The 122,333-nt window shown below is 40.1% G+C and overlaps 2 protein-coding genes across 21 annotated transcripts in view; both read left to right on the forward strand.

Moving 5' to 3' along the window:
- Nucleotides 1–40,705, forward strand: part of LOC133465315 (transcription factor 4-like) — a 193,873-nt gene extending 153,168 nt beyond the window's left edge. For 3 of the 11 annotated variants that reach the window (XM_061748005.1, XM_061748010.1, XM_061748012.1), the window contains 12 exons: nucleotides 6,508–6,613; nucleotides 7,520–7,668; nucleotides 8,847–8,997; nucleotides 14,409–14,479; nucleotides 14,665–14,743; nucleotides 18,107–18,186; nucleotides 18,502–18,711; nucleotides 25,553–25,685; nucleotides 28,872–29,037; nucleotides 30,555–30,784; nucleotides 31,233–31,408; nucleotides 35,767–40,705. In XM_061748005.1, the coding sequence (XP_061603989.1) occupies nucleotides 6,508–6,613; nucleotides 7,520–7,668; nucleotides 8,847–8,997; nucleotides 14,409–14,479; nucleotides 14,665–14,743; nucleotides 18,107–18,186; nucleotides 18,502–18,711; nucleotides 25,553–25,685; nucleotides 28,872–29,037; nucleotides 30,555–30,784; nucleotides 31,233–31,378 (1,521 nt within the window). In that variant the 3' untranslated portion in view covers nucleotides 31,379–31,408; nucleotides 35,767–40,705. Of the gene's footprint in view, nucleotides 1–6,507; nucleotides 6,614–7,519; nucleotides 7,669–8,846; nucleotides 8,998–14,408; nucleotides 14,480–14,664; nucleotides 14,744–18,106; nucleotides 18,187–18,501; nucleotides 18,712–25,552; nucleotides 25,686–28,847; nucleotides 29,038–30,554; nucleotides 30,785–31,232; nucleotides 31,409–35,766 lie in introns of all 11 variants that reach the window. The other 8 variants (XM_061748007.1, XM_061748011.1, XM_061748013.1 and 5 more) reach the window with 4 other exon arrangements.
- Nucleotides 40,706–56,058: 15,353 nt separating this feature from the next.
- On the forward strand, nucleotides 56,059–119,666 carry LOC133465038 (cingulin-like protein 1). 10 transcript variants are annotated; one of them, XM_061747378.1, is made up of 24 exons: nucleotides 56,059–56,212; nucleotides 77,738–77,851; nucleotides 81,215–81,391; nucleotides 84,361–84,488; nucleotides 94,473–94,590; nucleotides 94,841–95,025; nucleotides 96,187–96,259; nucleotides 104,950–105,444; nucleotides 106,996–107,274; nucleotides 108,013–108,117; nucleotides 108,308–108,460; nucleotides 108,581–108,682; nucleotides 108,980–109,038; nucleotides 109,671–109,818; nucleotides 109,882–109,986; nucleotides 110,154–110,306; nucleotides 111,761–111,928; nucleotides 112,026–112,199; nucleotides 114,635–114,724; nucleotides 114,814–114,897; nucleotides 116,232–116,350; nucleotides 116,494–116,602; nucleotides 117,065–117,228; nucleotides 117,439–119,666. In XM_061747378.1, the coding sequence occupies exons 3-24, from the start codon at nucleotides 81,389–81,391 to the stop codon at nucleotides 117,575–117,577; spliced, it is 3,153 nt and encodes a 1,050-aa protein (XP_061603362.1). In that variant the 5' UTR covers nucleotides 56,059–56,212; nucleotides 77,738–77,851; nucleotides 81,215–81,388; the 3' UTR covers nucleotides 117,578–119,666. The 10 variants fall into 10 exon arrangements, with proteins under 10 accessions (XP_061603362.1, XP_061603365.1, XP_061603368.1 ...); XM_061747379.1 differs by lacking the exon at nucleotides 56,059–56,212 and adding an exon at nucleotides 58,446–58,571; XM_061747376.1 differs by lacking the exons at nucleotides 56,059–56,212; nucleotides 81,215–81,391 and adding an exon at nucleotides 59,767–59,790.
- Nucleotides 119,667–122,333: the final 2,667 nt, after the last annotated feature.

Below are 122,333 nucleotides of genomic sequence, written 5' to 3' on the forward strand. Positions count from 1 at the left end.
CAGAAAGAGAGTTTGTTTTAAGCACAAAAAGACAGATGAGAAGGTTTAAGACATTGCAAACACGCACTCCGTAACGTCTGTTTTCACAAGAATTTAGCAAGACTTTAAACAAAAAAATAATGCAGGGTTACCTCAAACCTTGGGAACAATGCTTGCTGCGTTCCAGAAAAATTGAAGAAATCTTTAATTCCAGACCTCCAACTCGATAAAGTGCATCGGAAGGCTGATCAAAGTTGTACTATCGTGTAAACCGATTTACACCGACGTCACCGAGATGAAGAACTGTGGCATTCTACAACTGCAACCTCCGTTGTGATTGTGAAACAGTCATTAAAAGATCGTATCAACTACTTTTATCTGTATTTATCTGAAGAGATAATGTGTATGGAAATTATTGTAAATAGACAGTATGTCGCTATATTAACTGCATGTACATTAAGCAATTAGGTAAAAAAAAAAAAAAAAAAGGGAGCAGGGACTGACGATAAAAGACAGTCAGCATATTCAGCATGATCTCAATATACAGTACCGCTAATGCTAAACAAATGCTTGTTGAGGTCATGAGCCATGTTTTGTCTTTACTTTCGACTGAAATGCCAACCTTGAGGAGTTCCAAGCAGTCTGGAATGCAGCAATAGTCCAGTTTGAAGGGAAAATGGTGAATACCCTTTTATTAGAACATTTTTGCTACTACCTTAGGAAAAGCCATATGTGCACCGATTACTTTGCGATCCACACAAAAAACGATGAAGGCTCTCATGTAGGAATCGGCTTCTTTTTTTGTTTTTTTTCAAAGTCTTGTTCTTTTATCAAAGTAGACGAGATGAAGACAGAGGTGGGTGAAGAGGCTGACGTGATCCTCCAAACATTTGGACACAATAAAAGAAATTCTAAAATAGTCCAACAAATTCTAGACCAGAATAATAATTTGTCAAGCGCCAACGTGACACTTACTGTCATGAAGAGTTAAAGTATCACTCAGAAAACTGTTTTGTTTTCACCTGTGGTTCAGATTAGTGAGCACACAGCTGGTTGCTGCTTGTGTGTGTGAGCCCCAGAAGGAATCAGTTTTCAGTGGAATGTGTCTTTATTTTCTCCCGCCGTTGCCGAGGGTGACGCTTTGATGCAATCTGTGATGTTCTGTGAACACAGGTTTTACCGGGTTTTATTAGGCTTTGTATCATTGGTCCGTCATGGGGTGCAACAGGTTGAGCTATCATGAGTCCATTCAGGGAATCGCTTGTCTTTTTGCCCTTTTTTATTTTTGTTATGGACAACAAAACAAGAATGGCAATCATACTGACAATCATAACTGCTTTGATGTACTTCAAAGGAGTAGTTTTCAGAGATCATCATTCTGAACATGTACATGACAACAACATTTTGGATTCTTTGAAAATGGATATAAAAGTTGTTTTGAAAGTGACACTTTCCATGTGCAGTAAATGCTGAAAACGGTAGTCCGTTGAAACGGAGGACGTGAGCGTGCATGTTCCATCTGGGCTTGTGATATCCCGGTCAAAACAGCGATTGTAGAACACAGTGTTATTGTAGTGTTTGTGCTCCTCGAGCAAAGTTTTCATGTACTTTACGACTATTTTGTCCAACGAAGACAGCCTTCATTTACATATCACATACAGGGTATGCAAAAGATTGTTCTGTGCAGGTGGATAAGCAGTTGGTTGTAGTGTTGCGCACCGTTTTCAGTCATTTTTGCAACGCCAACATTACATTATTCTTATTCTTTTACACTGCTTTTTGAAGCTGGTAATTTTTCACCCTTCCCCAGGTCGCTGTTCTGTATGAACAGCACCGACACGGAATGTTGTGCGAAGCAATTGTTAGTGTCTGAAAAGTACTGCATATCCATCCATCGATGCATCCATCCATCCATTTTCTTTACCGCTTCTCCTCACGAGGGCCGCGGGCGTGCTGGAGCCTATCCCAGCTATCTTCAGGCGAGAGGCGGGGTCCACCCTGAACTGGGTGCCAGCCAATCGCAGGACACACATAAACAAACAACCATCCGCACTCACAAAATTGATCGGTTTGTGACAATCATCACTTTTCATGTCAAACTTTTTTTTTTTTTAAATGTACACAATCGAGAACTATTTAAGTTTATCATTTTCTTTTTTTTTTTGGTCACATTTATAATGTTGCAATGTTCTGTTTGTCACCAATTTTCCTCAATAGAACTCAAGTGATTCTTGTGATTCTATAAGTCCATTTGGGGGTGACTTTGTTACCGGTGACTTGAGTTTTTCCATTGTGTTTCTGTAGCAGCACTCTGACTTTTCATAAAACGATTATTATCCAGCCCGGGAAATATTATGCAGTTAAAACAATTCCATTTTTGCAGTCTGAAGATGTTCAACAAAACACTAGTGTCTGTTTAATCTGAGGAATTATGTATATTTCACTTTGAAAAAAACAAAGTATCTAAATATACTCATCAAACTTGCATTTAAGAACCCAACATTTGCTGTCCTAAAATTTGACATTCTGAATTTGAAAGGAAAATTGTTTAAACAATGCCCGTTAACAATGGTGTGCCCCGTCTCCCGGTCCGCAAAAATAAAAAATACCTGCAGACGATCTACCGAGGCTACCTTCGATCGACCGGTCGATCGCGATCGACGCATTGGGAGCCCCTGTTGTAGTGTATGTCTGCATTTAAAGAGTACTGGTTAATGATAAATTTGTCTACATTTCTTTTATTATGTTTTTTTCCATTGTGGTCTTAAGTTTGCCAGTTATGAAAGAAGTGACAACACGATTAAGAGCTTTCTGACTGGTTTTGGATCCGCTTACTGTGGGAATACTGATACTGCTGCTTTTCTGTGTGTGTGTGTGTGTGTGTGTGTGTGTGTGCTGGAAAAGAGTCTGTTATTGGGTCTCTTTACATTCTTTATACTTGAACACACTCTGCACCTGTTTCTGTATGTCCCACTCACACACAAATCACATTCTTTCGTCACCAGTAGAAACAGCATATTCAAGGGGAAAATATGTCTCTGGGACATCAATTCAAATACTTTAAGCACAGGAAAAACATGTCCCTGTATGTGTGTTTTTTCCAATGGCGTTCTTGTCAATAAATGTGGTTTTATGATCAGAGACTTCAGTTCTCACCGGAGAAGAGAGGAAGGGGTTTGAGGGGATTCAAGTTCAGCTCTAATCTCAACTACAGACTGTGTGTGTGTGTGTGTGTGTGTGTGTGTGCGTGCACCGCGTGCATGCATGCACTGAGTGTGTGTGATTTTTGGAAGCAAAATAAAAATTCTGCAGAAGCTCTCACAGTCGTATTTATTCATCTTTTTTGGAGTTTTTTTTTCTTTGCTGCTTTGTGTGTATAAGGGTGCCTGCCTTACCACCTTTAGTTCGTTTTCTCAGGTCCAAATCAGTTCGAACAATGTACCTATCCCCCCCGGTTCGATGTGTGGTCACACGATAAAAATTTAAAGCATAACAAATTGCGTCACAACAACCCACGTGACATCAATCTCTTCTTTGAATGGTCACGGGAATGTAAAAAGGAAGGTTTGGTGTAGCGAATAAAGCAACACTGATCCACACAAAATATTATAATATATATATACAATATTGGAGTTTGCATGTTCTCCCCATGCCTGCGTGGTTTTTCTCCGGGCACTCCGGTTTCCTCCCACATCCCAAAAAACATGCGCGGTAGGTTGATTGAAGACTCTAAATTGCCCTTAGGTGTGAATGTTTGCACGAATGGTTGTTTGTTTATATGTGCACTGCGATTGGCTGGCGACCAGTTCAGGGTGTAGCCCAAAGATGGCTGGGATAGGCTCCGGCACGCCGCAACCCTTGTGAGGATAATGCAGTGTGGGAAAAGGATGGATATACAATATTGCTAACGTTGTTGTGCTACTGTGCACACAGTGTGTCCTAGAATACAAAACAAAGAGTCATGTCAAGCAGTGGTCCCCAACCTTTTTTCGGCCACAGTACATGCATGGTTGGGGGTGCTGACTGACTTTCTCGAATCGCACCAGTACTTATTTGCTGTGTTCACACAAGTCCAATTGGGGGATATGAGCTCGAGATTGATTCTCAAACATCACCATTCTTGGATGTTTTAGTTTATATAGAACCTGAGTGAGAAAGAAATAGTTGAGTTTTCTGTATGTATGAGAATGCTTTAGCTGCAAAATTGTTTTCACATTTGACCATAGCATAAGGCTGACAGAGGTTGAATAATTCATCTCATTGGTCTTAACGGGTCAAAACTCACCCGTGATGACTTAGTAAAAGTGACACCAAATCCACAACATCAGAAAAATGTTATAATTTATGTTATTATTTTCTAGCTGTTATGTAGGCTGTGGTCACAGTTCACTTTTCAAGTTTATTTGAATGCTGATTTTTGAAACACGATATGAAAACAATGTTTTGACGTTCCATTCCCTTGCATGCTGGCAATACCTTTATGTGTCAAGGCCATGTTTGACCCATGATTAAAGCTTGTTATATTGGGTGTCAGGGTCATACTAATCCTCGCTTTGTTCCTTTGCTACAATCAGAGGGGCTTATATGTTTCAAATTTCATCTCTAGAGGGTTCTGATGCAACGCCACGTAATGAAATCACATATTAATAACTCAATGGAGCCATTTGTTTCATCTACTTTTACACCTGTGCACGTCTGGCTGTAGCATAACTTTAATTGGATCATTTAACCTTTAGACATTGTGCACACCACTAATCAAAATAAAACGGGACCAGTTCTCCCTTGCAGCCATAAAAGCAAGTTTTTGCAGTACAAAAAAAAAAAGCTTTATTCTTAATGTGTAAAGATGTTGGCAGATTTTAGTTTTCAGCCATTTCTGTTTTTAACACAAAACAGATTTTTGTAGTACCCCCAAGTGTTTGTTTTATCTTTAGATCATCTCTCTGTGTTTCATTGTTGCATCTGTACCCCATTTTTTCTTGTATTCACATGCAACCTCAAAGGTTCAAAAAATAGAAAACATGTATTCCTTTTATAAGAAGCAATTGATCAGGGTTAGCTGGGGAGGGAGTTATTCACTGGGAGATGGAGTGGGGGGGGGGTCTTTGAGTGGAGAGCTTCTCACAGTTGTTCCAGAGCTTGCGTCATCCGGCACGAGCTGGTGTCATGGCTGAGTCTTTGCACGCTATATACACGCACGTACTTCCAAGCACGCACAAGCGGAGGAATGTAATAGGGAGCCCCCTTTGTCTTCTCATGTGGCCGCTGCGTTAGCAGGGAAGTACGTCACCTATTTTGAGTGATAACAGGCCTCTACTTCTCCGCGGAGTCTCACAATTGACAGTTTTGGTGTAAGACTGCCGTGCTGCTCTCCCCCCTCTGAGAGGAAAATCACTGCTTTGGTCCTCATTTGCACATCAAACCAGACCTGAGTAAGAGGAGGGCAGAAAACATGTTGTGACAGACGACAAACAAGACAAACACCGTGTTAGTCAGAAGGAAAGGGTAGGTCATATAGGTTAAGTGAATGGTTACAAGAATTGTGAAGGAAATTACAAGTTAAACAATGTATTATTTTTAAACTGTTCGCCGTGGGTGTGTTTAGTGCACAAACCCCTACTTTGAGACAATAATGTTCAGTCCAACAAACTCCACAAATATGAACATTGGTGCCACTTATCCACTTCAAAATGAATGTGGCATTCACCAATGTATGTTTTCTTAAGAGCATGCCACAGAATATTTACATAGTTATACTGCTATTTATATATTTGCATATTTAAATGTCTATTGAAGTCGATTGCATTTTTGTGATTCGACAGTTCTATAAGGTTTTAAATATCATGATATGTTCCACATAATATATATATTATATTTAAGTTGAAGAACTTTTTGTCAATACAACTTTCTTTTTGTCAATACAACTTTGTTTTTCTTAAGAAACAAGAACATATGGAACTGTGAACCAAGCCAAGAGATTGGGCTGCGGAAATATTGCATCTGTGCTGGTTGCGGTTTGCAACTTCCCTGGATGTATTTATGGATTCACCTAGTTACCAGATTTAAAGATATGAAGCAGTATTTTAATTGAGCATCCCTAATTTGAAAATGATCACATAATGCCAATAAAAAAAACAACCACTGAAAAAGGGCATTTTAGCATTATTTCTAGTCAGTGTATGAAATCCAGCCAGAAATAGAGAAATGATAGTTCTCGATCATTTACTGTGTGAACGGTTGTCTGTCTATGTGCGGCATGTGACTGACTAGAAGTCCAGTTGGTAATCCACCTTTCACCCGAAAGGCAATTCGCATTAGTCAGTGGTATAGCATATTGATGAATGTTGATGTGTGTTTTCAGTACAACAAGCACAGACCCCAGAAAAGTGTGTGCCATTAAGACCGCCTTTAGAAACGAGCGCATTTATGGATGTGTCAATCAAGTATGGATGTCTCAATCGAGTATCAATCATGTGTCAGCACACATACCGTACATGATTTCTGACACGACTGGGTATTGTTTTGCAGGTATACGCGCCATCTGCCAGTACAGCTGACTACAACAGGGATTCACCTGGCTATCCCAACTCCAAACCAACCAGTGCTGGCTTCCCAAGCTCATTCTTTATGCCAGGTACACTTATTGAAGAAAAAATGTAGGATCATATTCTGAAAAGAATATTGATCTGAATGTTCTAACTCCACAGCAATGGAAAATGTTCGCTGAAGTCAAATGTGTAAAACCTTTTTTCTTGAGGGGATTTGTCCTGCGCTAAACAAAACAGAATGTGTTTATTTGTACTTTGTTGATCAGAAATATGTGTTAATTAGGTTATTCTCAAACATAGTTGGAAACCTGGGGTTGACTTTACTGGAATGCTTTTTGAAATCGGACAATTACACGAAGTGGTTCGGATTACTGCATTGCATGAGGAGCAGATGTTCTAACATATTACAAGTTGTAGTATCCATTCCATTTTCTTTTGCTATATGTGGCCAAAATGTGTGTGGTGTTAATGAATAGACAACAAATGGCTAATACCATATTATGCCTGCTGCAGAAGCTTAGAATGTCAATCGTGTTGTTGCTGCTTACGCTTTCAGGGGCAGGAAAGGTGAGAATTTTGTGTCGAAACAAGGGAGGGGATTATTGCATGTAATCTGCTGGGACATTGGCCCTCATTCACAAACCATTCTTAAAAACAAATACAGAACACTCCAAAGAATACTTGATACATGATTGCGGAAAATAATTCTTTATTGTATTTTGACTGATTCGACAGCTATTTTAAATGAATATGCAGGATAGTTCTAATGATGTGTGTAGTATGACTACATTACAAATCTGTACTGTATGTATATTCATCATTATTTTTTACTGTATTTAATCCCAGTGGGTTTTTTTTAAATTTTATTTTCTTGCTTATTCTGCAGTATAGATGATTTTTAATGTGCCTTTAACTAACCAGATGCACCCCCCCCCAAAAAAAAGACCACGCTTATATATCAAATGAGCCATTTTATTGTCCTCTTTTTTTAGATGGTCACCACAGCGGTGACCACTGGAGCAGCAGTAGTAGCAATATAAGCCAACAGGGTTACCACAGCAGCATGTTGGGAGGGGGGAACTCTGCCCATGGCCCCTCCCAGAGCTCCTCCTATTGTGGGGTTCATCCTCACGACAGACTGGTGAGCCCAGATCTTATTGACTCGTTACAACCACCAAGGTCTCTGAAGTTTTCCAGACCCTAATTTAATCATCACCAATATTGTCATCATCATCATCATCATCATCATGTATAATACATTCTATTCTAGCCCAGTTTCCGACTATTACTAAACCGTAATTCACTCACTTCAATTATGGTTTAGTTCGCTTTGTAATTTTCCTGTCACACTTTTTTAGCACGCTTCTAATAGAGCAGTGTCTCCAACCTTCATTGAGCCAAGGCCTAATTTTACACTACAAAAATCTCATGGCACATTACCGAACAAAAATATGTCACAAATAGTGTTTACAGTACACTATATATATATATATATATATAATATATAATAATGATTTGCTCACAAATTGACTTAGTGTGAAATCTGGGCCTGTTTCGTTCCGAATGGCAACAGGTGGGTACACAGGTTAATTCTACACGCTGCCATCTAGTGGAAAAGTATTTCTTAGTTGTGCCGGTCGTTCTACATTGCTGGCATCGATAGATGAGCAAAGCGACATTGCTTGTAGTAAATACATCTAAATATTAAGACCAATTCATTGAAATGGAATTTCCCATGGCACACTTGATGATCTCTGTGCAGCAGCAGAGCGGTTGGGAATCATTGCATTATATTTAGTTACTTCACTGTTGCAGTGGAATGTCAGAGGGGTGTGGGAAAAACTGAACTGAACTGAACTGAACTGTTCTGCCTGGTTGAAATTGCGGCTCGACATCTAAAAAAGGAATCAAATTGAAAAAACAAAACCCTCCGCTCATTATTTCACATTGATGTGTTATGTATATTTAAAGTATGCTGTCATTTGGCTTTAAACTCAACAAATCAAAACAAGGGTAAAAAAAAATAACAAATCAAAAGGATGCGTTGTTAAATGTTATTTGTGGCCTCTTACTTCAAAACAGCAAAACAATTTTAAATGTCATTTATACTCATGGTCTTTCAAAGTAGACAATTTGAACAGTATTATTCTCTGATCGGGCAAGAAAACATTCATAACCTACATCTTTGGATTTACTACATACTTTAAATAGCTTCACTTTGTTCAGAAAAAATGACAAAATGATACTTGGTCCGTGCACTTATGTGAACACTTTATTATTCAAATGAGCTCCTGCCTTCTTTTGGACGTTTCTGTTCAGAGCTACCCAGCACATTCATCAGCAGACATCAACTCCAGCCTTCCCCCCATGTCCAGCTTCCACCGAGGAGCGGGCAGCGGGAGCGGGACCAATCACTACAGCACCGCCTCTTGCTCCACTGCTCCCACCAACGGCACAGACAGCATTATGGGTAAGACCCCTGATCATAACCTGACCCTGAACCAATGTTGCAGCTAACTGTCAAAGATAAAGCTTCAAAAAAATACATGGTATAGATCAGTCACGCACTGGACTCTTTGCACGTAATCTCTTACGCCGCCAAATTACGGTGTTTACAGAACTTGCCCAGACGTACATTGTCTTTGTAGTCCTCCTCCAAAGCACCCAGCCACAAATTAGCTTAAAGATGTACGCCTCTTCTTACATACACGGATAGGAACGATGAGTCCATATTCTTACAAACTTTGTGGGTACATTAGATTTAGGTGATCAATATGCTCATAAACAATCCAGGTTATTGATAAAATACTGCATTTGTGTGGTAATCTGTTATTATATTATGAACAGTTCCAGTTATTTAGGTAGATAATATCTAAGATTGTGTTCTATGTGTATATAAGTTTTTTTCTTGTTTTCTGTGTCATTAGTGTCAAATAAAGACAGACCGATAGACAGACAGACAGGGGAAGTGGCTTTCTGCTTCAGATCTATGAAGAAGTACGAAAAAGCTCACAGTGCAAATGTAGGGCTGCTTAACATTATGGGTAGCATTTTCCCATCTTACCGCGTATAGCAGGATCCGGCCAATCTTTGTAATCCAAATTGAGTGAGTTAATTTTTGTTTGAGAGCAATTTGGATGAGGATGTGCACATTGAAACACAACAATGTCCATAGTATTGTTTGTGTTATTTTTATAGAAAAAAAAATCTTTTTTTTTTAAGGCTCATACTGATTACGAATACAAGGCTGTCATAGACAGCCAAGCCGGAAAAGGGTAAACCATATGATCCGCAATGGATATGATATCACAGCGTTACGTGCAAAGAGCCCATTTTATGACCAATTGGAATGGCATATTTTGTGGCTGGTACTCCGAACATTGGGCAAACAGATTTGGAATGTATCGTGTAATCTTGTAGGCAACTAAAAAAGCCATTGAAAATAGTTATTTTGTGTTTTAACTTAATTTCCGACAACTTCCATTCACTTGGATTGTTTGTAATGACATGGACACAAATAAACAGATTGAAGCTCACTAGCACAGGAAATAGCAGGCCTTCCAAAACAGAATTCATTGCAATGAGAAAGCCACTTCATTTTGTCTCCACCTTGACATCTACACACATGCGCACACACTCACATGCACAACATGCCATATGGACCCATTGCTTTGAGTCCAATAGAACAAATAGGCAAGCAATAAGAAACACATTTAAAGTTTGTTTTCATGAAAGGACATCTGCAACATTCCAGAAAGTTATTGCGAGCGTGTGTGAGTGCACACGCACACACACACACACACACCCACACGCACATGCATAGCTCAATGTAAGTGATTGGGAAGGAAAGAAGTGGGCGAATTAAGAGAAGGGCAGAGAAATGACGCAAAGACCGAAGTGAAACTTAATGCTTGTCTAAGACCTTTCAAGATGGGTAAAAAGTCCAATAGTGTGTTTTTCCTTCCAACTCCACAGTGCAGCATGAATAAAAGCTAAAATCAACCACCGGCATGAATCCGGCGTGACAAGCAGCGTAAATCTGTGCGGAGGCAGGGTTAGACGCAGTTTGGTAATTTCTCAGTCGTATGAAAACCGGAATATTTAAAAGAGGGTGGTCTGTGCCAATGTGGACGTGAACACAGCCAAATTCATTCAACACCAATCAAAGCGGTTTTCCCTTTAAATGTGGCGCAGTGACAGTCTGGACAGAGACGTCTCTTTGCGGAAGAGGACGATGCGTAATCGCAGCAATTCATGCATGACTCGAGCATTGTCACTGCTCTTGCTTGGCCAGGGTGGCAACAGGTAATGTGAGCGGGTACCCTTATTAAACACATAGAATGAGCTGGTGATAACCGCTCACAACTTATATATGTCGGCAGACATCATGTATCAATCCCCACCTCTGATCATTCGTGTGTCCCCGCCATAGCTGAGCCAGCCACTGGGATGATTTAGGTGTCACCCACAATAGGAAAAAATTATGTGGGCAGGTGGGAGAATTTTTACCGCTGCTGTTTATTCTATCAATCAGAGAAAAGAGCAGTCACTGAAATAAAAATAAATGGTTTGACATCGTGTCACAGCCCACAGAGGGAGAATTAACGTCATTTCTCATGAATATTCCCCCCCCCCCCCCCCAAAATTTTTTTTTAAAAATTCAATAGTTTACCATATACATAGGTATAGGGGCAAAGGGAGTGGGGGGGATCACATTCTATAAATGTATGCTGCCATCTAGTGGTTATGAAAAAGCTGTACACTTCCATTCTAATATGCCACCGCCACCTAGTGGTTATAAAAAAGGTGTAGCCTCCACTTTCATTCCAATATGACAGGGGTACTACGCATGACTGCATATATGTACAGTTGTGCTTATAAGTTTACATACTCTGGCAGAATTTGTGAAATATTGTTTTGTTTTGTTTTTAAATATGACTGAACAACAACCATCATTATTGTTTTATGGTTATGTTTTGTTTAACGATCATGCTTTTCTGAAATGCTTGACGATTTAATTTTAATCTCATTAAAATCCATCCATTTTCTGAGCCGCTTCTCGTCACTAGAGTGCTCGGGCGTGCTGGAGCTTATCCCAGCTATCATCGGGATAGCCAATCGCTGTAATCTCATTAAAATAAAATTAAATGTGTTTCACCTGATTCTTCATTTTTTCTTTAAAGAATTGTACCCATCTTACAAATTCTGCCCCGGTAATCAAATACATGAGCGCAACTGTGTGTTTTCTAATTTACTAAATAAAAGTAGGGCTGTGAATTTCAAAATAAGAGCAAGTAAATAAAAAAAAAGTATTACGTGTTCAAATAAAGTGCTTAGCTTCAGAATAATTATTGGAAAAAAACTACCAAAATACAGATAGTACTTCATATTTTGATCATATGGGTCGAAGCAAAATCATGCATTGTAAAAATGCATTATACATATGTAAAAGGGTTTTCCAGAATTTTGAGGTAAACTTTGGGGGTGCGTATTATACATGGGTGCGCATTATACGCGAGAAATTAAGGTATCTTTAAGAGGAGGACAAGCAATTATGGATACCCCTATTGCAAGCATTATTGGGAGACGTCATTATACATGCAGCCAGCCATCTTCAACCACAGCTCCCGTAGAGGTGCACATGCTTCCATGGAATGAATGAATCGCGTGTTCCTCCAATCAATGCGGATCACAGATTATTCGCGCATCGATTGAATGAAATACTTTGCTGTTCATGTAGCTGAATTTGTTGTGCGGTGCTGCTTTTATTGAAATGTGGGTGAAATCTATGGCTTCAAAATGTTTGGGAGACCTTTCTTTAATTTCAGCTTGTTGACGAAGTCTGTATGGCAACTGGATGTAAATCACGGCCAGGGAAATAATTGCACATCGGCGCGATTCAGCTCATAGTGTTGGATGCAAAATGCCGCATACTATATGTCTACAATCTGTCGCTAAAATGTCCCGGTGGCCAAAAGTCCCAGTGACGACCAGCTTTGGTGACCCTCTCAGGGGATTCTATTTGTTAGGTGCATTGTTCTACCACAAGGTTTTGTGTGTAGGTATGGTCAGAGCTGTGTGTAAATGTATGTACATCCCCAGGCATAAGTCCAACTTGATAAATCCCGTACTTTGAGTGGAAATGTTCATACGCATGCTTTACGCACACTTTTGGGTGTACGCACACTCAGTAAATGAAAGCCCTGAATTGTCATTCAGCCGGGCACGTGTCAAAGGAGACACCCTGGTTGCGCCGAAACGCCCAGCTTGGCACAGACCGGTCTGCCACATTGCCATACACGAAAATCAGGATACGCCAGCATTTACGGCTCTGTCAAAGATGCACTGTCTACGAAAATAGAGCCCAGAGACTTAGGATACTTTCAATACTTAAAAAGCGTTCAATTATGTCATGTCAGTTGTGTTTCTTTTAGTTAGTTTTATATATATATATATAATAAAACATATAGGCAGGTAATGCAACAAGATTACTCCTTTGCCTTTGAAGAGATCAGGTAGGCAGACAGAAAAATGCCCTTTTCATCTCCTCCTTTGCGGCTATAATCTCTCATTGATGAAAAAAGATTTCCCCCCGCATATGTTCTACATTTTGCGTCAAGTCTAGATCGGAGTTCATGTGTGAGGTTTATGGTGGTAATCTCTTGGATGGTTTACTAGGCCAGTAGTGAGGCATGAGTAAGATCCCAAAACATATGCTGCTTCCTGACTCTCACTGTTCCTGTCTGACTCTCTTCTCTTCTCTTTGTCTGTAACTGCTGAAAGAAATCCAGTCCTGCCAATCGCTTTAATGCATTCATTTGCCAAGAAATATTATATTTTTCTTTACACACTGTATGTGTTTCTGTATGAGCCTATGTCTATCTTGTGTGTATGAGCGTAAACTTTCCATCTGCTATCTGCTATCAGGAGAGATGAGTTGTGAGCATGTCAGACTCTATCTGCCTGCCTGCCTGTGTGTGTGTGTGTGTGTGTGAGAGAGTGGAAGTTCATCTGGTACATTGAGGTCAGATCCTTCCTTTCTGGCATCAGCACACCGCAAGTGTGCGAAACAGATTTGGTTGTACAGTCAATCCTTGCTATTTGCGAGGGTTAGGGTCAAAGATCTTCCGCAAATGGCAAAAGTATGCGAATAGGAGACACCCCCATAGAATATTTTTTAATTCTCCTTATTAGCAGTTTAGACCCTAAATATACCCTAAGTTATTATCTCAAACTCTTTAATACAATTTTAAACTAATTTTAAAACATTACCCTTAAAGGGAAATGGCCTGTACACCCATAAATGTACAGTACCTATAGTGCAGGTATGGGGGTAATTTTATAAAACAGAAGCTTAAAATTACACACTACTGTCTTCCCTATTGCTGTTTCGTTCTTCTTTATGTACTGTACGCTCATTCATGCCATGATGGCAAGATACCGATGCCTCACTTTCTTTCCCTTTGAGCATATTTAGGGGTTTTGGGCAATATCTCAGGGCATTGCAGAAAAAGCACAAAAATATGTGGGTCGGTTTTTGGAGTTTTGCATGTTCTTCCCGTGTCCGTGTGGGGTTTCTCCGGGTACTCCGGTTTCCTCCCACATCCCAAAACCATGCGTGGTAGTTTAATTGAAAACTCGAAATTGCCCGTAGGTGCGAATGTGAGTGCGAATGGTTGTTTATTTGTATGTGCCCTGTGATTGGATGGTGACCAGTTCAGGGTGTACCCCGCCTCTCGCCCGAAGATAGCTGGGATAGGCTCCAGCACGCCCGCAACCTTAGTGAGGATAAGCGGTACAGAAAATGGATGGATGATTATCAATGCATATTTGTGTGTGTGTGTGTGCGTGCGTGCATGCTTGTGTTTGTATGTGTTACAGCTAACCGAACACAGAGTGGGACAGCCAGTACCTCTCAGACAGGAGACGCCTTAGGGAAAGCACTTGCATCGGTAAGTTCAGCACAAACACACACACATACCTATAACAGACATGTTTTGTCTCTCAATAATGTTATGTTATTATCCACTCCACTATTTTTTCCATAATTATGAAATGTGCCATACTTCAATTCCTCTTTACAGGTTTTGCAAGCCACTTAACTCCCCTTTCCTGTTTTTTGTTTGTGTTTCTTCAGATCTACTCCCCAGACCACACAAACAACAGCTACTCATCCAATCCCTCAACTCCAGTGGGCTCCCCGCCCACCCTCACAGGTAGAAACATGACGTCCGACATCCGGCAAATACACACCGACATCACAAAACAAACACCCAGAGAAAGGAGAAAGAACGTTTTCGTCTTTATTTCTTTTTTGATATTAACAACTGTGATTGACTTGAACTTGTTTCAAACCCCCAATCATGTGATATCAGCTCCAAACGAGATTGGCATCAAATAAAACTGTAACAATGCACTGAGCTCACCTGTTTGTGTCTTTTCTCTCCGTCTCTTCCTCCTGCTCCTTAAAGTGAAAAATGACTCCTAATAACAATTGTGTTGAATTTGGCTCTAATTGTCGCAGCAGCATACATCGTTTTATATTCCTCCTCCGAGCCTTGTGACAGATAGCTTTAATTACGAGCGCTACTTCGACAAATTGTTCCCAAACCTACAGGCTGTATGAGCACGAGCCTCAGCCTACCCCACAATCCCCTCTTACTCCCCTCTCTCCCCCTCTTCGTTATTATAGGTGGTTGGGCTCCTGCTTGCATAACCATAATTGGTGTTTATGATCGTGTCAAAGTCGCTTTACTTTTTACAAATTAGAATTGAAACCTATTAGTGCAAACTACATGCAAATTGATATCCAAGGCTAATAATGCTGCAAGGGTGTTTGACAGTGTTGGACTGAAAACAATTTACCCTGGCGTTTAATAGATATTTGTATTTGCACATGAATGTACCCAGGTGACTGTATATTAATTATCATGTGGAAATTAGCATGTCATCTGAATAAAGGCAAAGGGAGAACAAACAAGAAGGGATACATGGGCTAATGAGATGAATTCAGAGATATGAAGCCAAGACCAAGGCTAAGGACAGTGAGGAGTTACACTGTCGCTATAGGAGTGTAAGAAGACAAAGCAAAGGATGGGCAAACAAGAGGGAGCGATACAAGTGCTGTGCAAAAGAGGAGGAAAGAGAAGTGGAGGAGATTTAATGAGGCCGCAAATTAGACTCTAAGACAATAGGTGTGTTCCACTTAAGTCAACTTCAAATCCAAGTATTACTTCCACTGTAAATGATGGATGCACTTTTCGGTCACGCAGTGTTTGAATAGCAAACGTAACATATGACCTGGTGTTTGGATACCTCTTAGTGTCATGTCTACATCGCATCATTTTGTCCTAATTATTGACTCATTGTGTACCTGTGAGATGGCGACACAAAATTTAAGAGACATTTGCTGGGTTTTTTACCCCTTGTTGAATTACGATGAATTTGAAATAGCTTTTGTACTGCTGCAGTAAATATTTGGGGTACTGTACAACTATGTGATGCCCCTCCTACTAATGTTACAATGGAACTATAAACAAAACTTTATATTATGTTAATGAGACAACATTCTGGTTCTGGTAGTGCTTAATCTTCTTCTTGTTTGACGTCATAGCAGTGTGTTGCTGTTTTTTGACCGTGGTAAATTTGTTCAATAGCAGTTTCTGATTTTGGTTTTCCCAATAAAGACATTTGAACTATTTGTATTGTAGTTAGAAGAACAATAAACATGAAAAACACAGCTATTGATGGGTAAAAAGGAAACAATCAATGTGAAGCTGAGAGAAGATGGGACAGTCAGTCAGAGCCATTGCACAAAAGACAATGGGAAATCGTGATCACCTTCTACTGTTTGCCGAGACTTCATGAACAAAATTAGTGCAGAGGCTACACAAGAGGATGCAAACCTGGGTTCGAATGTGGTCTCCAGCCGTCCTGTGTGGTGTTTGCACGTTCTCCCCGCACTTATGTGGGTTTTCCTCCCACATTTCAAAGACATGCATGTTATGTTCATCGAAGACTCTAAATTGTCCTTATCAATTCAAAATTTGATTCCATCCATCCATTCATCCATTTTCCATACCGCTTCTCCTCACGGCCGTGCTGGAGCCCATCCTTTCTATCTTCGGGCAAGAGGCGGTGTACACCCTGAACTGTTCGCCAGCCAATCACAGGGCACATATAAACAAACAAACCATTCACACTCACATTCACACTTATGGACAATTTTGTCTTCAATTAACATAACATGCATGCTTTTGGGATATTGGAGGAAGCTGGAATATCCGGAGAAAAGCCACGCTGGCACAGGGAGAACATGCAAACTCCACACAGGCGGGGCCAGATTTGAACCCGGGTCCTAAGAACTTTGAGGCACTTTGTGCTAACCAGTCGGTCGCCGTGCCGCCTAATTTGATTCCCCTCTCCAAATTAATTTGCAAGCTACTTGAACCAAAGAATAATACTCTCAAAGCCTCATGTTAATGTAAATTCAACCAGTGTCTCTCATCTCACTCTACTAGTTAATGAGACCTGTCGATTTGGATAGAACCCTTTCAGAGTGAAAACGCAAAATAGAGCCACAAAGAATGTTTGTTTTGCGGAGAACACATGCTAATCACACACTTATCCTGATATTTTCATAACTGTTAGGAGTTATGATGAGTTTGTGTGTCTTTTATGTTCAAACATCACAAGGGGACGTGATGAGAGATCTCTTGCATGTAAAGTTTTGTCTGTTAACATCATCATCAATGATCTACACTAGAGATGGACAGATCTCTTGTCAATTATTATATTATACCATCTAGCTAAAATCAACACAACAACAAGTGTCCAATAATGAAAAAAAATCAAATAAAACACAGGTCTAAGAACATCGAGTTTGTTGATGAGAGGGAAATCTGATGGTTTCGATGGCAGAAAATACAAAAGATGTTCCAAATTGAAATCTTTATTCGAAGAACAAACTATACTTTTGCAATGCTGTCAACAATTGCAGTCAAAAATGAACTGCCTTGCGTACAGTAATGGAAGTAGCACTACTATGCCATCGGAGCCTGAGGTCGTGTGTCAACATCTTCATGTTCAAATGTACAGGGCAAATGAAGTAGCTGCCAATGACTGTCGTTGAGAAATATTAACATGACAACAGTCAGAGTCAGTTGGAAAACTGAAAAGACTAATTTCGAAGGTACTGATGACATGCTAACTTTTTTCGCTTGGGGAACTACACCTATATACTTTTTTTGTTCAGTTCGAAAGAGCCCTACACTGAATTGTTTCCTTTTTAATTTTACATTTATGCAGTAAAATAGGTGGGAACATTTTGATTTTAACCTCAGCTGATTACTGTCAAGTAGTGGAATCCATTGTGTCTGTAGCGTTTCTTTCCAAAACAAACACTTGAAATGTGTCGTGAACATTTTACAGACAACCACTAATGTGTCTACTGGCCTTTTCTTCGTATTTACTGCTGCTCCGTTTCATGTAGATAATTATATAGATATCTTTCCTGCATTATAAAACATTGTCCAATTATCTTCCTCATATTTCTTGACATTTTCTTTTTTCTCTCCCAGCCGCCAGTTCAGCTGTTTGGTCCAGGAACGACGGGCAGGGAGCATCGTCGCCAAACTATGAGGCTCCACTACATTCGCTGGTATGCACACCCACACCTCCACAGAGTGTCTAGAATATATATGAGGTGTTTCTTAAGAGTTTGACTTCACACTTAAGGGTATTTTCGCAGTTTTCCCTTCCAACAGTGAAACATTTTTCACCCGTCACAATTAATAGGAAAATGCTTCAAAAGCCAACAACAGCCTCTTTCAACTCGATTTGTTGAGAAAGTGTTACTCGGTAAACAGTATTCTGTCCTGAGCTATTTTCAGGAGTTTGTTCGGTACGCTTGGGAGGCAAGCATGATTAAGCTCTGCAGGGTTTTGCAACCCCTTTCTTTTTTTCCAACCTGCAGCAAAGTCGCATTGAGGATCGTTTGGAACGTTTGGACGATGCCATCCATGTACTGCGAAGCCATGCTGTAGGCCCATCAACAGCCATGACCAGCGGGCACAGTGACATGCACAGCCTTATTGGGGCTGCACACACGCACAACGGCGCTATGGGTTCTCTGGGAAGCGGCTACGGGACAGGACTGTTGTCAAGCAACAGACACTCACTCATGGTAGGACCTCAATGATGATGGTTTTGTATAAATGGATCATACATCGGTCATGTGCAAAGGTGGTGAGCCGTGCACTGATTGAATAGAAAACATGAAGGGACAAGTGAGTTTTGTCTTTTTATGTCCGCTTGAAACAGTAAACAGCTGTGTGACATAAGGAGATGTGAGAGGGTTTGTAGGAGAGGAACGTTCCGAAACGCATAAACACTTTCAGATGCCTGAGCATGTTCAGTCAGGCCGAGTTTGTTTATTTTTGTTTCTGCACATTCGCATGTGTAGACACACATATGTAGCGAGTATAGCATTACACCTTTTCACCTTAAAATGTCTGTTAACAGAATGGGACATTATCCTCCCCTGTTAGGCTGTTTTTGCAATTTTGTGGTGACTATCTGCAGTTTGGTTCTTTGTTGTGGTAATGATGCTCTTGCAGCCACAATTAAGTGGAAGTGTCTCAGCAGACAACATCTGTGATTAAATGAAAGGTCCAAGTTTCAAACACAAAACAAATTCTAAATATCACACTGCTCCTCCTAGTCTCCTTACTGTGGTTAAAAGTTAAAACTTTCTGTCCGTTTGAGTTGGGTTCAGCTCTCCATTGTTGACTTGACATCAGTACACGGTCACTTGTCTTGTACAGATGGAATACAGGTCAACGCGAGTTGACCATTAGTTCGGTCCCAGGGATTGGCCTACTCCAAGGAGGTAAGCTTTCTGGCGAGGTGTGCTTTACTGTTGTGTGTGTTTGAGGAATTACCCAAAAAAACAACTCGACCAATTTCCACAAAACCTTGTGGAGTGTTGAGCAGAGGAAATGCACACACAGGAAATTGTTTGCACTTTTGTTAACGGCTTTGGCAGCTGTATTGATGCTAAATTGTAATACACACGAAACACTCAAGGCACTTGGTGACGTTAGCAACACTTTGCCCTGTCCTCTATGGAGTAGTTCAGGAGCTTTGTCACATTCCCACTGGTCTGGGTGGTAGTATTTACTTGGTAGTGTTTTCTCTTAATGGAGAACACCTGCTGAAGAGGCGTGTGCATGTGTGTACGTCTATTTGTGTGTGTCACCCAGGTCTCAGTACTGCATCTTTGTCTCAGACAAACACGTTTTCTCGTCACCTCTGTCTTTATTCCAACTAGTAAGCATATTGCTTCTGTTGTGTACATAATGTTAAAGATATGTGCTCCGGTTTAAAATGATGAGGAAGCACAAAGCTCAGGCTGGAGAATCACCTAAACACCTGGTTCCCTCATCACAGATGTCTCTGCATGATAATCTGCCCACAGTGGGTGTGGTTTCGCAGAAGAACGTCATTGCATGTTATGTCAGTGCTCGCTGAGGTGCATTGTTGAAGTCGGCACAGGATGCAGCCATTATTACCTTGCTGCTTTTCTATGGTTGATTACAACATAATCGCAGGAATTGAATCACATGCAGCCGTTCCACTTCATGAAAAAAACAAGCGCAGCTAATTTGTTATTTACAGAAATTTCCTGATGTCGGATACCCTCAGATTTATTTTATTATTTTTTTTTAAATGTATCTATCAGATATTTGCCAATGCAGCAGATCAGACTCAAGTCAATGCAAGCCTAATGTCATTGAAATGCGCGGATCAGTGATATACTGCACACACACACACACACACACACGCGCGCACACATACACACACACACACACACAGCTGTATGTAATTTGACTTTGTTTGGGAGAGACGCTTGCAGACTGAGGTCATCACTCTGGGAAAACAGGTGGCAGACGGATGTGGGTGAGCGAGGAGAAAATGAGAGACTAATACGTAGCATCAACTCAACATACATACATGCATACGTACATACATACATACAAACATAATGTACATATTAAACTACATTTGACATATACAGTACAATACAGAAATACCTTATACCACATTGCTCATAATTTGGGTTCTTCGTCATACATTTTAAAATGCAGTAATGGACTTGAACACGTCCTCTTAAAACCACAATACAAAAGGACTGAGTAAAAAAAAAAAATGCAATATTAATATGTACAGTATTATTGCTTTGGGCAATTCCACTGAAATGGGAGCAATATTATGACCAGTGTTCTTGCTTTATTGCTTTAAGTGCGTTCTTATAGGTTCTAAAGCAAGGGTGTCACAGTCATTTTTGTCTCGGGCAGCATGGTAGTTTTTGATTTCCCTCAGAGGGCCGTTAGAACAGTGAAATGTTTAATCACCAAATCATATTATTAACATCACACAAGGATGTTTTGAAATCAAGGATAATAATTTGTCCAAAGTATTGTGTAATTTACTGTAGAAGAGGGGTTTGGTCACAGAAAAATGCAATATCTCAACATTATTGTTTGTTATTATGACAATTTGGAATTTGGGTATAGATTTTAGCAGAAATCACAGAAGTTGACGAGCATGATTAGCTTTTTTGCCACAAAAGATGATGTGGCGGGCCGCATGTGGCCCCCGGGCCTTGAGTTTGACACCTATGATCCAAAGAATGCACTGGACTCTTAACACGTTGTTAAACGCCACGATTGCTTCCACGTGTGCTCTTATCTCATTGGCCTCCTAAATGAAAGCACATGTGAGATGTTCATAATTAGCTACATACCCGGCCAATACCCATAAATGGACATACATGTCTTGTACAGGTTGTCAGGACTTTGTAGGACGACGTCCATAGTTGTAGTCATTGCACATTTTTTGTTTTATCTTATATTCCTGGAGATCATTACAGTAAATACAGTAACTTAAACAACCTTTATAATTGTATAATACAACATGGGCTTGAGTCTCAGATTGAACAAATAATGTGCAAAAAGCTGAACACTTTGTGGGTCGTAAGAAAAAGCAAAAATTTGAGATTATTATACACTGTATGAAAAGCTCTATTCCAAAGCGAGACGAATTTAAAAATGATCAATCTTCCCATTCATTAACATTCTACAAGGTCTTTTACAAAAAAAAAAGAGAGTAGCAAATATAATAATGTGTATAGATGTGAAAATTCTGAATGACATATTTATTTACATATGGTGACTTCTCATTGATAACTGTTTATGTAACGAATACTTGTTTCCAAAAGACCCAACAGAAAATGTGAAAAATACATTACATACTCTACATGTCATACCATTGGAAAATGTCCCTGTTTGTTCCCCCTAAATGTGTGTATGTTTTTATATGTATGCACGCGCACACACACACACACACACACACACATGTGCATGCATGCAGATGTAGCAATAGCAGGTGTTTTCCCTCAGTTTGCAATGTTGCACAGAGGACATATTATTCTGCAGTTTGTATGCAGATAGGTAGTAAAAAGGTTAGTGTGGCTTTATCCATCTGCTGCATCTATCTGGCTGCCATTGTATTATTGACCATAGCTTTTACCCAATAGCCTCACCCCTCTATAGGTTTTGGAAATTCACATTATTTGATTTTTCAATCAAAACCCTGCCACCATGTCTGCCCTGTCTGACTGCTCAAATATGCTTTTTTTTAATCATCTTCTATTGTGTTTTATTCAGCATAAATACTAGTAATGGACATTTGACAACATTCCCTTGATAGAGTAAGGGAAACATTGCAATGATTTTAATAACTAATAATATATATATATATATATATATATATATATATATATATATATAAAAGATATATGTTTAGAAACTGGTTGAGCCTGAATCAACAGCACCTCTGCTGTTCGCAGCTAATACTGCATTTTGATTTGCCTCAGTTAAACTGCAGAGATGTCATTAATTAACAAGCAATTGGACTAAATTCATAGTGACCACTTGATTGATTACTATCGCCATCCCTAATAAACATAAAAGGTATGAAAGAATACATTTTTTTTTAGATGTCATACCAGCAGGGAATGGTACATTCCTTTTAGAAAAACTTGTTGAGTGAGGAGTTTATGTTAGGCGTTAGTACAAGAACCCATCCGACTTTAGATGGTTCCCTCTTCGCTGCCCAAAACAAGAAGTTTGGATCGAGCGAACCTTTTGTGCAAAACATATTGAGGGTTGACAAAATGACTTGCAAAAACAAATGTGTAACAAAAAAGTTTGAATGATACCTCTCTTCTATTCTATTGTAGTGCACAAGCAGAATTATCATTTGAGGGCGTGGCTCCAATTCATGGCAACAGTGCACACCTCTCAAGCAGCAGATCAGTTTGTGTAATTAATTTATATTTCTCACTGCCGTCTGTCTCCTCATCTTCCCTTCCTCATTGAACTAAATGAAGGAAGAGAGAAGGAAGGCTCGTTAAAATATAAAAGCCCTCCATTAAAAATGTACGCCACCCTCTCTTTTTCCTCGCTGCTGCCGTTTTACATTTGGGAATCCAGGCAATGATGAAAGGCAGCGATTGGAGGGAAGAAACGACAGAGAGAACGATGAGTGGCAAGTCATAAATAAGGGACATGCACGGATGGAGAGATGGAAGACAATATAGGCGAACGCTGAATAACACTCATCATGCCGAGCGACGCATGGCCGACATTTTGTGCTACAAAACATTTTGTGCACGCAGCGAGAGGGGACGTTGGCATGTGGCTGGCAAGACCTTGCTGTTAGCCAGCGGGATTAACAAACAGACAGGGGGATTTGTTTTTCAACCCAACTTTCTTCACACTGGGGTTACAATTCAAGCAATGCATCCAAAATCCTAAAACACTGACCACTTTAAAAGCCCTAATTAATGTAGGGGGGGGGGGGGGGGGGGGGAATAAGAGACTTATTGGCCAAATATACCGTATAAATATTCATATAGTTCATGATGATCAGTTGGTTTGATTTTAAATTCTACGCATCTACAAAGCTACTGTTGCAACTGTTCTGCTTGTTGCCAGTGTGGTCAAAATAACAAGATTTAAAAAAAATATATATTATTATAAATATTGTTATTATTTAAGAAATGTCCCTCGAAATGGTCTCCTTTTCTCCTTCACCAATTCATTCTTTACGCTCAGTGGCTGGTTTGCCCAATGAGCCAACTCTGCCCTTGGGATAACAACAACCTCTTAGGCTTCGACTGCTGCCCACTAAATTAATCACATCAAATGAGCATGGTTTGGGAATTTTCTTCAGGGGGCGATATTATTATTATTATTATTATTATTATTATTATTATTATTACTTTTATTAAAATGTTAAATAATTATAATAAAAATACTGGAGCATATAATCATCAAATGTCTTGATATCGCTATTGCTCCGCAGTCAACATTAAACCAGACCACAAGTGGGCCTAGCAGTATTAGACTTAGCTAGCAACCAATCTTAGCAAACGTCCATTCAAAATTGCAGAGAAACATGAGGCGTAAAAAAACATGAAACTATTTCAAGTTTAAGGATTTGCACTGCAGTGTTGGAAAATTCTCATTTACAGTAACTTTGTCTAATTCCAGCAAACTAGTGAGTTCAATTTGACAAGCTTGACGCTGCCATTGTTCCTCACGATCTCTGGTATTAAAGAGAAGCTACTGTGCATGTACAACATTTACTGTGAATCTACACGTAAAGATTTTTGCTCTTCCAGAGCGGAAGCAGGTCACAAATCAGCCAAAACATCCAACGAAACAAGTTGACTCACTAATAACCCTAAAATACACACATATTTATACATATTTTTTTTTTTTATAATTTGATTTTTTTTTGTTTTTTGCTCATGTCTTCTTGAAAACAAGAGCCTGCATCTGTGACACTGATAAGGTGCCGCCTGCATGTACAATATTCATGACATCGTGCGTCATGAATCATTAATTGTTTCGCTGATCTTGCTCAAAGTAAAACAAAGATATTTAAAAGTAGGATTTTAAGACCAATCTCAGGGAAAGGAAGCTGCCATCATACACACACACACACACACACACACTTAAACAGAGCCCATCTCGTGCCAAAACAGTGAGGCTGGAAGCCTCTCGGTGCCCTGGGAATTAGAAATCCCACAATCAAACATATGGACATTAAGATAATTGTCAGTGTGCGTGCGCGTGCGTGCGTGCGTGCGTGCGTGCGTGCGTGTCCGACAGATGGACAGGAGTCAGCCAAGCACACACATTCCATTCACACACGTGCACACTACGCACCGTACGGCCGCGCAAACACCAAGGAACAATAAAAGACCACACACAAGTCGAAAACATACATGTCATGACAGGCAGACATGATGGGACAGTAACATACGCGCAGCCTTGTAAATTTGGGCTTTTACAAAGGTAGATAACGCCCTCAAAAGGCCAAGGAATGAACTACAACACTGGGGAGAAAAAGGTTTTTAGCTCTTATCAGGGTGTTATTATTGATTGTATTAAACTCATACAAGAAAATACATTTGTATGGGGGAAAAAAAAAACAGTACCCAACAACACAAATCATAATCGGTGAATTGTGTCTTTGTGAGGCCAAGAACCAAAAATGAGAATGATTTATTTATGGCAAGTGAATATTTACAAGTGTATCTAACATTTAACTGCTGTGTTAAATAAGAGATGCTGAATGATTTGTTTTACTTTACCTTTTATGACCCAATTCCAACAAACACAGTACCATAATTCTGTCGCACTGGACAAAACTACATATATATATATATATATATATACATACACGCTATTTTAAATCCTACTGGTAACTTAAATGTTGATTAATAAACATAAGCACGATTTACTAATACTATTTACTTTCCAGAGAGTTCAAAGATATAGTTCCCTGGTTAAGCAAACTAGTGAGGCTGAGAAAGCGCATCTCCTCTGGCCAAGCGACAGGTTCCTTTTTATTTTTATTTTTATTTTTTCATCTTTTGTCTGTGTTCACAGGTGAGCTCTCACAGAGAAGACGGCAGTATGGGCCCTTTACGTGGTGGACACTCGATGGCGGCCGGTCAGGTGCCACAGCTGCCTTCTCAGTCAGCCACCTCGCCAGACCTCAGCCAACCCGACCATTACCGTGGTACGTCCCACCGTGCTCGCGAGAGAATACAAATCAACCCAAATAATCAGCAAACGTGTGATGTTTTTTTTCTTTTGCATTTTCACAGTGAAAGCTATGAAAATGAGGAATAGCCCATAAATAAATTGCAACAATTTTGAAGGTTAAAAAAAAAAAAAAGGAATACAGTCGAGACATACATACATGTGCCAGCATCATACCTTTCTGCATAACATTGGAAAAACACTGTATTAAAAATCTATTACATTTTTTTATGGGAGGGGCGGAGGTGAATAATGTGTTCATACAGTAAATCATCGTCCATCATCAAGTTGAGAAACATAAAATCTAACTTGAAGATGAGGTCATTCCAGGCAGAAGCAGACACACGCTAAGTCAGATCTCAGCTAGCAAACTTCACATTTATTGAGCACTAAAAAACTAAATACAGTAAATATATGGTATGAATATGGAGGAGGGAAGTGTATATGAGCGCAATGTGAAACAAATTAGCCCTGAGCTCTTTTTAAAGGCTGCAAATGAGTTTGCTGGCAGCAAAGTTCAGCAAGTAGCAACCACAGCCAAGTGTGTAATGAGGTGAGAGAGAGTGAAACACACACTCAAGCAGAAAATAAGAGAGACGTTGCTCCTCATTTTAACACACACACACACACACACACACACACACAGTGTGTTGGAGGTGTTCAAGGCCGTGAAAAAAAGGATCTATTAAATGTTTTGGCAGCGGGAAATACCGCCAATTCAAAATCAGTGAGTCCTTATATTTTACTTATTTTACATCATCTAATCAACGGTGATTGGCTCGCAACCAGTCCAGGGTGTACACCACCATCGCGCTCAAAAGGGTTTGGGATAGGCTCCAGGTTACCTGTGACCCTAATGAAGACAAGTCGTATATAAAGTGGATGGATGGATGGATAATCTCTGAAATTCTTCACACTCTCAAAGAGACCTGTTTGGATGACTCCATTTATTTCAGGAGCTACATCGTTGATATACTCAAATATAATATACACTGCAAAATATTAAAACATAAATTCATAATAGTTGTTTCACTCATTGTATTTAATGCAATGACATTAAAGGTATTGAGATTCTGATTATGTTATGGTCCGCATGATTTATTTTCATGATAATTTTGTGGAGTGTTTTACAACAACACTGAAATATTTCATATTCAAACAGTGCTTAATTTGTTTAGTAGCTCGTGGGACAAGTGCTCCATTGAAAAAAAAAAAATAGGAGTAGCAATTTCAAAATTAGACTCAATTTTTTCTTAACAATCATGAAAACTTGGAATACAAATGTTAACCAGAAATTGTTCCTCACAAAAGTGGCTACACATGATTCTTGATAGTAGAGTAAAAACAGCGTGTTGAGCTGCACTGAAGAAACAGTTATTAAATATATCACAAATCCCCAAATTGTTCAATGCGTTCAGTCTGCTCCCGTGTCTGCATTCATTCAAACATTCAGAAGCACAAAGCCGCTTTCACATTAAGCTCATTGAAATGCATCTATTTGTCCACAAACTAACAGTAATTGTACTGACGGACACACGCAAGCCAAACACAGGCTGTCACTCAAAAGTGAACACAAAATGCCCCCAGTCAAGCAGACTGAGATTCAAAATGGCCGACAGTTGGTGGTGTATGTGTGGTAAAAGAGGAGACTGTTCTGTGTTGACAGAGAATTTGGCAGCCTCCCAGTTACCGATCCATACAGACGTCAAATAAAGACTTCACTGTTCTACTGAGGAGAGAGACCGACAGGAGGCTAGAGTCACATTTACATTTGCACTACAGCTTGCACACTTCCAATTCGCAGGCAAATTATTGTTTCATAATACTCTCCTTTTGTTAAACATTTACCATAAATACAACTTTCGCTAATTCTAGTAATAGTTATTTTTAAACTGAATTCTAATATGTTGTACTCTTTTAAATTCTCTTTTTTTCTGTTACGGATCATACACATACATTGTCAGAAATAATACTGTGCGGAAAATATGACTTTGTAGCATAAACAAATACATGTCATAAATAGTACCCATAATTCTACTAATACCCATCCATCCATCCATCCATCCATCCATCCATCCATTTTCTTCCGCTTATCTGAGTTCGGGTCGCAGGGAAGCCCAGACTTCCCTCTCCCCAGCCACTTCATCCAGTTCTTCCGGGGGGATCCCGAGGCGTTCCCAGCCCAGCCGAGAGACGTAGTGTCTCCAACGTGTCCTCGGTTGTCCCTTGGGCCTCCTCCCGGTGGGACGTGCCCGGAACACCTCACCAGGGACGCGTCCGGGGGGGGCATCCTAACCCAATGCCCGAGCCACCTCATCTGGCTCCTCTCAATGTGGAGGAGCAGCAGCTCGAGTCTGAGCCCCTCCCAGATGACCGAAATTCTCACCCTATCTCTAAGCGAGAGCCTGGACACCCTGTAGAAGAAACGTATTTCGGCCTCTTGTATCCGTGATCTTGTTCTTTCGGTCACAACCCACAGCTCGTGACCATAGGTGAGGGTAGGAACGTAGATCGGCTGGTAAATTGAGAGCTTTGCCTTTCAGCTCAGCTCCATCCTCACCACAACAAACCAATATAGAACCCGCATTACTGCAGACGCTACACCGATACGCCTGTCGATATCCCACTCCATTCTTCCCTCACTCGTGAACAAGACCCCGAGATACTTGAACTCCTCCACTTCTCCTCCTCCATTTTAGTCATGCATTTTACAAAAATGTAAGCACCATCTACTGTCTCCAAACTATTTTTTTTTCACTTATTTTGTAGTGGGGTTCATCACTGTGAGTGTTAAAGCTACATATGCATGATCAAACCTGAAAGGGGCACATTTAAAAAAAAAAGAAAAATAGATTCCACAATCAATAAGTTACCATAAAGTCAAAGTTGCTATGAGGTTAAGGAACACATTACCTTTATAACATTCGGTAAACAAATATACAGATGAAAAAAAAACAACTACTAATTGATTATGAGGATTGATCGTAATTTGGAGTTTGGCATCAGAGTCTGCAAAATTGTTGGAACAACCAGATGCAGCAAATTATGTCCAAAAAATTTCAGGGGACAAGAGAAAATGCTTATTCGACCTTATGAGAATGGTCCTCAATGTACTCATTAGTCATTTTGAACCCATTAGGAAAACCTATTTTGCTCCTTGCAGCTTTGTCTGGAGGCCTTCAGGGCCAGAGCACCTCCTCCATCAGCTCAGAGATCAAGTCTGAGGATGAGGGAGATGAGAACCTCCTGCAGGACTCCAAATCCCTGGATCCCAAGAAGGAAGACATTGACAGCAAGGATCTCAAAGGAATTGATAGGTCAAGATCTAGGTAACCCGCCAACCACTGAGATGTTCGCTTCTATCAAAACTCCTATTAGGCTGGTTTCCCAAATCACCTCAGTTCTGAGAGACCCTCCTGACTTGGCAATTGCTATGATTAAACAAACCTCTTGAAGGCATAGTTGATTGGTGAACTTAATTTGGAATGTATTTTCTGAAAATCTTCCATGGTTTTCGGAGAAGACTTGAACAAAGAAGGGCTTGAAGTAGTGAGTGCTTTTGGGACCCAGCCTCTAGACTTTGATGAAGTGACCAAGTGTGATGAGAAGCAGCTAAATAAATCTACTAATACTGAGACATTTTGCTCGAAACCCACCAGGCAGCTCTGTTTTTGGAAACATGGCCGCTGCTAATTGATTTGAGTTAAGCCTGTGCGTTTGGCAGAGAACCTCAGCAGCGCTGGTGAGACAAAACAGAGGTTTCTGGAGGACAAGAAGCTCTTGTTTGATCCCATTCGTCTCTCCATGGTCTTGAGCCTGGTTTTAACTGTTTCTCACACAGCAGAGTAGAACCCACCCTCAATTTTCTCAAAGAAGTGCTACGTTGCATTCAGGCGATTGGAAAGTTGCACCAAAAGATGTTTGATCACAAGCCAAGGTGCAAGCTCCACTGAATACTTTTATTGTGACTGACTCTGAGGATAATAATACAAGGAATGGAACTCTGAATTTACAAGTAGTAATACAGTAAATCATACAAATCACATAACAGAACACAAGGTAATTCAATTTGACATTTTCTTTTAAATTTCGGTATTTGAATAATGTAACAGTGACACAGTGGGCGACTGGTGAGCATATCTGCCTCACAGTTCTGAGGACCTGGGTTCAAATCCGGCCTCGCCTGTGTGGAGTTTGTATGTTCTCCCAGTACCTTGCGTGGGTTTTCTCCGGTTTCCTCCCACATCCCAAAAACATCCATGGTAGGTTAATTGAAGGCTCTAAATTGCCCGTAGGTGTGAATGTGAGTGTGAACGGTTGTTTGTTTACATGTGCCCTGCGATTGGCTGGCAACCAGTTCAGGGTGTACCCCGCCACTCGCCTGAAGTCAGCTGGGATAGGCTCCAGTGCGCCCGCGATCCTAGTGAGGAGAAGCAGTTTGAAACATGGATGGATGAATAATGTAAAAAATATTTTCCAATTTAAATAAACACTGACATTATCAATGTATTTGAACAAATCATCTAAAATCACAATATTTCCCACCCAGAATGCAGCTCAGCAGCCTTCACTCCTCCAGTAATAAATAAACTGTGATTTTCTTTTTCACTTGGAGGTTAAATGAAATCAGAACCATTTGGATCCCAAACCCAGAGACTTGATATACATGATGATGGCGGTCATGACAATGATGATGTGAATCAATAATTTCACAATCTCTAGGTTCTCTTCACCATTGCGTGAAAAGAAAAGACCTCAAAACTAAACTTCCATCCTCAAATCTTACTCCCATACCCCCACCCATCACGTCCTCCCTCTTTTTCATCCACATCATTGGCCACCATAGCAACAACGACGATGAGGACCTGTCTCCAGAGCAGAAGATGGAGAGGGAGCGGGAACGGAGAATGGCCAACAACGCTCGAGAGCGTTTGCGAGTACGCGACATCAACGAGGCGTTCAAGGAGCTAGGCAGGATGGTCCAGTTGCACTTAAAGAGTGATAAGCCACAGACCAAGTTACTTATCCTTCACCAGGCCGTGGCAGTCATCCTCAGTCTGGAGCAACAAGTCAGAGGTCAGTGTACTATTTAGTCGGAAGCGCAAAATTGGACCTCACTATATAATCTACAAATGTGACCGCAAATGCATTTACTTTGATTATTCGAATTATTATTAAGGGATAATAATAATGCGCGTCCTATTTTTTTTAATATACATGTGCATCTCAATAAATTAGAATATCATTAAAAAAAATAGTGTAATTCCAACTCAGCCACAAAGGCAGTAAGTAACTTTGGGTGATGCTGCTTCTCAGCAAGAAATTGTACACATGCTTTAAGTCTATTAAGAACTAAATTAGATATTCCGAGGTTAGGCTGGTAACACATACTGTGCCAGGAGAGGGCGGCAATGCCATCTTTTGCCAAGATTGCTGCCGCTTGGCTTCAAGGTCGCCATTGACTTGCTGATTTCATGGCGGATAAATAATCCTTCTGACAGTTTCTGTCTCCTCCGATTTCCAGAGAGAAACTTGAATCCGAAGGCAGCCTGCCTGAAACGGCGTGAGGAGGAGAAGGTTACTGTGGCATCAGACGGGACTCCCCTCTCACTCGCTGCAGCACACCATGCCGCCATGGGCGATGGGTCAAATCCATTGGGACAAATGTAAAATGCAGCAACATCTTCTCCCTCATGAATGGTCAGAAGATTTCACTTATTCACTAATCTGCTGTTGTACCTTCAACTTAAAGCCAAATTGAATAATTGTTAAAATGTCCAGAATAATTTTGGCTCGCAAATAGCAATCTGAAAAAGGAAAATGTAAGTTATAATTCAGACAGACTTTGTCTTTGGGCCTTTGAACAGCTTATTGTGATACATTTTCCAAAAAGAGAGCGAGAGCTACTGTTAATCAAGAAGGGCAGAAAATTACTGAATATGCACAATATCCAAAACATTCCAGAAAATGGCATGAAATTCAAAGAGACAAAAGCCCATATTCCAAAATGTTTAGTCGAATGAATTTATGCTGTTCAGTTCCTGATGTGTACAGAGCTGATGATACAACAGCTGGACAAAAGAAACCAGACATGATTTAGTTTCGGTCTGGTCTGGGTACATTGTAACAACAGATTGGCAGTAAGTGTGATTTTGATGTGTGACTTTGTGTTCTGTCATTATTATTACTGTTATTATTGGGTTTTTTTTAAGCTGAGAAACGTTTGTTGTTGTTCTGTTCTTGGCTGTGTAATTTATGTGAATATTTGGACTGTGTCTAATTTATTTATTTTTTTTCTATTACCTGTAGACGATTGTAGAAAATCGTCTACAGGTAATAGAAAAAAAATAAATAAATTAGACACAGTCCAAATATTCACATAAATTACGGGGTCCCCTCACTTGAGAGCTACAGTCACTGGTCATAGGTCTTAGCTTTAGACAATTTCGGTTGTATGCTGACCCCTGACTTAGCCCAATCGTTTGACTAATTTAGGCCTGGTACACACATAAGTATTTTTCAAATCTTAAAAAGATCAGACATAAACAGTTTTGCTCACAGTGTGCATGGTGTGCAACAACCCGGTAACACAAGACGCAACATCGAAGAGGACACACAAGAGCAGAAAATGATGGTTTTGGGGACTATTTTTACAGAAAATTCCTGAAATAAAAAAAAAAAAAAAAGACAGTGGAAAAATTTGCCGAGACATTAAATAAGCACTCTCGGGTTTCCAACAGCTCCACGAGCTGGCCGTCCATTTCTGTGGTCCACCAGACTTTGCGTTTCAGGTGTGTGAACCGTGTTATTTTACTGGTATGCTTTTATTTTGAAGGCCTGACATTTCAGGCTACAGGATATGTTGCGCCGATGTGTCCCGAGTGTTGCCGAACAACTGGAGGCAGCGAGCGAGAGTGTTGTTTAACGGTGATGTCGTCATGAAAGACTGGCTTTGGAAAATACTTCTTGCCGTCTGTTGAACCCACTTATAGCAAATTAATCATTGGGTAAGACATGTTTGTTTTTATTTACAGCCGCTTCCTCGTTCCCTAGTCAGGTCGCTTCTTGATTGGTTACATTCTGTTTGTCCGTCCCACTTGTATAGCGCTTTTCTAGGCACTCAAAAACGCTTTAGAATTGCAGACATTATTCAATTACTCAACGGTCACACCCTTGTGGTGGTAAACTACTGTAGCCACAGCTGCCCTGGGGCAGTCTGACGGAAGCGTGGCTGCCATTCTGCGCCTACAGCCCCCGCCGACCACCACCAAACATCCAACCACATTCATTCATAGGCAATTTGGGTTATTATAGGATAATCTTAAAAGACATAATATAGTCTGGTGTTTGTCATCTTTGGTCGGGAAGGGGGAAAAAACCAGGACAAAAACAGCCCGATTGCTTTTATGTGTGTACCGGGCCTTGGGTGACATAGGCTTGGGTTATAGTTTTGTTTTCATGATTAGGGTCTCACATAGGAGTGGTAATCGCAGAGTGACTCTCTATTCAATACTATCGGAATATTCTGTTCAGGATAATGACAATTATATGTTGGGAAAATATACTTAAATACGTCACAATATCTATTCAATTTAACACGAAACAACATTGATTTGAGGTGAATACAAAAATACACTTTCGCAGTCTAATAAAAAGTTTATTTGTCCAACACACCCACATATACAGAGGTCCTCGGTTTACGGCGGTACCAACATACAACGTTCTGAGGTTACGAACAACACACAATGTTTACACATGATTACAAACAATACGCAATGAATATGTTGTCATGTAGCACGAGAAGCCAAGCTCAGTCATTACTGTAGTTTTCATTGGATCGTTTATATTTATGTCCTAGAATTCTCGTAATAAAATAATTACATAAACATAACTATAACCCTGTCATAAACTATTCTTTTGGCTTTAGATATAAAATGGGGGGAATCATTTGTAATTTCTTAAATTTCTGCATAAATTGCTCTTTATATAAATCACAAGAATAAACATCCATCCATCCATCCATTTTCTGAGCCGCTTCTCCTCACTCGGGTCGCCGGCGTGCTGGAGCCTATCCCAGCTGTCATCGGGCAGGAGGCGGGGTCCACCCTGAACTGGTTGCCAGCCAATCGCAGCAAGAATAAGCAGTCTGCTTAACATAATACCACACACAGAGTTATATGCTTTTATATTTTTATTAGTGACCGACTGGTTAGCACATCTGCCTCACAGTTCTGAGGACCCGGTTTCAAATCCGGCCTCGCCTGTGCGGAGTTTGCATGTTCTCCCTGTGCCTGCGTGGGTTTTCTCCGGGTACTCCGGTTTCCTCCCACATCCCAAGAACATGCAATTGAAGACTCTGAATTGTCCATAGGTGTGAATGTGAGTGTAAATGGTTGTTTGTACCCTGCGATTGGCCGGCAACCAGTTTAGGATGTACCCCGCCTCTCGCCCAGAGTCAGCTAGGATAGGCTCCAGCACACCCGCAACCCTATTGACGTGGTGTGGAAAATGGATGGATGGATATTTTTAATAGCATGTAAACATTCAAGGACATGGAGGAAAGTAAGAGAAGCCTTGGACGTAATGAATGTTTGACATTCGTTTGGCAGCAATAATCTCAAACAAACGTTTTCTGTAGTTGCAAATCAGACGTGCACAATGATGACAATGTATTTTGGACCATTCCTCTTTACAAAAGTGTTGCATTTCAGCAGAATTCCTGGAATGTCTGGTGTGAATGGCTCTCTTGAGGTCATGCTACCGCATGGGTTGAGGTCAAGACTTTGACTGGGCCACTCCAGAAGACATATTTTGTTCTTCTGAAGCAATTTGTTGTTGATTTTCTTCTGTGTTTTGGACCATTGTCCTGTTGCAACACCCATGCTCTTTTGAGCTTCAACTGTGTGACAGAGAGCCTCAAGTTCCTCTGGAAAATATCTTGATAAACGTGTGAATTATTTTTCCATTGATGATAGCAAGCTGTCCAGGCCCTGAGGTAGTAGAGCATGCCCATACCATGATACTCCCTCCACCCAAGCTTCACAGTTGCGATAAGGTTCTCATGTTGGTGTGCAGTGCCATTTGTCCTCCACACATGGCGTTATTTGTTCCTCCCAAACAATTACATTTTGGTTTCATCTGACCACAGAATATTTTGCCAGTAGTGCTGTGGATCATCCAAGTGCTCTTTAGCAAACTCCAAACGTGCATCATGTTTTTTTAGGACAGTAATATCTTCCACCTTGGTGTTCTCCCATGAACCCAGTCTTGTTGAATGTTTGACTAACGGTAGATTTGTCAACAGAGTTAGTGGCATGTACTAGTACTTTCTGTAAGTCTTCAGCTGACACTCCAGGGTTATTTTTTTTCCTAATTGAGACTTCTGCGCTGTGCTCTTGCAGTGATCTTTACAGGACTGCCACTTTTTGGAAGAGAAGCAGCAGTATTGAACTTTCTCCATTTATCGACTATTTGTCTAACTGTGGCTTGATAAACATCAAGACTTTTAGAGATATTTTTGCAACCCTTTATGTATAAAGTCTTGACCTTAACCCAATTGAGATGCTGTGGCGTGACCTCAAGAGATCTATTCACACCAAACATCCTAGGAATATTGCTGAACTGCAACAGTTTTGTAAAGAGAAATGATGCAAAATTCATCCTAATAGTTGTGCACGTCTGATCTGCAACTACAGAAAACGTTTGTTTGAGGTTTTTGCTGCCAAATGAAGGTCACGCACTTATTAAATCCAAGAGTTCAATTTTTCCTTCCTGTCCTGTAAATGTTTACATGTTGTTTTTAATAAAAATGTGAAAACAATGGTCTGTGTGGTATTAGTTTAAGCAGACTCTGTTTATTCATTTTATTTATTCATTGATTTAGATGAAGACTACATTTGATGGCCAATTTATACCGAAATTTAAGAAGGGTTCACATATTTTTTCCTCCCAATGTAACATAGAGTATACATACATACCTGTAAATACACATCATCATCATCAGCTCCATTCTTGATTGGCAATGTATGTGTGTTTTTTTTTTTTCTTTCTCTCTCCAGGTCCAAGGTGCCAGAGTTCATCAAAATGATGAGTGACCACTTCCTCTGACAGTGTTTCTACCCCACCCAAGTAATCAAACAAACCCATTGTTGCTTCAACTAGACCAATCAAGATTCTCCGGACCAATCAGATCGGCCTCAGTGTTTCCTCTCACATCTTCTAATCCCTCCTCTTCACCTTTGCCTGCTTCTTCTATCAAGAAAACAAACTGCAAAAGTCAGAGGTTGCTTTACAGCTCCAGTTGAAGTGAAATTCGACTTTGTGGAGATGTCGGCCAATGCAACATGACTATTTTCAAGCAGCTGTTTGTGGGAGATTTTTGTCATGAAGTTACTGCAAAGGAAAAAAAAAAAAAAAAACCTACGGACTGACCAATCATTTAAGAAATTCTTCTACTTTTACAACTTTTACCATTCCCAGTTTTAAAGGACATTTGGCTTCTATATAAAATATAGGTAGCACTGTATAAGTAAAAATATATAGAAAACCAACAAAAAACAACTAGACACACGGAGTGAGCAGTATAGGGAATAGGGGAGGCTACCAAAACATATCAAGAGCAACAATGTGCAGCCTCAGCATGTCTCTGACTGAATGGCAAACTAATGCCACACTGTGGATGAAGCTGTGCCTCACGTCCTCTTGGATGCAAAACAGTCAATTAGATACACAAGGAGAAACAACACAAAAAAAGAAAACAAACACTCGAAGTTTCTTACAGGCCACAAGCATTCACAGATGAAGTAAGTGTGGGTTGCAAAACAAAGCATTCTTAGGATACTAAAATCTTTGAGATGGCAATGGTAAAAAAAAAAAAAAAAAAAAAAAATACTTTTTAACCCTGAAAGACATCCAGTAAAAGCAGAACTCTACAAATTCCCCTTCTCAAACAGGTCAAAAGTAATATCTAGATGTTCACTCATGTTCAATGCAAATAACCATTTCAACCATATCATAACTATCCATCCATTTTCTATACCACTTATCCTCATTAGTGTCATGGGTGAGCCGGATCCTATCCCAGCTGACTTCAGGCAAGTACACCCTGGATTGGTCGCCAGCCAATTGCAGCATTTGTTAACCGGACTACAAAGTTAGCAAGACAAATTTAAAGGGGCTGGGTTATTTCAATCACTGAAAGTTGGGAAATTGCATAAAGAAAGGAGAACTCATACAGTAATGAAAAGAATACTAATAAATTTGTCAAGAAGGTTTGTTGTAATGCAAAAGCTGATTATCATGACGTCTACAAAAAGATCCCAACTTATACAGTATCTTTGCATCAAAGAAGGCCACAGGATAGAAAAACACAAGCTGGAATAGGGCTGAGCAATGAAGTGTATCTTATTACACGTTATGCACATTCCACAAATACGCCACTCGATGGATGCTGAGGAAGTCAGACCGGGTATAAAATGGACCAACTTCCATAGAGGTTTCAATGGACAAAGATAATATTAAATCACATAGAGACAATGGTGATGAAGCGAGGGAAGGCAAACGAACAATCATCAGTGTGGGAGTATCACATGGATGAATCAATTCCCACGCCTTGTTGATTGGTTCTCAATAGAACCACTAAGCTCACTAAAAGGTAATCCCACTCACATTTCCTGAATACCTACAATTAGTGGTGTTTTCTAGTTAAAGGTGAGTTAGTGTCACTGTTAAGTTGTCTTTATGTCTGGGCCATCAGTCCACATGGTCTATGTTAACATGCAGTACAGATCTTTGGGTGCTACTCATGTTGAAGAGTGTCAACTCTGATAAAGCATTCCCATCAGAAAAGAACAATCCAATCCCAAATTTCATGCAGTCCAGAGTGGCTCTATCTGACTGAACATCTGGGGCTCTATTTTCGTAGACAGCACAACTGCTGCAGGGCACAAATACCGGCGGATGGTGATTTTTGTGCAAGCGCAAGGCTAATTGTACGTTTGCCAATTTGGCAGACCGGTCTGCGCCAAGGTGTGCGTTCTGGCGCAGTGAGGGTGTGTCCTTTTATGTATATACCGTACATAAAAACCTAAAAAGATTAACTCATACCGTGCTACTTCTTGTCTCATCGTCTGTTTCCAGTCCCCATTCGGGTTGCGGATTTCTTTTCAATTTTTGGACCATATTTGCTTTCAATTTTAATTCAGACCGTCAAACTGTTTGATGTAGAGGGGCCCGCTGTGCTTTTTAGCCGGCCACTTACACTGACAAGTCCTGTGATTTTTGTTTTTGTTTTTTTCCATGTAGAATCATGGACATTGTCTGAGCAGTGATTTCAAGTATCAGTATGAGATACTGTACTGTATTTTAACAGTAGAAGTCGTGGCCTGTGCCTGATGGTATCAGGTGGCATCGAATGTCAAACAGAGGTCAATCCTCTGGTAATAGACAAGACAAACTAGAATATAATTTTATTCACCACCAGTTTTAGATATTTGAAAGCCAATATGTTTTCCCAGTCTCAGTGCTGTCCTTTCTGCTGGCCCAAGCCTTATGAGCCCTAAGATTGAGGTCTAGCTCCCCCTCAAGCCCTAACCCCCAGAGTGGTCCAACAGATGCAATTTGAACATTCACACTTCTACCAATGTGCCTTTTTAGAGTTCATATCATTGGAGTTGCCAGAGGAGGACCTTGTCTTTCATAGGATGCAAGCTTTGGGAAACCTGTTGTTGGTCATTAGGTTCTATGCAGTCAGGTTTTTGTACCAGACCTGGGAATTTAAAAATAAAAAAAGGTTGAAAAAAAAGAAATGAAAAAAAATATTTTTGGGATAAAAAAAAACAAACAAAAATAAAGTGTATTTGATGTACTGTATGCTTATGTGTAACTAGAGCGTGTTCTGACAGACACTTTTGATTTAGCAAAACAAGCCCTCGTTCCAGTTCTCCCTGCCCCTTGGAAGACATCCGTTAACCTGAACCAAGCCCAGTTTTCATGGTGAACGCGTCTCTTCTTGTAATATAGCTGACCAACTTTTTATCAGTATTTGATGGGCTTTTCCTTGAGCCAATGTAGTCTTCAGTACAACGTGTGTGGTTGTATGTTGTAAAGCGCTTTTTTTTTTTTTTTTTTTTTTTTTTTTTTTTTTTTTTAATAAGGAAAATGATTTTCTTGTTAACTTTAATTTGTATGTTCTGGTTTACATGTCTATTACAGAAAATGTAAGAAAAATAGAAATAAAAACAAAAATGAAAAAAATCAACACAATTTGCTATCATTAGTGTTGTTCTCTGACAAGCGTCAATTTTGACACAGTTAAAATCCTACTCAATCAACAAGAAAGCACGTAAACTGGAAAATAATCTATTTGAATAGATCAATTTATATATAAATGTATAAAAATATATACAGTATATAAGGAGGGTGATATTTTCCATTCTTTTTTTGTTTCATTTTAATTTAATTTTATTTTTTTATTTTTGTTGCAAAGGAGTGTTTGTTTGGGGAGGAATTATTTTTCCAAAGACTGAACTATCAGGCCCCCAGTGTTATAAATCATCAAATGACTCTGCTATGTCTTCTTATGTTGCCATGACAACCTCTGCCTCTAACTAATATGGCGCCCCGCACAGGACAAAATGGCACCGGAGGTCCGACACCTACACTCGCTGTTATTCATCATGGCAGTGACACACAGACATTGTAAATTGTATGCAACAAAACAGCAAACCGAACCCATATTTTGAAATTGTGTATGTAAAAGTTATATTTTTACATGTAGATATTGTTATTTGTGTTCTTAGAAATATGTTTTTGTTTTCTTCGGGGGTTATTTTAAAAAAAAGTGTGTTTTTAAAAAAAAAATTGTCATATTGAAATCATTGTAAGATCAGAAATTCCCATACTGTTTTTTTTGTTTGTTTTTTGTTTTTTTTTAAATCATGCTGGAGATGGTAGGGATGTTCGGATAATGATGCTGATGAGATCAAAACAGATATACAGTATGGTATTTGTTCAAATCCCCATGCCTCATAATATGTCCATTGTAATTGTATTTTTTGCAGCTAAATGTGTAAATAGTCACATCAATTTCTGTGAGGTTTCAGTGGGGTGAGGACTTGCCTGTGAGATGTGATGATGAAGCTGTTTTTAATAAAATAGTATTTGTCTGGTTACAATAGCCAGTTGCCAACTCTCCATTGTCAGTGGTACACATTACTGTTGTAGTTGCAGACCAGTGGAAGTTTAAAACACATTATTGTCTGCATTTGCACTAAGAACAACTTCTGTCAGAGCCAGCCCATGCCATTTTCATTTGGTTGGGAAGAAAAATACATTCTTCTACTTCGTTGTATAAAATTTGATTGTCTTCACAACAGAACCTTGACTGTGTATTGAATAACACTGAATTTAATTTATTTGAATTGTTGAGAGAAAAAAAAGCGACCTGATGTACCCAAAGAATTGCATTCATGTGCATTTATTTCTTCAAGATGTAAATGAAAGAACACGATTCATAATCAAGTTTTTTAAAAACATTGGAGTTTTCTAATAGAAATGAAGACATCGTCAGCAAACAATCATGTCAGCTATTTCCCCCCAAAAATATTTCAGATGGTGTGCAAGGCAGTTTCAGTTTGTTTTCAGTGTTTTCCATTACAATTGACTTTTGTGTCAAAAGGCCATGCTGCTTTGAAACGGACCTAGGTTGGACGCTAGGATTGAATCTGTCAGTGTAAAATAAATGTTTTTTGAGTAATGTTATTTTTGCAACATTTAATTTCATATTTTCTATTTGTTTTATGGTCATATCATTTCACATTATCGTCATTTTATGTTAGCCCTGCTGTTTCTATTAGCCAATGTGTTTTGATTTTTTTGTCCCTCCTTGTTGTACATACATATCTCATTTCTCTTTTTCAGTGACTGTGCCAAGAGCTTTGTAATCTGTTACGCTGTACCAGTTTTACTGCAATAATGAGTTTAATTCAAAAATCTCAACTATTGTCCTTTGTTGTCACAACAATTTTGAAGCAGTTAATACAATGAATTATGATACAGTAACATTTAACTGAGCAAATGCATATACTATATAGGGATATGCGAAGCACTTGGATAACACTTTTTAAAAAGGCAGTTTTAAATATGGTACATGCAATTACCGTATTTTCACGACCATAAGGCGCAGTCTCAGTTATGTATTTAACACATACATAAGGCGCACCGTATTATTGGGCGCAGGCATGGTAGAACATACGCTAGCTTAAAACATACGGTAGCATGCATGCACGCTAAAACAATGTTTTTAAAAAGGCAGCGCGAGCACAACTGAGTTCGGTTGTACTTTATTGAAGTATTTAACAATGTACTCACGTTATTTTTTGATCAATCCTCATCCACAAATCCATCAAAGTCCTCATCGTCTGTATCCGAAATGAACAGCTGGGCAAGTTCTCCATCAAACATGCCGGGTTCCCTCTCGTACTCGTCGGAGTCAGTCTCGTTGCCGGGGGGCTGTTCAGCAATGATGCCGGCTTTCGCGAAAGCTCGGACAACAGTCAAAGCAGATAGCTTAGCCCAGGCATCCACAATCCACTCACATATGATGGCGTAACTCGCCCGGCGCTTCGTCTTCTTGACTTGGTGAAGCTCGTTTTCCTGCTTCCTCCGCTTGCGAACCATGGATTCGTTGATCTTGAATTCTCTTGCGGCTGCTCGATTCCCATGTTCCTCCGCGTAACTGATAGCTTGCAGTTTAAACTGTGCTTCGTAAGCGTGTCTCTTCGTAGGTGGCATTTTCGGGGTTCCTTAGCCAAACCGATGTCGTTCTGCACAATGCACATACCGGCGGTATATACCTACTGGGGGCGTGGCTTTAGCGTCCTCTTTCACGCGCACCTTCCCCCTTTAACGGCTGCATGCTGTCCTCAGTCAGGAAATGCTCCCAGTCAGTCAAGCGGAGCGCTAATCAAAGTCACACAACATTTCCAGATTTTGGAACTCGGCGCACACATAAGGCGGCCCGTCCATTTTGGAGAAAATTAAAGACTTTTAAGTGTGTCTTATGGCCGCGAAAATACAGTACATTTTTGACAGGTGTATTTTTTCTATGAAAAAATACCTCCATTCATCCATTTTCTTTAGCGCTTATCCTCACTAGGGTCGCGGGCGTGCTGGAGCCAATCCCTCTTCGGGATACACCCTGAACCGGTTGCAAGCCAATCGCAGGGCACATAGGAACAAACAACCATTTATACTCACAGTCATGCCTACGGGCAATTTAGAGTCTCCAATTCATGCATGTTTTTGGGATGTGGGAGGAAACCGAAGTGCCCGGAGAAAACCCACACAGGCACGGGGAGAACATGCAAACTCCACACAGGCAGGGCCAGGATTTGAACCCCGGTCCCCAGAACTGTGAGGCAGATGTGCTAACCAGTCGTCCACCGTGATGGCTCTATGAAAAAATAATTTTAGACGATCAAAAATATACAATTGACATGCAATGCAATAATTCTTGGGGATTTTTATTTATTTGTTTATTTATTTATTTACTTTGCTTTATGCCTGTAACTGAAGATAGAAAACTCTAAAACAAAAAGCAAATCAACAAAGCTTGGGTTTTATCAAACTTTTGTACTCTAAACTTACCTTAGAGTAACTTGGGAACTCTGAAACCTAAGTTAACTAAACGTAATAGAGAATTTAGTGAATTTGAGATTACTGCTGAGCTCTTAATAGAAATCCAACAACTTCACAACACAAGTCCGACTGTATTAAATACTGTGTAGTAGAATTAAATGGTAAATGGACTGCACTTTTATAGCGCTTTATCTACGCTATCACAGTACCCGAAGGAATTTACAAAGCCTCACATTCACCCATTCAACCATTCACACACACAATCATACACCAATGGGGGGCTCCTGCCGTCCAAGGCGCTGCCAGGACCACTAGGGGCAAGTTACAGTTCAGTGTCTTGCCCAAGGACATTCCAACATGTGGACAATTGGAGCCAGGATTCGAACCAGAGACCCTTCGGTCACTGGAAGACCCGCTCTACCTACTGAGCTATATTGTCATTTTATAATTCGATAAGATATGGATAGAGTATTTATTTTGGATTACGCTATAGTAATGCCAAAACATATCAGATTGATCGTTATGCACAAAGTGCTTTCATTAATACATGAAACACAACGAGCAAGATTAAATAACGAACCATTTTATGGGTTATATTCTGTAAAAAAAACAATTATTGTCTCGCATCGTTTGCCAATTGCTCAACAATACACTTGCAGTAAAACATATTAGGCTGATTGAAAATGAAACAAAAGTGGAATGTTAGGCAATGGCAAGAGGATATAAACCAAGTTATTTAAGTATATATAAAAAATGACTGCAAAAATTCATAGTTCAATTTTGTCTCCTCATCTTTAAAGGTGCTTAATTATTTGTACTTTGTACAGTACATTCTAAATCTACACTATCAGTTAAATTCACTGAACATGTTGGGAGGGAAATATACAATGATGACTGTAAACACTATTTAAATGGTAATACAGTCGGGTATGTCAATGTGTCACACAGTCCCAAAACCAACTTAAATGCCTAGTTCGACAGTCAACTGACTTAAACTACGACTGCACTTGTCAACAGTCACCAGAAACAAAGACAGAAGCAGTGTAGCCATCTTAGCTACTTGGTCAATATGTTTAGCAACTTTTTAGAATGCTTTAGCTGCATTTTCTTTTTTTAAGTGACTAGCGACAAATCTAGCGACTTTTGACTCTGGCCACAACAACACCCAAATTAGGTGGAGTTGGGTTTGACTTAGCAAAGAACACACCACCCCCGAACCCTTGCCAACAAGGGAAAATGTATGAAAATTAAGGTGAAAATGTTATTTGGTGACTTCTAGCGACCTTTAGGGCAGCCAATAGCGACTTTCCATGCTGAGAAGATGGCAACCGTAGGAAGAACGAACAAACCAAGATTGTTTTGAATAGGTACAATATTAAAACGGAAAATATTATTATTGGTTTGTAATGAGCGAATGGCAACAAGAACTTTGATTTTTATTGAAAAACAACAACAGCGCTATGGTATTAATAGCATGCTAGCTTGCTGTGTTTAGCTAATTGAAGAAAGTTAGTGAAGCAAAATGAGCTTCAGGCTTGCACGAAGGACTATATTTTTTGTTTGGGAGTAAGGTATAAAACAGAAGCAATGTAAAATATAAGAAAGCTATATGTTGCAGGCATACTTGTACTGTATATTTAATAATAATAATGTTGCTGACTACTTCTACTTTAATATTGGCAGTCGCCATGACAATGTCCTTCTCGTGATGTCACTTCTACAGGGTAACACAGACCGCTGTTCGGTTTTCAATATTAGCTAAGCATATAACTTCATTTGGTGTGCTGTGCATAACTAAACAGGAACAATTTCAGTCATTGCAAAAATAGAAGACCAATTTTGGGTTCAATGGGACTGTGCAACATGGCCATTTATATTAAATGTAACTAGAGGACTGAACATCGAGAGAACACTGACATTACCAGTACATTTATTAACTCACCATTGTGATTTGTCTCAAGAGTTTCTAAAATCTTACAAATGTGTATGGGACCCCAAGTTGAAACTCCAGAACCTTTGTAATATGAGGACAATTATAAAATGTGCTTTTGGCAGCAAACAGCTGTTGTATGTGACATCATGTCATCATGTTTCCAAGGCAGGACATGTTCAACCAACGACATCTGTTCTGAAACTGGAATAAGAATCCAGAAATTGACAGAAAGGTGGAGATCTGACCTTGTATTCCTTTTCATTTTACGTAGCTTCTGCTGCTGGTCTCTTTTTCCGCCACAATACGGAACATTTGGAAACCACCTCATAACTCCACTTAACAGATAGGGAACTTACTGTGTGATTAAGGGAAACGACAACCGTGCAAAATGTTTTGTTTGATATCTCTATCTTTCTACAGTTACTATTGTTTTCTGTTGGACAAATGCAACCTGAGCCAAGTAGTAATACCAATACTAGGTGTCACCTTAGTGAGACAAAAAAAACGAAAAAAAAAAAAAAACCTTGAAATTATTAACAAGATTAATCAAAGTTCAGTTTTTTTTACAGTAATGTTTAAAGAGGTATCAACAAAAAAACTAAATCAATTTTAAGGAATTTCATATTGCAACACTAATCTGTCATGAATTGTTTTAGATTAATGCTTTTTGTCACGTACGTGGTTAGGGCGAAGGCGAGGAACGCAAGGCAAGAACATGGTGGACCCAATTGCAGGGAAGCAAGGAGTCAAGGCAGGAGTGCGGGAGTCTCAAAATAATAATATTTAATCTTCAAAAAAGGAAAACAAGGATATTGGATAAAGCAAAACTGAACGAAGTCCCACAACAAATAACAACCAAACCAAAGTAACAAAGAAACACTTGAATATCTAAAACTGGAAACAAACTATGACCTGTGAGTAAGACGTGGAATAGATAGGGAAAATGACACCTGACAATGTCTTTATCATTGTGGTATGTCAACTGGCGACTATGACATGGCAAAGACATGGGACAACGACAATGAACCGACAAGAACTGAAAGAAACCAGGGAATTAAATACAAACAAATTGACGAGACAACGAGGAACGCCTGGACAAGACACGAGTGGCTGGAGAGAGCTGATTGGTCGACACAAAGTAGACGAGAAGACAGAGTCCACCCCTCAGGTCAGTCTGGTGGCCATCCAGGCCACCCGAGGTGAGGTGCTTGGCTGAGCGGTTCAGGAGGTCGTCCAGGTCGCCAAGCACCAGGGTCTTTACAGGGCCATTCAGGCGGACGGCCACGGTGCCGAACCCAATGGTAATGCAGGGGCCAGGCAATAGGGTTGGGTGGCGGCCGCTGGACAAGAACTATTTTCAAACATCTTAGAGGCATTTGTGATGCAATCAATACAAAATCTAGCTGATGAAAGCTTTTTATACATGCGGAAATGAATCTGCAAGAATAACCTCATATCAAGGAGGCATTTCAACAATCAATTTTTTTAAACAAGTCTTTCAACATATTTCACTATCACTATTTTAAGTCGTTATTGTATATATAAAAAAAAACAACAACATATAGACTTTCAATATAGGCAAAAATTACACCGTACATAGTAGTTCAATGCGGAAATGTTATCGGCTCCTGGTCGTTACGTGATGGGCTGTGACAGGCTGTGACGTGTCCAAATGTGGGCAGGGCAAATTTTGGCTAAAAATCAAATATTTAATCAGAAAGCAAGTCTAAAATTATGACTGAGTCTATTTTGGGGGTAATTTTTTTCTGCAGACATCATTTATAAGTCCTATGGAATAAGTGCCAATAATCAGAAGATGAAATAGGCCATTTAAAAGGTGAACAAGTGGTAGGGGGATTTATTTAAAGTCATGCAAACCACTTTGGGTTCAAATCCAGTCTCGCCTGTGTGGAATTTGAGTGTTCTCCCCGTCCCTGCGTGGGTTTTCTCCGGGTACTCCAGTTTCTTCCCACACCCCAAAAACATGCTTGGTCGGTTAATTGAAAACTGTAATTTGCCTGTAAGTGTGATGAATGTGAATGCGAATGGTTGTTTGTTTATGTATGCCCTGCGATTGGCTGGCGACCAGTCCAGGGTGTACCCCGCCTTTCGCCCAGAGTCAGGTGGCATAAGCTCCACCACGCCTGTGACCCTAGTGGGGATAAGCGGTACGGACGCTCTAACCAGTCGGCCACCGTGCCTCCTTTGTCAAATGTAATTCCTGAAAATGTTGATTCATCTGAGACACCTGACTGATCTGAAGGCGTTAATCCCATTGAGTCATTTTCAGTTTGAACTCATGTCTTCAGGTTTTGTTACTGCTACTGTTTAGAAGGTTTCTCATCAGGTTCAAGATCAAAACAACTGCCAAGAATCAACTGATTTGTCACAGAGGTCATGAAGGCATCAGCGGAAGAAACCTACAAAGCACTTTTTTAAACATTACACAAAAGCAAGCTGTTTTTGCCTGCATATCTGTTGATGTGAATCAGCCAGCTATCTCATGTAGCAATATTGCAGCAGAGGGAGTTATCCGTGTGAGTAAAGGTTGTCTTTGTAGGACGCTCCCATTTTCAGGAATTCACTCCAGTCACACCCTGAACAACAGGTGACACAGAGCCATATATGTAGCTGTATGGTTCATACCAATGGAAGGAAGCATTATAATACAATAGGGATTATTCTACTCAGCATTCAAGTAAAAAAATAAAAATAAAAATACATCAAATTCCACTCTACAGTCAATGTGTTTATGATAAACCGTGACTATATTCAAACCTACCACATCTTTCTTCTCCTCTAAAGTTAAAGGATGATCACAATCGGTTCTGGGACATTGGTCTCTTTTTTATTTATTCGGCACTGGAAATAATTGTAATAGAAATAGTCCATTCCATGGTCAAACTGTTGGGAATATAAAACTTTGGAAAAAGATAAGGTTATAAGGCTAATATTACGATGTAGAGAAAGAGGTAAAGTAGTCTTAACTCTAATGACAAGAGTGTAATGCAAGAGTGCTTTGTGTGGAATATACTCCCCCACACATTTTTTACATTCTTACTTGTTACATACAGTTACACCCATAAGTATTTGGACAGAGACAGTGATTTGGTTTTTTTGGAGTTTCTCTTCATGCAACACCCCAATCAATTTGAAACATAAAACTGTCAAGAGAAGTGCCTCGATTTTTAGGGCCTCAAAGTATAGCACCGAAGTCGAAGTCGAAGTCAAAGAAGAAGAAGAAGAAGAGGTGGAAAGCGGGTTCTTCGGCAGAAAGAGAAGAGGAAAACACAGAGCCTAGAACTGAATGTGGGGACTTTGAATGTTGGGACTATGACAGGAAAATCTCGGGAGTTGGTTGACATGATGATTAGGAGAAAGGTTGATATATTGTGTGTCCAGGAGACCAGGTGGAAAGGCAGTAAGGCTAGAGGTTTAAGGGCAGGGTTTAAATTATTTTACCATGGTGTAGATGGGAAGAGAAATGGAGTCGGGGTTATTTTAAAAGAAGAGTTGGCTAAGAATGTCTTGGAGGTGAAAAGAGTATCAGATCGAGTGATGAGGCTGAAATTTGAAATTGAGGGTGTTATGTGTAATGTGATTAGTGGCTATGCCCCACAGGTAGGATGTGACCTAGAGGTGAAAGAGAAATTCTGGAAGGAGCTAGATGATGTAGTTCTGAGCATCCCAGACAGAGAGAGAGTCGTAATTGGTGCAGATTGTAATGGACATGTTGGTGAAGGTAATAAGGGTGATGAAGAAGTGATGGGTAAGTACGGTATCCAGGAAAGGAACTTGGAGGGACAGATGGTGGTAGACTTTGCAACAAGGATGCAAATGGCTGTAGTGAACACTTTTTTCCAGAAGAGGCACGGACATAGGGTGACCTACAAGAGCGGAGGTAGAAGCACACAGGTGGATTACATCTTGTGCAGACGATGTAATCTGAAGGAGGTTACCAACTGTAAGGTAGTGGTAGGGGAGAGTGTGGCTAGACAGCATAGGATGGTGGTGTGTAAAATGACTCTGGTGGTGGGGAGGAAAATTAGGAAGACAAAGGCAGAGAAGAGAACCATGTGGTGGAAGCTGAGACAGGACGAGTGTTGTGCAGCTTTTCGGGAAGAGGTGATACAGGCTCTCGGTGGACGGGAAGAGCTTCCAGAAGACTGGACCACTGCAGCCAAGGTGATCAGAGAAGCAGGCAGGAGAGTACTTGGTGTATCTTCTGGCAGGAAAGGAGAGAAGGAGACTTGGTGGTGGAACCTCACAGTACAGGAAATCATACAAGGAAAACGGTTAGCTAAGAAGAAGTGGGACACTGAGAGGACCGAGGAGAGGCGAAAGGAATACATTGAGATGCGACACAGGGCAAAGGTAGAGGTGGCAAAGGCAAAACAAGAGGCATATGATGACATGTATGGCAGGTTGGACACTAAAGGAGGAGAAAAGGATCTATACAGGCTGGCCAGACAGAGGGATAGAGATGGGAAGGATGTGCAGCAGGTTAGGGTGATTAAGGATAGAGATGGAAATATGTTGACTGGTGCCAGCAGTGTGCTAGGTAGATGGAAAGAATACTTCGAGGAGTTGATGAATGAGGAAAATGATAGAGAAGGGAGAGTAGAAGAGGCAAGTGTGGTGGACCAGGAAGTGGCAATGATTAGTAAGGGGGAAGTTAGAAAGGCATTAAAGAGAATGAAAAATGGAAAGGCAGTTGGTCCTGATGACATTCCTGTGGAGGTATGGAAGCATCTAGGAGAGGTGGCTGTGGAGTTTTTGACCAGCTTGTTCAATAGAATTCTAGTGCGTGAGAAGATGCCTGAGGAATGGAGGAAAAGTGTACTGGTGCCCATTTTTAAGAACAAAGGTGATGTGCAGAGCTGTGGCAACTATAGAGGAATAAAGTTGATGAGCCACACAATGAAGTTATGGGAAAGAGTAGTGGAGGCTAGACTCAGGACAGAAGTGAGTATTTGCGAGCAACAGTATGGTTTCATGCCTAGAAAGAGTACCACAGATGCATTATTTGCCTTGAGGATGTTGATGGAAAAGTACAGAGAAGGTCAGAAGGAGCTACATTGTGTCTTTGTAGATCTAGAGAAAGCCTATGACAGAGTACCCAGAGAGGAACTGTGGTACTGCATGCGGAAGTCTGGAGTGGCAGAGAAGTATGTTAGAATAATACAGGACATGTACGAGGGCAGCAGAACAGCGGTGAGGTGTGCTGTCGGTGTGACAGAAGAATTTAAGGTGGACGTGGGACTGCATCAGGGATCAGCCCTGAGCCCCTTCCTTTTTGCAGTGGTGATGGATAGGCTGACAGATGAGGTTAGACTGGAATCCCCGTGGACCATGATGTTTGCAGATGACATTGTGATCTGCAGTGAAAGCAGGGAGCAGCTGGAGGAACAGTTAGAAAGATGGAGGCATGCACTGGAAAGAAGAGGAATGAAGATTAGCCGAAGTAAAACAGAATATATGTGCATGAATGAGAGGGATGGTGGGGGAAGAATGAGGCTACAGGGAGAAGAGATGGCAAGGGTAGAGGACTTTAAATACTTGGGGTCAACCGTCCAGAGCAATGGTGAGTGTGGTCAGGAAGTGAAGAAACGGGTCCAAGCAGGTTGGAACGGGTGGAGGAAGGTGTCAGGTGTGTTATGTGACAGAAGAGTCTCTGCTAGGATGAAGGGCAAAGTTTATAAAACAGTGGTGAGGCCAGCCATGATGTATGGATTAGAGACAGTGGCACTGAAGAGAAAACAGGAAGCAGAGCTGGAGGTGGCGGAAATGAAGATGTTGAGGTTTGCTCTCGGAGTGACCAGGTTGGATAAAATTAGAAATGAGCTCATCAGAGGGACAGCCAAGGTTCGATGTTAGAGAGAGCAGACTTCAATGGTTTGGACACGTCCAGAGGAGAGAGAGTGAGTACATTGGTAGAAGGATGATGAGGATGGAGCTGCCAGGCAAGAGAGCTAGAGGAAGACCAAAGAGAAGGTTGATGGATGTCGTGAGGGAAGACATGATGGCAGTTGGTGTTCGAGAGGAGGATGCAGGAGATAGGCTCTCATGGAAAAGGATGACGCGCTGTGGCGACCCCTAACGGGACAAGCCGAAAGGAAAAGAAGAAGAAGAAGAAGAAAGTATAGCACCGTAGTTATTAGTCCTTCAATGGTTGCCTGGAATCTAGAGTCCATGGTGTATGTACATCCCTAAATTCTGTGTTTACTACAGAGATGCCACCAGGCCTACGCTGCAACCACCGGCAGTTGCTGCTCGTTTGTGCATCTTGCTGCCTTCACGTTTGTCTTCAGTAAAGGAAATGTATGTTCCATTAGGTTAAGATCAGGCCACTAAGTTGGTCGACTTCAAAAAGTCTTCACTGTGTTTTTACTGTATATATTTTGTCTCATTATCCATCTGCACTATGAGCTGTTATATCGGTTTTGTAGCATGTGGTTGAACGTGACACAAATGAATGTGTCACACCTTCAGTAAACATCAGTGAGCATGTTCTATAAGCAGTATTGTATGTACTGTATTGTACTGTGGACACATTACAGACATTGTCTCAAATTACTGTCTTGGACCAACACCATATCCTATAGCTACAATATTAAATATAAATATAAGTGAATGAAGTAAGTGATAACAAATTATGCATTCACTATAAAGTAGGTTCTTTGAAGCTATGTCACGTGAAATGTACTTCAAGACATTGCTTTAACTTGCAAAGAAGCAAGAAGGAATGAATTGTTAGCAGCGCAAGGTATCTGCTGTGTTAATAGGTGGCGTAATTAAACCGCGCCCACACCAGGAAGTGAATTTATTGAAATCATCTGAACTGCACACACAACCCAAAATCACAGAGTGGCGCTGTTTTGGAGAATATCGCTGGCCGCTGTCTAACGAATACTTTTGGGCACAACATCTGTAACATTGCCTCCACCATGTTTGACTCTTGTCATGTTGTATGCTTTGGATCATTCTTTTCCTTTCCTCCTCCCTACTTTTTTCTTCCCATATTTTGATCAAGGTTATCTTGGTTTTATTTGTCCAAAGTATCTGCTCCAGAGCATGGGTGGTTTTTGTCTTTCTTTTTTTGTGTGATGATTTTGGCAAACTGTGGTGTTTTTGAGTCAGTTGCCATTTGTGTAGACCTTGTCGTAAAAGCCCACTTATTTAAATTCACTGTGAATGTGAATGTGTTTATGTTTGCACTGTACCTACCTTATCAAGAGTTTTCTTGACTAAGTTATTATGCTTTTGGTTCACAAAGGAAAGGATTATGTGATAATACGAGTTAACGTTAGTTGTCGCCCATGAAAAGGAACTGATGATGTTCAAGCGCAAATAAATATAATAGTCTTCAATGGAAAAGTTGGCTAATCAGTCTTGCTTTTCATTTACTGAAGATGAAAGTGAAGACATCAAGAACAAAAAACAAGCAACGAGTTTTGGTGGCTGCAGTGAAAAACTGGCAAAGCATCTCTAGGAAGGAAACGGGAGAACTTGGGGGGGGGAAAATTGAAATGTGATACAATAAATTAATATTGTACAAGTACTGCGTGGAATTCTTATTTGAAATTATTCCTCATATGTTTCACGTGTGATTACATTGCTCACATTTAAACTAAGCAAAGCACAAAAAGTAAGTAAGTAAATTTGTGCTTGGTAGATTATTTCTTTGTTGTAACAATGCTTCTTGGCAATAAATCTTGTAGGCCTACTGTTTCCTTAAATGTTGCTGTATTTGTAAGAAACATGCAATTGTGAGATGAGCAGCAGAGCTCAGTGTGTCTGTTGCGGCCATGTAAAATTTGCCAAACCTTCTCTGCCAGTGCAGGACATCTTAGTTTGCTTTTGCTATTGACCCTTGTTTTGAGTTTCTGGTACTCCCAGCATGAGCATGGGTCCTGGTGCAGTGGTCAGTAGGTGTCTGAACAGGCCACGAATTGGGCGTTCCAAGAAGACGACACCCAAGGTGACCGCACCGTTTACTCACCCTGTCAGTACTTAGGTACCGTAGGCTGTCTTCTTCAGATTTGCAGTTACGGTTTGCATGATGGCGTCACAGTGGTCGGCTGGTTAGAACATATGCCTCACAGTTGTGAGGTCCTGGATTCAAATGTGGCCTCTCTGTTTGGAGTTTGCATGTTCCCCCCGTCCCTGTGTGGGTTTTCTCTGAGTACGGTTCAGAAGATGAATGGATTTGTTTGCAGAATGAAATAACAGCTCTCTGACCAGACAGACAGACCAGTGTCTGGTCTCATAGATCTCTGGGAGTCCTGATATGACAGCCCTTCACTATCACGTGTGCTAGAACCTGAACATGTGGAGGAACATTACGTTCAGCAATGAGTCCAGATTCTGCCTACGACAGTTGGATCATAGGGTCAAACTGTGGAGAAGATGCAAAGAACAATATGGTGATTGCTGCAGAGATAGAGTAACATCTTTTGGTGAAGGCAGTGTAATGGTCTGGGGCAACATCTCCCTCACTGGAAAAACGAGGCTGGTCATCATTGGAATTAAGCAAGATCAATGCATAGAGAGATCCAGAAATCTGGGAACAGTAGCAGGTGGAGATATCCAGATATTCTGTAACCAGCGGCAATACCATAGCGCCACAGTCTGGGACCAAATTCCATGGACCAAGATGGAAACTCTTGCACCCACAGAACAGGGTTTATCAGAGACTACCTTCACAATTTGGGAATTGAGACGACACAATGATCTGCTACCAGTGTTGACCTTAAACCCATTGAACACTTGTGGGATCATCTTGGATGTGACCATGTTGGCTGACTTGCGACGAATGCTGATTGAAGAATGGGATGCCATGCCACAGCAGTGTGTGACTAGTTACTGACAAGTTAGTGACTGTCATCATGAGTAGGTGCCAGGCTGTGGTGGCTGTGTATGGTTCTCGACATGCTACTGCAACTGTTAAATGAATACATTGCATTCATCGAATTGCCAATATGTCTAATTTCTTCAAACTTCAATCATCTAATCGATCAAACACCAAAAAAGAGTCAATGGCAACAGACGATAAGATGTTTGGCATTTGCGGAGAAGATTTTGATTATTTTCCATGGGTGAAACCCTTATCCTCAGTTCTCCTGCTCAATACCACAAACGCATGTTCCTTCTGGCTTTTGAACGTTATAAGATTTATAGCCACGAAGCATTGTTACAATTAAGAAAGTAATCTACCAAACCCAAATTTCCTTACTTGTTGTGCTGTTTTACATTTGCCTCAGTTTGGGGAGTTTGGCAGAGGGCCATCCGATACATCCATCCATCCATTTTCTGAGCCGCTTCTCCTCACTAGGGTCGCGGGCGTGCTGGAGCCTATCCCAGCTATCATCGGGCAGGTGGCGGGGTACACCCTGAACTGGTTGCCAGCCAATCGCAGGGCACATACAAACAAACAACCATTCGCACTCACATTCACACCTACGGGCAATTTAGAGTCTCCAATGAATGCATGTTTTTGGGATGTGGGAGGAAACCGGAGTGCCCGGAGAAAACCCACGCAGGCACGGGGAGAACATGCAAACTCCACACAGGCGGGGCCGGGGATTGAACCCCGGTCCTCAGAACTGCGAGGCTGACGCTCTAACCAGTCGTCCACCGTGCCGCCCATCCGATACAGAGAGATCCAATTATACAACCCAAACATCTGTGGGATGAGGCTATGAGGAAGGTCATATTATTTTCATCACTATAATGGGAAAATTGTCACGTATATAATGTACTCATAAAATGTACATTGTTGTTTACAGTTACAATGCCTTGTCACTGCTTTTGTACACTTGACACGCCACTTGAACAGCTTGTAAACATACCTTTATCTATATTGGCTCTGGAATAGCTACAAACAATTACTACCATGGAGTGTATTTGTATATTGTACTTTGAGGAACTGCAATGGATGCTTATTGTTGCCATCTTTCAAAGATCAAATTTGAGACCAAGATGTAGTAAATTCAACCTGACAACAGTTCCAATTCAGAAGGCGGAATACAGAATTTATAATCACATTTATTTCTTCAGAGTCATATGCAACCTTTTGCATGTGTGTTTTTGACAAAGAGAGCCATAGTATCAACCTGTTGAATGGGTGTGTTTCCCAGCTTGTGCACAGAAGTATGTGAGGCGTGGTTACCAGTTTTGAGCAACACGAAGCAATTCTGTGTGCAAGCCAACGTCATAGCTGCTGTTTAATCAACACTTGTCTGCAGGAGACTCCACACCTTACCTGTAAACTGCCTTTACAAGACTTGTTTCTTTGCTAACCTTCATAACTTGAACCACTACTATTGTGATACCAACTGCTTATAGTCTGTATTGAACACGCTCAACCAGGTACAGTATGTACTGTATATGTTCAAGTGTACTCGACTCTCAACCGGTGAGGACGGTGGCACGTGGGGTTGAGCCCAGGGGTGGCTGGACCACAAGGGACATTTTATATAAATAGCTATATAGATCAATAGCAGTTTTGTGAAGTAATGAAGTACAAATTACAAATGACAGTACTTAAGTCGATTTTTCTGTTAGCTGTAATTTACTTCAGTATTTATTTTGGTGATAACGTTTTATATTTACTCTCTACATTTGAAAACTGATAGCTGTACTTTCTACTCTTCACAAAAGACAATGTAAAAAATATGTAAAAGAGAGTGATAAAGTCAAAATGCTGATGAGAGCTTGATTGATTGAGATCTTGGGGTCTTATAAGGTGGGGTGGGGGGGGGGGGGGGGGACAGGGACAGCAGCAGCATGGAGGAATGTGAACAAGGGAGCATTAACAACGACGGCAGCAGATTCATTGGAAGAAGGTATTCCCCTTCCACGGCGGTGTTGAATGAATTGTTTCATGTTGTTGGCTTCAAGAATTAGTTGTGCCAGCCTAAAAACAAGCTTCAGGTGTTCAAAAATTCCCTTTCTAATCTGAAAATACACATGCCAGTAAGGTGTATTTTTCCCCCTCAGTTGTTATTATTAGCTAATTTAGCATTTTTGTTATATTATTTTATTTTTATGTATGTATGTATTTATTTATTTATGTATTTTTTTAATTTATTTTATTTATCTATTTTGCTCATGCTGGACGCGTTGTCAGTTCAGTCCTGATGAACATGTCAGAATTTAGTTTCCAACAAAGCTTTAGTGATTTTTGTTTTGTTTTCTCAGTATGTGCACTAAAAGAGGGATTATTTTTTCTGGTGTGCCAAGTTATCAAAATGGGTCTTGTAGTAACAATTCATTTTTACCTTTATACTCATTGCACTCTGTACTCTTTGACTCAAGTGAAGGAGCTCCATCAGTTCTTCTACTTTCACGAGAGTATTAGTATTCTGGACTTCTACTGAAGTAGATGTGTGAGTACTTTTGCCACCTCAGATAGATAGATAGATAGATAGATAGATAGATAGATGGATAGATAGATAGATAGATAGATAGATAGATAGATAGATAGATAGATAGATAGATAGATAGATAGATAGATAGATAGATAGATAGATAGATAGATAGATAGATAGATAGATAGATAGATAGATAGATGGATAGATAGATAGATAGATAGATAGATAGATAGATAGATAGATAGATAGATAGATAGATAGATAGATAGATAGATAGATAGATAGATCGATAGATAGATAGATAGATAGTCACAGATGATTTAACGCTAGCACCGAAGCCGACTCATTCCAACACACTTGACCTCCATTCTTCCCGCCCCTGAGGTTGAGCAAGCCTTAGTGCGCATGCCTCCGTGACGTCACGCCCCTTCGCGGACGCACATCTCGGCGGAATGCGGCAGGTGTAGCCTTGGAGCCACCCACCAGGCGAACTCCTGACGGGTGAGCTAGTGCAGCCTGTCAGTGTGCGCAAGAGCACCGCAGAGAGCTCACCAACAGGTAAGAAGTGATTAAACTTGACATTTCTAGAGTTTTTCACCTGGCAGCTGCGACGACCGAAGTTTGTTTTGGCGGCCTTATGTGACTTCTGCTGCCGTGACTCGGTGCTGACTAATAACCTTTCAATACGTGTTCTGGATGGCTGCTGAGCAGACAAACTCTGACATGAGCGTGACATGCAAAAAGAAAACAAACGAAAAAAAACAAAAAAACAACGTTCAACAACTCTGACAGTCGTCATGGCTGAGTAGAAGTACAGATGATACACAAATGCCATCTAAATCTTTTAGAAACAAGACGGTGTAAAGCATGTGAGGTTATCTTTGTTCTTTTAAGAGCGAAGCTGAAATGAAAAGTTATCATTTTTGTTCAGGATTTCTACGGAGGAACTTCAGACCTGTGACTATACAGTACGATGCAATAAGTTGTGTGGTCACTTCATGGTCTCATGCTGCATTATAATCATCACCAGGCCACCCCATATCTTGCAGGAAATAAGTTGCGATACAAGGGATGTAGTTGGGGGGGAAAAAACAAACAAAACAAAAAAGATCTGCTCCTTTTTGGGTGACACTGTCAACTCTGTTAAGTTCTAAGTGGTGTAGAACAACATACACCTAACTGTTCGTTCACTCTAATGTAGTTCCCAGGGATTGCACTGTGGTTCCACACACAATAATAATAATAATAATAATAATAATAATAATAATAATAAGGCGGCACGGCGGACGACTGGTTAGCACATCTGCCTCACAGTTCTGAGGACCGGGGTTCAAATGTGAGTGCGAATGGTTGTTTGTTTCGATGTGCCCTGCGATTGGCGGGCGACCGGTTTCGGGGTGTACCCCGCCTCTCGCCCGAAGATAGCTGGGATGGGCTCCAGCACGCCCGCGACCCTCGTGAGGAGAAGCGGTACAGAAAATGGATGGATGGATGGATGGATAATAATAATAACACTCACATTATTATTATTACTATAATACCACCACCACTAATAATAACAACAATCATACTCCTACTACTGATAATAACTTTGATTTATATAGCACCTCTTACAGGGCACTTTGTAGTTTTTATGATATGGATGTGTGTCATCACGATGATCTAAGCTATGATCTATGCTTTGGGAAATGGGTGGCGGCAATCTATCGTTGTGAAGGACTGTTCACGCAGGTAGCTCTCCCCAACATGACTGGGAGCAAATCTCCGCAAACATGCTAATATTTGACCCAAAGTTTAGCTAGAACAGCAGAACAACAAAAAACTTCAATCATAGTAAAATAGTGTTGTAACTAAGGGAGGGTCACGATTGGAGCGTCATTGGGAAACTCTGGTGATCAGATAGGGAGGGGCAGATAAACAACCAATGCCTCTACTTAATACTCCACCTTGTTACTTCATTTAAAATGTTGAAGATTATACTGAAGCCATTCTGTCATAGGTGGAACAATTCAAGAATCAGCTCCATTTGTTCTATGGCTTAATTGTACAGTATGTTATTGTTTTCTCAAAGCTAAACTCCATGTTGATTCAAAGGGCGCGTCTGACTGTACTATGCACTGCGTGCCGATAAGAAAGCCGCACAAAAAGAATCTTTATCTCAGCTGGGTGGAGGGTCGCTAATGTCACCTACTACTTCAGCTCACATGGAAAGCCGCACATACATGTAGTGAGCTTATGACAACCACCATACACTGGGGTGGAGTGCAAGCTTTGTGAAGCAGACCTCATCTTTATTTGTAGACAAACGAGTTGAAGAGAATGTGACTAAAGGGCATATTATCAAATACTGTATATTGCTTATTCTCAATGTCTGGCTCCAGGGCATATAGTATCATTGTATATCAACTATACGTACAAAATTGCTTTTCTGGCATTCTTATGCCGGAGAGTTTGGCTCTTAATGGCAGTCCAACCACTTATGTAAGATAAAATAATAATTCTGAATTCAGTGAGTTGTTCAGACAAGTCATATCCTGGCTCCAGAACCCAGCCAACTTTGACATTTTAAATTTCACTTCTTTTTTTTCCTACTTTGACACGTAATGCCATGACAGGGTTCTGTTAGGACACGCTACCGAAAAAAGATTTGTGCACACAGGTTTAGTGTGTCCACAGATTGCATTTGCAAAAGGCTGTAAAACAATGCACTAATTACGACCATAAAACAGCTGACATGCTGCGTGGCGTCAAGGCTCCTAAGCTGCCATGCTGCATTCTGCAGGTGAAACATTGTCACGGTGTCCTCTTGGAGTGGCAGACATAGCAATCAGTCATGCAAGTGAAAGTGTCTTCCCAAGTCGAAGAATGCTGGAAGTCAACTCAGTATTAGCTGTTGCGTTTCGCTGCATGATCTCAGGTAGTATGAAAACGATTCAGTCAATGTTGATATATGAGGAGTTGTCGGAAATAGTTTTCTACAAGTGCAGGGTGTCGAAAATGTTGGGAAATGTTGATCCATTGAGAGCCAATACAAGAGCTGTAGCAAACATTGTATGTCATCTTTACAAAGTTAATAATGCTCACTTTTGATTGACTCTGTCAAAGATCCATTTGTTTAACACTGTGCTTTTACGATGTGAAGCTGTTTGCTTTGGTGTGAAAGTGTTTGGACGTCACATCACATAGAGGCGGTTTTTGCACTCGTAGCTGAATAAGGGAACCGCAACATGACAACACATTACATTATGATGCGATTCACTTGTAACACACTTCAACCGCAAAATGGATGGATGTATACCCATATCCCTTTTTGTTGTTATTTTTTTTTACCCAAGTTCTGCTTGAATGACAATAATATAAAAGGCCCTTACTTTGTGAGACTTGGGGGGAACAACTGAAAACTAAATATCGAAAAGTGTTATCGGAAGACTCAAATATCTGCTGATGTCGGGATTGGTCCTTCTTCACATCTCTCACACGTATAAACACACACACAAACACACACACTCCCTCTCCCTCTATCTCTCGCACTCTCTCACTCTCTCTCTCTCATTCTCTCACAGTATTTCTCACTGTCTCTCCATTGTGTTTAATGGGCCCGCATTCTTTCCTTTGACTTCAGTACAGACAGTTAACAAACCAGACCAACAGGAAAGCACAACTCTTGGCCCTCACACACCCACTGTATTTTAATTCCAGCCACAGTACTATTCAAATAAGCATTATCAGCAAGAGTTACATATACATTTGCTGTTATTCAGTACAGAAAAGTCAAAACAGTACTGGATAAGTCTCAATTCTAAGTTAGTTATCTGTTGTTCTTTCCGTTCTTACGCTGGTTCCGCTCCCACACTGTCACACTGTCATTCCTTCCTGTTTGCTCTGTCTATCTGTCTGTGTCTGTCTGTCTGTCCCTTTCTCTCTCTCTCTCTCTCTCTCGCTCTCTCTCTAGCTATCAATCTCTATCTCTCACACACACACCACATTTTTGCCCAAAAAGGGGTCCGAAACCACACGGTCTGAATTTGTCAATAGCTTCTCCCCGTATTGGATCACAGTTTATCTGTATCCATGTTTTTGTGGAACATGAGACACTTGGTAATCAATGCATAAAGGTTCTGATCCGCATGTTGCAGGTAAGGATGCAATATTTCATCCGTTAACAACACTACATGTGGTGTGTATATAGTTACAGGCGACTCTCTTTATAGAAGTTTCTACATTTACAAAGATATTGTACAAATAGGTATGGTCAGATATATGTAACTATATATGTTTATTTCTGTAGCTGTAGCTTTTGTGATGTCAAACTGCACTGCATTACACTGAGAAATATCATTATGGTTACCTTGTCCAATTAGTGTGCAAAGCAGAACAACAATTATCCAAAATAGGAAATATGAGGAGTTTGTTCTTACCTGACAGCAACATTCTTTTCACATGCTTGTCTTGCATGTCCACCCATGTGACCAATTTCTTGTTACTACTGTAACTGTGAGTCAACAGTTTTCCTGTGGCCTGCAAACGTTGCCTCTTGCTGGATCTTGCATTCAGGGTGTTGTCAATCTGTCACTGATTAGGATGATTTAAGGGTGTTGTTGTTATTTTTGTCATTCTTCTCTACTTGTTATATTATGTTTGTAATAGTAATTTCACACCATTCAGTCACATGGGGACGACACGAGGGCACAAAATTCTGCTACAATCTAAAAAAAAAAAAAAAAATGAAAAATCAACAATTCAATTTCAATTGGTGTGTAAATATGTCAAAATAAAAAAGGTCTAAACAGATTAACTAACATTTTCGGTGCATATTATAAAACTGGAACATGTCGTCCGCATCATCTAATTGGATGTTTGCAACATAGAGTACAGTAATTGTTGTGCGTTTGTATTTGCTACAGTATAAATTGTGCAGTTCCTCAACGGTCGTTGGATGGTCGGTAGTTGGGCAGGACTTGCGTTGGTCTTTCTTATCCTCCTATGTGGTATCAGCTTGGACGACCTGGTCATTTAGTGAACAAGCCGCCCAATATGTGCAGCATCGGTTTCTACTGTACTTCAAATGTCAAGTCTTCTGGTATGAGGAACTCCCTGAGGTGGCATTTGCTGCCCATCAATCATTAATGCTGTGGAATTCATGTAGTGCGGAAGAATGTTCTCGTCTCAATCTAGTCACCAAGTACAAGTGTCACTCTGTTGCTTATTATTCACAAATGATAATATGACACATCAGTTTTTTTTTATTCTTATGAATCTAGAATCAAAGTATCTTTGAACTACTTTCGAGAAAGAGATAACTGTATTTCTTATCTGTATTATATTCCTCATAATCAAACCACAGTATATTTTCTCATTCATTATCACTCTTTCTTCACCATTTCTCAGTTAGGAGGATTATACAAAAGCAACATATCCAATTTAAAGATAACCTTTTATTTAATTAACATGTTGAATTTGAGAACAATGAACAATGAGATCCCTGTGGTGCTGTGGAAGCTTTTTGGGTACCATGCCTTGTGCATGCCATGTGGTGCATTGTGTGACTACAAAAATGTCAGGAAAAGCTTACTAGAACACCTGACCTGTTTTGGGAGTTCTTCAGCCATATTTTAAATGGTTGAAGGTGTGTGCTAACACCCATTTAAGATGATTTAGAATGTTGGTTAAGGGTTACTTCTGAAGACAGCCACATCACATAGTTATAGGAGGATATGCACATTTTTGCCACCACATTATCTCCTTTGTTTTGATTTCTCCTTTTTATTTATTTGTTTAATTTAATTGAGTTTTACAGGTTACAGGTCACATTAATGGTGGAAAAAATTGAAATGATTTACTGTATCTTGGTCTCATTATACTGTATCATGAAAACCTGGAATCAGAACAGGGGTATGTAGACTTTTTATAACCACAATATGTTGGGGGAAGGGCTCAATTGTTTTCTGTTTTCTCAGAGTAAAGTTTGTACCCCACGATTTGAAAACCCCTAATCTACAGTATGCGTGAAAACTAATGCTTGGTGTTTATATCAATCCCTTTAAAAAACAACCTCTATATTCTTTTAGCAATGTGCATAGTTTCAATTACTCCAATTTATCCTTTCTAATTGTAATTGTTACCATGGAGCCCGGCTGTAACTGTTTCCCAGGTCATTTGCATTTATTATTTCATATTGATCTGTTGAAGTTTGCACCACAGAACTAATGAGATCACAGAATAGCCCAATCTGCCAGTCAAGGGTGAATCATGGGAATGTAGGAAGTTGGATGGATGTACTCGGTATGTTAGGAATGAGGGCGTTAGCAGAATGGTAGCACACGCTAAATAGTTTGGATTGCTAACATCACATACTGTTCCTACAAATATTTGCAATATTTGATGTTCATGTGTGTGTGTGTATGTGTGTGCGCGTGTTAACCGTTAAAACAGGGCTCACTATTGTAATCGGTGAAGTGATGTTTCACAAAGTTAAAACAAGCTGGGATGTTGTCATACTCACTTTCTCTGCCTTTCATCATTTTGCTTGATTGAGCATTGCCACTCTGTGAGGTGGGCCAGATAAGAGCATAGTTTGCCATTGCAGACGTTCTCCTGCTCTTGACTTGTAAATGTAGTCTATCACTCATTAATGCTTAGACGCTATTATTACATTGACAGCCCCAGCAGGTTTAAATAACTATGATCTCTCCACACAGAGATTTATGGAAAGAGACTGATGCTTGGCGGATGATTCATTCACTTAGCACTCTAACAAATCATTTGCATCAAACTGCCACATTTTGAAGCGTTATTTTTGCATCCGTTATTAACATTGCTGTTTATATTTGACGTGATATGAGGATGCTTGATTTCTATCGGACATCACCACAATTAGTTGTTTATGACTGGTTTTTCACTGTTTTTTTTCCTATGAAAATGAATGAAAATAGAATGGATCCTTTCCAGCCCGATAACCAGCTTGCTTTCGCGTGCGGCCGGTGCAGACACGGACGGTGGGGCCCTCGGCCACCAACACGATAAGCGGTATAGAAAATGGATGGATGGATAGTGTTTGCCTTTGCATAATTGCCTTAAATTCATCTTTACAAAATTTAAAATTCAAAAAATGTCACCCTGCTGACCTCAAACCTGCAAATCTCCCTTCCTTGACTTTTATTGCATCTCTTCTATCTTTCCAAGCGCTCTCCATCCCTCTCAACAGTATGTTCAAGCCATACAGTATAGGTCACGAAACCCATTTTTACATGTTGTAATTTCTTCCCCTAATGGAAGCTTGAGAGTTCTAATTATTCATCTCCGTTGTGGAGAAATTGCCACCAAGCTTCTCCTGAAATGCATCTTGGTGAATTTCTGCATTTCATAGCGCCTTGTTTTTTCCCCTTCAAGTTTTAATGAGTGTTGTTTTGCATTATGCAGTACCTTCAGGCTTCACTTTGGCATCTGGGAGTGTTGGCTTGACTCCAAAACTGTGGTCACCCAGTGCTTATTACTCATTAAGCCTCGTCAGAGGGCCGAGTGGGTGCAGGCTTGGTGGGAGCCGCAGTGCTTGGAGAGTAGATGTTGTTGTTGTTGTTGTTTGCCGATGTTCTACTTTTTGAAGTGATGTAGAAGATGAAAAGGTGAAAGAGTTTAAAATGCACAGCGTACCTTTTATGCGTGTCTATTTGCAGTTGAACACACTCTCTCTGTATACAGTAGTAACAATTCTAATCAAGCATGATTACGAAGTGGAATCATTTTCTTTTAATTTAAGCTCAGTGTAAGATGGTGAGTACAATACATGATATGTCACTTAAAATGACCAGACCTCTATGAACACTACATAGTGCTGCTTTGTTTTTATGTAAATGTTTCAATATTAAAGCTAACCCAACATATTTTTCCATAGGAAGTCCAGGTCCAATCTGTTGGCAACATAAAACAGTTTTGTAGTCCACAAAAGGTTCGAACAAATGCTAAGTCATATACAGTACATCAATCACACTCAAGAGGAGTCATAAGGGACGTTTGAAACTCAGCCCTGGACATGGTTGTGTTGGGATGCATTTGGGTGATGCTGTGCTATGCCAATCTAATTAATACAGCCATTCATTAGTTCAATAAGAATTCGGAAGCATAAAGGGACAAAGTTACATCACCAAAAACACAGAAACAAATATTTCATTTTGTGTGTGTGTGATTTTCTTTTTTTAGTTATTACTTCCGCCAAGTAGGGTAGGTTTTCGTTGTTGTTTGAAAAACAACTACTTGACCAATTTCCAGTAATGTTATGAAGGGAGCAACGCATTTCATTCTTACTTGGATCCAATATGACTTCAGATTGGATTATACTTTCAGTGACTTATGCATACATTTTTAAGGATAACGTTTGTATAAAATTTGGTACATATTGTTTTGGAATTGGTGGAGATGTGTGCCTGTGTTCTATTCTTCTTGGTCCACAAATTGCAAGATGCTGTAAAAACAGGTTGATGTATTGGTGCCTCTTCTGGAGTGTTTCTCTTTCAAATACTGTGCTTGCTTGTATGAACTGGTTAAATTACCGTATTTTCGCGACCATAAGGCGCGCCGTATTCAAAGGCGCAGTCTCAGTTACGGGGTCTATTTCTGTATTTAACACATACATAAGGGGCACCGTATTATTGGGCGCAGGCATGGTAAAAAATACGCTAGCTTAAAACATACGCGCATGTATGCACGTTAAAACATACGCTAGCATGCATGCTAGCGTATGTTTTTAAAAAGGCAGCGGGAGCAAAACTGAGTTCGGTTGTACTCTATTAAAGTATTTAACAATGTGGACAGTGAGCTCGGTTGTACTTTATTAAAGTATTTAACAATGTACTCGTGTTATTTTTGATCGATCCTCATCCACAAATCCATCAAAGTCCTCATCTTCTGTATCCGAAATGAACAGCTGGGCAATTTCGCCATCAAGCATGCCGGGTTCCCTCTCGTCATTGTCCGAGTCAGTCTTGTTGCCGGGGGGCTGTTCAGCAATGATGCCGGCTTTCGCGAAAGCTCGGACAACAGTCAAAGCAGATACCTTAGCCCAAGCATCCACTTGCGAACCATGGATTCGTTGATCTTGAATTCTCTCGCGGCTGCTCGATTCCCATGTTCCTCCGCGTAACTAATAGCTTGCAGTTTAAACTGTCCTTCGTAAGCGTGTCTCTTCATAGGTGCCATTTTTGGGGGTCCTTAGCCAGTATATACCTATTGGGGGCGTGCCTTTAACGTCCTCTTTCACACGCACCCGTCCCCCTTTAACGACCGCATGCTGTCCTCATTCACGTCCGCCTTTCTTCTATATAAGCAGCGTGTCGGCAGGAAATGCTCCCAGTCACACAAAGTCACATGACAACATTTACAGACTTTGGAACTCGGTGCACACATAAGGCGCGCCGCGCCCCGTCCATTTTGGAGAAAATGTAAGACTTTTAAGTGCGCCTTATGGTCGTGAAAATACGGTATACTTAAATGAAGGCTTTCAATAGTCATGTCAGTCTCAACTAAAATAGCTAATATTTGGCGTCTTTTAATACTATGCAAACCAACCAGTTGTACATGAAGAAATATGGCATTGTATATATATAAAAAGCTTTCTGATGGCATGTTGAGCAGGGAAGCATTCTAAATAGATTACCTGTAAATATGTCATAGTTTTCCTTTATTGGTGGTAAGAATGTGCTGTCAACACTACACGATATGTTGCTGAATGGAGGTTCCCATGCCCACCACCCAAACTGTTGTTGGGCAACTGTGAGCAGCTTGACTGTGTGCACTGCCTACTGAGAAGTACCGTACACAGCCTCGTTTCACAAAGTTGAATGAGGAACAGAAAGGAAAGAAAGTGTAAATAATGGACAGCTTTAGATTACGAACATGTATTTCTGTTTTTGAATAGTGTTAAGAAAGTGTTGCAGTTCATTGTGTTTTCACAGAACAATCCATAGTACACTAATACCGTCTACTCCTTTTTACTGTTTTACTATGTGTTAAAGGTGTGCTTCCATTTCTATCTTTAATTTAATTTTGATAGTCTTTGATGTCCTTTTATCGGGTTTGCATAATTTTGGGTGGAAATGCCTAAATGTCCTTTTTTCAAGCTATTCCAGTTGGTCTTTTCTGCCTGGCATTTGAGACGGTCGGATTTCTCCTTATTATGCAACGTAAATAGTTTTGCTCTGATTGGAAAGATCATCTTTTACAATTGAAATATGGAAGTGATAGTGATTGGTCCATATCACGGCATCTGCTGGAGTAGAAGCTTTAGGCAGCTAAGCATTCATAGCAATGTCGCGTCTGTCGAAGCTACGTTCAAAGTTGCGTACCTCACAAGAGTTTGCATTATTTATACACACAGAATGTGCATTCGCTTTATTTGCACCACATTATGCTTCTCCCCCCTCTGTCCTCATCAGAGGGTCATTGGCAAGCTCACGTCCGGCGATGGTGTGCTGTAAGCAGCCACGGACAGGGCGACAAATCACTCCAGCTGGTTCCTTTGATTTTTTTTCTTTTTTTTTTCTTTCCCTGTTCTACTCCCCATTCCAGAACCTCCGCCTCACGACCGTCACAGCCACGGCAGCCAACAGGACACCCTTCCCCTGTTACTGTAATTGTGAAGCACAATTAACCAAGCGATGGCCAAATGGGGAGAGATATGTCTCAAAATTATTGTTTTTCTAATCCACAAATATATCCGCGATTCACACCTGTTTTTCAAATCCACTAAGATATCCACGATTCACACCTGTGTTTTGCAAATCCAAAAATAATTTGCATGTGTTTTTCAAATCCACAAATATATCCATTTTTTAAATGCTGTGTGTGCATTTATTATGATTTATCATTTGTAAATATTATTTTTTTTCTTGTGAATTGTTGAAGGTGGGTTTGTGGATCAGCGGGCATGCACATTTATTTTTTTGAGACAAATGTAACGCAGTTTCAAGTTGAAAAAAAAAAATCACACCTGTGGGCAGGTCCTCCCTCCATCCGCTAGGCGGCAGTGTTGCTGTCTCCGTTGAGAGCATACGTGTGTGTGCGTGTGTGTGAGAGCGAGACACTTATTATTTATTATTACTTACGAATGACGGCGTTGCTGGTTGTCCACCTTGTTGTCCATCACAAACGCACCTTTGAGTTTCCGGAGAGTACCTGTGTCACATGATAAAAAACGAAGGAGCTGATTGGCCGAAGAGGATATCGCCGATCGATTGCTATTCCTTACAGTTCCCGGATGTCTGTCACAGCTAATTCGAAATTGAATTTGTCGAACTGAATCCGATATGATCAAAGTGAATGTGAAAATGTATCATTTGAATTTTCATTGAAAAAAAAAATTATTCCATTCACTTTCAATTTATTGGACTTCAGTTTCAAACTAATAAATTAAATTTCAAATTATAGTCTTTAGATTCAGTTTTTAAATGCAATTAAACAATACAAATTCAAATTCTGTTATTCAAATTCAGTTTGTAAATGCAATTATTCAAGTGTGGAAATTCAAATATAAATGATTCAAATTCAGTTCCTGCTGGCACATATTTCAGCCCATAAACCTTTAAGAATGACGACAGTACATTGCAAAAGGTCATTACAGCAATGATGCTATCTGCAGCTTTTTGCATTAGACACTACAAACACAGTCAATCAGAGTTAAAACATCATGTCTTTTGAAGTAAACATTGTCAGATCACTTTATTTTGAAGCAAAGTTTGTTCAAGTATTGCCCAAAATTAAAGGTGGGTAGCCACAGACTGATAATAGGGCTACATTTGAGCATTGTTATCTGATTTCTTGGAAAGATTATCCTGACCCATCGCAAATGTTAAGCATGTTCAATATTTGCAGTCAAAAATCCTTGTGTTTGGTCAGGACAGAATTCGGATACAGGTCAGAAAAAAATGTTTAAAAGAACAATTTGATCGAGATTTGGTCATAAAACGCTTTGATAGTGCAGTTTCCATTCGTGGTCTGTCAATGAAGCTGCAGGGCATCCACTTCCACTCCCTCCCAGTTTCAAGTGCTTACTGGTTCAGAGTTCAGCGCACAAGGCGACGTACCAGAGATGTGAGTCATGAGGAAGGCACGCTGGAGACTGTAGCTACTGTATATGAGAGTGTCAATATATTAGTTTTCATACTGGGGACTGTGATTCTACAGTTGTATAATATTATAGTGCCGTGAGACTGCAGTGTCAGGTGCATTGTGCATAAACTGAAGGTTTGATGGAATGTTGATAAATGAAACAAATATCGACATGCAGTATTTGACAGGAACCAGTATGGTTGAGTTGTAGGGACGTCCCGATCCAACTTTTTCATTTCCGATCCAATCCGATACCGATGTTGCAGCCTTGAATTTTGCCCAACAACAATATCGGTCCGATCCGATATCAGCAATAATCATACATACTTTACCTATTTTGTAGTATGGAATGTTAGAAAAGGCTTGATGTAGTGATATTACTCAAACAGAGAACAATAATCAGCAACAGTAGGTATGTGAAAAACTGACCCATTTATTATTTAACCAATGGGTTACATAAAGTAACTTTAAGAATAAGAATGTACTACAATTGAATAAAATAAATACAAATTATATTTGTAAATCCTGAAAAATAAGTACTTAAATTGAAGCAAAACCACTGCTTAACTTAAACACAAGCATATTCTACATTTGAATAGATTAAACAAAAAATACATTTGAAAATCATGAAAAATAATCTCAATAAATAATAAATATAATTTTCAAAAATTTAAATACATTTTTTAAAATGAAACTGCAAAATAACAAATAGAGTTTAATTCAGTTTTTTTTTTTTTACTGTCAGTCTATAGTGGGGAGATAATTTGCTTTCTCCACGTGCGGTAATAGACTTTTGAACTTCTGGATGCACTTTAGTTTTATTGATGATCGCTGTTCTTGCTGTGCACGTCTTGGCCTCTGAGGGGCAACGTGAGATACACACTTACAGTAACAAAGAAAGTAGAAGAAGTCACGATCGAGTATTCTTGTTAGAAGTCGTTTTTCACAGAGTTTGAAGAATATATGCTACAGAGTATTGTTATATTGCCTGTTTGTGTGTTTATACAGCGTTTGTGTACCAATACTCAATATTTGGAAAGCTAGAAATGCTCCCATTTCAATGCTAATGCCTTCATGGTGTGTTAGCTGTGCTAGCGATTTTTGTGAACAAAAACGAAGAAATCAAGGCTGTGATGTATTTGAACATTCAATAGGTATAATTCTTTTGTCATGTGTATAGTTGTTCAGTGACCTTCAACTGGAGTGTCAATAAACGACTAAGCAAGCAAGATTCACTCTTAAGGCCTCTTTATACTTCCGCCCTTGCGTGGCCGACAACGCCCGCATTGCATCACGTGATGCGCACACGGCAAAAATTGTTGCTGCGCGTAGAACGCCGCGGAGATAATCTCTTGTGATTGGTCCGTTTTAGTGACATGCTGTGATGACGTACTCAGCGTGCCCCTTGGTTCTACATAGCATCTACACCGCCGCCTTCTTGATCGATTATGCAGCATAATTAAACGTATCATCTGGTCATCTAGGTCCATTTCTTCTAGCAGTCACTGTTCCACGGTCACCATTGTTGTTGCTTTGTTCCGTGTTACTGAAAGGAAAGTAAAAACGGCTACCGGAAATGGCCAAAAAAATGCAGAGGAAACTCCACCCTGTGGTGTCCTAGCCATTAATAGCCGTAGCGACATCCCCGACTTGGAGGTGAACTGCAGTACATTTTCAAAATTGTGCGCGTTGGACAGCCGCAGTGATGTCAGCGCGGTCGCCGCCCGCGCGAGTATGAAGAGGCCTTTACTCCTTGCTACTATGTTAGCACCTTAGCAAGCTGTTGTTATGATCACGTGGGCTCTGCATGCCGTCCAGTCGCTGCTGGATGGACAGAAGTGCTGGAGCGGCGCATGGAATGGACTGCTTGTATAAGAGTGGTAAAATCGGAGATGTTAGATCCAGTCTGATCGAAACCAATACTAGCTTTTATGCTGACATCGGACCGACTTCCGATTGCAACGATCGGATCGGGAACCCCCGATTGAGTTGTAAAGTGGAGTCTTGTCAATTTTAGGTTTGGAGGTTTAAGTCGATTTTTTATAGCCACTGTTTGTTCATGCAGCACAGTCTTCATCTTCATTGATTCAGAACCTTCTTTTTTGTTCACTTTGACTGTGGTGACCACGGTGTATTCATTTTACCACTATATTATATTGATATATATATATTGATATTGATATTATTGCTCTGATCACAACACTTACCAACTTGCCTTGATTACCAAAGGCGAGCTGATCTCCTAACCAGGCACAACCAGGATTGCACTGCAAGTTCATTTTGCGCGTTGTGGGCGAAGTACATGCAAATAAATTAATTTAGCATGCACAATGTGATTGATGAAACCTGAGACAAATTGTGATTTTGCATCTTCAAATACCACGTCTGAAAAGCAGAAGCAAAGCGGTGCCAGTGTAGCGTCGGCAAAACGAGAGGTGGCAGGGAGGACTACTCGGCTCGTTTTTGAAATGTCAACAAAAAAAGGATCGATACACATTGTATATTCAGCAATACAATTATGCAGCTATTTGGGATTTTAGTAAATAAGGCGTCTTTGTGTCTCTGCAAGGGAGACTGGTATTCTTATTTGGGAAATGAGGGCGTTACCTATGCTAATTGTCTCTTTGCATGTAAACTCTAGCGGTACTGAAATAGGGCTCGGACTTTTCTGGTGAATTGCATTACTCTACACGCCGTGTTTACAGGACTTGCCCAGACTAACCGTCACAGATGTACTGTACATCGTTTATGTAAGTCTTCCTCCAACGCACCGGGCAACTATTTAGAGAACGGCGTTAACATATATGCTGCTTACATCCAATGATATGAAGGTATATATTGTCGATATTCATTTTAACATTATATTAACTATAGATTATCAATATGCTAATTAACAATTTTGTTTAGTGATAGAACGTGTGTGTGGTATTGTATAAATGTTAGTATGAACATTTCCAGTTATTTAAGCAGAAAATATCTAAAGTTGCGGCACGGTGGCCGACTGGTTAGAGCGTCAGCCTCACAGTTTTGAGGACCCGGGTTCAATCCCTGGCCCCGCCTGTGTGGAGTTTGCATGTTCTCCCCGTGCCTGCGTGGGTTTTCTCCGGACACTCCGGTTTCCTCCCACATCCCAAAAACATGCATTAATTGGAGACTCTAAATTGCCCGTAGGCATGACTGTCAGTGCGAATGGTTGTTTGTTTCGATGTGCCCTGCGATTGGCTGGCAACCAGTTCAGGGTGTACCCCGCCTCCTGCCCGATGACAGCTGGGATAGGGTCCAGCATGCCCGCGACCCTAGTGAGGAGAAGTGGATCAGAAAATGGATGGATATCTAAAGTTGTGTTCTAAACAGACATGGGAAGTGTACAAGCTTCAGATCCATAAAAATACACAAAATATTTAATGTTTTCTTGCACTGTGGTGTCCAGATATCAGGTTTTGGACCCGAGCAATACATGTAATCATGTGGGAATTAAAGATTGTGGGATATCCGTGGTTGCTTAAAACGCTGTTGAACGTAGGTGACAATGTGCATATTGTAACACAGCAGTGTTATGTTTGTGTTTCATTTGGAATGAAAAAAAATCAATCGGTAAGGCTCATACTGGGCTGTATACTGAAGAATATGAATACACGGCTGTCGTCGTTCACCGTACCGGAAGAGGGAAAACGTTGCCGTCCACAACAGCTATGACACCACGGCGCATTTTTCCAATCTATGTAAAATTATTTTCATACTGCAACAGTTGTTTAATTTGTTTGTGTTCATCCTAATTCTGTCATAATTGTAGTATAAATCTATATTTTTCAATTTGTCAGTTTTGAAATGATTATTAATTCATTATATTATTAAGTATTTTCACTTTATTCATTGCATGATGCACAGCAATGTATCAACACAGTACAATACTGTACATATTTATTTATAGATAGGTGCGTGTGTGGTGGGGGATGAGGCTCTAGGGTAGCCACTCACAATAGCCTCTGCTTGAACCCTGAACTTTTAATTAAGCTTGTCCTCATTAGGTTCAGGAGAAACTAGAATTTGGGCGAGACACCCTGGACTGGTCGCTAGTAGAGGTCGGACTCCCCATTTGCTGGTCGCATTGACATTGACGAGAGAATAACAAATCAGAAAATGAATCCATACTCTTTGTACTATTCCAAAATAAAGCCATGTCATTGTCCAACAAATGAAAAATCGAATTAGGTGATTTGAAAACTAGTATCTATAGCTCCCTGTTTAAGTCCTGTTCGAAGTTTTTGGGGGTCACAGAGTTAGTCACAACAACGTAAAAGACAGCGGGCGCATTTTCCCTCCGGAAAAAGATGTTGGTATAAGGCTTCTTTTTAGTTTAAAATGGCTTAATTTAACCATGATCCCTCACTGCATCGCCGCGGTCTGTTTTGTGCTGTTCTCCTCGATCATCGGATACTTCGTTCCACTGAGATTCTTGTCTCAGGGAAGACAGCTGCATGATATGTATGATACGCTACAGTGGCGACTCTACAACTGCGCTTCTGCAGTAAGTAAAAATGGCGGCGGAAGTAAACAAAGGATGTGGCCGGATGACTTTGTTTCATTGAAGCTCCTGTCAGAATAAAATACTTGATTTCATTCATTTCCATTCGAATGCAAAAATTCTGATTCAGGATTCACTTTTTCATTGGAATTTGAGAATTTATTCGATAAGCGAATACGTTTTTCCAAGCACTAGTCACTAATCAATCACAGGGCACATACAGACAAACAACCATTCCATCCACATGCACGTGTTTACACTCACAATCTTTACTTAACCTCATGTTTTTTGGAATACAGGAGGAAGCAAGTGCACCCGCATTACTCTGATAGAGATTACCTGAAATGAAAACAATTGAAAACAATCTAACTTGTGCAGTTTATTATCTTTGCAACGAGGTCAGACAGTCAACATGGTGACAAGACTGCATATCGAATATCTGGCATAGAAGAAGCCTCAAGCATAGCTTGGATACCACCCGACATGCAAATGATCCTGACCAATACACATATGACAGACTTACAGTACATAGCCATACAGAGATACAGCATGGGGGATAGACAAAGATAATCATATACACTACTACTACTACTACCCATCCATCCATCCATCCATCCATTTTCCGAGCCGCTTATCCACACAAGGGTCGCGGGCGTGCTGGAGCCTATCCCAGCTATCATCGGGCAGGAGGCGGGGTACACCCTGAACTGGTTGCCAGCCAATCGCAGGGCACACATAAACAAACAACCATTTGCACTCACGTTCACACCTACGGGCAATTTAGTGTCTTCAATTAACCTACCATGCACGTTTTTGGGGTGTGGGAGGAAAGCGGAGTGCCCGGAGAAAACCCACGCAGTCACGGGGAGAACATGCAAACTCCACACAGGCGGGGCCAGGAATTGAACACCAGTCATCAGAACTGTGAGGCAGATGCTCTAACCAGTCGCCCACCGTGCCGCAAAGCTTATGCAATATCCAGATATTCATAAATTCAAATTAGGGTTCAAACGAAAACGTCACAATACAAGGCTGAGGCTGTGGTATGACTACAGTGTTTTCAGGGATTATTATTGATTTTTGTTTTTACTAGGCTTTACACGATCAGGATTTTTGGGGCCGATCACCGATCAGCGAGTTGAAAAAAACATTAACCGATCACCGATCCGATCACAAGACGGAGGAATGTGTCTATTTAAATGATCTGTTGATTTACTGTATACACTTGTGTACCTAATTGCTCCAAAAATTATATTTACAATAAATAAAGTATCTTTCTCTATGTTCATCTATTTATGCCAGTGAGGCATAGTGACAGTCAGAACAAATGATAAGCGGTCTTCTATTTGATACAGTAATTAATGTATCCACTTTTTGTGACATTTTTGTTTGTTGGTGGGCCGTGAGATGTTTCAATTGTTAAATATGTTCCTTGGCTCCATAAAGGTTGGAAATCACTGCTCTTGTCAGATCGTGTATTCTAATCAACATGACCGAAATAATGGGTGCTAACTAACTGTAATCAAATTACTTTATTTTTAATTTAATTACTTCTCCCACACCGAAACGTTAGCGCATGATTCGAAAGAAGGGTGACATGTTTACGTCCAACAGTTCGTGGTACCACTAGCTTGCTAGGCTACAACGTTTTGTTGCCTGCTTGCAAGCCGTATCGTATTCAAAGTACGGGAACATACCTCAAGCAAGCCTTAAACCAACGTCCTTTCCTGTCCTGAGCACCGGTGACCACCAACACACGTTTTTCCCCATTTTGTCCTTATAATGCAAAGTCGGCGCACTCCACTCTTGTTGTCGTCGCCACGGTATCGAGTGTATCCGGTCGCATTTGAGTTGACAAGATAAAGCCCAATGATCGTAAAAAACGGGATGCAGTGGTATCGGAATACAAGATTTTATTGCAGTAGTCTGACATAGTGCAATCGTAAAAGAGCAAATTTGTCTTGTAGTCTGATCCGGGCATTACGTGTTGTCTGTCTCAGGCGTGTTGTCTGTTCCACACCGCCGACATGTTTTTTTTTTTTTAATAACTTTATTGGCCGTTAGATATTTTCAATACCACGTCAAAAGACGCGCGACAAGGCTAAAAATAAACTAGCTTTTGGATTCAAATATACTGTGCACGATGGCGACGTGGCGTAAATGTCTTTTGCGGAGCTGATTGGATCGGCGAATTATGACATTAAAGCCGATCAGCCGATCAGCATAAAATGCTAAATATCGGCCGATACCGATCAGCCCGATAAAATCGGTGTAAAGTCTAATTTTTAAATGTGTTTGTGTGTTTGTATGTAACTGTATATACAATTATTTGTATATATATATATTAGTATTGTATATGCAGTAATATGGTATAAAATACACTATAAATAATAGTCAAAAAGTTGTTGAGTGGAAGAGAAGCATTCCTTGCTGGGGATGTTCAGAATGCATGTATGTAATGTTGGAATTTATGTATAAGGGGTGAGAGCTTAGGTTTTTCTTCTTCTCACTCCTTTTTGGATGTGCATTTTTATTTGTATGCTGCTTAGGATTTTTTTTCCCATTTGTTGGAATTATTGTTTCATTTGCTTTTTCTCTTTTGTTGTTTTTGTCTTTTTTTCTATCTTTTTTAAAATGGCACATCGAAATAAACAGATTCAAATTCAAAGAAAATAGAATTATTCATAACTTTCAGTTGGTTGAGAAACACCTCTCGACTGATCACCGTAGTACAGTATTTTTTTAAGAGAGGGAGAGTCTGCAGTGTCTCATCTGAAATGAATGAGATGCCCCACAACGTTTCCAAGGAGTTAACTTTATTTACTGCCTTCGACATAGCAAATAACACAAATATGTATATGTTTCCTCTCATGGCCAGCTCCACAGCCTTATTTTTGTCATCATAAATAGATCTATTCTGATGCAATGCTCAGTAGAATTATCAGAGTTTAGTATGACTACATCTACTTTGTGTGATTTGTTCTATGCAGTACCTGAACAATCTTGTACGCATTCACATCATATTTGGCATGTTAAACAAGAGACAAATATGAGGTCAGAAAAAAAACTAAGTCAACCGAAAGGGGACGTAAGAGCTGCAGCAATGCTCCACCCTGCATCATAGATACCTGCCTATTAAGGTGTGACAGACTTGCCGTCCTGCTGCAGTCATCCGGCTGCACGGAGGCACACCCTGGGGTGGGGAGCTGAACTACTGGGGTGGGAGGAGCAGACAGGAAACCTGTGATCCCCAATATTTTGCAATTGAGTCATTGTTTACTTAATATCACACAGTTTGCCTGTGATTTATGACTATGAGTTCATAGTTTCATTGATAAATTTTGTTGAAAAGGGAATGTAACACGTCACGCCTGCCAGCAAAGCATGCTTTATTCTCGATTTGTGTACTTGTAAGAGGTGACCAACAATACTCAATATGTTTTCCATAGTCTTAAATTTTGTTAGAGTTTGTAGATTTTAGATTATTTTGGATTTTGTATTGAGGATAGTGGGGAAGTGCCCTACTAGATTCATCATGATGCTTTTTTTGTTGTTGTAATTATTCATTTCTGTCTTACTTTGTCTGAAGATAGTACTGTACTTTTTCTGGTATGTAACTTCCCAAAGAGGTCCCACAATTGTGTCCTCATAAAAATATCTGTGGTTATCACTAATTTGATTGTGTAACTATTGCTAACTAGCTGTTCACAAACTTGCAAGACTATAAATTTGACTCAGTTCTCCAAGCCTAATAATGGAATAAATATTGTCAAACCAATATCATGAGAGCTTTACACCACCCCAACCCCCCCCCCCCCCCCCCCAACACACACACACACACAAACAAAAAACACTTGCATTTTCTTATTTTTGACAATCTTCAGTATTATTCTCTAATATGGCTTCAGTGTAATTTTGTCAGCGAAGAAAGAATCATATTGTGTACTCTTATTTTACAAACTCAATGTTACATTCCCTTTCACCCAGTTCTGTCTCTTGCTCACTTTGCTTGTCCATTCTGGTGACTGGGGAGGTTGTAGTCAGGGTCATCTCCATGTACACAGTCAAGCAGCCCACCCACTATCACACATGCAGAGACAAGCCCCCTTGTGTTCTGAGCTCAGTCAGGAAATTAGTTTTAAGTCATCCTGTCACCATGAATTCTTCGCACGCTCCATTTCTTATAGTGAGTATTTTGAAATAAAACTTTTCAGATATCCTATTGAATGTTAGTGGCAACAATTAATTTGAGTGATTTTGTGTTGAAGAGTGCAATTATTTGTTATGAGCCAGGTTAGATATGGCCTATTAATCCTGTGGGTTAAAACGTTATGGGTGACTATGTGGTGAGGACTATGACTGCGTGACTTTGTGTTTACACCATTTTACTCAGAATCATGGGAAAAAGCAGTGTCAGTGCAGGAGTATATAAGTCAGTTTATTTTTCTGATAGGCTGAAAAATATCGCTGGTATTTTCAGTTGCAACTTGTGTTTTGAAAGACGAAGGATTCCGCAACAGTGTTCGCTTTCAGTGTAACAGCACAGCCCTGTCTCAGAGAAATATTTGTTTTCCCTTCTACTGTGTCTTGGCAACGTTTCCCGAAGCAGACTTGACGCATGCAAATTCCTGACATGAAACAAAAAAAAAGTTTAGCTACTGTGCGTTATAATCTAGAAATTACTATATAACAACGGTTTCCTCGTCAAGATGCACATCAACATAGTCTCTATTCTGTAATTTCCTGTTTTCATTATGTTCATATCCCACAACATATACAGTGATACCGTAAAGTACATTTCATCATTATCTCAATGTGTCATGACCATCCAACCCGCTCATGTTATGAATGCCATCACTCATAGTGTGAGTGAGAAATGAATTGCCATCTGTAAGTCTTATACTATATATGTCTAATAATTAACTTCCTTCTTGAAGATGGTCCTATAGGCAGACAAACTCAGCTCAACTGTGATTTGGTGTAAGCAGGAACAGCATCACGAAAAAGAGGAATATAAGTGCAAACCATGTAAATATTTAACCTCACAGATTAGTTAATAATGTACAGTATTTATTTTAGTGCTTCTGTTACCTGCCCTGTGTTTTGGTTAAGAATCCACCACAGTGACATTAAACAGTATATTTTATTTTTGGTCTCTGGTGTACGACATCATCTTTAGTGTTAATTAAAATTGGGTTTATTTGGAAGAAGGGATTCGCTGCATTTTAGTTGTTCCATTATTTCATAACTTAACAAAGGGATTCCGTAAGTATCTTGACACGAATTGTTCACTACTGCTATAATAAATGACAGTATATAGGATGCCTGTGCTGGTTCAAAAGTAAATAATTGTGTGAGTTAACATCTGCAATCTGCAAACCAATACTTGAAGTATTTTGTGAAAGTTAAAATGACTGAATTCAAGTATTATAATTTAAAAAATCAATCTTTTTTCCTAGGGTTCAGTGCACCAAAAAAACAGAGGGGATTTCCCAGCTTCTCTCAGCAAACTTCGGCAGCGAATAGAAGACAAAGTGCATATTGTACATTCTGATATCACAGAGGACCAACAGGTAATTTATGGCAATTGAAGTCATTCCAAAGCGTTACTGTACTGTATAAATGCTTAATGAACATAACTCCAGGCGTTAATAAGCGTATTTTAAATATTATAGGAAAATACTTCATGGTAGAAAAAACAAGTGTTACTCGTAGAATCAGACAGTTAACTGTCTCCGTTTCTTCTCCAGTTCTGTGAGCTAATATGCAACAACAGGGCTGTACAATATATAGTTTTAACTCCAAAATGTAAAAGACTTCAGGGAGCCACCCACAGCTTCTTTAAGTGACGGCTGTATTTTGTGTGACACAAATATATCTTTGACTGCTACTGGCTGGCATATTTCTCCGTTGGCTGAGTTTACTGTCTTGGGTTTATTTGCTGGTGGCAAGGTATCCCTTACAATCAGAGACATGTAAAACTTCAATGAAAAGTGTATAATTGACGCTAGAATTCAGTTCCAGCCTGTCAAAGTTGCATCTGCGTGATGATGTGATAATAGCTAATATCTAAACATCTTTAATTTTGGACGAAGTGCGCATTGTACAACTTCGGATCCATTTTAATATCAAAGTCCAACTGTATCAGTGATAACTAGGCCTGTCACGATAACAATTTTTCAAGACTAAAAACTATGACCATAAATGATTATATTGTTGTTTTTTTAAAATGTCTCTAAAATATTAATATCATATTATATATAAATATTTTTATTGTTTATTTTATTTTTTTGCTTTTAAATCAGTATTGTTATTATTGCTATTATTGTTCTTGTTTCACAGGGGTGGACTATTCCTTTAGCCAAACCGATCAGAAGCAAATTTTCGCCTGTATGCCGTCATTTGGAATAGAGCCGGGAAACGCTCCATCTGTGCATGCCTCGTCTCGATGTAAATGAGCGGTGACGTCATCGTTTACGCACGGTGTAAATATGCCGGCTTAAGCGTTTTCTTTTCAAATAAGCTTATAAAAACACTCCCTACTACTGTGTTGAATAGACGACGGACCTCCATCTTGATACATGACGTGACGTGAGTTGACGAAGTGCGCATGTCACGCGGCTGTTCCGAGTAGTGGACATGTATATACCCAATCGGAATAGATCCCCTCACATGTAAACAGTTGACCAGAGATCTTCAGTCGGAATGATTTCAGTAGGAATGACAAAAAAGTCTCCATGTAAACCCGGCGACTGTGACTCTGAAAACAAGCCCTTCATGTGTCAATCAAATATACGTTGACTTTCGCTGCAGTCCACTATTGTGTAGTGTGTCATAATTGGGGACTAACACACAAAACAACTCGGAGCAAAGCTGTGATGTTTTAAATGACATCACCGCGGTGGATCGAGCTGTTTAGCTCCTTAACTCGTTAGCTCGCGGGCTAGTCGTGAAGACAACAAACGGTTAACGTTCCCGTAAGTGTCTCTGTTGTGTGAATCTACGCGCTGCACGTGAAGCAAGGCTGTGGAGTATTGGACGGAGCCAACACTGGCAAGAGTGTGATGGTCCGCCGGCGTTCCATGAGCCCAACTCTGTCAGCTCACTGAGTGATCTGCACTACAACAACGACAACTTATCAAGTCCCAAAAAAAACTATCGTGTCCATTTTATTTTTTCAAACGATAAGTCAATCGAGTAATTATCGTGACAGGCCTTGTGATGACAAACATATGACATTTTTATCAGTTTTGAAAGTTTTACAAAAGTAGATGTACAGTTTTTGCTATCAAATCAAATACACTGTAATAGCTTTTAGTAAGTCACAATTACAATAACATACAACTTCCCATTAAGTGCAAGCTCTTATTTGCTCAAATTTCTGGCCTTTAGCGCTTGCACATTCCTGTAGTCTAGTTTCTTCACTCAAGCTCACTTAAACACGGACATCAACAGGACGTGTTTTTTTATGGGGTATATACTCTTTATCTTTATCTTTGATGACACTCCAGAAGAAGAAATCGATTTAGGGTGAAGTCAGATGATTGCATTGGCAATTCTACTGACCCTCATCGACCTAGCCATCTATGAGGTAATTAATTTTAATGCGGTAATAAAGATGGAAAATAATAAAATATAAATAATAAATAACTTCATATAACGCTTAAAAGAAGAAGAAGAAAAATCACCTTTATTGTCATGAACAAGCACACAAAATGTGCTTTCTGCATTTTACCCATCACAGTGAACACATACACATGTTAGTGGAACACACTGGAGCAGGGGACAGCTGAAGCGTCTGGGGAATCAGTGTCTTGCTCAAGGACACCACAGCCGTGAGTCTGGGGGATGTTAGCGGATGGTCCAGTCGGGGTTTGGAACCTAGGTCCCCCACGGTGGCAGGCGATGATCTTAACCATTGGGCCACGGCCGCGCTGACCTTACAACTTTAAACCAATGTTAGCACCACCTCTTTAAATCTAAGGGATACATTTTCTGAGCCGCTTCTCCTCACAAGGGTCGCGGGCATGCCGGAGCCTATCCCAGCTATCATCGGGCAGGAGGCGGGGTACACCCCGAACTGGTTGCCATCCAATCGCAGGGCACACATAAACAAACAACCATTAGCACTCACATTCTCACCTAGGGGCAATTTAGAGACTTCAATTAACCTACCATGCATTTTTTTGGGATGTGGGAGGAAACCGGAGTGCCCGGAGAAAACCCACGCAGGTACGGGGAGAACATGCAAACTCTACTCAGGCGGGGCCGGGGACTGAACCCCGCACCCCAGAACTGTGAGGCAGACGCTCTAACCAGTCGTCCACCGTGCCGCTAATAATAATAATAATAATAATTATTATTATTATTGTCATCACCGACTAGCTACCCACGACTAGCTACCCATGGCACTGTCCATACCTCAGTTTTTTCGCCATGGTTCGGTACTTTTTCGGCATTTTGTAGTGTACTGAGTAATATAACTTATTTCAGTTTAACAGTTATTTAAACAGCTCTTTTGAATGGTAAACTGCCTCATTCCTTAACTACCGGTAATTGCATAGACATTACAATACAATAGCATAAAATATGTATAACAAATTAAAACATACAAGAAATTTGCTATAAAAGAGGTTCATCCATCCATCCATTATCTACACGGCTTATCCCCACTAGGGTCGCGGGCTTTACAAGAGGTCACTGTCACAAAATAATACAAAAGAGCATAAAACGAAAAAAAACAAACCCATACATTTAAACATGTTCTTTTTTGTATGAAGCGGCTATAGATGAAAGAATAGAATATGACTAACTTTATCAGTTTCAGTCTGAGATCTTGATTTGAAACCCAATCATGTTTGAGCACATGACTCAGAGGCGTTGAGCGTGATCAGCATGTCCTGCCAGGGTGACTCATCCAGTCTGCTGTCTCTCAGTCGACAGCCGCCATCGAAGGACGAGCTCAGACACGCCCACGCTACCGCCACCAACTTGAATCCTTCCACATGATGTCCTGGTGTATCTCCTCTGCTCTCTGGGCTCTGTGATCACCTCATCCTGCCTCCTCAGTCTGTCTACCCTCTCCTCTCTTCTCCCTCAGCTGGTGATTCATGGCAAGCTTTGCTTTTACTCATCATGTTGCCATGCATCTCACAATCTGATGCATTTGTCTGCTAAAATGTTTCACAATTTTACTTTCTCCGACCATTTACTGTCCAAAATAAATATTCTGTGGTCGTTTTTAGAACATTGTGTGTTTTGTAAACATTTTTGATGCTTTTGCTTTTTAATATGCACTCTTTTTGTTGTTTATTTTAGGGGATCAGTCCCCTTCAGTCTCCTCTTTAGCAGGTAAAATACATGCTCTATAGCACGGGGGGGGCGGGGGGGGGGGGGGGGGGGGGGGGGCGTCCGATCCGCCCCGCCACATAATTTTATGTGTCTACTTCAAGTTTCTTAACTACAGCTGTACCAAAATTACAAATTGTCTTCACTTATAGCATTGATATATTGAAAACATTTTTGGGGGGTTACCAAACACTTTTCTATAATAAATGTAACAATACTTGAACAAACTATTTTCTAGACTTCAGGCTTTTTTGTTGTTGTTGTTGTAAATGTGTAATATGAATATGAAATTATACTGTACATTTATATGTTTTTTAACGTTATAATGGCCCTCTGAGGGAAACCATAACTTCAATGTGACCCACGAAAAAAAATCCATCCATCCATCCAGCCATCCATTCTCTACCGCTTATCCGGGTCGGGTCGCGGGGGCAGTAGCTTCAGCAGGGACGCCCAGACTTCCCTCTCCCCAGCCACTTCATCCAGCTCTTCCGGGGGGATCCCGAGGCGTTCCTAGGCCAGCCGAAGGATGTAGTCTCTCCAGCCTGTCCTGGGTCGTCCCCGGGGTCTCCTCCCGGTGGGACATGCCCGGAACACCTCACCAGGGAGGCGTCCGGGAGGCATCCGAATCAGATGCCCCAGCCACCTCATCTGGCTCCTCTCAATGCGGAGGAGCAGCGGCTCTACTCTGAGATCCTCCCGGATGACCGAGCTTCTCACCCTATCTCTAAGGGAGAGCCCGGACACCCTGCGGAGGAAACTCATTTCGGCCGCTTGTATCCGGGATCTTGTTCTTTCGGTCACGACCCACAGCTCGTGACCATAGGTGAGGGTAGGAACGAAGATCGACCGGTAAATTGAGAGCTTCGCCTTTCGGCTTAGCTCTTTCTTTACCACAACGGACCGATACAAAGTCCGCATCATTGCAGACGCTGCACCGATCCGCCTGTCAATCTCCCGTTCCATTCTTCCCTCACTCGTGAACAAGACCCCAAGATACTTGAATTCCTCCACTTGGGGCAGGATCTCATCCCCGACCTGGAGATGGCGAAAAAAAATCGTTTGAAAATAAAAAAAGACTGTTACTCCTGCTTCTAATTTAATGAAAAAAAATCATGTAATTGTAATCCATTTCATGACTGGGAGAAAATGTGTAATTTAATTACAGTTGCTTTTGGAAATTTCCATGATTACAATTTTTAGTTACGTAAATTTGAAATATAGCCACAAAAACTGAGATTTTTTTCATATCGCTTCTTCTTTCGAAATCCGACGCTTGCGATTGTCTCTCTCTGGTCATATGCCATTTTCCTGTAGTCTCAAACATGACATATTTTCCCAAAATATAACATCGAATCGCCACCTTGTCGTGCAATCTATTATTCAGTCTGAGATTTAGAAAAAGTTAGACTCATATTTACACTTTTGAACACATAAAAGAACTCTGACTTTTGAACAGTTTCATTTTTAGAATTTGGGACTTTTTTATGGAACATGCACTAATCCGGCACACACTAATCTTAGCACATCTGCCTCACAGTTCTATGGACCAGGATGCAAATCCTGGCCTCGCCTGTGTGTAGTTTGCAAGTTCTCCCCGTGCCTGCGTGGGTTTTTTCCGGGTACTCCGGTTTCCAGCCACATCCCAAAAACATCCATGCTAGGTTAATTGAAGACTCTAAATTGTGAGTGCGAATGGTTATTTGTTTATATGTGCCCTGCGATTGGCTGGCAACCAGCTCATGGTGTACCCCGCCTCCTGCCCGCAGTTCGCTTTGAGGAAGTAATTAAAATAATTACCGTACACTACTATTACATTTTCAACAGGATAACTTATTGCACATTTCCAAAGTATTCTTCCCAACACTGCCCCTGATGAACCCCTTTGTTTCTTTTGCCAATGACTTTTTTTTAAATTTGGGTCTCATGAGTTAATTTTTCCGCAACCATCGTGCTACAAATCATCGATGAAGCTTGGTGAGCCCGTCCCAGAAGAAGCAATGCAAGCCAACACTATGACATTACCTTCAATGTGGTTCACAAATGAGCTTGTATGTTGGGGATCATCTTTTCTTTCTCTGAGCTTGAGTCTTTCCATCATGGTAAATGTTGATCTCTCAACATTTGGGGGCTTGTGTTTCTACTTTTGGGCATATTTTATCCTGGCCTTCCCATTCTTTTTGCAAATGAGTCCTTGGTATCTTCCAGTATCTGTAATTTAGTTTGTTTTCATGACCTTCACTCGTGCCCTCTGGAGGTTGTTGCTCATGACTCTAACAATATTTTTATGTTCTTTCCTTACAGCATTCAAAATATTCTGTATATGTTTTCTTTGGTCTGCCCATTTAACATTTATACAGCCTTACTTAGTACACCAGACTGTTTATTTCTTCTTCAAGGGATTCCAAATGGTTGTATCGGCTATGGCCAATGTTTGTGCAAATTTGCATCTTTTCTCAGCGACAAAACACACCTTACACACACATGTTTCAGTATTTCTGCTCCCATTAATAATGGGTGGGTTTATATTAAAGGTGCCATACCTTGCGATATGCAATGGCTACCTAAAAGGAAAATGAATTAAAGCCATGACGCAACAAATGTGCTATTATATCTAATGATGACTTTAAATTCAAAGTCTGTTTGGTTAAGGTTAAATCATTCCAAAATGGTCACAACCTCTTCATTTGTTGCCAGTAATATTGTATAAAGTCATATGAATTCTTTGTCTTAGGGTGTGGTGTTTGCGGAGGACACTGGAGGAGGACTGTGGAAGTTTGCTGTCTTGACTAAGGAGTTGAACTTTCACCTTCAGCAGCTGCAGACAGAGACTGAACACGAGATCAACAATATCCAGACACAGTGAGTACATAACTTTTGTGAAGTACAGCACATGAAAGCTGCTGAATGTTCCAAGATATGCTATATGTTTTCGACCACAAAAAAATACAGTGGCAAGGCTTTTATACAACGAAATACTGATTCAATGTAAATATATTTCTGACAAAAGGGTTCCAGACATTGTGCTATAAAAGGTTTTACCATTAAAAACATTTCTGCTTCAGTTAAATCCTTGATTGTTTTCTGTGAGATAAGATAAGGGCCTGCTGTGTTGTGTTTGAACCTGTTAGTAGAAGGCAGCTCAGTGCGGATTTGGAAGGTTTCGTCACACGACTGAAACGCAACTGTGGAAGTTTCCATTCTATCTCATAACAGCAGCAGGTTTATGCTCTACTTCAAAAATCAGCAGGATCCTGCCTGTAGTATACATTTTTTTTCTAGTTACTTGTGTAGTAATTTAGGCAAAAAGTAAAGTATTGCAGCAGTTCAGTTCTGTCTTCATTCTTTGTGGAGACCTTGAGGTTTCATCACATAAGCTTTTCCCAAAGGTTAGGAATGAATGTGCTTGACATTTATCCTGTTTTATCACTGTTTCCGATGCGTTTGCATTGCTGGTATTGTGTGGTCTTGTTTGACTTTGTTTTTGAGTTTGAGTAGTTAACTGCAGGAGAATTTAATTATAGGCTACATTATCCCTTGCCCAATCTTCTTAATCCCACCCAATGATCACATTTCCATACTGCATTCTCTACTTACTTTCTCACCACGAATGCGATCCGGATGCTAGACCTTCTAGGAACACGTATTTGTAGCATCAGTCAATTTCCATACACATACTGTATAATGCAAACATCATTCTGAGAAGGACAAACAGTGGAACCTTGGTTCACAAACTTAATTTGTGACGAAACTGAAACTTTTGGCTAACCGAAGTCAATTTTCAATTGAAAGGAATGTAAATAGAATTAATCCACTCCAATCCACACATTATTTTATATTTACCCACACCAACAATAGTTTTAGTACTTTTCTATTGTTCGGTCTTTGCTTCATCAAAACAGACACTCCCTGAGCAACAACAGCTACCTTTTGGTCTCTTTGTTCTTAACAGTAGTACAGATGGTAGATTTTGCCAAACCGAACTGCAGTGAGATCACAAAAAAGATCACCATTCTCATGTTTAGTAATTTCTTACTTCTCTTTTTACAAGAGTAATACATATTGGATTCCTAATGAGTCTATTGATAGCAGTAGTTTCTTTTGAGCCAAACTGTTCGTAAACCGATTTGTTCGTGAACCGGCTCATCCGTGGACCAAGGTTCCACTGTCCTAACCTTGGCGACATTTGAATGGAAATAAAATAGACTGGGATTCGTGGTACAAAGCGAGTAGAGGAGAAGAAAGTGGTCTGGGGGTAGGGAGTTTGGTTGCAAGGCTGTCAAGACGCTGCATTATTTATTTGTTTGGTTTAAATTAGGATTATTCATTAGAGTACTACTAGGGGTGGGCAGAAGTATCTAATCGCAATATTCCCCTCCCCAATTTAACATTTAGCAAATCCTCTGTATCCATTCACTTCCTGGCCAGTAGGGGGCACTTTAGTACTACTACTACTCCTACTACTACTACTACTAGTACTACTATTACCCTCCCACGCTAGGCCACTTCCCATAATGCAGTCACCACTGTGTAAAAACTCTTGCTTCAATGATTCACTTTTTATTTCATTCAAAAGGTGTGATCCAACTTCACTTTAAGGGTTTGCGATGTCGTGTTGTTAAATCCTGTGATTGACTGGCGATAAGTCCAGGGTGTACCCCGCCTCTCGCCCAAAGTCAGCTCGTGGTTTTTGTCATTCTTCACATTCTGTGTAACAAAGAGCAACACGTTGCATGCCTCGGAGGAGAAACCGTTCATACTTGTTCTTCGTTAACTCTATTTGGCCAATATCTGTTTTAATTACTGCAGGCGCTTTGTAATGCGGAACAACTGGAAACACTTGTGGTTGAACACGTAAGGAAACCGAGGAGGAATTGCATTTATAATTTTGCGTTTAAGGTGAAGTTTGGGAAAACTTTGACTGAACTATGTAAGGATTACCATAATTTCACGTGTATAATGCGCATTTCCCCCACTTCCAAAAAATTCTCAAGAGTCAATAGTGCGCATTATACATAGGTATAGGGGCAAATGTAAAAAAACTTCAACCATCTAGTGGTTATGAAAAAGCTGTACACTTTCATTCTTTTATGACGGGGGTATGTATGACTACATATATGTACGGTTGTGCTCATAAATTTACATATTCTGGCAGAATCTGTGAAAATATTTTTTTTTGTTTTAATATGACTGATGACTGAAAAACAACCATCATTAATGTCTTTATGGTAATGTTTTGTTTAATGACAGTGCTTTTCTGAAACGCTTGACAGTTTAATTTTAATCCCATTAAAATAAAATAAAATGTTTTTTCGCCTGGTCCTTAAGAATTGTACATATCTTACAAATTCTCCCTGGGTAATCAAACATATGAGGACAACTGTGTGTTTTCTCCTTTACTAAATAAAAGTAAGGCTGTGAATTTCAAAATAAGAGCAAGTAAATAAAGAGAAAGTATTATGTGTTTAAATAAAGTATCAAACTTCAGAATAATTATTTGAAAAAAACTAACTAAATACAGATAGTACTTCATGTTTTGATCATATGGGGAGAAGCAAAATCATGCATTGTAAAAATGCATTATACTTAGAAGGGTTTTCCAGCGTTTTGGGGGTGCGTATTATACATGGGTGCGCATTATAGACAAGAAATTACTAACATTTTACCAAGTTTTCACAAGAATTCAGTGGGAAATAGTATGAACAGTTAACTATAGTTCCTGAGAAAATTTAATTTTTTAAATCATCAACCCAGCAGCAATGCACTCCAACAAAAGCAGTCTTGTCATAGCACACAGCAATGGCTATATGCTATATTTTGCCATTTTGTTACATGTTGAAGTTGTTATAGTTTGTCTGTCAAGAAATTTTTTTTATGCTTCATATAGAAATTACAGCACATTTTTTATGCTATCCTAATTGCATAATAGTGGTTCTGGCTCTACTATGGCTTCTACTATGGGAGCTATCCGAAAGAACATTGAGCTTTTAATATGTCTAAGTCAAAACCAAAATTACTTTTAGCTTTTCATGTTACTTCTGATCCAGTAGGCTGCATCTAGTCAACACATAATTTATCTAAATGTGAACATTAAGGGCTCTATTTTCAAATGTTGATATTCATGCAAGCGCAAGGCTCCTTTGCCAATTTGGCAGAACAGTCTGCACCAAAAGCTGGGCATTTTGGCTTAGCGAGAGTGTGCCCTTGGAGATGCAATTTGGTGGCAGAAAGTCAGTCTGAATTTACCCCTGCTGAGACCACGTCAAACATTTGCTGGTCTATTGTGATTTTGGTGAATTTGATGGAGGCACAGGCAGACAGATTCGTGTGATGGATGTCAGACATATTCTATTGATAAATATGTGGGGGCATCAAACTCTGTATCATTGCAGAAATCCATTTATTGAAAGTATTATTATTAAATGTTTTTATTTTCATCCATCCATCCATTTTCAACATCGCTTATCCTGGTTAGGGTCGCGGGGCGCTGGAGCCTATCCCAGCTGACTTCGGGCGAAAGGCGGACTACACCCTGAACTGGTCGCCAGTCAGTCGCAGGGCACATATAGACACGGACAACCATTCGCACTCGCATTCACACCGTCACTGAGTGGGAACTGAACCCACGCTGCCCGCACCAAATTCAGGCAAGTGTACCACTACACCATCAGTGACCTGTTTTTATTTTATTTTTATTGATTTACTTTATTTTTAAATCATCCCACCAGCCGGCAAGCAGTTATGGAGGGAGCACACGAACGATCGGGGGTAGGGATACATTCATGAGATCCGCGGACACATTTTAAGTCGCTAGCAGTTATCATTGGCTTATTCAGTATTTAACTCATTCACTGCCAGCCCTCTCACTTAAAATGGATATATTTGATTTTTACTGTATAGCCATCAATGGGTGTGAATGGGTTTTTATAAGAATACCTGCTCAGGTCTATGGGCCAAGAGCAGTGACAAGGAGCGGATCGTTGAGATTACGCATCGTCCTTTTCTGCACAGAGATGCTTCCATGTGAGAATTTTGAGTGTGCTGAATTTAAAGGGAAAAAGAGGAGCCGCTTTGATTGGCCAGGGTCGAAGTCGGCTGTGATCACGCCTGCAGTAGCACAGACATCCCTGTTTTGCGCTCCGGTGTGCTGGGCCACAAAATTACCAACACCGGGTCGAACCCGTGTACGCACAGAGTTATCCCACACGCCATGACAGATTTACGCCAGTGACAAAAATAGAGCCCTAAGTGTTTGAGGATTGAGTTAAATGGCATCACCGATGCAACATTAGACATCGTTGACATTTTAAAAAAGTGTTCGTTGTGTGTCATCTGCCTCACCCGATTTACTTCCTCTCCCCATGCTCCTGCCATGACAGGTACTTTGGCAGAACAACACTTAAATAGACCTTGGCAGGCTAAAAAAAACACAGCTCCGGATTTAAGGTGTGCCACCTGACATACACTTCCTGGAAATCTCTAAATTTCACAGAAATGTTGGCACATGAACTAACACACTAACATCACAGTTTAGATCAAATGGTGGATCAGACTAGTTTGTAGTTGTAACAACTGTACAAGGAACTGTACACCATCACAATGGCCCAACCCCTAATGGACATCAACTCTGTATTTGCATTTATTTTCCAGGGTTTTCCTCTGCATTTAAGGATGATTCGTCATAATAGCAATACCAATCCTGGTTCATGTTTAGTGTAGGAAATGTGATTTGGCACTGTTTCACATTGAGAGAGAGTCTTAGTGTACTTTAGTGTTGTGTGTGTTGGTGTGTAATCCTCTGACTTCATCCCATTCAACACATAAGACTTTGTTCAGTTTCTTTGTAGAAGTGAAACTTTGGGGAAAAGAGAAAATGTCTGCATCGTCTGACTCAAAACTTATAAGAACATAATCCCAAACGTGCATGTCGTTTGCACCAAACCTTTAATGTGGGTGTAGTTTACAGAACAAGTAATGACAGATAAATGGAACACCAACAACAATTCATTAACAATGTGTGTGTACCCCAAAAAAATACAAATTAAATACATAGATAAATTACATCAAAATCAAGTTTCCATCATGCAAAAAAGAGGTGTTTAGCAGTCCAATATTGGGTCTATATATATTCATTTGCTGTTGTATCATAATCTGCAGAATAGCTTATTTTTTATTTTATTATTGTTTTTGTTGTTGTTTTTGGAATAAAAGAAAAATATGGAAACACATTATGAGAGACAACATTTTTGTTGGGCAGTGGCAAAATTTAAGTCAATTGACTACTTTAAGACTTAACAATTATTCATTATTAGCCAACATATTAACAAATACTAATATAATACAAAACATTAGAAACATTGATTTTTTCACTCTGCTTGAACTTCTTGACGTCATCTCCGTGAGTTGTAATGTAGGAATTGCAGGAGTGATGGGAGAAGCGATTACTCATAACCACACCACGTGTGGCGTTACTGCAACACCTTTTATTCACACGAAATAAAGACACACCTTTAAAAAAAACAAAAAAACACCAACAACGGTAACCGACAGTGTAACCTCGGCAAACACCTTCCTCTCAAGATATGTAATGTATTAATGAAGATCTATGTCCGGTGACCACGCAACACACTGTACCTTAGGGTCTTGCCCTAAAATAGACACACGCAAACGCAAAAACCTAGGTGTGAGGGATTACATTTTTTCATTTGAGCATGCCATTTATGCATCTGCACTTCCAAACAGCATTTTCAAGAATAAAGTTGGTGTTGTTCTTGTTTTTTTTTTTTACTTTACTAAAGATGTATACAACAACATGAAATTTATGAATACACATGTACAGTAATATAGACATACCACATAAGTGACAACTTTTCATGTGACAGGCTGTATGTGGTGAGATAGGCAGACAATAGTGCATAAAAACGAAGAAATAAACAACACCCACGATTTTTGCGTTTGCCACATACATTCATATAATTATGGAGACCTATTTACGAAAGCACCTAATCAGAACACACTGACAGCTGGCAGAGTGTGTATGAGTGCATGCGTATGTGTTTGTGTGTGTGTGTATACGTATGTGCGTTTCACATTGTTTTACCATGTGGCATATGCTTGTGTTTTTATCTTTTCATGTAAATGTGTGTATAATCTCACTTGAGACAGCTCACTCACACACACACACAAACGCACACACACTTCACTGTTAATGAGAGCATTTTCCATGCGGTTCATCGTTTTCCTTCTCAGTGGTCACACATGCCACATTTTTAATGAAGACTTTTGAATGGTTAAGATCAATTTTGATTGACATTTGAAAACTTGAATGACTACTAAAAAACAAACAGATGAAGTCTCTCTCTCTCTCTCTCACTCTCCCTCTCTCTCCCTCTCTCTCTCTCTCTCTCTTATGTGCATGTGTGTGTGTGTATACAACTACATATCATTTTTTATTACAGTTGTTACTCTGTTTTTTATACTGGTTGTACAATATTGTTGTGTATCCATCGCTCTTGCTCTCACTTAATATATTATATGTGTTTATGCCTGTGATGATAGCAATTTTTTTTAGGACGATATATTGTCCCTAAAAGTATCACGACAAACGATGGTATTGTTAATGTTTTTTTTTTTTTTATGCCACTGATATAATGATATTACAGCATAATAATGCAAGTACATCCTTTTTAAGAACAGTTCACTTTTAATTCTAATTCTAAGAATAATGGACATTGATATTGTAATGTAGAACAATAGATAAAATATCTGAGATAGCTCTGTTAAAAAAAAATGCACTTAAACAAATATTAACGAGTTCCGCTCCTACGCTGGCGACGTAATTTCCGCGTAAGTCGGATTTCACCGTTAAAGTCGAAATTTACGAGAGAAGGGAGTTAACCCCTGCGAAAAAGGCAAAGATACCCCCGGCGCACAAACACAGACAAGCACTATGCATTAGTTAAGCAGAAACACTATGGTGCTCGGGACAAAATGGCGGACGAGGCACGGGCTCCGTAAAGTCGAAACGTCGTAGGTCGAGTACGTCGTAACTCGAGGACTTCCTGTATAATGTGAGCATACGCGCGGCATATTCACATTTGTGTTTGTATTGTTGGGCAAAGGGTGACGGGGAATGTCCCACCGTGTTTTATGTTCCCAGCTGAAGAAATTGGGTGTTTAAAATGGATTTTGTCGCTTTGAGGTTTTTAAGTTGTGTTTTTGTCACGACTTCGTACAAATTCGACATACCAGCTCGTTGGTTTTAGCGGGATGGCCGCGTTCATTTGGCTTGAATCCATAATGTTTCCACATCGTCGCGGTGGCGTTAGGCTTTGGAACGAATTCTATTAATTCCGTTAACTGTGCAGCTGCCGCCTCGGTGTCAAAAACTTAGCTTCAAACGCACACACAAGCACCCACACACACGCACGGCAATCAGACGGAGGGTCCCCGCTCTTCACAATCTCTGATTGGTTTAGAGACCGCGATGGGTTTCCTGAGTGTTCTTTTAAGGCACAGAAATGTCTTTTTCTTCCTCAAATGACTGGACACTTGTACGTACACTGTATTTTTTTTTTTTTTTTTTGCCGCATTCAGAAATTAGGGCACATCCGCATCCGAATAGTCCTGTCTCGTCCAAAACAAAAATTAAAAAATCATACGCCGAATTTCCAGCACCACGACGGCGTATCAAGTCATAGCTCTGTGTCCACTGTCTCGCTCGCACAGTTCTCCAAGAGGCAATCGTGTTTGCTTCCAACCGTTTATTTGTCACTCCCAGTTGAAGTTTATTGTAAAGCTGACACATAGAAGAAAAAACAATTAAAAATGAATATTTAAACACCAGAATGTTCGACCAAACCACTTGATTTTGTCTAACGAACGTCCGCTATAGGTTAATGTTAACCTAAAATGTAAACCACCATAGACAGTCTAATGGAAATCTGCAAAGTTAGAAATCGTCAAACAACATAATACAGGGAGCAACAACACATACAAATAGAGCATTTATTAATACCATAGTCACAAGCGTACAACATGCTCTCTGCTCTGTGGGAACAGCACAGTTTTAAAATGGCAAAACATCCGCTACGTCTTGCTTTCAATTACGCTGCATCTTTTCCAGTAGACCTCAGCGCTGCCCTCAGTTTTGCAGCGCAACTTTAAATTCAGACTTGCCTACACTGTAAACCCATAAAAAAAAACAAAAAAAAAACAATCCCTTCAAAGTCTGCGCTGTAGCAGGGGCACAATATAAACCACAATTTAGCAGGAGTTCACTTTACTGTAGTGTTATTGTTTCAGTAGGGCTTGGTGAAATGTAAATCGCTGATAGTGGAGCGTTTTGATATAAACGGTCGCCAAAACATGCGGGACGCTGTTGGGCCTCCGTGACAACCTCATTAATAAGAGGACAGCTTAGTGGTTTTGTGTTATTGTTTGTGTCATTTCCACTCATTTGACTTGCTCTGCAGTTTGCTAATCAAAGGCCTCCTTCAGCTCAGCCTCCTCTTTTCTGGCTCACAGTGGAACACTTCTCACACTCTCATCAACTAACTCTTCTTTCTTCTTTGGGGGAGAGACTTAGTACCCCCTAGTGGATTAATAGTCAATGATGCTGTAGAGAAAATCAATTCAACTCTTTAAACCACATATTTGATTTAATAATACGTTTCAGTTACATTTATTACTCACCGATCCACTAGTTACTTTAATAATCAGCTATGTTAAAGGTTGTTGCATGTTCCTGCTTGTGTACAACCATTACACTAGCACATTTTTTTTTTGCAGTCCTGCAAATACACATTCCCTTTATCGGCGGCCATGCGACACACGTTCACATTTGGCCACAACACTGCTATAATTTACGGTAATTTCAAAGCTTATTATTTGGACACAGTTCATCAATAATACTACAGTGACTAATTGTGTGAACCTAGAATATATTTTTTACCATGGCAAATGATGGAAAAATAAATGATCAGTTCTCGGGTCAAACTGTCACCACCATGAAGCCTTTATTAACTCTCCCCATTTAAGTAACTTTTTAAGCATTTCACGATCATGCTAGTGTTAAAATGTGCTAACCACCGTTAATATTAAAACATACAAAAAAAATAAAGCAGCCATTACTAGATCCCATGGGGATTTGAGGTTCCAAAACAATATTACTTTTGGTAAAAACAATTAGTACAATGCAAAAACACATCCACTGTAACAGTATTATCGCTGTACTGTATCCTCAAGAATATTATCATTCTGACTGCAACTACTTCCATTACTGCAACGGTATTATATGGAATACAACTTCAATTCTTATGACTGTGGTCTCTGGTGCTTTGACATGTATGAAAAATTCTGCTCATCTTTTATACTCTCTTCCAACTCTTCCAATTACAACATCAAATTATATTAATATCAGTTACTAGCCAAGTAGACGACAGCAATTGACATTATCATGTAATGCTGAAATAAAATGACATATTGGGTTTTACTTCCCTCAGTGTCACAACAATTCACTAACTCCCAATAATGTTAGGGCAGCAAGTGCATGTTTTTTTTTTTTAAATTTAGGAGTAACTGGAAAAAAAGTGCTACACCTGCTTTTTTTTTTTCAGATCACAATTATGTCCAACAATACTTATACTGAGAAATGAACCGTGCCCTCCCTACACATATACTCTTTTAACAACAAGTTGAAAAATGGCCTGAATTAGCTAAAAGTGTGTTTGTTTAATTACTGCTGGGTGTTTTGTTTTGTTTTTTTAATTAATAATTGCTTCAGAGTTAAAGTGAGAAGTTAGTTGAGGTACATTTTGGAAACGTCTTTTACTTGTGTGTCGTCAGACAACTGCACATTGAAGGCCGTCTGCAGCAGCTGACCTCTGAGTCGTTTGTTCTGCGAGAGAAGAAGAAACAAATCCAGCGAGAATTCACAAGTAACCCCACCCTTCACACGTCAACTGTGAGTGAACGTGGCTGGGAAAACAAAACATGCAGTAGAATTTAACGAGTTGATGATTGCTGCACTGATGAGCTGAATATTAGACCCACCGTATTATATCTTGATCTTACTAGTGCAAGTTGTGTCGTAGCCTCACCCATGCGGTCGAAGTGTTGGCAAAAATTGTCAGTTTTTGTATTTAGCAGTAAAAAGAGAAGAGAGACCAACTGACAGTATTAGTAATACTGCTGTCCTTTATCTTACCTCACAGTTGCAGTTGAGGGCTTGTCGGGCCCTTCAGGTCTCTATTGCTGAGGGTCTGGTCCAGTCAGAAAGGCTTGTGTTCCAAAAGGAGGCACTGAGCACGCTCCGTAACCTTCTGACACAAGACCTGCACAGATACCAGGAAGAGACTCAAAGACTAGCGTGTTTCACACAGAGAATTCTCAAACACAGGTACACAATACATACAGTATACAGATCACTAGTATGACTCCCGCTTGAAAGAAGGAAACTGATTTGAGATGCAAATGCATGCTGTTCCAGCAGGCTGGTTGAAGTTGTATTTGTTCAGATTTGTTTATTGCCAGTCGTTATCCATCAAACGGTTGTAAATGTTTCGAAGAGAAAAAAAATCGACAGTAAATTACTTTGTTTCCAAACTTTTAATGCCAAAATGTCTATACTGTTAGGTGTCAGAAATTGAGTTTCATGATTTGTAACATGTTTCCTGAAGATACTAATTACATTTTTTTTTTTTTTTTTTTTTCCTATTGCGTAATATGCTTTTTCCATAAAAACTAACACAAATGCATGTTAGTCTTCAGGGTTCCTTTTTGGTTCTTTTCCAAACAGTCCTTTTTTGCCACTCAAGCTGTCTTTACCATTAATGCCACTGGAGAGAGAGTGTCGTACTTGCAATACAGCAGAGGGATCTGTGAGCTCAAGTGCCAGGATGAGGCCGGCATTTTGCATTCGCACAATAGCAGACAGCAAAATAAATGGTTATTTCTGAGATATGTATCAATATGTATGAATTTGTGAAAGTGTGGGAACTATTGCATTTCAATCTGTTCGTGTCTTTTCCCATTATGCACTTTTGTCCTTACTTTTATAAAAAGAAGTGTATTTCAATGGGCTGCCATTTGCACTGTCAGTGAAGATTGCCTTTACTTGGAATGCCTAAAATTTTAAATCATCAAAACCTTTTGAAAATAAGACTTTAAGCGTGGCTTTTTCAGCAGGGTTGACATTTACACATATAAAACTTAGGCAACATAAAACAACTGCTGACTTGTTCTTTTTTTAACTAAATTTTATTTAAGTTACTTAACAAAAGAAAACTAATTAAACACTTGAGGATGACGCTTTGTCTCATCTCATCTTACCCTGTTTTATATACTTTTTAAGGTAAGATATCCCCTAAAAGTTTATATTATTCCTACTTGGACATTAATCCCTGAGTCATTTAAACATGATTGCTTGAACTCTGATAAAGAATATGTACTTGTTTCACCTCAACTATAAATTGACCGTTTTGTTTCAGATAGCATTGCTCGTACTGGTTGTCGTAAAAAGTTATGTTTTTAAATCTTTGTCTGTTCCTTCTGCCTTCAGGCCAGAAGAGGAGACTTCCGCCAAGAGCCCCAGTGGCCACAGCATGCAAGAAAAGACCGAGACAAACAACATGGTACGGTGAAAAACTCGCTATCTAATCACATCTCTCAAAATCATCCCATTTGTGAAGTTTCACAAATAAAAACGTCATACAGTATAGCACTCGTTTGTTACGTCAGAGGTCACTGGTTTTGGCTGACAATCTCTGTTGTAGTTAGATGTTTGATGGGGTTTAAGGTCAGAGTTCTCACATTTGTCCATACCAAATGTATTCAACCATGCCTTCATGGACCTTGTTAGGTGCGGGTGGGGCACAATTGTGGAAAACAGACATGGGTCTCTACCAAAATCATCCATCCATCCATTTTCAACACCGCTCATCCTGGTTAGGGTCACGGGGGCACAGGAGCCTACCCCAGTTGACTTCGGGCAAAAGGCAGACTACACCCTGAACTGGTTGCCAGTCAGTCACAGGGCACATATAGACACGGACAACCATTCACACTCACACTTCACAAAAATCCCCAAACCCTCCCAAAATCATATACAGTGTAAGTGTTCAAAATGTCTTGGTATGCACAAAACGTCACAAGTGGTTCGGGCTAAATAATATTACATTATGATATACTGTATATACAGTGAACCCCTGCATAGCCGTGGTTCATATTCACGTATTCACAGATTTTTTCTTCTTATCCACTTAGTGTTAATTATTTGCAGATTTTTGCGATTCGCTGTCGTGCCCAGTCCCTATCCCCTGCTAATAGCTGGGTCCGTTTTATAAGCCAATGTGGCTTACAAAATATACAAAATACAGCCTAGAAAATTAAAAGAAATTATGCGTGTGCATGTGTGTGTGCGTGTGTGTCTGGCATGGGTCCAGCTGTTGTCAGTCTTTCTTAAACAGTTGGAGTAGATGCAGAGGAAACATCTGCCTGCTCATCTGGCTCTGTCTGACTCACACACAAACACACACACATTCACACTCACACACATTTAAGCATCATTCCCCTAAAAACAGGTAATAGACAGACACAAAGTTGTGACAGGTAACGATGAGGGGAAAAAAAAGGTTTAGTCTTATTATAATGGGAAACCTGTCAAAGTGTCAACAGTTTAAGTGGAGAAGCTTAAACGCAAACAGCCGATAGGCTGACTGCCAACACAAACAAAACTGTGAATCCTGTAGACACTCAACAGAAAATGTTTTTAGTAGCGCTAAAGTGCAGCAGCAGCATTGGGGTAAATGTGCAGTTGATTTTGATGGGTAACCGTTACAGTAACTGTTGTAGTTTGCTCTATATTTAAGAGCTGAGCTGTGGTAAAAACTTTAGCCTGTTTTTTTTTTTTTTAAACAATCAGCATCATTGACAGAATATTGCTGCAACGATGCATGCCTTAAATTAAAAAAAAAAATACTACACACATTTCAAACGTATACATGAACCAGTATCCAACACTGAAGATTACATTCAAGATTACAAGATTACAAAATGTATGTTAATAGAAAATATGCAATTACTCAGATTAAGATGACACTGTCAGCGATGTTTGGAGATAATCGTAATAACTATAGCAATGATCAGAAAATGATCATTAAAAAAAAAAAAATCATGATAGAATCCTATTCTCATGGGATACATTAGTGACTAAACTACAATTTGTTGGGTCAGTGGAATGTCTCCTCAGAGAAATTACAAACAAAAAACCCAACAAGGGAAGGTGGATCGTTTCGACCTGGAGCACATGGGGGGCACATAAAGTATAAAGAATGATTCGTCCTGTTGCTGTTTTTATTAAAAATACCCAAAATAATTTGCTTGTAAGGTGAAAGGCTAATGACTGCCTGCTGTTCTGTTCAGTGGGAATGGCAGCAAGGGGCATTCAAACCTGCACTCTCACGCTTGGTTATACTAATCTAGATGAGCCAATCCGGTCCGAAGAGAGGCTTTGTAACCCTTTCATCAGATTATTTGACCTTAATCTGTCAGAAAACGAGCCAAGATTCATGTAATCACACATCACTATGATTAGGGTAGAATCTAATACCTTTACATTCCATTTAATTAAAGGTTTGAAAATGTCAGTGATACATAATTTGTGCAGTTATATAAAAGCAAAGCAAAGCACCTTTATTTATATAGCGCATTTTGTACACAAGGTAACTCAATGTGCTTTACATGATTAAAAGCATTTTAAAAAAACAAAGACTTAAACCTGACTTTAACCTGGACTTAAAAACATGCACACTTGGGGCTGATGTCACTTCTGTTGGCAAGTTATTCCATTTGTGTGCTGCATAATAGCTAAATGATGCTACACCATGTTTGCTTTGGACTCTGTGCTCCACTATTTGACCTGAGTCTGTCGATCTCAGAGCCCTACTCGGTTTCTATTCCATTAGCATTTCATTCATGTGTTCAAGAAATAAACCGTTTAGTGATTTATAGACCAGTAGCAGAACTTTAAAATCTATTGTAAAGCTGACTAGAAGCCAGTGTACAGACTTTAGAATTGGACTAATATGCTCTGACCTCTTTGTTCTGGTCAGAACCCGAGCTGCAGCATTCTGAATGAGCTGCAGCTGTTTAATGCTCTTTTTAGGGAGTCCAGTCAGAAGACCATTACAATAGTCAAGTCTACTTGAGATAAAAGCATGGATGAGCTTCTCCTGGTCTGCTTGACACATGCAAGCCTTCACTCTGGATATGTTCTTCAGATGGTACAAGGCAGTTTTAGTAATTGATTTACCGTAATTTCACGACCATAAGGCGCACTTAAAAGTCTTACATTTTCTCCAAAATGGACGGGGCGCCTTATAATGCGGCGCGCCTTATGTGTGCACTGAGTTCCAAAATCTGGTAAATGTTGTTGTGTGACTTTAATGAGCGCTCCGCTTGACTGACTGGGAGCATTTCCTGCTGACACGCTGCTTATATAGAGGAAGGCGGACATGACTGAGGACAGCATGTGCGTGACAGAGGACGCTAAAGACATGCCCCCAGTAGGTATATAGTTCTGGTATGTGCATCGGTTTGGCTAAGGACCCCCAAAAATGGCACCTACGAAGAGACATGCTTACGAAGCACAGTTTAAACTGCAAGCTATTAGTTGCGCGGAGGAACATGGGAATCGAGCAGCCGCGACAGAATTCAAGATCAACGAATCTATGGTTCGCAAGTGGAGGAAGCAGGAAAATGAGCTTCGCCAAGTCAAGAAGACAAAGCTGAGTTTCCGCGGAAACAAGGTGAGGTGGCCCGAGTTGGAAGACCAACTCGAGCAATGGATTAATGAGCAAAGAACAGCCGGGAGAAGCGTCTCTACCGTCACCATTCGACTGAGGGCAATAACGCTTGCAGAAGAAATGAAAATCGAACATTTTCAAGGAGGTCCGTCTTGGTGCTTTCGTTTTATGAAACGGCGCCATCTATCCATCTGGGCAAGGACTACCGTGGCGCAGCAATTTACGGCGGATTACAAGCAAAAGCTGGCCATCATCCGCTCCTACTGCAGTAAAAAGATTGCCGACAAACACATCCAGCCCAACCACATCACCAACATGGACGAGGTGCCGCTCACTTCCGCACACTTTCGACATCCCGGTGAACCTGTAGAGAAGAAGGGGACCACCACGGTAGCGATACGCACAACGGGGCACGAGAAGTCGGCTTTTACTGTTGTGCTTGGTTGCCATGGTAATGGACAGAAACTGCCACCTATGGTGATTTTTAAGAGGGAGACGCTGCCTAAAGAATAGTTTCCAGCCGAAGTCATCGTTAAGGCCAATTGAAGAAAATTTTGGCTTTTAGACAGTGACGCAACACCTCAATTGAACTGTCGTCATCTGGAGACACTGCTAGATATAACTGTGTGTCATCTGCATAGCTATGATAGTCAAAATTAAAGTTCTGAAAAATTTGACCCAAGGGGAGCATATACAGGCTGAACAGGAGGGGTCCAACAACTGACCCTTGAGGGACCCATAGGTCATTGCTACTCGATGAGAGTGAACACTTCCAATGGTTACAAAATAACTCCTTTCCTCCAGGTAGGACCTCAACCATTTACGGACTTCTCCATTTAGTTCTACCCATGTTTCCAACCCGTTTAACAGTATATTAGAATAGAATAGTATATTAGACCACATATGCAGTAGACTTGCACACACATACATGATCAATACTTGAATGCCTCTTATAATTAGGGATTATGTGATATATATCTATTTATATCATAAATAAAGGAAAAGGTAACATATCTATTTAACTATCTCTCTTTGGTTGGACGAATCCGTCTCTCAAAGCTGTACATTGATTTCGGTCATTGTTTTTGAGCTGTTAGCTGTAATAATAAATAATAAAATGACAAGAACATCTGCTAATCAGAATACCAGAGCTACTGCATTAATTTGTTTAACATTTCCTAATTTGCACTGTGATCTCCAGTTATCCTTTGGAGTAATTAAATTCATCCGTATTTAAATTATCCTTATTTAACCCATCATTCTGACAGACATATCTCATAAAATAGGCTTGGTAAAACGGTTTTAATCCAACAATATGTAAACTCCTTTTTATTATTCCCACATAGGATCAAGACATATCCTGGATTTGATCAGATTTCCTCGTAATTGGTAACAAATAATACTGATTAAGAGTTTGAGTTGCATGTAATAAATATAACACTCGCTTTGGGGAATATGTTAAAATGTGGTTTGAGATGAAGATGATGCATAAAAAAATATATCAGAGCTTCTGAATCTGAAAAGAAATTAAGGGACGCATTAAGCAAAATAATATATGTTTTAAATGGTAAAACTCAAATCTAACCAGCAATGAATATCATGGGTTGGAATATACAGTTTTTTTATTAAAAAAAAAAAAAGCAGTCAGGTGGCCACCAACACCAAAGTAATGAAAAGTCCACTTGGCTACAGATGGATGGGCCATGACAGTTGATCAAATTGATTGTTTTAATTAAAAAAAAAGGGTTTTATAGATCCTATTATCTTTGTGCAGATGACTTTAATCTCTTTGTGGGGGCCTTGTAAACAAAGTCGTTCATCAAAAGAAATCTCTGCAAACATCCCCATCACTTTGGGTACCGAATCAAATTTGACTCACCATAATCACGGCTGGTAGGACATGAGGACAGAACACGCAGTTAACAGCTGACGCCAGCAGTTTAAATACTAACATCATATCAAGGATTCTTCATGGCCTGTATGAAGCATTCCGGCACTAGCGGAATATGAGCTTTGTTTGTACGAGATGCATTAAGGGAGCGCTTCTCTTTTTACCCTAAGTACCACCTCAGAAAGATACTTAGCTCGCAATGTACCACCATAATGACCAACATTAAAATACAGTAGTGTACGTTTCCCCCAAAAAATTAAATAAATAAAGTGTATTTATTATTGTAATCCACTGTAGCATTATGCAGTGCTTGAACAATATCCCTCCACTTAAATCAAGGAAAATAAAAAACAATTTAAATAATAATGCAGTTACATCTATTGTGCACAAAAAGTTACGTAAAGATTTATACCTAAGTACAGTAAATGCTGCCGGCACGGCGGAAGACTGGTTAGCACATCTGCCTCGCAGTTCTGGGGACTGGGTTCAAATCCCGTCCCCACCTGTGTGGAGTTTGCATGTTCTTCCCGTGGCTGAGTGGGTTTTCTCCAGGCACTCCGGTTTCCTCCCACATCCCAAAAACATGCGTGGTAGGTTGATTGAAGACTCTACAATTGCCAGTAGGTGTGAATGTGAGTGCGAATGGTTGTTTGTTTCTAGGTGACCTACGATTGGCTGGCAACCAGTTCAGGGTGTACCCCGCCTCCTGCCTGAATATAGCTGGGATAGGCTCCAGCAGCCCGCGGCCTTCGTGAGGATAAGCGGTAAAGAAAATGGATGGATGGACAGTAAATGCTGAAAATAAACTGTTGTAATAGGTTAATTGCAAAGATATTGTACTTAAAAGTTAAATAATACTTAAAAAATGTACAGTGCTTCAAAGGTAAATTATTAAAATAAAAAGTTTAAACCAGCTGTATGTATAGCGACAATCTTCATAGCAATATGCTTGATTGAATTTAATGTTTTAAATGTAAATGTATGAATTAAATTTCTTAATTTTTTTGCATACCGCTAAAGGAAGCCTGCGTACCACACTTTGAGAATCACTGCACCCAATAGTTTTTCTTTTTTCTTTTTTCTTTTTTTTTTTAATTCTTATTATTTGTTTCAACGTTTGACGATAATATAATATAAACTGGTGGCACGATGGACGAGTGGCTAGCACACTTCTGAGGTTTGGGGTCCGAATCTCAGCTCAGGCCTTTCTGTGTGGAGTTTGCGTGCATCGTAGGTTAACATAAGACACAAAATTGTCCAAAGATGCGTGTGAATGTTGTCTAATTTGTGCCCTGAAATTGGTTGGCGGCCAGTCTAGAGTGTACCCAGCCACTCGCTGAAAGTCAGCTGGGATAGGCTCCAGCTCACCTGCAACCCAAATGAGGATCATAGAAAATAGATGGCTGGAAAATATAAGGATTATAAAACATCTCACTGTCATGAGTGGAAGTCTACATCTTAAAACGTATGTGTTCTCAAAGAGGGGACACACATATGAGAATCCAACGTGATTGCCCTGTCCATGTCAAAATGAGCGCTCGGTTTCTAGGGTGAAAATAATAACATTAAAATAATCAGCTTCGAGCTAATCCTATTCCATCCTGCAAACATGTTAATACTGTAGTGATCAGCAGTGATCCCAAACCCCAGATACCCTTCAGCCCTCCCAGGGCGTGCCTCCTCTCCCAGTCCAGCCTTGACTCACCATCCCACGGGGAGGCAGGCAGGCGAGTCCCTGGATTAAGGCCACGCGATGCTTTAAACCCTTGGACTCCTGCCACTTCATTTCTCTAAGTGGCATTGGCCGTGTTGCTATCATTGTTAATTAAAATTGGATTTAGTCAAGTGGTTGGTTGGAAAACAGTGAAAAATGTTTCCAGTTTCATTTATTCTTGTCTCTTTTGAGTTATTAAGTTAAGTGGACTTTGGAGTCTACCTCTTTTATCTAACTATTTCCGTGAGAGACAGCCTGGTGTTTGTTTCGCTGGGAGATGTTTTTAGATGAGCGAGCAGATGTTGCCGTTTCTCAAGAGGGATTTATGTCAGGATTAGAACACACATACACACACTTTCTGGGCTTCATGTCATCTTGAATATTATGGTTTTCAAACAAACAAAAGTAGCGGTAGAGATAATAAGCCAGAGGTGCCAGTTAAGAAACTTGATAGTGCCCATTAAAGTACAGTACTTATTTCTATTCGCCATAGAGTGGAACCTCTGAGGTCGATCACAATCCGTTCCAGGACTAAAACTAAAAGGATTAACGAAAAAAAATCATCAGAGTCAATTTGTCATCGTCATTAAACCTTTACTAACTGTACAGGCATTTTTAAATAATATTTGTATAACCTCAATTGTCATAACAGGAAGAAGAAAAAAAAGTTTTTTGTAAACCGTAAACACTAAATTTTTCCTTGATGATAAGACATCACGTATGTTTTTGCTTCCTAAATTGTCACATAAATCATTAAAAATAATAATGCTATTGCGAATGAACATTTCAAATATTGTTGGCTGTTGTTTAACAACTGATTTGTTCGAATACAAAATAACATTTTACCATGGTAAATAATAGAAATTGATTCAAGATATGTGTTATATTAGGATATTGTAGGCGGCACGAAGTGCTGTAAATATCTGACAGCCAATAAAGTTCTTTTTTAAAAAAACATGTTGGCGGTATGAGACAGACAAGACGTAATGCCCGGCTCAGATTACAAGACAAATTTGATCTTTCACGATTGCACGATCTCAGACTACTGCAATAAAATGTTCCATTTAGTTCTACCCATGTTTCCAACATGTTTCTTTGATGAGGTGTGACATGTAGCTGCACATTGATTGCTAAAAGTGAGTTGCCCCTACTTACGACTTGATGCATAATAATACAAAAAATAATAATGAAAATATGTCAAATGAACGTAATCAATTATTGACTTGCCATTTGAGGGATGCGGACACTACACTGCTTGCTAGCTAATCGCAGAAGAGTGAACCACCGCATATTCGCAGTTCGGCATTCGCCTATTTTTAGGGTGGAAACTGTCCGCTGTTATTGGCTGAAAAACTCACCTATGTGCTGTTTTTGTTCATAGCCCATAACCATGTGTCATATAACACGTTTTGTCAGCTCATAGCTAGCCGTGTCTGCTAAAAAAAAGTGGTTGCCGCCATCTTCTGACATCTATAGGCAATTACCAACCGTTTTGGGTGGCCGTCGATTACTTGTAGATTTTCGCTCTTCGCGGCAGTGGTCAGTCCTTATCCCTCGCCAATAGCAGCGGTTCAACTGTATTTCAGTGAACAGTGTGTGTTTTTCTTTTTTCCCAGGTACTGTACAATCATATCCACACGTGTATTTGGTCATGATTGGCAATCCAGAGTAGATAACGCAAGTTTTGAATTTCATTAAAGAGTCACATTGAAATTCAGCAATGGCAGAAAAAAAAAGGATTTGATTGGTTTATACACACATATTTTTTTGAATACACAAAAGAAAATCTTGCTGTGGCTTATTGATTCAAAAGCATCTGACTGTTTTGGCCTGCACTTCTAATGGGGTGCGGTGTGTCTACTACTCCTCCTTAACTTTATTTTGGCGGGTTGTTATTGTGTTCGACTCTTTCAGCATACACCTGCGTCTTCCTCCCAATCGCCACTTAGTCCACAGCAGAGAACCGACAAAGAAGAAGCCGAACAGAACTGGAGAGCCAGTCAGAGGAAAGCAGGCCTCTCAAATCTGCAACGAACCAGCAGCATCAAAGACCTTATCAGTAAATTCTCTGGTCCAGAGCATGACTTATATCTCGGGTCTTCTCTGGGTCTTTTTTCAGCCGCTGGAAGAGATCCAAAGTTCACTTCCTTTGAGACAATCTTGTCTCCTAAGTCCAAGTTGAGTCCGACTGTTATCAGTCGAGACGACAGTCCGCTTCCAAGCATCTCTGTGACGCCTCCGTTCAGGGAGGAAATTCAGCGAGCCGCTGAATCTTCTCTGACAGATGCGGGAATTAGCCAGATAACTGCAAGAATTGATTGTCCAGTAGGAAGCAGCAGTCAGAGGACAGATTCAAACAAAACAAAAGACTCTGGTAGAGATTCGGTGGCAGACTCTGGCATGGGATCGGTAAGCAAAAAAAAACAACAACAAAAAAAAAAAACAACAAAATATTGCACGGGAAAAGCTCCAATTGTTCTATGCATGAAGACAAAATGACAGCATGGCACTGCATGTTCTTGAAATGCTTGATTAAAAAAAAAAAAGTCCGTACAAATCAGTGTCATGGACTACAAAGGAGATTTTAAGCATGTCCTCAATGATCAAACCTTTCAAGTAGCTTTGGAGTCTCCCTTTACTCATCACTTTCCTTCCACTTCATTTTTTAAAAAATTGTAGATTATGCCAAAATGACGATTTTACTTCATGTTGCGTTGGTAAAATGGACTTTGTCTTTTTTTTTTAAAATTGCTGATTGAGTTTGTGTTGATTCAATGCTTGTGGCGAAGCAGCGACTGATTGTGGCTTAGAGGCAAATTACGGATCTTCCATTTAAAATTTCCTCTAAATTATTTTCACTCGCATACAGACTCAGAGGTAGAATAGATCTCTAAAAGCATCATAAAAATTATTTTATTGGGAATTCTTCAGACATGTAAGCGAGAAAATGATTCAAAAGCCTCAAAGCCAGGTTAAGTCACTACTCATTTGTGTCCAAACTAAGTTGTGACACTTCTTTATCTTTATATGTACATTTCTGTATTTGGATGTTCTTCAATTAAAACCTGAAATATACACTATCACAAAATGTAATTAACCTAAAATGCATTGGAACCTTTAAAAATAAACTTAATTTGACCTTCTCTAAACTATTACATGTCCAACTGTTCAGTCTTTCAGTACTTTTTGCACAACTTGCTGCTCTCTAACAAGGAGGGACTACAAAAGTTATTTTTTATTTTATTTTTTTTGTTTATTTCCAAGGACGTTTATATCTATACCTTTCTGTGACTCTTCCAGTCTCTCCGTATCTCTATTGTAACCTGCTGATGACACGCTATGACTCTCTAAGCAAGGGCGAGGAACTGTTGATGAATTGCTAATTGACGTCTTGCTCTCATGTTGTCAAAATATGGACAGCATGATTAATAGAAAGCTTGAAATTGAGCCACGAAATGTATTGGTTGATTAATGGATCATACACCTGTTATGAATTTTGCCTTGTTAGAAAAAAAATACTGAAACATGGAACAGTTGGACATGCATTCAAAAGTTTAGAGATCAAATTAAGTTCACCTGTAAAGGTTATAGAACATTTTTGGTTCGTCCTAAAATTTCAACCAAAAGCCAAATATCCATTTGTGAATAGTGTATCCTTAATGTACTCTAAAAGCAGTGACATACTGCTGTCTTCAGTAAATATGAAGCAGGATGTTGGACATCTGAGAAAAGATTGTCAGCGTCTCTGTCAAAAATAATAGTTGATTTTAAAGGTGCACCATTCAGCATTTTGAAAAAGACCAAAAAAAACTATAGTCGTAATATATTGGAATAAATTGCCAAGAGTTGCAAGTGCTTTCACTTTAACTGAACAACATCAGCACATGCTCATTAAAATCACTTGTTCCTGTGTGTATATGATGACCGAAATGCTTTTTTTTTTTTTTTTTTTTTTTTCAGGAGCCTGAAAGCGAATCAAATAAGCAAACAGACAGCCTGTCAGAGGAGGAGCCCTCCACTCCCCGAGTCGTGCCGCCCAGCCCCAAATATCAGCTGTTCCTCGACAATGATCTGAAGACCAACGGCTTGAGTGGCAAGGATGCAGATGGTCCGGGAGGCGGAGGGTCGCCGGGGGAAAACAGCCCCAGGCTGTCCCGGTGGGAGACCACTCAGCCGGGGCTCAACAACTTCCAAGGGTCCTTGGAGTCACTTGCCTCCCGGGACTTAGAAACTGATCGGGTGGGTGGGGCTGATGAGTGCCCTTCTTTTGGAGAGTTGTGTGTTTGTGTGATTCATAGAAGGGAGACCATTTATTAATGTGTGTGTGTGTGTGTGTGGGGGGGGGGGACTGATTGAAAATTCTAAGGGGTCCATAAACATTGTGTGGCATTGACATGGCAGTGCTTAAATTGAGATATTTTTTGTATTTATTTCTGCAAGTGCGCCTCACAGTCAAAGGGTCTTAGTTTCAAATCACGCCTTTGTGGAATTTGCATGTTTAGCCCATGTGTGCCGGAGTTTTCTTCAGGTAGTCACGTCCCAAAAACATGCATGAATAAATAAATTGCCCATAGGTGTGAATGTGAGTGCATGGCTGTTTGTGTATATGTGCCATGCGACTTACTGGGAACCAGCCCAGGGTGTTACCTGTCTCTCACCCTCAACCCTGAAGATGACAAGTGGTGTAGAAAATGACTATGAGGACCGCAAGCAACTAACCAGTTGTCACACAGCGCCATCTTTTGGCAAAAACACGGATTCACGTATCCTCTGACTGTTTCCATCCATCCATTTTCTACCGCTTGTCAATGCATTGGTAAGGCAATGTATAAAAAAACATTTCCCCATCGTCAAATTGTAAAGAGATACACATTCAGATGTAAAAGGTAAAACGTCAATTAACTACGATATAACATTGGTGTGTGTGTGTGTGTTTGTGTGCGTGTGTTTTTTTTTTTTTTTTTTTTTTTTTTACAGACCATCTATGCTGAAAGCCCTCGAGTGTTCAACAGTCCCTACACCACCCTGAATATAAACACATCTGCTGATTACAACCCCACATACCGAACGAAGGAGTTTAAGGTTTGTAATATTGTAGCTGGAAACACCAGGGAAATGTTGAAAACGTTTAACAATACAAAAAAAGAACACTGCGTTCTGTTTTTACACTATACGGACAAAGACTGGTTAAGAATCACTGATCTAAAGAACAAGATCAAAATGAATTACATTGTGGTTAACATGGCCGAACCTCACTTCTATCTCTATCCAGAGTGGAATTTCCACCTCAGAGTTGAACCTGCACACCTTGAACAGTCACAGCAGCAGTCCCCTGTCTATGAGGGGCTCCGCTCTCCTGCCCCCTCGCATGCGATATACTGCCTACGATTCTCTGTTGAAGAGGAGGAACGAGGTTCCCAACCCTGTACGTCTCCACAGAAACACGCATTGTACATTTGACATTCGACCTTAACTCACACTTTGTGTGGTTTTTGTTGTTGTTTTTTTTTTATTTTCATGCGGACATGCATCTCCTTTGCTCTAGGTGATATCAACCCACTACAGCATGCGCGCTGCCACACTGGGGGGCCTGAGTAGAAAAGACTTTATTGAGGAATTGACCTTACAGTTGGATAACTGTCAGAAGGTGGGCGTTTCCTCAGTCAGAATGAACAATGGTTACAAGCATTTTGCAGGTGCATCAGAGTGAGGTGTATTTCTAATATTTTGGACCTTAAAGGTTACCAAAATATTGAAAAACACCTCCCACAATATCATTTTTTCCCCAGTTTTTTAGGTGTATGTTGATTTGTTTTTTTAATTGTGTACACCGTTTGTCTAAATTCATTTTAAAACACATTGCTGTTTTGCTGGAATTTGGTGTATTTGACATCTGCATCTGAACAAAATTTGATGATTTACATGAGGTGTATGTCCTCTCCAGCGAAACCAGTTTCTGGAGGCCGAGAGTGTGGAGATGGAGAAAGAGAGGACCCAGATCAGGTGACTTCATCTTGCTAATTATCATCCTACAGTCTCGAGACTAGAGTATAGATGTATTTCCCATCCATCTTGCTCATATTTTGTTTTATATTTACATTGTGTAAACTTTCGGGCTCGTGTGCTGTCACAATGCAGTAGGACCTTGACGTACGAGTTTCATTTGTTCCAAGCTCGTAACTCAATTTACCCATATGCCAAATCACTTTTCCCCATTGAAATGCTGTCACAGTAATCGGATTCAGTGCATTCGTTTTTTTTCATTTACTGAGGGGGTTTTCTGGAACGCAACCTCTGCGATAAACGTGCACTGAAAAATAGCACTGTATTGTAAAATAGAAAACAATAAAGGAGAATTTACAGAGATAAACTGGTTATATAAACTAGTTAAGATGAAAGTCACACACACACACACACACACACACATGCGCGCGGGGCTGGGAGGGTGTCGACTGTTGACAGACCTTTTTGCCCGTCAAAATACAACCCGCCAAATTGGCCAGTGCTGAAATTCACTTGCATTTGGCAGGGTGGCGGCTGTTAATGTCAAGCCCTGCAATGTAACTCGAATAACTCGTAAGTTGGGGCACTCTTAAGTCAAAGCCCACAGTTATTGTCCTGTCCTTTGGCTTCAGGTTTGAAATGAGGGGCCTATTGGTGAACAGCGAAGACCTGCTGAGGACAAACACGCAACTGTCCAATGAATTGAAGAGAATGAGGGAGCAAATGATCGAGATGCAGAGAACAAATCAGGCCTTGGAGGAGAAAAACAGAGAGATGGAGGTACAAATTGGATATATGGATCGACAGACAGCTGCGGTGACTGACCGATCATCATGTGTGCAGATTGAGGTGAAGCAGGCCCGCGACATGATGTTGGAGGCCAACACTCAGGAGTACGCCTTCGGCTTCCTCCAGCAGTCCCTTAAAAACAAGATCCAGGATGCCGAGGTGCAAAATAACAACAAAAACTAATGCACAAACTGCTTTGTGCTGATTGTGCTGGTGGAACTCTACAGTCGTAACCCGTTGCATCGACAGAAAATGTAGAACTAATGTACATGAAATATAATCCATCTTTTTACGTTTGCATTGCGCGTGTGTGTGCGCGCGTGTAGGACTCCCTTGAGAAGGAGGCGCTGCACTCTCAGAATCTGGCAGAGAAGTTATGGCTGGCAGAGAGACAGATGGAGGAGCTGGAGGTGGACAAAGACAGCAAAAGCAAGAAGGCGTCTGAACTCAGGGACACTGTCATACGACTGGAGACAGAGGTGCAGTAATACAGAGGTCACACTTTACGAGCCAATGGAAGGCATTTTCTCACTGTCATCAAGTGGCTCTTTGCAGAAAAACACACATAGACGTACACAGTTTGATTGCTCTGTTTTTTTTTTTTTGATGTAGAAATAGATGCTAAATATGAAATTTCACTTGCCTTAAAAACTGTGTGTGGGGAGAGATTTTACTGGGCCAAAGTCCCCAACAAATAAATACAAATAAAAAAACAATAAATAAAAAGGAAGCGAACACATCAGTATGACTACTTGACATGCTCTGAATTCACTACTGTTTCACAATGTACACTCCTCATTTTAGTATTTCAATGCTATTACTTGACATTGGTAACTTCTGTATTTCTTATATTTTAATAATTGATTAATCTGTAGATTTTTTTTCCAGTTAATTAAAAACACTTTTTTAAGTTGCCATCTCTATTAAAAAAACAGGAAATTATTGCAACTAGAAAATAAGCAAACAAATTGATTATAATTCGGTTAATGCTTTGGGCCGTAACATGTCAGAAAATAGGCAAAAATGTTTTCCAACGTTAAAGATCTTATTTTGATGGAACGTAAAGATCATCAGTTTGCTTTATTATTATAATAAGTCTAATTATTAATACTTACTGCCTTGTTATAATAAATGTGATTATCAATATGTAGTGTTGATTTGGACAATTTTAAGTTGAATAAGGTCTCTAAACGATTAATAATGATCAAAAATCATCTTTCATTAATTTGATTATCAATTTGTTGTCGGGCGGCACGGTGGACGGCTGGTTAGAGCGTCTGCCTCACAGTTCTGAGGACCGGGGTTCAATCCCCGGCCCCGCCTGTGTGGAGTTTGCATGTTCTCCCCGTGCCTGCGTGGGTTTTCTCCGGGCACTCCGGTTTCCTCCCAACATCCCCAAAACATGCATGGTAGGTTAATTGTGGACTCTAAATTGCCCATTCACATGTGAATGTGAGTGCGACTGTTTGTTTGTTTATATGTGCCCTGCAATTGGCTGGCAACCAGTTCAGAGTGCACCCCGCCTCCCGCCCGATGATAGCTGGGATAGGCTCCAGCGCTCCCGCGACCCTTGTGAGGAGAAGCGGCTCAGAAAATGGATGGATTTGTTGTCGGTTAATCTAAATTCTTTAACTAACTGAGTTTTACTTATGTATAGATGTTTAAGTGTTCTGTTATCTACAATATATTTTTATACTGAACAACTTTATCTCTGTTATACTGTTACATGGAGGGCTCGGAATTATTACTCATTCCTTATTGGTAATGATGCCTTGTTACCGCTATATCACAAATAAACTTGAAGCATAATGAAACAGAAGTGCACTTACACAAGCCTGTTTCTACACTGTATGCTTACGATTATAGAAAATAAGTAACAATGATAACTGACTTTACTAGCAGTGTCTAGCATCCAGATCTGTTGTGTCTCCAGCTGGCCGACGCCCTGCAGATGTCCTCACAGTCTTCAGCAGAGTTTAACCTTCAGCAGAAATTGCGTCAGGACGCCCAGCTGAGGATGGAGGAGCTGGAGGAGAGTCTGCTGGAGAAGGAGCAGGAGCTTCAGAAACATCAGGCACTCATCATCAGACTGCAAGGAGATGTGAGTCCCCCTGTACAATAACTGGACCTCATGAAAGACTACGCACAATAGTTGCAATAATATTTGAGTGTCATAATATGATAACTGTGTGATACAGGTGTCTGGTAAGCTGATAGACAAAGCGCAGACGCTGGAGGAGGAGATCCAGCTGAGAGAGAGACTCCAGCTGCAGTGCAAGCAGGCGGAGAGGACCGTGGACGACCTCCAAATGGAGCTCCAGACCACCATCCAGGCCAAAGAGGACCTGGCCAAACAACTCAAGCAGGCTCAGGTAAATGTGCTTTGTACTGATCAGATGTGTTTTTCAGATTTGGAATCAGAAAACTTATTTATCCTCATGCGCCAATTAAGGGAGCAGAGAGTGGAACATTATTTATAGTTTCTCTGTTTGTTTGTATTTATCATACCATTCACGGAGGTTGTGTTCAATCATATGATACTGTAAAAACGTGCTTTTTGGTTTAAATACAACTGAGGTCTTTTCTTGTTTTCTGTGTACACTCTGCTTAACTCTTGAACAGAATTAAGGCAAATCAATAATTTTATACTGTGTTTTGCATATACTGTATTCAAAAATCAAACAACAATGCAGCATAATATCAGACACTCGTACTTAAACACTTAGATTATACATTTACTAGCCAATTCATTAGTTCTACCACAATAGGCTAAAATCAAGAGAAAGTAGGTCACCAATTCAGTTTTCCATCATAAAGCCCCTGTGATTGGCTGGCAACAAGTCCAAGATGTACACCACCGCTCAAAGTCAGGTCACCCACTAACCCTAATGAAGACAAGCTCACTTTGGACCGTAAGAGAAGTATTAATCCGACAATACATTTCTGTGGTTATGGGTGTACTTTGCAGTGGCGTAGAATTGCCAGGTGCTTTTTAATAATTGTATTCCTGATACAGCTATCCAAAATACTCAATTAAATGTCCGGTGAGCAGGCATGTGCACAGACATTTTTGGGGGCAGGTGCGCAAGCCAAATAAAAGGGCACCCATCACCAAAATTGTTCTAACAAATTAGTGTATATGTTTTCACTTTTGTATTTATTTCTGTTAACACAATCAACACAGTCAATAACAAAACTATGAACAAACGTCCGTTTTTTATGTACAAAAATGAGACCATGCTAAATCATGTTAAGGCTTTTTTTGACTTATTTAACCTATAACCTGTGCAACTTGATTGAAACAAAATTGAGAGGGGAAGTAAAACTAAACAACTGCGATTACGTGGTTGCAGAACTGCACACACACTCATAAATGGGGATTTGACTGACAAAATTAAGCGATCACATTCGAACTCATGGTAAATTGGATTAGCACACACCTGCCACCATTTCAGGTGCCTCTTATTAACTCCAAATAAATTAAGGTGGGAGCATATGTGCAATTCTCCCCAGGACTCAAATAAATACCCTCAAACTTCAAAATACTTTGGGTGGAATTGATGACAAATATGGTAAATAATTATTATTTTTTTAAATACTGTTGAATGAAGAAAAAAAGGGCTGCAGCAAATAGGGTATTTTTTTTCATGCAGGGCAAAAGGGCAGGTGCTTGAGCACGATTTGAGATCTATGTGCGCACATGTCTACCAGTGAGTGAACAATTATGATACCATCAAATAACAATAATCATCTAAAGCAGGGGTGTCAAACTCATTTTTGTCACAGGCCACATCGTAGTTATGGCTTCCCTCTGAGGGCCGTTATGACTGTGAACCCATATCAAGGAATTATCACCTCATATAATTACGCCACAAATTAATGAATAACTACTTTTAAAATCAGAAGCCTATAAAAAAAATCCAACTAGTACATTTCTTTTCAAATGGGGGTTGGTAACAAAAAATGCTTGCGATATCTCAACGTTATTACAAGTACAATCGAACACAATTTGCAATTTTACGGGCCACGTAAAATGAGGTGGCGGGCCAGATCTGGCCCCCGGGCCACCAGTTTGACACCTGTGATCTAAAGGAAGCATTTTCTAATAACATAATCTAATAATCAATATAGGCATCTGTTGTTCATATATACCAGCACGAATCACGACTTGATTATAAGCTTGACTTTCAAGAGTGTCCAATACACGCTAATAGTAAAGGCCTGGAAAAAGAGCACACGTACGCATATTTTGTGGAAATCCAAATATCCACAGAAAGCCCAAGCGAGCACAGAGAAACTCCAAACTCCATGTAGAAAGGTCTATTTAGGCTTTTGCAAAGCAAACTGATGCAGGACACCGAAGATTCAATGATTGTGAAGAAGTTTGAATGTGTACTTGTGAAGACATATTTGTTTCTGTACTTCTTGTGAATGTAATTTTCATATTGCTGTTTCACGCTACAACTGAACTTTCTATTTCCGGCAGTTGATCAGACTGCCTTCACAGTGTGGTTACATGCATGACCTAATGATTCAAAACTGAGATGTCCACTTGAATTAATCATTGATGCATACCAACAGTTTGGGGTTAATGAGGTATTCATTATGCAAATCCTGTTTAGCAATCAGTGTGCAAATTCCATAATCCCAAAAATTCATCATGTCGCTATTTCTGAAGGTACTTAGTCTGTCCCATTTCTATATGACCTCGGTGTGTTTCGCTTGATTCATTCATATCATGAACACGACACAGAAGAAAATTCAACTATGTTGTTTGTGTAGCAACTTATTTCTTTCGTACTCTTAGGAGAAGATGATTGACCTCGAGTCTGATGTGGAGGAGCTGCATGATAGTGAGCAGAGATGGGCCGCCAAGCACAAGAGAAATATTGAACAGGTACACAAAGCGTACACGTGGAAAGTTGAATTTGATCCGGTGAATGCCATTCTCTTGAATATTGACACCTGTCCCCGTTCGCTGTCAAGACTGAGCAGCTGCAGATGAAGCTCATTCAGGAGAAAGATCTGAACGACCAACTTGAAACTGAGAAGGCCATCACGGAGAGACAGGTGTGTGTGCGTCAGTGACGTGCGGTGAGGTTCATGATTGGTGAGGCAATGACTGCGTCCGGAGCTCTCTGAAGCTCAACTCCACACTGCCACATGCTGGTTGGGGCACATACCGGACTCCACTGTTCACATTTAGTGGCTTTTCTGGTCGATAAGAAAGACTAAATGTCGCACACTTTCATTAGATATGTTAGACAGTCTGTGAAACGTCAGTAAGTGCAGTACATGTGTGATCAAATGGATATTGTTGGCGATGTAATGAGGAAACACCAATGTCTCTTGTGCGAAGCCACGGACCAATCACGTGCGTGGTCTCTTGAAACATCATGGGAGCGGTGACTCAGCGTGACTCGTAACTGCGCCTCCGATGCATATGAAAATTCAGCTATTTTAATGATGAAATCATTGAAATTATTGGATTGAAAAAGAAAATCAATGTAAAGCACGGACCATGGAACTAAAATGGAACAATTTAATGTAATCATAAGTTGTTGTTTTTTTATTATTTTTTTTTTTTTTACTATTCACATGCAGTGGAAAGGAAAGACCACCATGGGGCAGTGGGCCTCTGCCTCACTTGCCTACCGTGACCGCACGCTCCAGCGCTCCTTACCGTGACGAGCAGAGGCAAGGCTCGGTCATGCGACAAAGTCAGCTCGCAATGAGCAATTTGCGGTGGTCATTTGTGGCAAAGCAGCAGAGGTTCGCCGCTCCTCGTCCAGACTGCAAATGAATGCAGCGTGCAGGAAGTCGCCGAATTCAAATCATATTGTGGTTACGTAACAGGCTCACTCACGGCCACATTTTCAGAAATGAAATCAGATTGTTTCATTTCACACTTGGAGGATGGGCAGGCACTATCTGTATACAAGAAATAAAAAAGGCAATTTTTATGTATGTATAATAGGTACCCTTTTGAGAGTACATTATGAAAACTACACAGAGAAACCCACCTCTGTGCTTGCATCTTTACTTGTTGGACTAGCCGCGAAACAAACATCCATAAGGGAATTTAGGCCTCAGTTTGCAGGATGGCCACATGTCTTGAAATAAACTAGACTGCAGCACGTGAGTCATTTCCCCTGTAAGAACACACTTAACTTCAACGGGACTGATAGAATCTTTTAAAGCGGAGTCATCTCAAACAGTGAGTCTGAGAAACGCTGTTTTCTGTATCCGTTTAGAATCGGCCCTCTATCAGTCTGAGGATAAACTCGCTGTGTGCAAGTTTTTTTTTAATAATATTTATCAATCTAGTGTGTCAAATGATCTTATTTTACTTGTATGACCTAAACTCTGATTAAAAAAAAAAAGATCTCTGTGTCTGTCTGAAGTATCGTGACCTGCGTCTGGAGATGGATGAGCTTCAAAGCAGCAAACCTTTGGAGGACGTCATCTCCAAGACGGAGAGCCGTGTCAAAGAGCTGGAAAACCTTCTGAGAACTGAGGAGAGGTACTGTGTCACATGGCTGCCCCCCCTCCCTTAAAAGAACTGAATCATGTGTGTTGCCCTCTATGTATAGTACAGTATAAAGAAGAGCTTTCCTTCAACTGTCAATATGGGCAGCTTTGAATGAGCATTTGTGTTTTGTGCAGAAGCAAAGCCGTTCTTTCCAACACCATTGGGAAACTGGAGAGGAGGATCAACGAGCTGAGCGATCAGATAGAGGAAGAGCACCGGTTGGCTGCTGAGCAGAAAGACTTGGTCAAACGCGCACACACGCAACGCACTACGCGCTAATAAAGTGCATTTAACGCTGGCAGCCTTCTTGAATTTAAGTTTAGAAATCTGTGAACATACATTGACTGCACACTTCATTGTTGCCTTTACAACAAATAGGATGTAGTAAAATAGTTTGCAGCGGTGACGGAATGCACTGCATCGTGCTAAAAGCTGCGTACAATAGTTGCACCTTCTCTTGATAAGGGAACCAAAATATTAGAAACACCTCACGCTGTTGGACACCACCGCAAACAACCACCTCCATCGTGCAGTATGAAATGATAATGAAATATATTGGTACCTCTCTCACAAATTGCGCTTACGTCGGATCTCATTATATTGCGCTAATGTGTGGCTAAATCTAGCTTTGCCATTTTCGACGTGAAGACTTACACACTCTGTTTTCTGGACGCATACTCAATTTCTCTGTGATCGGTCACGCAGATGGCCCAGAGAATCCGCTCGCTGAAGCGGCAGCTGAACGAGGCCGAGGAGGAGGCGAGCAGGCGGGACGCTCAGCTCCGTCACACTCAGCGGGAGCTGGCCGAGGAGAGGGAGTCCAACGGACGGCTTCAGAGGCAGCTGCTCGACCAACACCTGCAAACAAAGTACGCTCGAGTCTCAACACACGTGCATACACACGCGCACATTTTGCGCATTTTGCTGTATCGCGCACACATAGTTACTTTAACTTGAAGTGGGAAACTGCATATCATATATCATATGCAGGAGTCAAAATGTTGCGGCCGGTCAGTGGAAGTGAATCTTCTGCCTCTTTCTAAACCAATGTCAAAGTGTAATCGTTTGTCCCCGTTTAGGCGTAAGGATACCCTGACAATTCGCCAGACCCTCGATAACCTGCGGCTGGACCTCAGCGTGGATGATGAAGATGAACTCGTGCCGCAAAAAATAGAAGAGAAAGTGCCGGAGCAGATCAGTAAGGTCACTGAGGTTTAAAAATCCACCGTCAATTTGTCAGAGGGTGAGAAGGATCCCGATGGGGCTCCACTAGCAGCAGCTCTCAACACGTATCACAGTCACAACACAGTATCGCATGTTGCATGGGATCAAGTTTATGTGTGTTCATGGGGGCCCAATTCTACGCCACATCTTTGCGAGCGTGCATGCAAGACGCACAGCACAGACACATTGTCCACACGTAACATTATTTGGAAGCATGCTTTACTTGAGAAACACATTGTTTCTACCATCGAAATAATCACAGGTCGTGCACATTTTTTTTATGTATCGAACAAAAATTCTAAAGTCAAAGTTCACTGCGCAAAATGTTACATGTTGACCATGTACATAATAAGTACGCCTGTTCATTTTTTCTCTGTATCACTATCAATAACTTTATGGATAAATGATCAGGAATATGTAATCTTGGACAAGATAAAAACTTCAAGACACAACTCACAGGACACTTCATTAGGTACACCTGCATCTGAGTTGCATCGCACACACTCTGCCTTTAACAAAGACAACATTTGACAGTCGCAGTTCTGTTTTGTTCTTGATTTGTGGTTGTAGCTTCTAATGGTGACGAACTGAGCAGAGTTGATTTTTCTTTTTGTTTTCATGCAGTTCTTTGAAATTATTACATTGTGCAGGCGTCCCTAATGTGATCTGCCAGCGAGTGTGGCATCAGTTTTACCCCCTCCCCCCCCCCCCCCCCCAGTACGAACAGACTATGTCCATCAAAAAGATATTCTCCGTTTATGTTCTTCTATAGCGACATTTGAATGTTTGAGATGAATTGTAGAGTTAATTCACAGAGAAGGGAATGTATGATCAAATAAGTGCCAGCACAATAATATTCTCAGAACTTCAAAGAATTGTCTAATATATTTATTACTGTCCTGATCGCCAAACTCGCTGTTCACAGGTAGTGTTTGAGTTTTAAATGTGCCTTAACAAGTATGAACTCACTATTAAAAAAGATTTAAGAAGGTGTTTTAGAATTCATGCCATTGTACAGAAAGGTTATCAAATTCGAGTAAAATTTGTATTTGTTACTCAACTGGGTTTTGCAATCATTTATGCAGAAAAAATAATGGGTGCAGTATAAAAATTATTCAAGTTTTCATTTTGATTTTATGGAGGTTTGCAGACAATCTGTAAGGTTTTGTTTTTTTTTGGGGGGGGGGGGGGGGGGGTTTCATGTTAAAAAGTGTTTGTTTTTTTCAATTTTTGGGGGGGTCATTATATTTTTACTGGTTGTTACTATATTACAGGGATACGACAAAACACTGTGTAAAAGTGCAGAGCGTGGGAGTCACACAACAACTTTTACAAATGTATTTATAATGAATAAACTGTGTTGACGTTGCATTGCTAATCACTCGCTGGGCAAAACAGGTTTGTAAAGTATGAAAAATGAACTTTTGAAGCTGTGTCGCGAGTATTTTGGGGGGTGTATACTGCCGAATGCAAAAAAAAGAAAAAAAGAATGCAAAACATAAATAAATAAACTCGCTGTGCCTTGTGCGTCAATGAGCCTCATGTGCTTATTGATGTTTTTAACATCCAGACTGCAATATGAAGTTTTAAAACGGAATTAACGTGAAAATGCAAAAGAATAGGCTTGCGCGGACGGATACATTGAATATTGGGGAAATTATGCTTCTTTTGTTTTGATCTTGACTAAAGTCTTTTGTGGGCTTTGATACATGAACTCACTGCCTCCTTTGGGCTCAGAGAATAAGTGAGCTATTTTTTACATATATACAGTTTGTTCTAAACCTACTATTCAGATAAAGCCTGGATTATATCTATTTTGTTTACATTTGCCGGTGTATTTACTTTTCATGCTGTTTGGAGTCGATTTGAATTATTGCCTCGGTGTCATTGCTGTTCTTTCTGCATTAAATAAAAGAAGCGACTACAATTATTTACAACAAATTAAAAGATACTGTTTTTTATTTTCCATTTCATTAAACATTTATACTAGTTATGCTGTTCATGATGGATATTTATTGTTGTTTTTCCACATTCCCTGTCTTTGGTGAGAAGTTTCCTCAATAAATTCTTCTCCAAAGAAAAATGTGTTGTTGTGCTGGTGGCGGTTTGCGCATAAAAAAAAAAAAAAAGATGGTTAATCATCTTATTTCAGTTCCAAATGAGTTAATTTAGTTGCTTGTGTGGCGCAAGCATGCAATATGGGCTTTCTGTTTTAACGTCTCAGATATGTAAATCTTGTCATTGCACATTTTACTTTTCAACTGCACTTGAATGGCTCCACACTATTTTGTTCCGAGACTGGGCCCACATTATTTGGATGCTGGTGCAAATGAGTTACAAAGTTTAACATCAACGCAAGAGACATTTGAAAGAGTGGAGTGTTTGTTACAAAAAAAAAAATAATAATAATAAAGCTGCAATAGGTCGTCTGTCCAGCAGGTGTCAGCATGATTATGATTGAAATCATTATATGATTTAAAGAAAATGATCGTGGCATAACGTCAAGGCAATCAGATTCCATGAGTGAATTGCAGGATTTTGTTGATGTCCAATGTTTGTTTTCTGATGAGTTACGTAGTGTATAGTGTAGTGTAAAAAAAAAAAAAAAAACATTCACTAAAAACAGCTCCTGAAATTGCAGAAGTTGAATTTTTTTCCCCATGCATATTATCAGTAACCTTTAAATGTATTTTCTGTGTATTTATTATACTAAATGGGAATTTACAAGAATACAATGCGCAACTGTAGTTTATCAGGAACGTCCACATAGGCTCGAAGATGCTGCTGAGGAAGACGTCACCGATACAAGCTTGGTGAACACACGAGAACTTTATTCACTGCTATCAAGTATCCGATCAAGCACTGCAGTACTTGAAGTCGAAGAAATGCTGATCAAACCAGTCTAAAGGCAAAGGTTTGACTACACCCTGGACTGGTCGACGGTCAATGACAGGGCGCTGAACCCGTATTGCCCGCACTGAGGTCAAGCGAGTACGACTACACCATCATTAATAATAAAGTAACATTGCAAGCATTTGGCTCAACCTTCTCTTCTACTACTTGAACAATAAGAGGCTGTGGTCTCCTCGGACTTCAATGGAATAGAAATCTATCTATTTGATAATACCTAAATTAGTCCTACTCTACGTTTTAACATGCAAAAATAGGGCATTTATTCACTTGTCCATCATCTGTGAACATTTTCAAATTGAGTTATGAACTGGAATTGTCCATTTACTGTATCACCCTTTCAAGTTTATGTACTTTTCTTGCTCCCTTCGGCACCACAGAAGCCAAACACTGAGTGTGTGTGTGTGCGTGTGCGTGTGGTTTAACAGGTTTTACCAGCTGTGGGACAAACAAAAAAGTAACAGACTGCTTATGTCTGGGGATGATTATTTCTAACTGTAGAGCTGTTAGTGGAGTTTCAACATAAAGCACGCATTGGCTGTGAAAATACCCACCCGAAAAATGCGCGCGGGTTAAAACTAACAAGATTTATTTGCAACACCAAATGCATCACAGTCATTTCATTCTCAATAGCTTCAAACATGCTGCCCGGCGCTGCCACAAACCTAAAAAGAAGAAAATAGAAAGAGAGAAATCACGCACAGGCATCAAACAAAACATTTACCAACTGCAGTCATCTGAGAAATTTCACACAAAGAGGACTCCCAAAAATAAAAGCTCTTCGAGGTACTTCGATTATTATTATTATTATTATTATTATTATATATTTTTTTAATTCTGGCACATAAAACAATGTCATCCTCTCCTTCTGCTTCTGTGTTGTACTCCAGAATGAATAATACACCAACATATCGAGGAGCTCACACACTTTACAGAGAACCAGAGAGAAGAGTTAGTAACAGGCACAAATGACTCCTCAAACATTGTAAACTTTTAAGAGGTTCTTTAAACTACACTTAAGATTGAGCTGTGTGGAAAACATGCATCAAAGAGGAGCATCAGTCAAGAAGACAAGTCAATTGAAGAAATTGGGAAGGAACTCATAAACAATAAATCGGATTGGCTTTGGAAGATGGTGCGGGGTGGAAACTGTTATCGCTGATGTGCAAGAGAAAGTCAAGCAAAACAAAAGCCAGAGCTAAAAGTATTTCATGTTTTCATTTGAGAGACTCTTTCATCGTTTATACCATCACTGGTGATGGGGAAGAACCGGGGAAAGTCTAAAAATCAGCTTCAACATTAAATCAACTTCAAATAAAGGAATAAGTGGGTGCCACAGTAAAAACATCAGTGGAAAACCCAAAATAATCAGTTTGCATAACTAACAGTAAAAAAAATGTGAAGTTCACATTGTTTTAGCACTCCAGCAAGTCTTCATAGCGTAGGTACAGTTGTTACAAATGAACAGTTCGCTCAACTTTAACATTCATAAACTGGGGCATTTTTCAAAAAGCTGCGTTGTAAAATAATTGGGGGTCAACGGAATTAGATGCCTCGCACGTTTTCAAGTGCTAATCAATCACCTGTCGGGATCAATAATGAAATACAAGCGCAGCCCTACTTGTTTCATGAATTGGGTGCCAAACATTGTGAAAGTGCTGACCAATTTGGAAAAATCAATAGAAGTGAAATGTTAAGTCTCTGCTGGATATGCAAATGAGCAACTTCTAGCAACTTCCAGAATGCATTCAACCACCAATTTTCTATGGTGCTCATTTGGGGCGCAAGGCGAGCTGGATTCACACCATTTTCCCCATTCATCACCCCCCCCCCCCCCCCC

This window comes from Phyllopteryx taeniolatus, chromosome 15 (assembly GCF_024500385.1).
Source record: "Phyllopteryx taeniolatus isolate TA_2022b chromosome 15, UOR_Ptae_1.2, whole genome shotgun sequence".
In the NCBI taxonomy this organism is placed as follows: Eukaryota; Metazoa; Chordata; class Actinopteri; order Syngnathiformes; family Syngnathidae; genus Phyllopteryx; species Phyllopteryx taeniolatus.

What these genes read in the sequence shown, in the direction of transcription:
- LOC133465038 (XM_061747375.1), top strand. Translation starts at nt 76,333, where the DNA reads ATGTACACAGTCAAGCAGCCCACCCACTATCACACATGCAGAGACAAG. An exon ending in AGACCGAGACAAACAACATG is followed by an intron (nt 96,260 to 104,949) that starts GTACGGTGAAAA and finishes CGACTCTTTCAG; the next exon opens with CATACACCTGCGTCTTCCTC. An exon ending in TCATACGACTGGAGACAGAG is followed by an intron (nt 110,307 to 111,760) that starts GTGCAGTAATAC and finishes TTGTGTCTCCAG; the next exon opens with CTGGCCGACGCCCTGCAGAT.